General features: G+C 36.8%; 1 pseudogene; it reads left to right on the forward strand.

Moving 5' to 3' along the window:
* The first annotated feature begins 83,959 nt into the window (after positions 1–83,959).
* LOC149805735 (uncharacterized) lies at positions 83,960–88,245 on the forward strand (annotated as a pseudogene).
* The last annotated feature ends 55,934 nt before the right edge of the window (positions 88,246–144,179 follow it).

The raw sequence follows: 144,179 nt of genomic DNA on the forward strand, positions 1-144,179 counted from the left end.
AAGGAAAGTAATCTGATATTCTGTTCCGATATTGAGGGCCTCATGAATGCTTTAAAAATCACTCATGACCCACAAGAATGGAGACTATTTGTGGACTCTTCGAAACTGAGTCTCAAGGCTGTGCTTTTGCACAATGGAAACATTCTTCCATCTATTTCAGTAGCGTATGCTGTCCACATGAAAGAGACATACGATAACTTAAGACAGCTACTGAATTCCATTGAGTATAACAAGTACAGCTGGCACCTCTGTGGTGATTTGAAGGTAGTTGCCCTTTTAATGGGACTGCAGCAAGGATATACAAAATACATGTGTTTCTTATGCGAGTGGGATAGCCGAGCAAGGGAAATGCACTACATGAGGAAGGAATGGACTCACAGGCAGAATGTAGCCATTGGAGAGAAGAATATCCAACACCCAGCTCTGGTTGAGGCTCAGAAAATCTTGCTACCACCCCTTCACATCAAACTAGGTTTGATGAAGAACTTCGTGAAAGCCATTGACCGGACTTTGCCAGCATTCCGATACCTGCATGAAAAATTCCCTCGACTCAGCGAAGCAAAGATTAAAGAGGGAGTTTTTGTGGGTCCTCAGATTCGAGAGCTTTTCAAAGATGACCGGTTCAACAACTTGCTGGAAGGTGACGCGAAACAAGCATGGAATGCTTTTCGCCTAGTTTCTACAAACTTCCTCGGAAATGTTAGGGCAGAAAACTATAAGGAACTAGTAGAAGACATGTTGATGAAGTATAAGAAACTTGGCTGCAATATGTCTCTAAAGATTCACTTCCTTCATTCCCATTTGGATTTCTTTCCTAGCAACTGTGGTATTGTTAGTGATGAACACGGCGAACGTTTTCATCAAGATATCGCAACAATGGAACAAAGATACCAGGGAAAATGGTCCACTACAATGCTGGCTGACTACTGCTGGACACTCCTCAGAGATGCTCCCGAACAGCTGTACAAGAGACAGGCGAAGAAATCTAAGATGTAGTCAATGACTTGATTTTTTATAGGTAGGCTATTACAGTTGACCTTTTACTATTGGAATGCATTTCGTTATGTAAACATTAATTTCTTGCAGATTACAAAAAAACTAGAGCCAATTTTGCAATTTGACTGTCATATTCGTGTTCAGCACATAAAAATTGATAAGAATTGACTAATTTTATTTCAGTAACATGACTTTTGTAAAAATTTGTTGTCCAGTGATACCTGCCTACGCTATGATCGGGTGATATCTGGGGAGATTAGAAATAAGAATAAAGTAAAATTGACATTTACTGAGGGTTAAATCGGAAAATGCACGTGTCCTGTTCTTATGGCTTGTGTTATGAGTAAGTGAAACTGTCAAGCGATCCCAATATTTTGGCTAGAAACATCGGCTTTTGACAATCTGATTTCCTCACACATTGTTTTTACTATTGGTCATTGACACACATTCCATCTAGTCATATTCGTGTCACCTATATTAGCATACTGACGGCAGTAGGTGGTGGTGGGATGGTTGACCCGAGAACCAGAGGTCTTGGAGTGCCAAAACCCATTTGGTCCTTCATTGTCGCCCTGGGTGCTATTTGTCTTCAGTACGCCACTGGGCATCTACATTTAGTATTCATCATAAAATGTCTAAAATTGACATTGAAAGACCCGTTACTATGATACACCTTCTCCTAGATCAGGCTATCCTTAATAATTTCGTCCAACCTTTGATCATTTAATTGTGTGAGACATGATTGACATGAATGCTCTTTGCGAAAGTCTCACTGTTCCTTGTATGAAAGGGAAATGTCTTAAAACAGTTATAAAACTGTTTCGCTAAATGTTTTTGAAACTGATACATCTGTTAGTATAGAAATAGGTCTGTAATTTCCAGTACCACTTCTACAGCCTTGTTTACAAATAGGAGTAATTTCAACACACTTTAATTAGGAATCTTGATTCCACATCATCATCCTTTCTGCACGATATTTTTGTGTTGAATTTGCTAAGAGTGTAGAGAAACTCACTCAAATTATGTAAGGCAAATTGTAGATCACCGGGAAGTTAACACGAGGATTAAGTCTGGGGTCAGGGCCGCAGACAGAATATGACAACTAGGACAAGATTCCGGGAACCCACAATGTTAAGGGGGTTCACAGGAAACAAAATTTGTAATTCATAAGTGCCTACAAATCCCGTCTGGGTTGCAACCATTTAGTACATCGTCAGAATATATACTTTCTTCATTAGTAAAGAATTGGTTAAACATGTCGGCTATGTCCAGTACTGAAGAAGCAATGCTGTCCTTCTCTCTCAGATGAGTTGGATTGGAGTTCTGTTTAGATGGATTCATCTCATTTAGATGCTGCCACAGTGAGCTAGTGTATTTGTTTTCTTCAAGACTACTTGCATAGTCAATTTTCTTTGACTGGTTTATTAACAAGTCTAGATTGATTTATTAACAAGTCTGGATTGGTTTATTAACAAGTTTACTTTATTTCGCCATTTGGTATAGCTTTTCCAATTTTTATTTGTATGCAATGTATCCCTTTTATGTCAAGATTCCTTTATTTCAGAAGTTATCCATTTAGGTTGATATTTATGTTTGACGCGTTTAAATTCTGTTGGTGCATACTTGTTTAGAACGTTGTTCAAAAGTCCATACCACGTGTTAAGATCAGTGCTAATGCAAAAACTATTTTCAGTCCCATTGAAAGGCATTTTAGATAAGTCATAAAGGAATTCCATTTCATCAAAAAAATTTTAATAATTCCATACATTTTTTCGGTATGATAAGTTTTATGTCTGGAATAAAATGAACCATTTTTGAGGAGGATCATTCAAACAGATCAATATTAAAGTCACCTAGAAAGATTGTCTCATAGTATTGGTTTAGAAAGGCCTTTTTATTTTCAAATTCATCAACCCAGTCACACGTGGAGCTTGGAGGTCTATATGCAGAACACAGACGTAATGGATGGATAGAAGATGTGATTTTTCAATCCATATGTTTTCTATATTGCCTATTTCTAAATTATCGCGTCGTCTATAGCCTAATGAGTGTGCAATGTATAGCATAATACCTCCTCCATGACCATTTCTGTCCTTCATTTCCATTTTATAATTATGTATATAGAGCATATTATTAGTAGTTGTGAAAACCCCAAAGGTCTCACATAATCCCAAAATATCATCTGACCCTTTTTCACTTCATATATTTTAGTACAACATAGTGAATATTTAAATTTGTAATCACGTTGAAAGCAAGTATTGTATAGTTAAGATAAGTAGTTCTTTTTACATCACTTAAAGAATCCAAGTCATTATAGAGAATCCACGTCATTATAGAGAATCCACATTATTACTAAAATAACATGTACATATAGTTAGAATATTGTAGCTATTAACTGCAGCACAACAATAATTACATGACGTGTCAGATATTTTAGGACCTGCAAGAGAGGGCTTGTTATTAAGCATTGAATTACTACATGTATATTGATTATGTACTTCACATCATCAGACCTTGCACAAGTCTGTATGTGTGCTCCTTCTGAACGTAGACTGTTAGAATATCTGGGATTCATAATCGTTTCATTGATTTTTTTTTAATGTCTGCTATAGCATTTAAAGACTAATATATTGACATTTCTCAGCTGTTACATGTTAACAAGTTACACCGTACACAGATCACAGAATGCTTGAAACCGGTTTACAGAATCATTACATTAAAAATGTACACATAATCGAATCCAGTGTGTGGCTGGTTATATGCTTCATAGGCCTGCACTTTATTGTGTTGTACTTTTTGGTATGTGCATGATTTTTGATTTTATGTTTAAGGTTATTACAAACTTAGCAACCAATCTGTTTTCCACGTAGTCACATCTGTGTTACATGTTCCTGCTTTCACCAAATACAGATAATACTCTGATTCACCGTTTTATACATTTGATGTATTGGTCCTTACGGCAGTACCTATATTGGATATATCGGTTCTCTCTCTGGCATATTGTAAGTTGACTGTACTTCGAGTCTTACATTACAAAGAGCAGTTGGAAGTTTTCACACAAAGGATTGAGCTTGAAATTTGTAAACAGGGCCGGCAAGGGTGGGGTGGCAACAGGGGATGTATCCTCTGGGCCCTGGGCCGAACGACACTTTTTAATTTTATAAAAGAGTTTTTTTGTTTGAACACGAACTAGGAGAGCACGGGTGTTCATTACCCGAGTGCCTGTGGTAGCTCTCTACGGCCATGTTTCTGAAGACACGAGTACATCCCTTCTTAATGGTAGACCTAAGACGAGTTTTTGCACTCTGCATTTTTAGACCTAATGGCATAAAACAAATTTCCATATTCATCTTCGATGTTCTCTATGGATTGGCCATTACTGTAATTATTGCCACCAATGAGAAGAAGCAAGGTAGGATATGTAAGCATTTACAATATCTTATCCGTAATAGTATTTGCTATTTATTGTTGCACCCCGGCTAGTTTTACATCAATTTTAAATATAACACACTTGTTCTAACTCCACTGATTACTGATGATCCTATTAGAAGAGATCTGTCATTAGTGTGGGGATGAGAGAAATCTTACCAGCAGTTTCCCTTCTGTGGGTCGTTCTTATCGGGGTTTTCTGATGTTGGCCGCCATGTATGCGCCGAACCCATAATACTAACAACAACTTGTGTTGCTGCTTTGACAAATGGAAGTTATTCACCACCATGTCCTTCAAGGCATGCGATGACTGTATAAATAATTGAATGGTATATAGTTTTGGGGACCTACCAATGTTTTATGACGCCAAAAATCGATATGCGCTCTCATTCGCAATCTTTTGCCCCTATTACACTGGACAACAAATTTTTACAAAAGTCATGTTACTGAAATAAAATTAGTCAATTCTTATCAATTTTTATGTGCTGAACACGAATATGACAGTCAAATTGCAAAATTGGCTCTAGTTTTTTTGTAATCTGCAAGAAATTAATGTTTACATAACGAAATGCATTCCAATAGTAAAAGGTCAACTGTAATAGCCTACCTATAAAAAATCAAGTCATTGACTACATCTTAGATTTCTTCGCCTGTCTCTTGTACAGCTGTTCGGGAGCATCTCTGAGGAGTGTCCAGCAGTAGTCAGCCAGCATTGTAGTGGACCATTTTCCCTGGTATCTTTGTTCCATTGTTGCGATATCTTGATGAAAACGTTCGCCGTGTTCATCACTAACAATACCACAGTTGCTAGGAAAGAAATCCAAATGGGAATGAAGGAAGTGAATCTTTAGAGACATATTGCAGCCAAGTTTCTTATACTTCATCAACATGTCTTCTACTAGTTCCTTATAGTTTTCTGCCCTAACATTTCCGAGGAAGTTTGTAGAAACTAGGCGAAAAGCATTCCATGCTTGTTTCGCGTCACCTTCCAGCAAGTTGTTGAACCGGTCATCTTTGAAAAGCTCTCGAATCTGAGGACCCACAAAAACTCCCTCTTTAATCTTTGCTTCGCTGAGTCGAGGGAATTTTTCATGCAGGTATCGGAATGCTGGCAAAGTCCGGTCAATGGCTTTCACGAAGTTCTTCATCAAACCTAGTTTGATGTGAAGGGGTGGTAGCAAGATTTTCTGAGCCTCAACCAGAGCTGGGTGTTGGATATTCTTCTCTCCAATGGCTACATTCTGCCTGTGAGTCCATTCCTTCCTCATGTAGTGCATTTCCCTTGCTCGGCTATCCCACTCGCATAAGAAACACATGTATTTTGTATATCCTTGCTGCAGTCCCATTAAAAGGGCAACTACCTTCAAATCACCACAGAGGTGCCAGCTGTACTTGTTATACTCAATGGAATTCAGTAGCTGCCTTAAGTTATCGTATGTCTCTTTCATGTGGACAGCATACGCTACTGGAATAGATGGAAGAATGTTTCCATTGTGCAAAAGCACAGCCTTGAGACTCAGTTTCGAAGAGTCCACAAATAGTCTCCATTCTTGTGGGTCATGAGTGATTTTTAAAGCATTCATGAGGCCCTCAATATCGGAACAGAATATCAGATTACTTTCCTTTCTGAAGAAAGGCTCCAATTGCTGGTGGCGCTTTCGATATGCAGTAATTGTGACATCTTCTTCTAGAAGATTCCATTGTTGGAGTCTTGATCCTAGCAATTCTGCCTAGTTCTTTGATAAGTCCAAATCACGAATCAGGTCATTTAGTTCTTCCTGTGTTATTCTGTGTGGGGTTGATGATGCACCACAGTGAAAATCTGGATCACTGCATGCTGATGGACCAGGAGAAGAACAGGTCGACTCACCTTTGTCTTCGTCAGATGAATCAAGAGAATATTCTGCTGGAGGTTCTGGAATAGGAAGTCCCTCACCATGTGGAACTGGTCTCAATGCAGACGGAATGTGTGGGTAGACTATTCTCGACTTCTTTCGCTTCGTTATTCCGCCGGAAAGAGGAGGAACCAAGCAGAAGTAACAGTCATTTAGGTGGTTGCTTGGCTCTCTCCACACCACTGGGACTGCAAACGGCATTGATGACCTTTTGCAATTCAACCACTGTGAAAGCTGTGTTGTACATGTAGCACAGCATATATGCGGAGCCCAAGGCTTGTCTTGGTCACCAACCTTGCATCCGAAGTAAAGATGATATGCCTTCTTCACTTGAGAATTGATACTTTTCTTCTGGTTGGCAAATGTCACTTCCCCACAAATATAGCAAAAATTGTCCGCGGTATTAACACACTTTCGAGGCATTACTGTTCTTTATTGTACGTAAATGGATAAAATAATAAGTTTTATGTAACAGTAGCTTGAACTGTCTCGCACAACGTCTAAAATATTTTAAATGCTGAACCTATCTGATTGGGCTTTATATAGTACACTGCTTACGTCAGCTTCAGCAGCCGCCTGGCATTAGTATAATAGGCCTACACATGTATAGTACACTGCTGACGTCAACTTACTTCAGCAGCCGCATGGCATTAGTATTGCATTGCATCAGAAAATGATGCAATCAACTGTGGATGATGTGAGCATGATGGTATTATGCAATGTTACATCATTATTCCGGATGTTGCTGCAGTCCTACTGGAGAAATTTACACAGTGAAACATAGAAAATGAGGTATATGAATATCTTCAAAACGAGAGCCAATACAAATTTTTCACGGTTATATTCGTGTTCGGCACACCAAAATACTACAGATTAGGGCCTTTTCAAGTCAGTAATGATTTCACTGTTGACCAGTGTTATCGTCGGAAAACGCGTTGTATTTGATTATACAGTGTCGCAAAGCTGGTGTCATTGAAACGCAGAGGTTATAGCCTTCTCGATCAACCAGATACAGAAAACTCCGTTTTCTCATGATAGTTTGCAAATTGAATTCTTGCTGAGACATTGGATCTGTATTTGTTAATTTCATTTCTTTATCACGTAACGTGTATCTTCATTATTGTAATGAATTTCATGTCACGAAAATGGTTCAACACACTGGTATAACGAACCAAAACGTCGCATGGCAAGGTGTCTGCGTAATGCACGGGGCTTTAACGTACGTGGTAAACATTGTCTATCACTCTTGTTTATTTAAGAAGAAATTTATGAAACGCATTGTGTAATATAAAACAAAAACTTGAATCTGTTTTTATTATGTTAAAAATAAAAAACATTAACATTAATTTTTTTTTTATAAATTTGGTCTGACGTACGAAACTAAGACAGAGACACAACTTCCATAATCCGTTAATTCGATACCACTCTCTTCACTGTAATGACGTCAATCGTACCGTATTTTTCCACTTATTTACTTTATTTCTTTCAAAACTAATTACATAACAGTTTATTACGCATTTGTATTCAGCAGTTTTGAAGCTTCTTTTGCGCCTTGCGTACCGAACCAATTTCATAGTTTCAGTAAATCAGTGCGAACTGCGTGAATGTCGCTTCTAATGACTTGCACTGTACAATGATTCATTGATTGATTGGTTGGGTTTTAACGGGATATCAACACGTAAAAAGTGTATATTGTACTTAGGCAATCGGAGCAAATCGCCTTGCTCAGAGACACATTACGCCTGACCCAACCTGATATGGGTATTTTGGAACCCGCACCCTTCTGATAGCGAGTCCGGTACGCTAACCACCGAATACGTGCTCTTCCATGAATTAACAAACTAAAAGCCGCTGTGTGTCTTGCAGTTTAATCTGAACATACTTAATATTATATTTCGTCTAAATCATCAGGGGTCAAAAAAGGGTTCCAAATTATTTTGATGTTGTTGTTGTTGTTGTAGGGTTTAACGCCATTTTTTAGCACACGATAGGCTATACATGGGGACCAGTATTAATGGTGGAGGAAGAACCCGGAAAACCCCCAGAAAGAACCACCGACCCACGAGAAGCTACTGGCAAGCTTTCTCACATACCCACATTGACCGAATCCGAGACTCGAACCCACGCAGACAGAGGTGAGATGGCAGTGATCCGTAACGGAAAGCACTTTAGATCACTCGGCCACTCGGGGCCCCCCGAATTATTTTGACAGATATTACTTCGTTATTATGCGTTTTTAGGCGCCATGCAGTTTCACGTCATACAGCTCCGAAAATTGGCATTAAGTGCGATAATAACGACGATGGTGGTGTTTTATTAACAAGAAAGAACTCTATAAGGTTTGTATCATAAGTTATAATATTGAAATTGCGGTTGGTCTTTCACACGAGTTTCACAATTTCGCATGTGTGTTTTCCCGATTTATGTCATAGATGACTGAACGGTCAGTTATCGACTTTGCTTTGTTGCATGAAACACAGAAAGAAAGGTCTGACGTACACGTATAGACAGATGGATAAAACAACCAATGAACTGCAAGCATATAATACCCTTGATTCCAGAAAGAGACATTTCTCATACTACTTAAGTTGTAATTTGCCTTCTCAGCACTTACTCATCTTGAGTTCAGATTTACTTTTAAATTTGTCAAGGTTACAGCTATACTGGCCAAGTTCTAGATGCTTGCAATGATGATTACCCAAATTCTGTTTCATAGTAACTGAACCGATAACATTTATAAACACTGAGCGTGTAAATTTCCTATCGCGTTTCACACATTCACTTCTATTAAACTTTCATTAGCTCGTGCGGTAATTGATTCATTGCAGGATACAATTAGCATCTCCAATAAATACCAATAAAATGTTGTTTTTTTTTGTAGAAAGCTCCCGATAAGTGACTGATTAAGAAAGAAAAAAAATCTCTGGAATAATGTTGCGTTCTTACAGATTTCTATTTTATTGATAAATAATTTTTTCAGGCATATATCAAAACATGTAAATTAATCGCCGCAAATTCTTTTTTTTCTTCAATTTTCTTCGTTTCAGAATTGGACCACTGCTAGTAATTTAGGGCGACTTGTATGTCAATAGTCCTCACCAACTAGACTGTTGAAAACAATCGGAGCTTTGTAACAAGTATTTATGGCAAAGATATGATAACTAAAACCAGATCAACATAAACGACACAAATGCACGGAGATCTGCGTTAGTCCAAATATCTACACACCTGCTTCTTAGGAGCACGCATATATCATAGTAAACATAATGTTTAACAGGTAAGGAGCTCACTTGACACTTTAATAAGACTTGAAACAGACACAACCGCCTTACCAGCATTCCGCAAATGAGTGGCTAATATAGTGCACTGCTCTTCTTACACACACACACACACACACACACACACACATATATATATATATATATATATATATATATATATATATATATATATATATATATATATATATATATATATATATATATATATATATATATATATATATATATATATATATATATATATATATATATATATATATATATATATATGGGGTTGAGGAATGGAATTCTTCGAAATTAGAAAACTAGTGCAAAAGGGCGTATGACAGAATTAATAAGCGTCCATTTTAAAGACCCAATACTGTCAAAGCCCTTATGCAAATGCGATCCTTAATCAGCAACATAGGCGTTTCCCAGTCTCTTCTCATAGTTCACATTGCTTATAAGACTCACAGTACAAATTCAATTCCCACAGAAAACCTATACAAATACCATGATGTTAAAAATTCAATAAGTTTTGAATTTCTGAGTGCTCATGTGCATCCTGGATAACAGCTTCTGTTTAGGGAGTATAACATGAGCCGGGGCATTTTCTGGATTTAAGTGTGTTTGAAACATGTGTTATGTATATTTAATTTAATTGTTTGTTTGTAAGCTTTAATATTGTTGGCTATTTCATTACATGCTATTGTAATGTAACATTGTATGCTTGACTTGACCTTGTCGAAAACTGAGTTCATTTCTGCTTGAAATTTTATTTAAGTCGACAACTAATACATAGCCCAATTATTCTCTATGTGCATGAGCTTAGTATCAGGATTATTATTCAGCCAAACAAAAAGGAGTAAAAACGTTTATTTGGGTAGGATTTTTGGAATTTCCTAAGTGAATTTTACAGGTCATTGTGTTACGTATATTTGATTTAATTTATATTTGATATAATTTATGTTTGATTTAATTTGATTGTTTGCCGGTTTTGGAATCATTTTTTGTGTTTCTATTTCTTCAAGTCAAGTCAATGCAATGTAATTTTGTTTACTAGTAACATGATATTTTCCAGAAAAATCCAGTTTGCCCTGAATCTTTCCATTAATACCTAATAATAGAAACACTTCTTTCTATTTTTGACTTAGTTTCTGGCCTTGATTGTGGGTCAAGTAAACAACATTTTCTCGGAGTAAAATGATTGGTCCTTATCAAGGACATACAGGGGCTACGTGATTTTTATATGTAAACATGATAATGTCATCCTCTATTTCGTAATTAGGCATTTCCAAAATTGCGAAATACTTGGTATTAATATTGATATTGAGAGAGAGAGAGAGAGATTTCAGAGAGTTCGGGCTTTTAAACACTTGATGTCAAGTTGTTTTCTTCTGTTGTGACCAGTATTGAATTTTTGAGTTTTGGGGTTATATGTTAATTTTTCTTCAGATTGTTTGGACTGTAAAAGATTAATTCTTTCTCTGGAAACATTATTGTATTCATACAGAATTCTCGAACAATGTGCATTTCTTAAAATATTTATTTGGATTTCCAAAACCGGAGGACTATATATTGTTTTTCTACATGGAACTATAGACTTGAACACACATCATCGCCTTCCATCTTGGATTCTTCGTCGGGACTCAAACTTGAAATCATTAGAAAATTTTATTATTAGGACTTCTAAAATATTATTCGTGGATTATACTTGTAGCATTTTCAAAGGTTTCAACCTTATGCTCATCAAGATAAATCTTAGTCACTATGGACAATGTTCTTGAGCTCTACAGCCAATATGAATTGTCTGAGGCTTTCGTAATTTTTATTAACCTTTCTAGAAGAACACCAACTATCAAAGCGTCGTTTTTTCCCCTGCAAATTCGACATAGGTCTGGTCAGCGTCTTTTTTGTATAGTTTCTAAAGTTTTGCCGATAAGCTCAGGGACTAACTCATAACCATCAAGATATAGTCCTTAACTACATTATAGTCAGCACTCTGTCCTAGTGACAATGAATTGTAAATATCACTAGCTTTACCAGTGAGTACACATTTCGATAACAGAGTCCAGTACTCTCTTGGCCACTTAAGACTCGGCAATTCTTTCAAAACGAAGAAAATATCTGTACATTTCTTCTTTCAGTAAAAGGAGGTACTAACTTGATATTTCTTACAACATCAAAAGTTGGGGAGTGTTTTCTCTTTGCCAGTTCTAATTGTTTGTATTCTAATTTGAAATTCCCTCTTTTTCTCTCTTTCTTCCTTATCTAAATGAATTTTTGCTTTTCTTTCTCTCTTTCCGGTCTCTCTTTCTCCTATTTCTCAAATTGTAACCCTCTTTCTCCAACTCCATTCGTCTTACTTCCATCTCTTTCTTAAACTGCGTTCGTCTTACTTTCATCTCTCTGTCCATTTATATCGTTTGTACCTGAAACTGAACCTGTCTTATTTCTAATTCCAACTTTTGTAGTTGTACTTCCATTTTCCAAATTTTCTACCACACCTGAGTAAATTTAGTTTTTAAAAATCTGTACTTTTGATGATATTTTATAAACACTTTGCCGCTTTCACTAAAGATTTCAAAAACATGTAGAATTCAAATTTCAAACAACAAAGTTTTCTGAAATATTTTAGCCAGAATTCACAACTTATCCGAGGACTAGCGCCCAGTTCTTATGTTACGTGTTTAGGCTCGAATGAACAGTAACAAGAGAAAGAGTGAAAACAACAAGCTGTGAAAAATTTAACAAATAATTTATTTCCCTGGAAAAACACTACAAAAAAATAAAAAATAAAAAGAACTCACGGTTTTAAGAATCAAATCCAAAAATAATCCAAGAATAATCCACGAATTGAATTTTAGAAGTCCTAGTAATGAAATATTCTAATGAATTCAAGTTCTAGTCTCGACGAAAAATCGAAAATGGAAGGCGATGACGCATACTGTAGTCAGTATTGAGCTGATATGTACAGTCCTTTGTGAACTAAAGAAAACAATATTCCGGTGTTTACTCAAATAGAATGAATCTTTTAGAATCCAAATAATTTGAATAAAAATTATAACTTCAAACTGTCACAACAAAACGGACATCTTTACGTCTCATTGTTTAGAAGCCCAACATATTAATTTCTCTATAGAGAACGGTATAAAACCTGAATACTGCGCAATTTCGGAAAACCCAGAATTGCAAAATATAGGCTGCTTACTTATAAAATCATGTTATCACAGTATGACCTTGATAAAAACAAATCATTTTACTCAAGAATAAAATTAAAATAAAATATTGTTTACTTGTCTCAGTGATTTCTGAATTAAGGTCGGAAACTAAATCTAAAAAAGAAACAGTGTTTCTATTATTAGGTATTTTTGAAAAGATTCCGGTCAAACTGAATTTTCTGGAAAATATAAAATTCATAGTAAACAAAATTACATTACACTGACATGTAATGAAGTTAAAAAGATTTTAAAAACTTACAAAGAAATTAAATTAAATCAAATATAAATTAAATAAAATATACGTAACAATAATGACATGTCAAACTTATTATCTATGTCTAGCATCTTTGAAAGCTGTTAAATTCGATGTAAGTTAGCTTGTTGCCACTATGTATGATGTATAAAACATTTAAAATAATTATTCTTTGTTTCTTTTGCCGTTACGCTTCGGTAATTGCGTTATTAGTCTGACTGGTCCAGAAATTTGCTAATTTGCGATGTAAAGTTTGTTCTGTCCTACAATCGAACATTAAAAATAGACCATTTATTAATCTCATTGATTTGTCTCTGTAAGCCAGTAAAACTGTATTCCCTTCAACGTATTCTTTGTATGCTACATATAGAACTATATTCCGCTCAACGTAGTCTTACAAGTCTGTATGTTAAAAATCTCCATATCAAAAAGAGATAATCCACCTAAAAAAACAAGATACTTGCTTCTCCACCTGTCTTGACGTTACATGCATGGAAAATATGCAGATGTTGTTTTGACGAGTAAAGAGATTTATTGTGGTCCGTTCATTTCGCGTTTTCTTCATTGCTCATCGACAGCCTCTCAGCCAATGGTTATATCAAGACGTTTGATTCCGAGACTTCCGGAAGCTCACGATGATGTGTCATCACATTCATCTGGGGATTATGGTTAAAATATGTGGGTCATATTACGGACGGCTGCAAAAGGTTTTGTTTCTTACTCTGTTGTTAATATATCCAGATGTTGCAATTACATCGATTTTCTCATTGAACAAGGTTTGCGATCGAACTCTGGACAGGAATATTGTGTATTGCCGTGGAATCAGGTCAGAACTTTCAAGCGCTTGGTGGAAAATTGAAAGTCAAAAATGTTTTGCAATCTTCTTGGCTCCACAGCTTATCTGAACCAGAGGCCAGCATCCCTGTTTTTAAATTTAAATTACTCTAAAAAAAAACATTAAGTTAGAATTAAAGACAGGAATAGAGTGGATGCGGATAGTTGTAGTTTCCTTCAAAAGTACATAGAAGATACATTTCTGTTACTTTATTTTGGTATAATCCAGACGATGTGATCTGGACTTGAGTAATTTCTGGAAACATTCGCAGGTCAAGTTGTTGTTTTTAATCAATATCTCCATTTGTTTCAAAATTAAAGACCGAACTACTTTTAAATTACGGTTGCAAACTAGGAAACAGACAAAAAGGACCCAAAATAGCACCCATCGCCTCGCCTGCATGCAGCGACCCCCCTTACCCTCTTGACAATGTGGACCCCCACCCCCAACAAAAATTGGATGGAGCCTAATCGTGGGCTGCGTTTGTGTGTTATGGTTTGTTATCTTGCAATAGTACTTTAGGGATAAATGATCGTGGTTGGGTATTTATCAAAGTGAAACATGTTACCTAACTTTTGCTTTCATTTTAAATTTGCGAGTGATGAGGTAAACTTTACACTTCGATAAATACACATGATCATTTAATCGATATAATTCCAGTTTTTCTTCTGTCGGCAAAATCAGTGGATTTCATCAACAAAACGTCCGATTTTAGGTTGCACTTCGCTAGTTTTCCTTCATTAGCCTCTTCACCGAACACAGTCCCCATAATTAACCAGTGTGTAATAATTCACAGTATCACATGACCGTTTCCAATGGCATAACAGTAAACGTTGTCCATTAAATCAAAATAAAAATCAACAAAAAAAGAACAAAAACTAAAATCTAAGCGATGTTATATATGTCATACCTTCTAGAGTTCGGTTCCGTTTGGATTTATGAACTGTCGATAAAGTGTTGTGGTTTCGCCATTGCAAGACGTTTAATTTCTCTGGACTATTTTCAGTCTGTTTATAAATGAAATAATCAGTATATCTATTTGTTTTCTATTCTATATTCATTTTCAGGGCTCTCTCAGCGCAATAGTAAACCGGGAGGAATGTGCAATTCTGTTAGATGTTTTAACTTCGCTGAATTAATAACAATCATCAGTAAATACCAGCTTTTACTTAATATGAATATACTATGTTTTGTTAATATATACTGATAAAAATACATCAAGGATTATGTCTTATTATTAGGTGATAGTGAAAATTGTTTTTTTTTTTCAAAATTACATTGTCGTTATTATTACTATGTTGTTCATATTCGTTCTTACATTTCTAGTAAGACTCGTTTGAAAGCGCGTTTAGAATTTTCTCATATATTTAATTCCTTTCCAAATACCCAGTGTTTCCATTATTAGGTATTTTATATATATAATTTAAAAGTAGATCCTCAGACCTGCTTTCTACACTGTCTTGTTGAGTTTCAATGAGCGACAAGCTTGTGGTTGGATTATTATTTGAATATCTGATTTTAATCAGATTAGAATCAACCATTCGTTAACCTAATGACACGTGTTAATAATCGAAAGCCAAAACATTAGTACCGGAAATCGGTGCTAGTAGAATGTATTAATATGGCGACCAGTTGCACAAACACGCAGCTTAATTTTCCTTATCAATAATATGTTTTATTCATATGGAATTATAAACCACGACTATATTGATAAAATGTGTTCGACTCATACCTTCCTTTGTCCATAAACGGTTGCAAATCTCAGACGGTAGATTAAGGTCAATCAGCAAATTTCATTTCTCTGGACAGAAAATACTTGGAAAATAGCTGCATGTTTATTCTGTTCTAACATTTACAGATCTTTTCCATCAAGGGGTATTATGCAGTTTTATAATGCTGGACAAAGTCGTCTACAAAGTAGACGCTTCGTCTATTGCCATAAATGACTGACTGTTTTATAACCCCTTGAAGTGTTCTATTTCTTGTGAATAACATTGCATAATTAAATTGGACGATAATGCTTCCGTTGAACCCCTCACTCAATTACATATGTTCCGTATACAACCAAAACAACGAACGATTAAACACTGCAATGAATCACGTTATTATTCACGTTTTTGGTTGTCAGTATGCTTCTATGGACTTCCCACTATCAACATTGAACAAGATCTTTTCTATAGAAGAGTGGACACTTATGATGTCCTAGGGTTCAAACAGGAACCACTTTAACGGGACTATTGCACAGCTGATACTAAGTTTCACTTCATCTCGAATGCTGCATATTACCATGGAAAATGTTTCTCCTGACAGCGACCGGCTTATAGCGATAGAAGACAGATTTGGGCAAAAAATAAAACGCAATGAAACTTAGCTCATATGTCAGCATGTGACGAATGGCTGGAATTAGATATTGTTTTATTTATAAAACCAGACAACTTAATAGTACAGATATTATCGCGTTGATGTTAAAACTCAACGAGGGGTGGGTGTTATGGGGGTGGTGGGAGTGGTTATCGCTATTAAGAGGATGATCGACCTCGGTGTAATAGCCCGGAGCGAGTAAAAAATAAAAAAAATAAAATATGAAACTAATGGATGTAATGAACGGAGACCTGAATAGAGATATTGAACAGAACAACACGAGACCTAGTATATAAAATATAACAATTTAAGTCAATTAGATAAACAAATTAAAATTGTAGAGGGCGCTTAAATGATACACTTCTACTTGAAAATAATTATCAAAAGTAATAATAACAAATGCAATTAGCAACTCTGTTTACAAAGATATGACAAATTTCATTATGAAATTGAGTAAGAGTTCGAACTTAATTATTCTGCATGACTGTATAACCTCTAGATTTGCATGCAGATCACTCCAGATTCAACACCGGTAGTAGGTTGGGGTCAATTTATCCATCTGGCCCCATTGTACTGCTGCCTACAAAGACGTGTCTCTCGCTATTTTTCCCCGAGTCAGGACTTCGTTCTGCTTATGCTGCAGAAAACAGAAGGGTTTTAAAAACGATTAGTCACGATATGCAAGACCACTTACATTGATTTAATCTTAGTAGGTCTGCAAGCTTTCGACACCGAAACGGCGCTGACGGATGTGGTTACAACTGGGCTTTAATGTCTGTAACTCATGGTCTGTTTTGTAGATGACGATACCGTCATTGATAGCTATTTGAAAAGTGACGAAAACTTTGCATATTTAATAAATGTCGTTACAGGCTCGTGCTTCCGCTTTGTCAATGACTAAACATTAACTGGATTCAGACTGTCTGAAAATTATTAATATACAGATGTTAAGGGAAGAAAGACATCCCCCCCCCCGACCGCTCCGGTGGCCTAGTGGTTAGAGCGTCTACATAGGATGCGGGAGGTCGTGGGTTTGATCCTCGCCCGAGTCCTATCAAAGACTTACAAAAATGGTACTAACAGCTACCTCGCTTGGCGCTCAGCATTAAGAGGTTAGTGTTAGGACTGGTCGGCCTGGGGTCAGGATAATGTGACTGGGTGGGACATCATGCTACATATCTGCGGCATGACGTCCAAGTGCTAGACATCACTATAAACTGTCACAATGAAGACATCGTAGAGGTATAACTGAAAAATTGTTAAAGCTACTTTAAAAATACAAATCACACACACACACACCTGCCCATCTCTTCAATTGTTATCTTGCATATATGAATAACACACGTTATGCATTACACATATGTCACATTTTATCACGCCTGAGCCCCCCAGCTTTCTTCTTGAGATGAGTCTCGGCCTTGTTTGTACCGTAATAAAAAAAGACTGCCTTAGTGACTAAAGATTTTATGCGGGTATAAACTTATATCATATATTATCAATCTTCTTTACAAGCACATGTTTTTGTATTCTTTTTTACACCATCAAAAAGAAATCTCTCTCTCTCTCTCTCTCTCTCTCTCTCTCTATATATATATATATATATATATACTACTGATGGTATGCATTTAATTAATCTCGCTAAGAAAAGCAGAAAAAGACTTAAGAATACTACTTTGCAATATGTACATGTCGTGCACGGCATAGTAAACGTTTGCAATTAAGAATTACATAAGTGATAAATCACGTGTAGCAACAGCATTTAATTACAGAAATGACATCAACTTAACGTTAGTAGTTGAGATCCACCAGTTCGTCAAAACTTGTGACAGTTCTAATCAAATTACGATGTCATTTCTAGATCAATGGCACATTTTAACGCTATTATGGCCACAAAGGTTATTACATATAAGAACGTAATTTTAGGAAATGCCCTCACTAAAATCAACCCAAATTCACTGAGAAATATATTATTTTCTCAAAAGTGAATGCCGAGAAGAGTTACTACAGTTGATGATCTCTGCTCCAATTTAAGTTATTTTTAAACTACCTAAACGGAAATATATTTGCAATAAACACACGTATGTTTTGAATATTGAGGTAAACTCTTTTTTTAATCTTTAAGTAGTGAAATGTTCTGAAAGCCGGTTTTTACATTGAAATATTATTTGCGATTTTAAGAGAACTTGGCGGACGCCATCTAGAAGCGGCACAACAATTTTTGCAAGGCAGACGGATCAAAATGTATAGGCTATTCCAGATCCAAAATAATTGTTATGCCTATAAGCTATTGGATAATTATATAAAATTGTAACATTTTTTGTCTCAGAATTTTAAAAAAACAACAAAAACAACAGAATGTCCTTGGAATCGGTCAATATTTTTGTATATTTTACTATCATTATCTTTTGAATTTTTTCATGCGTTATATCATAGCGAGAATTTATTGTTTGCTTTAGGAAAATACTAATTATTTAGTCCGGTCTAAGTCTAGTAAATTAAATTTTTAGCCGATAGAAGCCTAACGATCTATTGTTGCTAGTTTTGTAGAAGACGCAGAGCGATGTGAAGAATTAGTTTTTGTTAAGCCCAGTTTTGAGGACATGCATACAGAACATATCGTTGAGTAGAAATAAACGAGTTGTTTAGAGGAATATCAACTCCAGATGGGATTTTCTTCGGTTTTCTGCTATTGTTGTTTTATTCGCAGTTTATTTTTAAAGCAACTTTTTATTTTGAATTACGACAGTAGTATATGGGGCCACCCTAGCGACAATGGGAATTAGCATTACAGAACCCCTTGGGCCACTCTAGCGACAAGGGAAATTTAACATGGAGAAAAACCCTGGGTCACTCTAGCGACAAGGGGATTTGAACATGGAAATTGAACATGGGAATGTCACCTGGGGATCAGTGGGAATTAAACATTGGTAACGTCATAGGTTTATAGGGTCAAAACCTTTTATAGGGTGAAATGTATTTGTAGGGACAAAGGGTTGATAGGGACAAACATAGACATACAGAAACAAACAAATACACATTCAAGCACACAGAAAAGAGGACAGAAATATTCTAAAGAAAGACTCACAGATAGAATAGAGACTCGATAAAGAAAAGTCTGTTGTATGGGTTCAAAACATTTATTCAAGTACATATATACATGGGCTCTCTGGCCTGTGCTTTGGTCTAAGCACTATCCCTTAAATACATAAACATTTGAACATAAAAGAAACATATTTACGAGTTGTTTAGTTATTGACTCTAGTAAACTAATGTTTAAAATTAACGTTCACTCCTTTCTAAAATCACTTCATATGCAACGAATTTACATTAAATGTTCGTTTATAAGAAAAAGTTAAAACAAAACAAGTAACAAACAATCAAATAAGAGAAAGTTCGTGTTTGTCTCTCTATCCGTTACACACGTTGTTTAAAATCTGGTCAGCTACCACTTGTGTCCCAGCATAGATGTTTCCGATCTCGTATTCCCTGTCAGTCGTAAATCTGCTGTTACGTCCATCGTGCTAGGTACACTTATCGGTAAGCAGATCAAGAGCAGTGATCGTCTTCTTCCCATGGAGGTACAACATATGCCATATGAATAGTCACTTTTCCATCGGTGATGTCAAATTTTTCTCTCACCGACCGCACGTCTTCAATAGCCCTCAAAAGTTTGGAAGAAGTTATTTCTGCAGGTGTGCTAAATCCGAGACATACAGGCGAGTTCAAACTGTCGTGATACATAGATAGGCTCAAACGACCTTCATCTTTGACTTGGCAATGACATTTGAGTTCCTCTAACAGTGAGTCAAGTAGATCCGTAATGAAACCTGATACTTCCTCGGCTGGAACGTCAGACGCGAAGTCTTTAAATTTCACCGTGTAGGTGTAAGTTGTCGTTCTAAATTTTCTCGAGGTCGCTGTCTGGGTCATTTGGATGCTAAAATACTCCTTTAGGTCTATTGAATCCTTTCCCTTCTTGAACGCACTTTGCTGTGACGGTATGGTGGTGAAAGAGGTCAATGATGTTTGTTCCTTCTCTTTTTTCTTCTGCGTAGAGTTATTCATCTTTCTCGTCGCTTGTCCTCGCAATGAAGTGTCGTTCTTGGAAGTCGTCCCTTTTTATACTGGGTGATATCAGCATGTCCATAAGGTAAAGTTTTGTGGTCTGGAAGTTTCACTGGTTGCACGTAGTTTGTCATGGCATTAGTACATAACAACTAAGATGTGGTATTGCATTGGTGATGTGATCGTGAGGCATAGAATCACACCCGAGTTTCTCGTTGGACTTGAGTCTTACGCTCTATACTTGCTGTTTGAAAGGATTCATTTTTGTCGATTGGTCTTGGTAGTGACAATGAACTATTGGTCTTGGACGTTGTCCCTTTTTATATGCTGACCAATATCGATGTGACCGTACGGCAACGTAAAGTGATTGGGAAGTCTCACTCGCTTCTTGTACACGATTTGATAGATTTTTTCCAGGGGTCGACTGACGATGTGGTGAGTGGGTAAACGTACAATCTTGTTCGGTTGGTGAGTGGTCACTTTAAAGTTTCCACCCTCTCCCGATTGCAAGGCTTCTTTCAATACCCCAAAGTTGACCACTCGACTGGTACGATAATTCAGAGTCAGTCCTTTCACATTGCACTCCGTGTGCACATCTCCTTGTTTGTCCCGGTATTGGTAGCCGTAATTTTTAGGACCGCCACTCGCGAAACTTAGAATCTTGTCGTCGGGGTGTTCGTCTGTCCAGGCTCCTAAACGGTTTTCTTCGATGTTAGGGTGTTGCTGACCCGGTCGATCGATGTAGATGCAACTGTCCGTGTCAAAGTACAGGACGCGTTCCCCTAACAGTTCTAAAGCTTCGTACAATTTTAAGCGAGCATGAGCTGTCACGTAAGCCCCAATGATGACATTTCCAAAAGGGTCGTCTTGTACAAAGTCCAGATCTTCTTCGTAATTGACCAAGATCAAATTCTCTCGAACGACGTCCACGTGTTTCATGTATTTGGTTTTGTCGTGAATCATCTGAAAGTAGCGGGAAGGTTCTGTCAAATATTCCGTCATGGGTAAACACGGTCGTTGTGCCATTTTACCCCACAAGCAATTTAACATCACTTTGGCAAACGATGGCCTGCCTTCGTTTTTCTCGATGTGGTCTAAAGAGATGCCTTCTTGTTCATAGTATTTCTTTTTGAATTGTATTTGGTCTTCGGGAGTGTGACACCAGGAAGGATAGCCGCTGGCTTCTTGTTTCAGTTTCAAAAAGGCATCCACGTAGTCAGCGAAAATGCCTTTCTGACTGGGATCACCCTTGTGGTATTGTTGTGTCTTGGGAAAGTGGCAAATTTCGTACACTTCTAACAGTTGGTATCCCATGTCCAGAGCTTTGAACAATTCTACGCTGACCCAGGTTCCCGTCAAGGCACGTTCTTCCTGGGTGTGCTGACAAGGTTGGTCTTGGTTGCACGTTTCGGCACAAGTACGGCACAATGGAAACATCAGTTTGCCTTGACAATGGTGAGGTAAGACGGGATGGTATAGGTTCGTGAGAGGCAAAACTTTACACTTGATCAAGCCTTCGTATTGTCGAATGTTTTTCAGGTCGATGTGTTCCGTTAACAATTGCGGTTGCCCTACAGGAAAGCGACAATATTTGCACACGTAGGGATACAGCGAACACACGTCCAAGTATTTGATTTCTTCTCCTTTCTCTTCGTCGGCTTGGTACAGCAAACAGGTGGCATTGGTCCTTCCTCCGTACAAACTATCCCTCGGGTTCAGCGGGTCCATAAACTGGGAACTTTCCACGAGGCGTTTAAACTCGGGATCGGTTTTCATACGGTGATCGTACTCGTGTTCCCACATTTCCACCACTTGGTATCCTTCCTGTTCCAACTTTAGGCGCCGCTGACAAGTGTCCTGGTACAAGTCTTCCATGGTTCGTTGTAAAAACTGATTTTTAGTGCTACGATCAAGGTAACATACGGGACATCCGTGAAATAAGCAATCGTTAAACTCGTACACGATCTTTGGGTTTTCTAAGTCCCAGCCATCTACCGAATACGTTCCGATGGTCTTTTCACCCCCTCCGTTGCGGGCATGCTGAATCCATTTGTTTTCCTTGTCGCACAAGTAATGTAACTAACGTAGGGCTTTGACAGAGTATTGACGTTTGACAAAGTTGGTCGTTTGAGGGCTGATGACAGCCACGGTGTTTTCAGGCATGAATCGTTGTCGATACACTAAGGAACACGCTTTGGTAATGGTGCAAGCTTCTTTCAAAGGATCGACCCCTCCGTGTTCCATGAACAGTTCTCGAAATTTTCCACAGCAACGCCGTAAAATGTCCACGTCGGAACGACAATACTTTAGCATTTCTTCCTGAAAGTCGAAAGGGTCCGAGGCGTGAGCCTGGTACCAAGCGTAGAAAGCTTCTCGTTGTTCGGTACGCATGTTGTCGGGGTCGTAATAGTGAGCCTCAGGTAAATGGGGTAATACGGCCTGTTGATTGGCTTCCGTATTGAAAAAGTGTGGAAAGTACCCTTTAGCCATTTCTGTCATTCCAAACGTTTTAGGCATTCGACTCAAAGGCATGGCCAAATAGCTCATCGAATCTTTAAACTGTACTTGTCCCACTTGCATGAAAATGATTTTGGCTCCGTTCAAAGTCACTTTAGGACGTTCGGTGCCATGTTCCGTATAGTATCTGAGAAGAAACTATCCATCGTATCCGGAGAAATTGTGAGCCATCACCGTGGCATGACGATGACAATCTCCGTAACGTTCGATGTCCTCTTGGCTCCACGTCTTGTCGATGGGGTCTAAGACCCATCGAGCGAAATCGGCTAGCGTGTTCGGTCCCCGAAAGATTTTTTCACATCCTCCAGGAATCTTGCTGCAGTGAGGGCAATGACTGAAGATAGGTTCTTGAATGCACTTCTCGCACGCTCGATGAGCCACGCAGAAATTAGGAATGCGAATGACAGTCTCTTGCATGCATTCGAAATCGAAAAAGATGAAATTGCTTTTCTTCTTGTGACCATCCTCTTTCTCTGGTTGGGGTTGGTATTTTTGCATGTAGCATTGGTGTTTCAAGTCCACGATGTGATGACAAATGTGACATATTTTTTTTCCTGAACATACGTGTGCCTTGGTACTATTGGTACGTATGCCTTGTCCACACGTAGGGCACAATCTCAGGAGTTGACAAGCACATTTCTGCTGTGAACCTTGCGTCTTCAGATGTTGTTGGTAACAGGCAGTGCTGACAAACGTGCGCAGACAAGCAGGACAATGCAATGGTTTTTGCCCTTCGCTCAGACAGGGTGGAGAGGCCAAACATCTTGGGCATTTCGATCCACAATGTTTGTGTTGCTCTCGATTATTATAACCACGGTCACATTTCTCACAGTAATATCTGTATCCCAGGAATCCGGGGATGGCGGTAATGGTATCGAAATGTTCATCGTGATAATAGACATGAATGTATTTTCCGTCCTTAAAGTCTTGGTCTCGAAACAACAGAGGTCCGCGCACTTCTTGAGGGTGCACTTTCAAGGTGTATCGTGGAGCTAGGGCATCTTGCAATTTTTGCATCTCAGGAATGCCACAGAGTGTGTCTTTGGACAGTCCGGCTTGTTGTAACAGGAGTTCTGCTTCATTTCGTTGTTTGGCTCGATCGGATCGTTGAATAGTTTTCCAGGTTCTTTTCCATTCTACCGTGTCGTTCTTGTTGGCATAGGTTCGTCCCACCACGATGGCTCGGGCTAAACACATCTGGTCTTGAGGGTTGTTAATTCGGACGAGACTTGTTTTGGTGTTGCGAAGGTCGTCCACCAATAAGACCTTTTTGCGTCCAGTCCCTTGAGGAGGAGAGACGTGGGCCATTTTCAGTGTGGCTTTACCATCGGTGATGTCAAACTGATCATTAGATTGTTGTACGTGTTGAATCTTGCCCATGACTTTGGAAGGGGTTAGTTCTGCGGGTCTGCTAAACTCGATCCAAACAGGGGATTTCAAGCTGTCGTGATCTATGGATAGTGTCAAGAAATCGTCTTCTTTGGGTTGACATTGTCGCTTTAGTGTGGTGAGCAAAGAATCCCACATCTCGGTGATAAACCCTTCTGCTTTCTCCAATGGTACGTCGGACTTGAAATCTTTAAACTTCACCGTGTAGGTGTAAGTCGTGGTTCTAAATTTTCTAGAGGGTCGCTTTTCCGTCTCTCGAATGTGATAGTACTTTTCAGGGTTAACTGGTGGACTTTGGTTTGGAGTGGGCTCTCTATGTCTGGTCGCAGACGTGGAAGGTGTTGGTTCAGGTTTGCTCATGTCTTCGTTTTGAGCGAACACTTCTTTTCGTGTGTGAGGCGATACGTCACTTCGCTGCCTCTTACGTTCTTCTTCTTTCTCACTGAAATCGTGCGATCGTTTCATCTCGATTGCTGATTCAGAAATGATTTAACCAAGTTCATTCTCTCCATATATACCCTCTCTACCTCTTGTTGTCACAATGACTTGGTATATTTCACAAGGGCAAGTGAAAGCCAAGCATATAGGAGCCCAACGACAGCGGTGCGTCTTAAACACCTCATGCATCTTGATGACCCTTCGATTCAAACCCTACTACGAAAGAAAAAAGTTGCAAGAAAAAAACCCAGACAGTTGGTGTCTTCAAGAGAGCTAGAGACGCCGGCACTGTGTCGCTGGGACACGTACGTACTCCAGAAAACTACGCCACTCGACAACGTTGTCTCCTTCTCTCAGTCACTTCTACTTTGTCGCTGAATACATTCTACCAACCCTGTTTTAACAGACGTTTCTTCATCTGATATTTTTAAAAAATATACTAAACGCATTTTTAAAAGAACTACCCTTTCTTGACAGCAGTGACGGCGTCTCCTCCTGCTGTTACCACTGTTGCTGCACAAAGATGATCTTTCCTTAAGATCAAAATATGAAACAGAACAAGTAAGTTGTGAAGTTGAGCGGAGGTGTCTAAACAACAACTGTCAAGCCCCTATGTTCCACTTCTGTTTGTGATAATAACTTGTGATACTTCACATTTTCTAAAGTGGAAATCTTTACAAACCGTACAAAAGTTATATGACTTTGGCTTCTGACAGTTGTACAGACTGTTCACTTTATAAGTGTCACGAGAAAATAGAGTATCCAAGTTTTACCATTTTCCAAAACACCCACACACTTGCAACGTGACCAGAATCTGTACTTCTTTATTTGTGGATATCCAACAGACCCGTCCCAGCATATATAGCTGGTTAAGAACTGTAGGAATATCGCCTCATTTTTTCAGAAATATCAAAGCTTTTATGTGTATCTTCCCTGTTCCACCCTTTATTAGTGCTTAGGTATATTCCCTAAAAATACAAACAATTTGGAACAAAATTAAATTTTGAATTAAGGTTTCTCTCTGTTTATACATTTTTTTTCAAGTTGTTGGTACATGGCATATGACATCCAAATACTTTCTCAAACTGAGAGGCATTTCTACACATATCATTGCCTTTGTTAAATTCGGTTTTGTTGGTTAGTCATCGTTAATCTTTAATTCTATTTTTATGATGTATTTCTTTTTTGCTAGAAGATTTAATTTATTTATGTTGTTTAGTCTGTTGCTGCAAAAAAGAAAATGCATGTATCTATAGCAAAGTGTTTAAGTTTATTCAGTTTTTTATTTCAAGCTGTACAAAAGGTACCAAGTTTGTCTTGCAAGGGGATTGAAACTTTAAGTTACGCGGACGTGAAGGAAAACATACCTTTGTTCCTACAATTTGCTGTCTTTGTGTTCGTTCTAATCATGCTTGCCTTATATCTTTTTGTTTTAGGATCATATTTCTTCTGATGTAAATACATACATCAATGGATAGACAGCTTGGGTTATCATCCTTGAGGTTCACTGTACTTTTAGTTTCTTTACTTCATACAAACCCCAAAATCACTAGCTTGAAGGGAAAAAAATAACAAAAAACTGACACCTGGTACTGTAACACATCTGTCTCTGTTGATGTGAGTGTGCTTGACAAAATGTTTGAGTAAGATTAAAAATGTTTGTCAGTTTCAAAACTCGAACCAGTACTGTGGCCGTTTAATATTTTCATGTGGCAAGAAGAAATGGTACAATACGCAACAAAGGGATTGTACATTTTCGCTCCAATCTGTCTGCACTGCAATGGTAACAACGCTCTTGCGTTGACATTATTTTGCCACACTACCTAAGAAAAAACAATTCATCACTCATCATAAACGATTTCATTGACTATACATATTTTCTTACCGCTTTCGCTTCGAATTGACTTCAGTACCTTTTCGCACAGTGACAAGATCGGACGTGCTTTTTGCTTTTTTTTTTTATTCTGCGGCTGGTCGCTACACTACTTGCTCTGAATTTACAACCAAACATTGTGTTACGCATTGTAAGTGACTTCATTGGCCAACCGATATTTTACACTTCTGTCTCTATTCATGTGAGTGTGCTTGTCAAAATGTTTGAGTAAGATTAAAAATGTTTGTCAGTTTCAAAACGCGAACCAGTACTGTGGCCGTTTAGTATTTGATCTGGCAAGAAGAAATGGTACAATACGCAACAAAAGGGTTTGTACGTTTACACTCTCCAATCTGTCTGCACTGCAATGTTAACAACGCTCTTGCGTTGCCACACTACCTAAGAAAAAAAAAAAACAATGCATCACTCATCATAAACGATTTCATTGGCTATACTTATTTTCTTACCGCTTTCGCTTCGAATTGACTTCAGTAACGTTTCGCACAGTGACAAGATCGGACGTGGTTTTTTTTTTTGTTTTTTTTTTTTTATTCTGCGGCTGGTCGCTACTCTGCTTGCCCTGAATTTACAACCAAACAATGTGTTGCAAATTGTAAGTGACTTCATTGATCAGTCGATATTTTCCACCGCCTTAGCTTCAAATTGGTTTCACTTGTTATTCGCACCGCGAGATGATCAGACGCGTATTTCTGTACCTGACCATTAGTCACTTCACAAACAATAAAACTAACACACAAATGATCACGCCATGGGCGACTCATGGAAATTATGTTAGTCATGTTACGAAATATATCACGACTTGTTTGGATGTACTTTTCTGTGGTCACTCTTTAATCACATGCGTCTTCAGTTCACTCTTGTGATATTTTTTAAAGGGTGTATTTTTTCTATGGATGTGATTGTTATGTTCTATATGTTCTTTTATGTTTTCAGTGATTTTACTTTATATCTGTATTTTAGTTTAGATGTATAGACTATGTAGTCTGAAATAAAGAATTCTTATCTTATCTTATGTAAGTGGAATGAGCGTTTCTTTGAAACTTTCATAAGGAAAATATACCGTAAAAAAACAAACGTATGTGTCGTGATATTTTTAAAGTAGGAATGCATGCTTTCTCTCTCTCTCTCTGGTTTTGATTTATACCCTAATGAAATATGTTCCCGTTTGAAGATACCTCTCCAAAATTGTGATCAGTGGTCACCATAATTACGCGAACTGTTCCGTTTGTCATCTTATTTTTTTCAAAAGTTTACACTCTAAAAAAATTGTAGAACGATTTTTTTTCTTCCATCAGTAAATCTTTGGATAAAATAAAAGTTTGAGTTTGCACAATTCTGGTATCTTAACTTTATCCTATTTTGGAACTGCAACATTTCACGGAATTTTTTTGCTTCTAACATTAGATTTACAGTTTATCAGAAAAAAGACACTCACACGGCTTTTTCAAGAATGAAGCAAGCGACATTGCACTGTATAACCCTGCCTATGGTTAACTCTGAATTCTTAAGTCAAAACATGGGTTCAGGAAAAAAATTGTAACAATGTTCGTCTTAGGAGGATAGGACGAACATTGTTACATTTTTTCCTGAACCCATGTTTTGACTTGAGAATTCAGAGTTAACCATAGGCAGGGTTATACAGTGCAATGTCGCTTGCTTCATTCTTGAAAAAGCCGTGTGATTGTCTTTTTTTCTGAAAAACTGTAAATCTAATGTTAGAAGAAAAAAAATTCCGTGACATGTTGCAGTTCCAAAATAGGATAAAGTTAAGATACCAGAATTGTGCAAACTCAAACTTTTATTTTATCCAAAGATTTACTGATGGAAGAAAAAAAATCGTTCTACAATTTTTTTAGAGTGTAAACTTTTGAAAAAAATAAGATGACAAACGGAACAGTTCGCGTAATTATGGTGACCACTGATCACAATTTTGGAGAGGTATCTTCAAACGGGAACATGTTTCATTAGGGTATAAATCAAAACCAGAGAGAGAGAGAGAGAGAGAGAGAAAGCATGCATTCCTACTTTAAAAATATCACGACACGTACGTTTGTTTTTTTACGGTATATTTTCCTTATGAAAGTTTCAAAGAAACACTCATTCCACTTACATAAGATAAGAATTCTTTATTTCAGACTACATAGTCTATACATCTAAACTAAAATACAGATATAAAGTAAAATCACTGAAAACATAAAAGAACATATAGAACATAACAATCACATCCATAGAAAAAATACACCCTTTAAAAAATATCACAAGAGTGAACTGAAGACGCATGTGATTAAAGAGTGACCACAGAAAAGTACATCCAAACAAGTCGTGATATATTTCGTAACATGACTAACATAATTTCCATGAGTCGCCCATGGCGTGATCATTTGTGTGTTAGTTTTATTGTTTGTGAAGTGACTAATGGTCAGGTACAGAAATACGCGTCTGATCATCTCGCGGTGCGAATAACAAGTGAAACCAATTTGAAGCTAAGGCGGTGGAAAATATCGACTGACCAATGAAGTCACTTACAATTTGCAACACATTGTTTGGTTGTAAATTCAGGGCAAGCAGAGTAGCGACCAGCCGCAGAATAAAAAAAAAAAAACAAAAAAAAAACCACGTCCGATCTTGTCACTGTGCGAAACGTTACTGAAGTCAATTCGAAGCGAAAGCGGTAAGAAAATAAGTAGAGCCAATGAAATCGTTTATGATGAGTGATGCATTGTTTTTTTTTCTTAGGTAGTGTGGCAACGCAAGAGCGTTGTTACCATTGCAGTACAGACAGATTGGAGTGTAAACGTACAAACCCTTTGTTGGGTATTGTACCATTTCTTCTTGCCAGATCAAATACTAAACGGCCACAGTACTGGTTCGCGTTTTGAAACTGACAAACATTTTTAATCTTACTCAAACATTTTGACAAGCACACTCACATGAATAGAGACAGAAGTGTAAAATATCGGTTGGCCAATGAAGTCACTTACAATGCGTAACACAATGTTTGGTTGTAAATTCAGAGCAAGTAGTGTAGCGACCAGCCGCAGAATTAAAAAAAAAAGCAAAAAGCACGTCCGATCTTGTCACTGTGCGAAAAGGTACTGAAGTCAATTCGAAGCGAAAGCGGTAAGAAAATATGTATAGTCAATGAAATCGTTTATGATGAGTGATGAATTGTTTTTTCTTAGGTAGTGTGGCAAAATAATGTCAACGCAAGAGCGTTGTTACCATTGCAGTGCAGACAGATTGGAGTGTAAATGTACAATCCCTTTGTTGCGTATTGTACCATTTCTTCTTGCCACATGAAAATATTAAACGGCCATAGTATTGGTTCGAGTTTTGAAACTGACAAACATTTTTAATCTTACTCAAACATTTTGTCAAGCACACTCACATCAACAGAGACAGATGTGTTACAGTACCAGGTGTCAGTTTTTTGTTATTTTTTTCCCTTCAAGCTAGTGATTTTGGGGTTTGTATGAAGTAAAGAAACTAAAAGTACAGTGAACCTCAAGGATGATAACCCAAGCTGTCTATCCATTGATGTATGTATTTACATCAGAAGAAATATGATCCTAAAACAAAAAGATATAAGGCAAGCATGATTAGAACGAACACAAAGACAGCAAATTGTAGTAACAAAGGTATGTTTTCCTTCACGTCCGCGTAACTTAAAGTTTCAATCCCCTTGCAAGACAAACTTGGTACCTTTTGTACAGCTTGAAATAAAAAACTGAATAAACTTAAACACTTTGCTATAGATACATGCATTTTCTTTTTTGCAGCAACAGACTAAACAACATAAATAAATTAAATCTTCTAGCAAAAAAGAAATACATCATAAAAATAGAATTAAAGATTAACGATGACTAACCAACAAAACCGAATTTAACAAAGGCAATGATATGTGTAGAAATGCCTCTCAGTTTGAGAAAGTATTTGGATGTCATATGCCATGTACCAACAACTTGAAAAAAAAATGTATAAACAGAGAGAAACCTTAATTCAAAATTTAATTTTGTTCCAAATTGTTTGTGTTTTTAGGGAATATACCTAAGCACTAATAAAGGGTGGAACAGGGAAGATACACATAAAAGCTTTGATATTTCTGAAAAAAATGAGGCGATATTCCTACAGTTCTTAACCAGCTATATATGCTGGGACGGGTCTGTTGGATATCCACAAATAAAGAAGTACAGATTCTGGTCACGTTGCAAGTGTGTGGGTGTTTTGGAAAATGGTAAAACTTGGATACTCTATTTTCTCGTGACACTTATAAAGTGAACAGTCTGTACAACTGTCAGAAGCCAAAGTCATATAACTTTTGTACGGTTTGTAAAGATTTCCACTTTAGAAAATGTGAAGTATCACAAGTTATTATCACAAACAGAAGTGGAACATAGGGGCTTGACAGTTGTTGTTTAGACACCTCCGCTCAACTTCACAACTTACTTGTTCTGTCTCATATTTTGATCTTAAGGAAAGATCATCTTTGTGCAGCAACAGTGGTAACAGCAGGAGGAGACGCCGTCACTGCTGTCGAAAAAGGGTAGTTCTTTTAAAAATGCGTTTAGTATATTTTTTAAAAATATCAGATGAAGAAACGTGTGTTAAAACAGGGTTGGTAGAATGTATTCAGCGACAAAGTAGAAGTGACTGAGAGAAGGAGACAACGTTGTCGAGTGGCGTAGTTTTCTGGAGTACGTACGTGTCCCAGCGACACAGTGCCGGCGTCTCTAGCTCTCTTGAAGACACCAACTGTCTGGGTTTTTTTCTTGCAACTTTTTTCTTTCGTAGTAGGGTTTGAATCGAAGGGTCATCAAGATGCATGAGGTGTTTAAGACGCACCGCTGTCGTTGGGCTCCTATATGCTTGGCTTTCACTTGCCCTTGTGAAATATACCAAGTCATTGTGACAACAAGAGGTAGAGAGGGTATATATGGAGAGAATGAACTTGGTTAAATCATTTCTGAATCAGCAATCGAGATGAAACGATCGCACGATTTCAGTGAGAGAGAAGAAGAACGTAAGAGGCAGCGAAGTGACGTATCGCCTCACACACGAAAAGAAGTGTTCGCTCAAAACGAAGACATGAGCAAACCTGAACCAACACCTTCCACGTCTGCGACCAGACATAGAGAGCCCACTCCAAACCAAAGTCCACCAGTTAACCCTGAAAAGTACTATCACATTCGAGAGACGGAAAAGCGACCCTCTAGAAAATTTAGAACCACGACTTACACCTACACGGTGAAGTTTAAAGATTTCAAGTCCGACGTACCATTGGAGAAAGCAGAAGGGTTTATCACCGAGATGTGGGATTCTTTGCTCATCACACTAAAGCGACAATGTCAACCCAAAGAAGACGATTTCTTAACACTATCCATAGATCACGACAGCTTGAAATCCCCTGTTTGGATCGAGTTTAGCAGACCCGCAGAACTAACCCCTTCCAACGTCATGGACAAGATTCAACACGTACAACAATCTAATGATCAGTTTGACATCACCGATGGTAAAGCCACACTGAAAATGGCCCACGTCTCTCCTCCTCAAGGGACTGGACGCAAAAAGGTCTTTTTGGTGGACGACCTTCGCAACACCAAAACAAGTCTCGTCCGAATTAACAACCCTCAAGACCAGATGTGTTTAGCCCGAGCCATCGTGGTGGGACGAACCTATGCCAACAAGAACGACACGGTAGAATGGAAAAGAACCTGGAAAACTATTCAACGATCCGATCGAGCCAAACAACGAAATGAAGCAGAACTCCTGTTACAACAAGCCGGACTGTCCAAAGACACACTCTGTGGCATTCCTGAGATGCAAAAATTGCAAGATGCCCTAGCTCCACGATACACCTTGAAAGTGCACCCTCAAGAAGTGCGCGGACCTCTGTTGTTTCGAGGCCAAGACTTTAAGGACGGAAAATACATTCATGTCTATTATCACGATGAACATTTCGATACCATTACCGCCATCCCCGGATTCCTGGGATACAGATATTACTGTGAGAAATGTGACCGTGGTTATAATAATCGAGAGCAACACAAACATTGTGGATCGAAATGCCCAAGATGTTTGGCCTCTCCACCCTGTCTGAGCGAAGGGCAAAAACCATTGCATTGTCCTGCTTGTCTGCGCACGTTTGTCAGCACTGCCTGTTACCAACAACATCTGAAGACGCAAGGTTCACAGCAGAAATGTGCTTGTCAACTCCTGAGATTGTGCCCTACGTGTGGACAAGGCATACGTACCAATAGTACCAAGGCACACGTATGTTCAGGAAAAAAAATATGTCACATTTGTCATCACATCGTGGACTTGAAACACCAATGCTACATGCAAAAATACCAACCCCAACCAGAGAAAGAGGATGGTCACAAGAAGAAAAGCAATTTCATCTTTTTCGATTTCGAATGCATGCAAGAGACTGTCATTCGCATTCCTAATTTCTGCGTGGCTCATCGAGCGTGCGAGAAGTGCATTCAAGAACCTATCTTCAGTCATTGCCCTCACTGCAGCAAGATTCCTGGAGGATGTGAAAAAATCTTTCGGGGACCGAACACGCTAGCCGATTTCGCTCGATGGGTCTTAGACCCCATCGACAAGACGTGGAGCCAAGAGGACATCGAACGTTACGGAGATTGTCATCGTCATGCCACGGTGATGGCTCACAATTTCTCCGGATACGATGGATAGTTTCTTCTCAGATACTATACGGAACATGGCACCGAACGTCCTAAAGTGACTTTGAACGGAGCCAAAATCATTTTCATGCAAGTGGGACAAGTACAGTTTAAAGATTCGATGAGCTATTTGGCCATGCCTTTGAGTCGAATGCCTAAAACGTTTGGAATGACAGAAATGGCTAAAGGGTACTTTCCACACTTTTTCAATACGGAAGCCAATCAACAGGCCGTATTACCCCATTTACCTGAGGCTCACTATTACGACCCCGACAACATGCGTACCGAACAACGAGAAGCTTTCTACGCTTGGTACCAGGCTCACGCCTCGGACCCTTTCGACTTTCAGGAAGAAATGCTAAAGTATTGTCGTTCCGACGTGGACATTTTACGGCGTTGCTGTGGAAAATTTCGAGAACTGTTCATGGAACACGGAGGGGTCGATCCTTTGAAAGAAGCTTGCACCATTACCAAAGCGTGTTCCTTAGTGTATCGACAACGATTCATGCCTGAAAACACCGTGGCTGTCATCAGCCCTCAAACGACCAACTTTGTCAAACGTCAATACTCTGTCAAAGCCCTACGTTAGTTACATTACTTGTGCGACAAGGAAAACAAATGGATTCAGCATGCCCGCAACGGAGGGGGTGAAAAGACCATCGGAACGTATTCGGTAGATGGCTGGGACTTAGAAAACCCAAAGATCGTGTACGAGTTTAACGACTGCTTATTTCACGGATGTCCCGTATGTTACCTTGATCGTAGCACTAAAAATCAGTTTTTACAACGAACCATGGAAGACTTGTACCAGGACACTTGTCAGCGGCGCCTAAAGTTGGAACAGGAAGGATACCAAGTGGTGGAAATGTGGGAACACGAGTACGATCACCGTATGAAAACCGATCCCGAGTTTAAACGCCTCGTGGAAAGTTCCCAGTTTATGGACCCGCTGAACCCGAGGGATAGTTTGTACGGAGGAAGGACCAATGCCACCTGTTTGCTGTACCAAGCCGACGAAGAGAAAGGAGAAGAAATCAAATACTTGGACGTGTGTTCGCTGTATCCCTACGTGTGCAAATATTGTCGCTTTCCTGTAGGGCAACCGCAATTGTTAACGGAACACATCGACCTGAAAAACATTCGACAATACGAAGGCTTGATCAAGTGTAAAGTTTTGCCTCTCACGAACCTATACCATCCCGTCTTACCTCACCATTGTCAAGGCAAACTGATGTTTCCATTGTGCCGTACTTGTGCCGAAACGTGCAACCAAGACCAACCTTGTCAGCACACCCAGGAAGAACGTGCCTTGACGGGAACCTGGGTCAGCGTAGAATTGTTCAAAGCTCTGGACATGGGATACCAACTGTTAGAAGTGTACGAAATTTGCCACTTTCCCAAGACACAACAATACCACAAGGGTGATCCCAGTCAGAAAGGCATTTTCGCTGACTACGTGGATGCCTTTTTGAAACTGAAACAAGAAGCCAGCGGCTATCCTTCCTGGTGTCACACTCCCGAAGACCAAATACAATTCAAAAAGAAATACTATGAACAAGAAGGCATCTCTTTAGACCACATCGAGAAAAACGAAGGCAGGCCATCGTTTGCCAAAGTGATGTTAAATTGCTTGTGGGGTAAAATGGCACAACGACCGTGTTTACCCATGACGGAATATTTGACAGAACCTTCCCGCTACTTTCAGATGATTCACGACAAAACCAAATACATGAAACACGTGGACGTCGTTCGAGAGAATTTGATCTTGGTCAATTACGAAGAAGATCTGGACTTTGTACAAGACGACCCTTTTGGAAATGTCATCATTGGGGCTTACGTGACAGCTCATGCTCGCTTAAAATTGTACGAAGCTTTAGAACTGTTAGGGGAACGCGTCCTGTACTTTGACACGGACAGTTGCATCTACATCGATCGACCGGGTCAGCAACACCCTAACATCGAAGAAAACCGTTTAGGAGCCTGGACAGACGAACACCCCGACGACAAGATTCTAAGTTTCGCGAGTGGCGGTCCTAAAAATTACGGCTACCAATACCGGGACAAACAAGGAGATGTGCACACGGAGTGCAAAGTGAAAGGACTGACTCTGAATTATCGTACCAGTCGAGTGGTCAACTTTGGGGTATTGAAAGAAGCCTTGCAATCGGGAGAGGGTGGAAACTTTAAAGTGACCACTCACCAACCGAACAAGATTGTACGTTTACCCACTCACCACATCGTCAGTCGACCCCTGGAAAAAATCTATCAAATCGTGTACAAGAAGCGAGTGAGACTTCCCAATCACTTTACGTTGCCGTACGGTCACATCGATATTGGTCAGCATATAAAAAGGGACAACGTCCAAGACCAATAGTTCATTGTCACTACCAAGACCAATCGACAAAAATGAATCCTTTCAAACAGCAAGTATAGAGCGTAAGACTCAAGTCCAACGAGAAACTCGGGTGTGATTCTATGCCTCACGATCACATCACCAATGCAATACCACATCTTAGTTGTTATGTACTAATGCCACGACAAACTACGTGCAACCAGTGAAACTTCCAGACCACAAAACTTTACCTTATGGACATGCTGATATCACCCAGTATAAAAAGGGACGACTTCCAAGAACGACACTTCATTGCGAGGACAAGCGACGAGAAAGATGAATAACTCTACGCAGAAGAAAAAAGAGAAGGAACAAACATCATTGACCTCTTTCACCACCATACCGTCACAGCAAAGTGCGTTCAAGAAGGGAAAGGATTCAATAGACCTAAAGGAGTATTTTAGCATCCAAATGACCCAGACAGCGACCTCGAGAAAATTTAGAACGACAACTTACACCTACACGGTGAAATTTAAAGACTTCGCGTCTGACGTTCCAGCCGAGGAAGTATCAGGTTTCATTACGGATCTACTTGACTCACTGTTAGAGGAACTCAAATGTCATTGCCAAGTCAAAGATGAAGGTCGTTTGAGCCTATCTATGTATCACGACAGTTTGAACTCGCCTGTATGTCTCGGATTTAGCACACCTGCAGAAATAACTTCTTCCAAACTTTTGAGGGCTATTGAAGACGTGCGGTCGGTGAGAGAAAAATTTGACATCACCGATGGAAAAGTGACTATTCATATGGCATATGTTGTACCTCCATGGGAAGAAGACGATCACTGCTCTTGATCTGCTTACCGATAAGTGTACCTAGCACGATGGACGTAACAGCAGATTTACGACTGACAGGGAATACGAGATCGGAAACATCTATGCTGGGACACAAGTGGTAGCTGACCAGATTTTAAACAACGTGTGTAACGGATAGAGAGACAAACACGAACTTTCTCTTATTTGATTGTTTGTTACTTGTTTTGTTTTAACTTTTTCTTATAAACGAACATTTAATGTAAATTCGTTGCATATGAAGTGATTTTAGAAAGGAGTGAACGTTAATTTTAAACATTAGTTTACTAGAGTCAATAACTAAACAACTCGTAAATATGTTTCTTTTATGTTCAAATGTTTATGTATTTAAGGGATAGTGCTTAGACCAAAGCACAGGCCAGAGAGCCCATGTATATATGTACTTGAATAAATGTTTTGAACCCATACAACAGACTTTTCTTTATCGAGTCTCTATTCTATCTGTGAGTCTTTCTTTAGAATATTTCTGTCCTCTTTTCTGTGTGTTTGAATGTGTATTTGTTTGTTTCTGTATGTCTATGTTTGTCCCTATCAACCCTTTGTCCCTACAAATACATTTCACCCTATAAAAGGTTTTGACACTATAAACCTATGACGTTACCAATGTTTAATTCCCACTGATCCCCAGGTGACATTCCCATGTTCAATTTCCATGTTCAAATCCCCTTGTCGCTAGAGTGACCCAGGGTTTTTCTCCATGTTAAATTTCCCTTGTCGCTAGAGTGGCCCAAGGGGTTCTGTAATGCTAATTCCCATTGTCGCTAGGTTGGCCCCATATACTTCTTACGACCAACAATCATTTTCTTGTGCCTATTTACAAAGATGTATTTTCATATCAATGTAATTTGATTATACTTCACTAAAGGCAAGTAACGAACTAGAAGGTAACGAGTTGACCGGAAAACAAAATGTTGTAGCAGATAATAATCAGATTTTCAATAGGTTACAGTCTATAACCTGTCTATTCACAGACACCCTACCCCCAAGTACCAAAACGGTGTAAACATGGCACACATAATTATATATTCCTTTGCTGTCAACGCTTGACTTTCGGCTGACGAATGTATTATTTTGATCACAGTTTTTTTCTCATGTTTAAGTGCGATGAATTGCTATGGTTTGGAGATTCACTTTACGATAGTATTGGATGCAATCAGAGGACGGTATGTGATGCGCATGTTTAAATATGAGAAAAAAAGTATGTTCATTTAAATAAACGTTAAGAAAAAATAGGTTTTCGTTTCATTTAGCGGTTGGTATTCTGATCATTCTCTCGCTGTCTCGCTACCTCCGTCTGTCTGTCTTTGTGTCTGTCTGACTGTTTCTCCCTCCAGGGTCGGATCAAATCAAGCGTTGGAATGCGTCCCAAAATTTCAAAAAGTGCCCTGACTTTCCTCGAAAGGGCACCGAAGCAAAATTCTTTCTGTCTATTTACTCAAAGTGTGCATAATACCCAATAAGCGTACTCAAGAATAAAACGATGGTCAAATTTCAAGTGACAAGTGACTACAAGCGCGCGCGCGCGTGTGTGTGTTTGTGTGTGTGTATTTCTTTATCCTTCTCTTTAGTCTGGGCGAGGGCCCAAAAACTCCTGACAGCCCGAAAGGCTGCCCTGGTTTGCTTTTTTACCGAATGATCTTACAACGCCTACAATTAAATCGTATGTAGAAAACATTATGGCATTGTATTAGTTCTCTTTACCTCTAACTTCCTAATATGTTAGAAATGTTCGAATATATCTGAGTGCAGAAATTACATATATATTTCTTGTTGTGACTAAGTTATGAAATTTCCTGTTTGTAGATAGATAAAATGACAAGAGCTTTCGAGCAAAATTAATGATCACAGGTGTAAAACCGAAAGTAATATGCAACCTGTATATATTTTTGTTTCAGAAACATCAAGCTGATATTAACAAGTAATCAATCGATCTGCACAGCTTCAGCGTTCATCAAAATGACAGCTGTCTTTAATATGTGATGGCAAGATGATCTTGAGACTTAAAGCATGCTAATAAATCTGCCAGCGTGACATGGGTAAAATAACACGAGGGTACTAGAATAGTTAAGAATGTTGATTTAAAGGAGACTAGAAACCAAAATTTTCCTTTTACGTATGTAACTCTCTACAGATTTTAATCCGACTGTCGAGTTTATAAATTAAATATCGTAAGCGGGTAGTGATTTTATTGCATGGAAGATACCACGATTCCGTAAATTGCCGAGTTTTTCCGAGTTTTGATGAGACGACAGATCACGTGGTACCGTGACGCAATACTAGCCAGTCCTCGAATACAAACATAAACATTGGCGAGCGAGGCAGACGGAAGGAGACCATATTTGAGTTGCACATTCAAAACTTGAATCTGCAGTCTGATATAATAGTTTATGTACTGTACTGGTCAGTGCTAAAAGAAATTTTTTAGGCACAGGCGCCGGGCTGGTGACTTAAATAAACTCAAGCCCTGACTGAAATTCCACAAGCCCGGACAGTTCATACCTGTCAACTCTCAAGCCGGGAGAAAAACCTTCCGATTTTGGCGGTATTTCCTCATCTACATCCCGATCTCGTAATATCTCTAAATTTTTCGCAGCGAAGTCTCAATTATTACATTATGTCTGTCAATTTTCATTTGTCAGAAGAAAAAAACCCAACCCCAAACCATTTATAAATAGATATAACGATTGCAATCCACAGTCTAAACTGCCACACTGCAGACATGGTAGTGATATGACTGAAAAATTGTTAAAGCTACGTTAAAAATTCAAATCCCACGCACACACGTCTAAATCCGGCACTGGACGAAATAATTAATATCACACAACAGTTTTTTTCTTTTTTTCTTCTTCAGTAAATAGAACGTGAAAATTAAACATTATTCAAGTAAATTTCAGATGTTTTTAAACAAGTACAACAGTACTATAGTATAAAAAAATTAAAAGAATAAAATTGTCACCAATTAGCTTAAATGAATGATCACTGTGAAATTTTCTCTGCAAACAAAATCGCATCTCCATTTCCGCCGAAGAAACTCGGCCAGTTAACACCTGACATTCTTCTGCCGTATATGTAAAGTTTAATTATCATGATTAAATTACAAGGAATAAAACAAAATATACCATGCAGTATATGTGGCCCTAAAGAACTAATTCTGAATAAATATTTTGTTCAGCAAACAGTGTCACATGCATTAAGACTTAAACCTGAAGTCCATGGCATCGTAAGTAACAACAAAATAGGTATCGTTTATTTTGGCAATCAATTGTCACGTCTCCCTCGAGATCTCCAACAAATGACAGACAGGGTGGCAACAATAGTAAACACAATGGGTATGAAAATAAACATAGGAAAACTAACCAAAAGCAGCACAGGTAAAATACCACCACCATCAACAAGCAGGAAGTAGTGGAGATCACAGGGTTCACATCCCTTGGCAGTAACGTTACAACCGATAGTAACAGTGAAGCAGACGTTGTATCTAGGATGACGAAAGCCATCCAAGCCTCTGAAATGCTACGTGGAATAAGAAAATCAGAACAGATAACTCGTAGGACAAAATTATCATTCTACAAATCAGTATCCAAGTGCATTTCCACCACAAGGATCGACCGAAGCCATCGGCAGGAAACTGGACTCATTCCACAGCAAGTGCCTAAGAATAACAAAAAATGTTTGTGGCCTTACATAATATGGAATGATGAACTGATGACATCTTGCAATGTAAAGCTGCTCTCACATGAGGCAAATACAAGCGAAGAATTATATGGGTGTGACAATGTCTTAATAATAATCAAGACAGTCTGTCCAATAGGACTCTGAATGGACACCATAGGGAAGGCGGGCAATAGAACGTCCGAAAGAGGCCTCGATACTCTTCATGGAAGAGAAGTTCAGACGGATCCATCTGACACTGACAACAGCAGGCCGCCAAGCAACATACCGCTAGGATTGGAGAATGCTCGTGGATAACTCCTGTGCCAAAGAATGTTGAACATAAGGGATCAGAAACATCGATGTCCGATATGAGAGTCTTATGAAAAACGCAAACGCTATATTCTAGGTGAATAAGCTATTCGGTCGTTGAAGGAAACTGATGTAAAACAAGAAGAAATACATGTTCGAATGTTTTATATGGAAAGCAATTACATTTCGCTGAAGCCTTTCTCTCAATGAAGCAGGCAATGAAGTTGTATAACTGGGTTCTGGGTGAAATTGAATCATGCTTATTTTGTGTATGTCCATTTCATTTCTCAATATAATGCTTTTGGTTTGTGTTTATCGCTAAGTTGGAGCCTATTTGTCCAGCTTACACGTTCTCATGACTTTCGAGTCATCGCCGTCGGACTTTTTCGGGGGATGAGCGCATTGCCTGATAGATGTGGGCGCTAGTGCCGTTACTCGCGGCATTTGATCGATTATTTGGAATGAATTATAACTCTCTAATATGTAAGATATATAGAGTGAGAGAATATTATCGAACATTCTGGATAAATTTTCATTCGTCCTTTTCTGACGATTGAACACGGGTTACGACACATTACCTTGCCCTCTCGACTAAGTGTATATCCTCGATGTTCCTTTGACAGAACTGTAATTAACTCTAATCTGTCGAGGAATCCGATGTGAATTTGTATTAAGATGAGAGTTAATTAACGGCTCGGCATGCTAGTGTATTTGCTACGAACGAAAGACTATACCCACGACTATTGTACAAATCACATGGGTCATGTAGGCATTCAACACCGACTATTTCAGTAATGTGTGTAATGTTTTAGAAATTGATTCTACGTACCTTTAAGTGGCAAGTATTCACTTCATTTGGATTCGTATACATCCGTATTCCTTTAGATGGTAATTTTCTAGACGCCCCGAGAGGCGCATAGGGCAAAATCAGTGTTAAAGTACGTAGACATTGTTGGACGAAATGAAACTAAAGGTGTGATCCAGTACAATCCGGATTGAATGTCGCGCGTTGCGATGCCACAATAAAAGATACACATATTGATAAACAAAGGGGTATTATGCTCGCGTAACACGTGTCCTAATTCCTCGTTTTCATATGGTATCACAAAAGTATTGTTCCTATAGCCATCTTGTCATTTTTAAAGTACACATTTAAATTTTAAGTGTTAATTAATACTTTTGAAACTAATGTCAGACATCCATTTTATATATCACTCGTCATTTCTATATTCTTTATTAAAAGGAAATTCGTACAAAACCATGTATGCAGATAGGCTGAAGAAGGCTATTTTTGTATAGACTCGTCTTTCATGTTGCCATATTGGGAGTTCACCATGAACTTGTCTCTCTTACGCGTTTACCGTGTCATTGTTTGATTTGTGCTGACAATTATTTTGGGCCGGAAATTATGTGACAGGAAATGGCTGTTCCGCATCTGTATTTGATGAAATTTGTGATGAATTCCTTCATATACAAGGTTATACTAGGATATTATCATCTATTCTCAAGAATTCAATATGGGTCAATAGGTTGCTCCCTAGTGTCCATCTAAAATGCAATACCTTTGTTGCATATACGGTAGGCGTTGTAAATTCAATTGTTATGGCTTAGCGATGTCTGCCCTTTTGTCAGAAATTGAGAAGTTTTTCAGATGACATCTCTATTGTTATAGCTTATAAATCCGAAGCCAAGAAAAGGAGATCGGTGTATGACGACAACATACAGGGATTACGGACAGATTCGTGGGAGAAAATATGAGATAATACAAATATAAATGCTTGATGAACGACGCTAGGAGTATTTTTGACTTAGAAAGGCTTAGTTATGTGAATTATCACATATTTTGAAAGACAAGTATGGGTCATTGTAAAATATCTCACTTTTATTGGCAGGAGCAATACAATCTCCAAAATATTTCAAATTTACAAGAGGATCAGAAATATTCAATTATGTTTTGTATCTGATACATATATTTCGATTTTCGATTTATATGTGAGTAGGCATCTCTCTCTCTCTCTCTCTCTCTCTCTCTGGCTAGAGGGACTCGTGTATGGATTATTAAATGAATGATATGAATTGAAACATACCCATATTTCCCCCATATAAATACTGGTGCATTTTAGAGCTTACTGAGGTAATGTCCTTTTTCTATCAATCTCAAATTTACACTGCACTAGATTCTTGTAACCAGCAAAGCACAGGAACCTCATACACATTCAGATGCAGTCTGGTATGCAGATTGTTTCAATACCCAGGTTTCTCACCGTATTCTAACATATAATAATTCTTTGTAACCAACATGCTCAAGAATCAGTAGACACAAGGGATAAAATATTTTAACGTCATACCAAAGATTTACAAAAATGGTACTAACAGCTGTCTCGCTTGGCGCTCAGCATTAAGAGGTTAGTGTTAGGACTGGTAGGCCTGGTGTCAGGATAATGTGACTGGGTGGGACATGATGATACATGTCTGCGGCATGATGCCCCAGTGCTAGACATCACGATAGACTGTCACACAGCAGACATCGTAGCGATATGACTGAACAATTGTTAAAACTACGTTAAAAGGTCCAAATCACACACACACACATTGATACATATCACACATAATTCATAAATAGTACTATTCACTGAAGCATATCATACATGAAGTATAGACATTGCCATACTGTGATACATATCACACATAATTCATAAATAGTACTATTCACTGAAGCATATCATACACGAAGTATAGACATTGCCATACTGTGATACATATCACACATAATTCATAAATAGTACTATTCACTGAAGCATATCATACATGAAGTATAGACATTGCCATACTGTGATACATATCACACATAAGGCATATGCATTAATATCACATAATATTGACATATAGTATGTACAGTTTAATATTTGTGTTATTAAACACATTAACATATCACTGTCATTCTGATTGGTCCAAATAGTGCAATAAATTATTACACAGTATTCTCTTTACTGATAGGCTGCGGTCGTGTGAATATTGCCTTTATCCCGCCTTATGGAACTGTTTCTTTCTAATAACTCTGTGCGAATAATTTGACGGCCATATCGACTACCCAATCGAAATTGGTAAAATAACGTCACGTGTTTCTGAACATGGCGAATTTACCCCCACAGCGGCTCGTTACGCTACGTGTGGCATATCATGCGATGACAAATGACGTAAAACTCCATGAAAATGACAGCAACAACAAGTAAAACTAAGGGTATTGTTCAGTTGATAGCGGTTGTTGGGGTTGGCGTGAGTTGCATACCTGTAACATGGAGTTCGCCCTATACACAAGCCTTGTTTATCTATTAACTTATAAAAGTAAATAAACTCACCTCTATTCACAGGAGAACGTGAATATAAATCGGTCTCCAGCTGACAGATCTTTATCCGACCACAACACATTTACGCGATAAATATGTGATGCAATACCGACTCAGAATACAATTTGGTTACGTCTTTTGCAGTGTACTTATGAAAATCAAATAATGCAAATATCCGGTAACAGGTACATTGCAGTAAATATTGGAATTTCTGCATCCAATAATCTTTCTTTCCAATGAATATCGCAACAATGTAAAGTTTAGTTGTGAAAGTGACACTTTATGGTAATCATGGATCGCTTCTGCATCACAGGCATTTGCGATTCTGTATTGAAAAATGATTTTGTCTGTGTAAAATAGTCTGTCTATTCGGAGGGACATTTATTCTTTAATTTATTAGTTGTAAAAAGTATAATCTAATTTTTAGCATTAATAATTGTTCAATTTCGTATGGGACTATTTTGTACGCACAACAATTGAAATGTGCATAGTCTCAGTCAGAATCAACGAAATCTTTGTTTTTACATAAAATCCATAGCTCGCAAAAGCTTGTCATTATTAAAATCTTTCATAGATTCATTATTAAGCTGTTACCCATTTGAGATCCTTGGTCTATACACTGAAACATATCACACATAAAGTTTAGACATTACCATATAATAATTCTATCACAGATAAATCATATACATTAACATACACTGATACATATCACATATTTAACAGATAAAGCATAGAGAGACATCGCCATACACTGATACATATACATTTAACAGATAAAGCATAGAGACATTGCCATACAGTGATGCATATACATTTAACGCATAAAGCATAGAGACATTGCCATACACTGATACATATACATTTAACGCATAAAGCATAAAGAAATCGCCATACACTGATACATATAAATGTAACACATAAAGCATAGAGACATTACCAATAGCTGATAAATATTGTGTTTCATTAAAACAGCTATTTTAAATGACATGCAACCGTTATTTTAAAACCCATGTAATGATAGTATACTGCTACGACTCCTTGGTCTTAAAGTAAATAGCAGAAAAGAGCGAAAACCAAAAATCCAACAAGTTATGTAAAATTCAACAAATAATTCATTTCCATAGAAAACAAAGTGAAAATTAAAAAAGAAACTTACGGTATTGTGATCGAAATCCTAACTAGTCATAAACGTTCTAGAACAAGACCAAACGTACAGAGTGTTATGCAATCCAGTGTCGTTCTGAATGAATTCCAAAGTTGAATAGGCTGATATACTAATAGCTAGGAATAGTGCTGATGGGCTAACAGTCTTGATGTATCACACTTATATAATCCAAAGTGTTTCTAAATGAATTCACAATAATCCAAAAATTGTTATTTAGTCCTGAAGTCAAAGAGTACTTTGTAATTCAAACGAATAATTTAAATAAATAAATCCTTTCAAATAATAAATAAAACACAACTAAAATAGAATCCTCTAAAGTATGGTGTTAAGATAATACCAAAGAAGTTCTGTTTTACTTCTCATTTAAATACCCCATCCCCCTGCAAGGTACAATAACTTAGCCAGGATCAGTTCATTTCCCAACAAATTCATTTCTAGAATATTCTAAGGTCTTTTACTTAACATTTAGTTAAGGAACAAGTTAGGCATCAGGTACACCAGGTTTTTGCAGGGTAATAACAGTGTCCTGAACTCAGATACAAGCTAATATGTTTACTTCAAGTAGTAATGATCTGATGATAAAAAACATATATACAGAAATCATAAATAAAAACTAGATATGTCATATGTTGTTTATATAAAAAAAAAACATTAGCAGGTAGGCCCAACTCCTTTTATCAAACAAGATGGAATTTGACACAAGTCGACTAACTCATTTAGAATATACAGAATGCTCCAAAGATTACATTCATTTTTCATTTTACAAAAATTAGCTGAAAAGAAAATAAATGCGGAAAATATCAAGTAAAACATCGCGTTAGATTGATTATCTTAGGAGATAACATTTTTTTTTAATAACTGGGGCCAATGTGTATTACCCATATCGATTACCTACAGCGTATTCTCAAAGAGTTATTGCCAGTAATTTTGGCACCCTATAGGTATTTCGTATACTTACGTTCTCTTTGCCACTTACAGGATATAAAGGTTATACATATATAATCATTACCTCCTTAACTAATTGGGATTGAGCTACTGCCATGGAATGCACTGCATTTTTGTAATTCTTCATAAAATAATCCATCATTTTTTTAAAACCAGCTTTTGCATTAGTCGTTTCAGAATGATATAATCCCCCGATACTTAACTTATTAATACGTATCATGTATAGGTAATGACTGTTACAACTTCAGTATGGGTAATATTTTTAATTACATTAGATCAATAAGTGTGCAGTATAATTGTACTAATAATCGAATTTGGGTTTATCAGGTATCAATGGTTTTCAATTATTCGTCTAAAGAATACTCTAAGTTTTATTTATTTTATTTTTATTATTTTATTTTATGAAAATATCTCCTTAAAACTTCTTTCTTAGTTACAGTGTATGTAGCACTGCATTGAACACAAACTGACATCATTGCACAACAAATCAGTTAGAGATTCTATGATGCTGTAGTACCATCGATACCTTTGACCTTTACAATTGGCATGCCAGACACACGGTAGATAAGCTAGAACGCCTGACACATGAAATATACACTAGAATGACCGACACACGATATATACGCCAGATAATCGCAATTTTGAACTAAGTTTTTCTATATGCATGAAGTTTTTTTCCGAACTTCTTTTACGATTTCCGTGTTTATGAAGAAAATAAAAATAATAAATAATAAATTAATTAATTTTTTATAAACAATTAAACAAAGGATAAATATTAATTATTCAGTCAATAGTAATGATTGAGAAATGATTAGCATTGATTGATTTAAATTTTTTTTTTGATCAAACTGAATACCAATAAAAAGTAAATGACTCAAATATAATAATGACTTTTATAGTAATCGATGCTGCAGAAAACTAGAATATATAGATATATATCGTATGTAAACATGATCGTATGATTTCTTACTAAGACATATGGTTTGTTTGTTGACGAAATGTATGTTCTTATGACACTGTATTGTGCTAATGTCCTAGGAACCAACCCATTCTATCACATCAGTCATGGCAACACGTGTAGAACTACACACAAGACATAAAACCAGTGTGCAAGTATAGACAACAGGGAATCAAGAAGACGTTCGGAACAAACCAAAAGTAATCGTACCCTGCATAACAACACATCTGCTTTAATCATTTCAGTACGTTGATGTGCAAGTACCGTCAGTACGTTAGGTTTGGTTTGATGCTTTACGGCACAGCAACACAAGTAATTTAATTACTGCCGAGGCTAATAAAGTGCCTTGTCCAAGGACATGCCAGTACAACGTATGTTTGATACTTTTTACAACATCACTCACTTGTCGTTAGAAAGTTAAGTTTTACTGTCCAACATCATTTTATGCTCCAGTCCAGACCTTGTTACTTTTTGTGCTTTGGAAAAAATCTTGCACACAGGTGGAGCAGTGTCATATATACATTGTGTATGAATACGTCTTGAGGAGTATAACACGAACGTAACCAAAATATATCACTATGATTTACACCACAGTGAGTGGCTAAGTTTTGTGTTCAGGTCAGTTTTTCATGCACTTTGGACCACAGTGGGGGTGGGGGTGGGGGTGGGGTGTGTGAAATGATATCGCCACACTGACAAATATCACTTAATAGTGACAGTGGCGGTAACATGTTTGGAACAATTTTTGTTCTACATTAGGATGTATATCTGCCTTTATATGTGTTATTCAACGTGAATTTCCATATTAAGAAATAATTCCTTCTTACTTTTCTGCTCTCTCTCTCTCTCTCTCTCTCTCTCACCGCTCCGGTGGCCTAGTGGTTAGAGCGTCCGCATCGGAATGCGGGAGGTCGTGGGTTCGATCCCCGGCCGAGTCATACCAAAGACTTACAAAAAAGGTACTTACAGCTGCCTCGCTTGGCGCTCAGCATTAAGAGGTTAGTGTTAGGACTGGTCGGCCAGGTGTCAGGATAATGTGACTGGGTGGGACATCATGCTACATGTCTGCGGCATGATGCCCCAGTGCTAGACATCACTATAAACTGGCACATTGCAGACATCGTAGCGATATGACTGAAAAATTGTTAAAGCTACGTTAAAAATCAAAATCACATCACATCTCTCTCTCTCTCTCTCTCTCTCTCTCTCTCTCTCTCTCTCTCTCTCTCTATATATATATATATATATATATATATATATATATATATATATATATATATATATATATATATATTAGGATGTGCAGATCTTATGATGTGTCAACTATAAACCATCCACAGTATGCATTATTTGTGCAATAACTGAGAAGCCACCCAGAAATTCCTAAAAAAGGAACTCTAATCATCAAAAGGTAGACTTTACGTATTGACATTTTATAATGTTTTCTACCTGAATCATGGAAACGGTAAGTGACCGAACTTACGTGAGCTGTTGATGTATCACACATACAATATGGTATACTCATAATGCTCTCGACAAACGGTATACAAACTGAACGATTAAATATAGTAATCCATTTTTTTAAGAAACAGTTTTAACTCTCATCACATTGGTGTTGAATACAATGGATCAATCAAGCGTTGACTAATGTAGATTGCAAACCTAAATAAACTGGCACTCAACATTTTTGATACAGCGTCTGCTACTGAGCTGAACTGCAATCTTGCCAAGGTCACACAAACATTTACCTTTAAATTTTGAAATAAACCGAATCAAGGACAACCATCCTTACAAGTAAACTCACAATCATTAATATATTTGGATTCAAATAGACAGGTACAAAGCAAACAGCACGAAAGTCCACAGGAATGGAAATCTGAAACGTATTTTTACTTTGACAAGATTGAATAGAATCATGGAACATTAAAAACATAACGTTCAAACAAAATACAAAATTGGAAATAGAATAGAACCTACAAGGAGTTATCTTTATTCACGAGACGCAGACAAGAAAGCAAGAAAATATGGCTGCCCACAAAGAAATAAAAAGGTTGGAAAAATTCTTCAAGATAAAGAGGATTTAAACAGACGATGTATCATTCCTCAAATGTTCTTGCAAAGAAGGTACCCAAAAATTGGACATGTCAAACACACTACAAAAAAGGATATCATCAATATCGACGGTTATAATGGCTTTAAAAGTCATAAACCCAGACTACGTAAATCAAACCTACTCCATATAAAGGAACGGGTAGAAAGAATACAAACTACGACCCAGAGGGAACATGCCGATTATACCATAGGCGAAATCAACATCATGGGAGATAAAGTCATATTAAAAGAGCCTGTACCAATCTTAAGGAAAATAAAAAAAGCAAACAGGGGAGCTACACGTATCTCGTAACTGACATCCCAACATTTGAAAACTTTGGAAAAAAATCGGCATAAAAGTAATAACATCAAGGCTAGCAACCATTCCACTATCCACCATGTATAACGGAATAATAATACTAGAAATAGAAGAAAGAAAAAACCGTAGAGAAATGAAAAGAACCTTCTACCTACACGGATTCCTAACTAAATCGTGGTACAAAGATTGCATACACGACATAAAATGCAATAGATGCGGAAAAACAGGCCACACTCCACGTAAATGTCCGAATAACCAAGAGGAGGCACAAGAAGCGACAAGTAAGGAGACTAAAAAAAAAAAAAAAAACAAGTCTACGTTTCGACGGCAAAAATCGTCCCAAACAAAAAGTACCAGAAAGAACGGACAAAAGAACAATTGCAACAGAATAAACAAACGTGAACAAAGAAACTGCAAGAAGAAAAACAAAGTTCAAAACAACAAAAGAAAGAGGAACAACAACAACAACAAGAACAAAAGTGTAGCGGTGCTACTGATGGTGGTGTTGTGAGGTTGTACCTTCTTACAAGGTGTCCGCTTTATTTGGTTATACTTATCTTGAGGGTGATCGCCCTTGGTATTGTTGGCCGGATCGAGTAAATATTTAAATAAAGTGTGAACTCATAGATGGAATAAATAGAGACCTGAACAGAGATATAGAAGAGAATGACATAAGCCTCCGTACATGGAAAAACAAAAATTCAATCAATTACCTAAACAACTGGAATTATAGTTTTTGGAATCAATCTTTCACCGAATTTCAAACACAAATATATTTATATAAATAGCCGATCGGTTTTAAATGATAGAATTAGTTCATCATATAACAGAGTGAACGATCGAAGTCATTGCCTTGTACAACTTCATAAGCTGCTTATTCCGGTCCACTCCAACTTCACTGTGGTGGTTCCAGGTCCTTTCGCTTTTTCCCTTTTCCAACATCCCTACTGTCTCACCTCTTTTCAACCCTCAAACTTTGTGTGGGTAGGTGGATACGTAAGTAAGTAGATACTTTGAACAGTAGGTACGTGGATAAGTCAGTATGTACTTCAATGGATACGTCAGTGGATACTTTAGTGGATACGTCCTTTAAAATAAACAGAGAAACAATCTAAAATCATCTGTCAGTTGTCCTACTGGGAATACATATTACTCCCCACACTCGTTCAGATATCGTTCTATCGGAATTCAAACAGACAAAGGCTGTCTGGTCAAGCTAAACATGGCAGACCATGAACAAACCTAGTTTCACAAGATTAATGTACTTCCTAATGGCAATTTCATCACTGATTCCCATTAATATTACACGAGAGATAACATTTCCATTCTCGTCTCAATTATACAAACGAATGAATGAATGAAATTCATTACATGCATTAACTACGTTATTTTCAGCGAATACACACATTCAAGTCTTTAGCATGCATGAAATCATCTAAGATCGATGAATTCAAACGGAGTCTCGTAACTCGTAACAACTAAACTAATGCATAAAATTCTTAGATTCTTATAACAATCAAGACGACAAATTCAAACAATTCATGAAACTTATATAGAGAAGACCATTGTACGAATTCAGATTGATGGACTCAAGTTACGCTCATAACGAGAATATTGATCTACTGATTTAAACAAATAAATTCATTGTGAATTGTCGAATTTTAATATACAGAAAATTTTAAAGTTGAATGCATTGAGCAATTAAAGTCTTATCGCAGTTAAGCCAGAAAAGTCTTTGTGAAGTGATCACTTCGATATTTCTTCGTTCATCTACCCCATGTCAGTATAAACTTCAAAAGGACAACATTTCGACCCAGTGAAACTGACTTGGGTATCTTAACATGGTCCTTAGAAAGTAAACATTTGAGCTACCAACCCTAATCGCTTGGTAGGAACCTATGTCCACTTATCATATTTTCAAAGGAAAATTGTCATGCACTCTCGTACACAGATTCTGAGCTCTCTAAACCTGATGGAAGGAATTATTTCTTTGGGAAAGATGAGGGACCACCGCCTACGATTGGGTAGAATAAATTAGGGCGAACACTTTAGAGCAATCTAACTTTAAAGTGACGACCCTAGTAGAAATTCTTTAGTCTGAAAATTTCCTAGAAGAGGAAACTTAGTCTCGACTCCGTGGAAAGCTTAAAAGTGATTAGTGCTTTCCTCGTGAAAGAAGGAAGGGAACAGGTGGTCGTCGTGTATAAAGAAAGGCATGTTTAGTGCTATGACGCACAAGTCCTGAAAGAAACAGCGACAAGGTACGCAATTTTAGTTTCACGTATTAATTTATTATTTGATTGTTTATTTTATGCAAATGTGTTTGCTATGTCTAGGTTTCCATAGTATGTATCGTTTATTCAGCTCATGTAAATGTGTTGATGCATGAGGTGCTATGCAATTTATTTTATTTAGTTTCATGGAAAGTGTTGATGCTATAGTTATTATGCAATTTATTTTATTCAATTTCTTGGAAAGTGTTGTTGCTAGAATTGTTATGCAATTTATCTTTTAATTATACTGTTATTAGTTCATTGGTATAATTGATTGCGTGCAACCCAAATGTTCACATGTGCAGGATTTCATAGGGTTATATGAAATAACTTCCATTTTTGTTAGGACGATACAGATCATCGTGAGTTCACGATAATTACCTCATTATATCTGTGTTGTAATGCTTGGATAATCTTGTAGTTAAGGATGCCATGAGTTACATTTCTTTTGAATTTCATGCAGTAGTAATTGAACATGTAGTAGCATATGTAAAATAATACGGTAATATTTGGTAGACGTTCACGTGGTAATTTAAGACTTGCCGCTGGAAAGGGAGGTCAATGTCCTACTAAGTCAGAATTTACGCGGTGTGTGGATAGCAACATGCTCTGAATAACATTAAGTGAATTGTGTGTACCTCTAAATAGTGGGTATACAGAATTATGGGGTAAATGTGTCCTTTAAGGAACATCTTTCTGAGAGGAAGACGAGACAGTCCGAAGAAGGAGTACGGGGAAAAGAGAGAAAGAAGGACGATGTCAGAACCAGGAAGTCCATGAAGGGGCAGAACAATATAGTTTGGGAAGGATGATCTAGGAGACGTTGATATAAGGTCAAGGTGAATGAAGGTGATGCAATATATCGTGGGCATTGCGCTCTTTTCACCTCTCGTTATGATGATGTAATAAATCCAAATTGTCACACCAGCTAAATTCTACTTAGATAATCTAACTTGGAGTGGAATTGCCGTTTTAATTTATTCTAATTAAATTTGTTATTTTCTTGTCAAAAGGGGGCACGTATTGTTTATTTCTTCCCAGTATTCTCGATCAGTTCTCTGTTAAAATTCCATTCTTCTTTCAATCCCGCCGGGCTGAAATATCGAGGGAGGTCATCCTCTGGATAACGCCAGCCAAACACAATTAACCACCCCTTTTACTAAGAAGGCGACGTTACATTCATGCAAATATAGATACTTAAATCCAAGCAAATCATTCTATTGGTATCACGAATTACATGAAATTGATGCAAATATCTTGCGCTTTCAAGCTTTGTTTGCTTCTATCGCCAAATTGTGTCCGTTGACTTTCCAGACATCCGGTCCCTTTGACCAATGTTTTACGAGAAAATTTCTTCCGAATTGACTCTCAGAGCCTATTAAATTTTCACATATAACCTTCATATATGTTTTCCAAACTTCGTATCTTGTGAAGATTAAGTTAAGATCCTGTCCTTTTTAGTCTTCTTGATATTATATTTTATGAACTTACAATATAAATAACAATTTGTTACGTTTATTGTTTCTGTGGTTATTGTTGTTTGAATTGTTTTACTTTAAAATCCGCCGAAACAAGCCAAGGCATTCGTGAGATAATATTTAACTAGATGTTATTTGCCTCCCACAGTATATTATTTATATTATACTTTGCTTTGAACTAAATACGGAACGGAAACGTAATGTCACAAAATAAATCAATCCCAGGGATGGTTTCTATTTTGTCCACCTACGTTCCACTCTCATTTTGTATCGCATTATATCCCTGTGCCTCATGCAACTAGCAATTAACATTTACGTCCACACCACTTATTTTAATGTTTGTTTCTAATAATTGATTTATTTACGATTTATCCTCAGTGAGAGTTCCAAGTCGTATAGAATACAGAGAAACAGAAAAGCAATAACTATAGTGGTTGTAAACGGTTATCAGAGAGAGAGAGAGAGAGAGAGAGAGAGAGAGAGAGTTGCATAATCATATTTCAGCATTCAGTTACTCAGTGACTATGACGCAATAAATATCAGGTTTCTTTATCGATTTTATCATCTTACCGAGGATACTAAAACTAAATCAGAACAAAAGCATGTGTACGCAAGGGAATTGCTTTGTTGCGTATGATGCCGTATATGGTATAACGGTACCAATTGCGCAAGTCCAGGTGGGCGGAGCTTAAGGTGTATGGAACATTGTATTCAGAATTAAAGAACAAAACTAGCTGTGATTGGTGCATTATGTAAGACTTGTACTTTCTGTTTGGCTTAAAAAAACGTTGAGCCTCTTGGCAACATGTGAGTTTGTGTTAATTTCTATCTAGAACATATTTTGTATTTTTTATGATTTTTTTAAAATATGGTACACATGACTGAAAATGTGCTTGTTGTGACTAGATAACTCTTACCCCTGTCTAGTTCCAGTAGAGTTATCTCTCTTAAATGCAATGGAGTACCTGGTTATGTCATTGTCAAATTGACAATCTAGCATTGTTCTATATGACAGCGTGTGACATGCATGCCCAAGTAGGACAGAAAGTATATTTATTTCACAAAACATTAGCATTGAGGTATATGGAAAAACAATTGGTACCGTGATACCTAAAGGAAAGAATAGCCTCACAGTGTTTCCATAGAAACGCATACATGTGGGCGGCATTTATGAACTATACTAGTTTGATGTAGGAAAACAAATGTATGCTGAACACTTTTGGTCAAATATTGAAAGTTCTTTAAGAATAAAATGTATGAAATCTTTAGAAAATAGCACAAGACGGCTTTGGATGGGGACTTTTGATAACTATAGCTATGATAGATATAGACTTGTGTTACCTGATGCCTTTATGTATGTGCTGTTACCTCCTAGATTGGAATGCATGCAACAAAATAAGTTATGTAAACATAATATAGTTGATTTTGGCCAAATATTGGCTATTGTACCTGCAAAAGATGAAAAATCATGTGTACAAAAACAACTATCTTGTTCTTGTAAGGCATGCCATAAACCAGGATAGAGAACATTCTAAGTACACTTGTAGATAGATCACTTGTACCATGTGGGATGTTCTGGCATGAGTAATTTTTAGGTAATTTATTAAGGATTTGGTATTCCTTCCCATTTTGATTTGAATTGTCCTGCTCTAATTGTCCCTTTTTTTTTTACACTCTCCTGCTTTGAAATTGTTCATGTAGTTAGTTCAGTTCTCTTGCATTCCCTTTTGTTGAAGTAGCAGTGAATACCAACAAACAAGAACAGTTTCCTTAAGTCAGCATTTCCCATTGGCACTTGTATAAGCCCAATTATAATCTACTACTGACTTTCAATTAATCCTATTTCTTTCTGTCAAGCTGCTTTTGTGGAATTTCCATGTTTGGTCCAACATTACAGAATGATAACCATTTTAGTCACACAGTGCGTATTCATTCCATTCAAATCCACACTGTTCTTGAAACTTTGCATCCCATCGCAAGAATCCAAATTGGCATGAGATGATATCTGCATGGTTATGGAAGGCTGCACTCTACATGCCGGCATTGTAGAAAATATGAACTATGTGATATGAAAGAGCTGCGTCATCTTAGAAATTAAAATTACATGACTCTTGAGGTCTCCACTAAACATAGGAGTCTAAATGTTAGGTTCTCACTTTGTCAGTAATGTATTTTGAGATAATTTAATTGCAATGAAGTTAATACAGGTTGTTGATGAACTCATCTATATTACATGGATAATGTATTCAAGGTTACCACACCTTATGTATATCATTCAGTTATCTCCCTTACACCAGTCATAACATTTCAAGGAAATAAAATCTCACATTTTTCAGTGACTGATTATGAAAATAAAGAGAAGATTTGTGAAGTATTATATTAGCCCTCAATCTTGATGCAAATGTAAGTAGAAGCAATTTGATAATTTCTCACAGTAAAGTTTACAAGTTTAAAAACTGATAAGGTATGTTCTGCTTGGCTCTGAGATAAGTTTCTCTCTATCTTATGCCAATTATTATTAAATTCTTATGTAGAAGAAATATACTTTATATGTATCTATATTATCTAAATTATTCACCCTTTTATATTAGATGGAAATGAACACAACTTCACTTGAAATTTGGGTCCTGTAAGGGATGTTATAGCACAGTTGCCTTTGGGCTGTCCTTGGACCTGTTGGGCCCTGCCCCATATATTTGTCCAAGGTAAGGTCATCAAACTTTCACTTCTCATTTTTCGCATTGCTGATTTTGCCACCTTTAATTCCTTTATCATAAGCTACCTCTCCCTTTTAGATAAACACTTTCCTCCTGTTTTTAACTCCATTTGATGTGCTATACTTAGTGTTTATATTTGGCATTTTTCTGTATTTTATTCCCCTAATTTCACCTCCCAATCCAAACATAACCACTTAGAAGCTGCGATTTACTATATTTGGTGACTGACTGGCTTATTGAAACAATTTTATTCACATTACAAAGGAGGAAAGCTTACTATTTGTGTTACAAAGAGGATGGGTAGGTGGACCTTTGTGTGAGGACTGGTGGTTAGTGACCTCTTGTATCTGTAGATAGTGTAAAGTGGTCAAAGCTTATACTTTATAATAAGATTGGGTCATGTCCACCTGTCTCTGATGTTAAGTTCTGCACCTACCAAACAAATATAAATTCCTTTCTTTTAGGTGAATTGTACATTTTGAAGTAGGACAGGTGCATACTATTTGGTACATTGACCTTTGACCTAGTTATTACATAATATGATATAATGTGATTTATCCCATATCACCTATGTGAAGTTCAATAATTGCTGATATGAATAAGATACAACTCATAGTTGAAAGAATTCATTTTATTTCAAAAGATGATTTTGATGGTGAAGCAAAAGTATGAAAACAATAGTTCAAACAGCTCAATGACATTTCTATACACATTCATATAAGACATAGGTTAGTACCTCATCAAATTGTTTTTCACAAGTGAGACTAAGTATATTTGTTACTTATACAGTCCCGAACTATTTCACAGATTATTGGAAAAATTAAGGTTTGCTATAGGTATAACGGTACCAATTGCGCAAGTCCAGGTGGGCGGAGCTTAAGGTGTATGGAACATTGTATTCAGAATTAAAGAACAAAACTAGCTGTGATTGGTGCATTATGTAAGACTTGTACTTTCTGTTTGGCTTAAAAAAACGTTGAGCCTCTTGGCAACATGTGAGTTTGTGTTAATTTCTATCTAGAACATATTTTGTATTTTTTATGATTTTTTTAAAATATGGTACACATGACTGAAAATGTGCTTGTTGTGACTAGATAACTCTTACCCCTGTCTAGTTCCAGTAGAGTTATCTCTCTTAAATGCAATGGAGTACCTGGTTATGTCATTGTCAAATTGACAATCTAGCATTGTTCTATATGACAGCGTGTGACATGCATGCCCAAGTAGGACAGAAAGTATATTTATTTCACAAAACATTAGCATTGAGGTATATGGAAAAACAATTGGTACCGTGATACCATATATACAATGATGTTTTGTTAAGAACAAAATAATCACAAATTTACACTCAGCGATTTAGGAGACATGATAACAGTCAGACGAACAGAATAACAGACATAATCTATCACAATGTCATTAATTAAAGCACGGGGAGAATGTATGGAACCGGAGAGGTAAATAGTCAAGGGTGGCAGAGGAATTATTAAATGGCGTGTGTGTGTGTGTACAGTTTTATTCCATTTCTGCTTATGACAAGATTTGAAGTTTACCATCAGGTCATCTCAGGTCCGCTGTCATTGCGTGCCCTTGGGTAAGGAATTTTATTTCTGTTGTATAGTAACTAAAGAGCCCTTACTGTGTTGATGTGTCTCAGAAAACGAAATTTTATGTGGAGTTTAGGCCCATAATCTGTAGAATATATTTGTCATGCTTATCACGGAGACTCATGTAATGTGTTACTAAGGGTTTAGATACTTCACACGAGTTTGTTTTCATTACTGATTTTAATTATGTTTTTGTCTATAAATCATTTTTCCGGGCCAATGGAAGATAACCAATTTATAAATTTTATAATCTTTTGACCTCGTATGCAATGCATCTGTTACGCTCTAAAGGGAACATGAGATTAAAAATAGATGGGAATGTGTGGTGTACTCCTCAATCGGAAAATAAACAAAATATGCACATGCACAGCAATATTTCATTTTTACATGTATGTGAATAGAGATAAATACTATTCCAGTAAACAAATAAAGTTTTAAATCATTCTGATCTCACTCGCATATTTATTTGGATAATCCTAGCGCGTATTAGTGTTTGCATTTGCTGTAATGTATATCGAGGATCTCTAATAGGTAATGATTTCATATAAACTTTATGAAACATTTCTAGATTTACGAGTCTTGGAGAACAAATAACGGAAATTATTCAAAAGGACACATATTTTTTTTTTATTAAATCATTATACTTATGAAATTATGTTTTGTCACATCGGTTTAATATTATCGAAACATGTTTATATTAAAAGAAAAACAGGTGATGCAGAACTAGTAACTTATGCAGAAAAAACTACCGAAAACTTATACACCGCAATACCAGAGAACCCACAATATTGTAGGAAGCTAATATATGTTTAAAAAAAGAACTGTTTCATAGGCAATGCGAATCCAGTATTCATTTGTACTTTCAAACAAAGTTTCTTTAGATTGCTTTTCTTTTAGTTTCTGCCACCAAACGAACATCAAAAGGAACTAAATAAAGACTACGAATACGATCTATTTATCTATTTCTTTGTTTGAAAAAGTGCATGCCCCAACTGACAATTTTAAGTCAGACTCAGCTTATATTCGGTAAAGGTATTATTTGTTAGAAATCGCAATCGCAATCCGTTTTGGAATCGGACTGATTACATATATTTTGTATGCGGAAGACTGCGATCGATAATGAAACCAAGAAAATAAGCTCACTGGGCCCAAGGGACATTTAGTTCTAAGAAAGCATATCCGCTGTCGATTTTGTTGCACAACACGTAGTCACAACATTTGTTCTTCTTAATAAATAAACGTGCCGTTCACCGTTAACCACACTCACCCCGTCCATATTAGCTCACATATTCTTACAGTACTGTAATATTTCAACTGTTTCCAATATTCCATCAAAACAAAGTAGCTCACGTGACTTAAATACGAGGGTATGGGAAACTATCTGAATCTTTGGTTAGATCTGGTTTCTTTCTTTGTACCTGTCTATAAATGTAATGTATATCGATAGACAAAATAATGTTCTATATAATGACCTGCAGTTGCTTATACAATAAACCGGACACCTGCATATACATAAGTATGACGTAACATAGGTAAATAACAGTGACGTAAAAATTATATATATGTGCGCATCTGTGAATGTGTGTATTCTATTTCAAGCCATGTAAAAATACATCAAATACATTAATCTATTTCCGTTTTTCTCCCTGCATTTGTTATTCTTTCTGACACTTTGCTTTAAACTCATGGGTGGTGGTGGTGACTTTCACTTTTCCATGTTGCTAAGTTATGTGTGATGGCCATGGTTGCTCTAAGACATATGATGCTATTCAACATCGCGACTACCACAGCTGGAAACTTCTTGTGCCTCTTGTTCGTAGAGTCTTGAATCTTGCGCGTATCGTAACCTTGACAGCAAATTAGGCATAATAAAATATGTTTATTTAAAGATAGTGTTTCAAATTCATGTCGTTGTCGAGACACACCACATACCTAATATAGGGACAAAAGTATTGTTAGTCAGGAGTATTAATGTTCTACCTAAATGCTGAATGATTAAGGGAGTTACAAGAACAATGCAGATGATGAATTTATAGTGTTTGTCAACATCGACATTATCTAATTAAATAGACCGCTCCGGTGGCCTAGTGGTTAGAGCGTCCGCCTTGGATGCGGGATGTCGTGGGTTCGATCCCCGGCCAAGCCATGTCATAGATTTACAAAAATTGCACCAACAGCTGCCTTGCTTGGCGCTCAGCATTAAGAGGTTAGTGTTAGGAATGGTCGGCCTGGTGTCAGAAAAATATGACTGAGTGGGACATCATGCTACATGTCTGCGGCATGATGCCCCAGTATTAGACATCACTATAAACTGACACATTGCAGACATCATAGCGATGTGACTGAAAAATTGTTAAAGCTACATTAAAAAATCCAAAATCTTTTAAAATAAATGCTGATGTTTGTTCAATAACCTAGTTACTGCGCTACCATGGGCCCTTGATATAGTTAAAAAGTAACATTGCCGCAAATAAGTAACATTGCCGCAAATGGCATCTAAAATATAAATCGTGTAAATCAACAAACGGTTGACATTAAAAATATATGAGCAAAAACGATTAACTGCCTATACTGTGCAATTAAAAAATAAATATCCACTCCGAGAGTAATATATAGATTCAAATAAATATCCACTCCAAGAGTAATATATAATCATATAAACATCCACTCCGAGAGTAATATATAGAATCAATCATATGTAATTCAGACGTCATCAAAAAGCGAGTGTTATAAAACACTTGGTGTAATTATGTGCTGTTTTTGCAGCCACAATTATATGGAATATGTAGTGCTTGGGCACTTGTGTTTCTTTATATGTCTCATCATCCCATCTCGAATATGGACGTGTGTATCATCATCCAATCTCGAATAGGGATTTGAGATCATTAAATTTGATATTTAAAATTTAATAGAATAGTAAGACTAGTTAAGTACAAGGAGGACAATACCGTCTGCTAGGAAAATAAATGTAACATATGTATAGGTCGCGTCGTGCACATGTAACTCATTTTAGGAACTGACTTATCGCCAGAGCAGAGATAAGCATATACCATAGCACAACATATAAAACCAAAGTATTTTATGCTGATACATACCACATATAACTTTGTATTAATTGTCTAGTGCGAACTTACCGTTTCATAATAAATGGCTGAAAACTGTTTGAGTTGTAAGGACTTTACATGATGAAGAGTGCCAGATGGATAGATGATAGGCATCAAGGACGACTATAAATCACCTGATGCTAACAATTTTGTCAGCGATATTATTGGTTGGCGGTCCATAGGTTTCGACATATGATGGAGGTTGAATGACACCTTAATTTCAGATAAAATGCATATGATTTGGAAACTTGGAAAAACAATTTTATATTGGCAAAATCCGTATAGAATGGGGGTAAATACCAGCTGGACTACAAAAATGCATATGTACACAAAACTACATTCGTACGTACGGCGGAAAAAAAAGAGTTTGATATGGCGTAGTGATAAATCTGGTGTCGAGCTCTTCATACTCCTCATCGAATAAGTTACTTCCGAATAAAATACGAAAGGTGTTTTGCATTTATTAATACACTTTCTAAATTAAACAATAAACCATGTATATGTTCACAAAAAAACATAATGTTTATGTACCTAATAAACCATAACGTAGATATGTTCACAATAAACCATAATGTATGTGTACACAATAAACCATAACGTATGTGTACACAATAAACCATAATGTATGTGTACACAATAAACCATAATGTATGTGTACACAATAAACCATAATGTATGTGTACACAATAAACCATAATGTATGTGTACACAATAAACCATAATGTATGTGTACACAATAAACCATAATGTATGTGTACACAATAAACCATAATGTATGTGTACACAATAAACCATAACGTAAATATGTACACAATAAACCATAATGTATGTGTACACAATAAACCATACCGTAGATATGTACACAATAAACCATAATGTATGTGTACACAATAAACCATAATGTATGTGTACACAATAAACCATACCGTAGATATGTACACAATAAACCATAATATATGTGTACACAATAAACCATACCGTAGATATGTACACAATAAACCATAATGTATGTGTACACAATAAACCATAATGTATGTGTACACAATAAACCATAATGTATGTGTACACAATAAACCATAATGTATGTGTACACAATAAACCATACCGTAGATATGTACACAATAAACCATAATGTATGTGTACACAATAAACCATAATGTATGTGTACACAATAAACCATAATGTAGATATGTACACAATAAACCATAATGTATGTATACAAAATAAAACATAACGTAGATATGTACACAATAAACCATAATGTATGTGTACACAATAAACCATAACGTAAATATGTACACAATAAACCATAATGTATGTGTACACAATAAACCATAACGTAGATATGTATACAATAGACCATAACGTAGATATGTATACAATAAACCATAACGTAGATATGTACACAATAAACCATAATGTATATGTACACAATAAAACATAACGTAGATATGTACACAATAAACCATAATGTATGTGTACACAATAAACCATAACGTTTATGTATACTATAAAAGACAGCATAAATCAAATGTAATCATTTGAAATTGCATTGAAAACATAACTAGCTGAGCAAAGCTACATTGTATAGAATTCAGAGAAAATGTAGAGAGATGATATTCATATTTCACGAGTTTAACATGAAAAGAACAATCAAAATATTAAGAAATAACCCTAATCAACAGGAAAGAAATCGTACCAAGAACCAGTTGTGTTGAAGAGTATAACAGTCCAGGAACGTGTGTATATTGGATGATTTCCAATGTTTTAGACAAGTCGCAGACCAGAGACTGCTATCAATGATGCCAACATAGAAACAAGAGGCATCAGCTTTAATATAATTGTTGAACCAGTCCAGTATGAGAAAGAAATAAATTACATATTTTATGTGGGTAAATAACCACATTTTGTATTCGTCTAAATTCGAGGAACAAATTGAAGATCTCAAAAACCTTCAAAGGTCAATCTGCAACGATTTAAGAAAAACACATAGCACTAATTGAGAACAAAGTTATATTTATAACAACTCACATATGAACTGCTGAATCAACCAATCTACACTCATTCATACGTTTGAAATGCAAAGCTCTGGTGACCTAAGCGGTTATAGAGTCCGCCTAGACTGCGGGAGATCCCGGTCGAATCATACAAAAACTTATAAAATATGGTGCTAGCAGCTGCCTCGACTGGTGAGGTTACTAAGTAGTTAGTATTAGGACTGATCGGCCTGATGTCAGGATAATGTGTTGCGAGTCCATGCTCTTAAAATAAGTAACACAAAAGAGTGAAAGACGTGTGCTGTGTGATGTGATTTTAATTTTTAACGTAGCTTTAACAATTTTTCAGTCATATCGCTATGATGTCTGCAATGTGCCAGTTTATAGTGATGTCTAGCACTGGGGCATCATGCCGCAGACATGTAGCATGATGTCCCACCCAGTCACATTATTCTGATACCAGGCCGACCAGTCCTAACACTAACCTCTTAATGCTGAACGCCAAGCGAGGCAGCTGTTAGTACCATTTTTGTAAGTCTCTGATATGACTCGTCCCGGGATCGAACCCACGACATCCCGCATCCGAGGCGTACGCTCTAACCGCTAGGCCACCGGAGCGGTAGAGTGAAAGACAACAAGCTTTGTAAAATTTAACAAATATATTTATTTCCCAAGAATACAAATTGTACATGAGAAAAAAACAACTACGGTGTGGCGAATTCAATTAAAAAATAATCCAAGTATTACAGATGCAAATCCTAGTAATTTAAAGTCCTGAATCGAAATGTAGTAACAGTCCAGAAAAATCCCAAAAATGAAATCGATGACGTGTATGTGGGAGCTGTTGAAATGTTGATGTGTCAACTGTCTTTTGTTAATCACAGAAATATAATTCCAGGTTTGAATTCAGCATAAATTCCAGTGAATGTCTTTATCCAATAATTTGATCAGAGCACTTACGTATTGCCAGAGAAAATAATCACCTGAATTTAATAAATTGAACCCCAAAAAATTCCAACCAGAAATAATAAACAATACTGGTCACAACATTTAATACAACTTGAAGGTGCTAGATGTTAAAGCACGAATGACCAAGCCCTCACAATCATAAGATTATATAGTTCTCTGCTTGACCTCAGGTAACATTTAGCATTTTCTAAAAGAAAAAAATCCTTTACGTAATGGAAAAAAAAAACGTTCTAGAATGATCAGGTTGTTTCCAAAATCAAAATCATAATGTGTAAAATTCACTTAAGAACGTAGGAAACCCTGATCAAGTCAACATATTTACTTCTTCTATTAATACAGATCTTGATATTAAACCCATAAACATACAGACTACTTTAGCTTCAAATTACTTGTTAAAAAAACGAAATAAAAAAATAAAAAAAAGTCAGCAAAAAGTAACTCAGTTTTGGACAAGGTCACGTTCAGCATACAATGTTACATTACAATAGCAAGTAATGAAATAAAATATTTTAAAACTAACAAACAAATAATTAAATAAAATATACATAACACATGTTACTGGGTGGTATATGTTGCTACATGTCTGCGGCATGATGTGTCATTGCTAGACGTCACTATAAAATGCCACACTTCAGATATCGTAGGTTGAAAAAATCGTTCAAGTGACGTTAAAATACAAATCAGGCACGCACACAACAACCCCCTTACCCGCCCCCCCCCCCACCACCACCACGCGCGCGCGCGCGTTTGAAAAGATTGGAGGAAAACTGCCAATTGCTGATAATAAAATCACATACTAAGACACCTGTCCTGTTGGTTTTTATGGATAACACATAAAGATAACTTATCACGTGCAAAATAATCTCTGGATGTGTAACTATCGGAGACCGGGTATTTGTGCAATGACATGCGTGTAGAGCACGTCCTCAAGAATTGTGAGTTTTGCAAGGAACATTATTTAAGACATCTTTACTGCTATCTTGAATGTCCAGCTGTTATGTACATATAGATAAATTGTTGGATCTAATTAAATGAGACGAAATAGAAGACAAAAAAAAAATAGGCCGAATTGAAGGAATGGTGAACCAAAACTCTATTTGCACACAATACATGCAAGCAAGAGATATATTTCTTTTACGAAAGAGTTTGTTAGTCACGTGAATGACTAGTGGCAGGTATGCATAGCTGGCATGCAAAGCTATGAAACTATCAAGATAATATCTTAATGAGAGAGAAAGTATCACAACAGAAAAGTTAAGAATTTTCCTAGAAAGGAAATCATCAAATATTTTTTTAACTTATTTATACAGAGGCATCAGTAGTGGAAATGTTTTACAGAACATAATATGTTAGAATCTGGAATCATTTAACTCGAACTTAAACCAGAAAATGGGTTGACGTTTTTGCTAATTCGATTGAAGGATACAATAACATTAATCACAGATTAAAAAACACGACTCCAGGTGAAGCAAGCAACATATCAAAATTATATATCAATCTGTATATTTCAACTTGATACATTTGGAATATTTATATTATAATCAGTGATACAGCATTTCAAACTGACGAACAATTTTTAAAAAGGGTTAACACCCTTCCTATCTTTACTTAAGACAGTTTTAAATCAGGCACAAGAATAGAAAAAGAATGTCCATTAAAATGATACACATAAAAAACGAGAGAAATTACTACAATGCAGTGAATGTCATAATACAGGAAGAAATTTTACACCATTTGGATGAAGCAAAATTCGACATACGTTTAATGGTTTTTAATAATGTTGTTGAAGACGCAACAGGCGTTTGTGATCTGAATAATGGTTTAGCAAATGCTAGAAACTTTTTGTAGACAAATTAACTTCATATTCTAAACACAGACTAGTAGAACTATCCGTGGATACGTTCGTGGAGCTATTTTCCCTTGTGCTTTCAAGTTTTGTTCGCTTCTACCGCCAAAATCGTGTCCGTTGACTGTCCAGACATTCGGTCCCTTTGACCAATGTTTTACGAGAGAATTTCTTCCAAATTCAGTCTTGGAGTCCCTTATATTTTCACTGTTGCATGAAAAATTGCAGACTGACTAGATGTTTTCGGTGAGGGCAATTTAAACACAAGAATTTTCGTGTGGGAACCACGCCCCTTTTTTTAGCGTAACCAATCAGGATTAAATATATTTACCACTTTTTATAACTAGGCGCCAAATTTGCAGTCATCATGATTTATATAATTCCAAACAACATATCTAGAAAAACTCAGCTTCTGACAGTTCCGATATAAAATCGGACTTAACCGTCCCTTTCTAGTCGTCTAACGGTTAAGTAAACGAAGATTTAATTAAGAATCACTTCCTCTCCCGACACAGACGTTAGAAATCATTGCAGTATAGCGATTTAACAAGCACATGTCCCCATAAATCTATTTAATTGTTCTCTGTCCCCAAGTTAATGTGCTTTTTATAGATCGACAGAAATTTGCATCCTTACAGACTTTATCAACTAAAATATGCATTGTGGATAAAAGTGAGTTGTTTTGGGATTTCCGACTGGAATTTAGAAGACAAAAATATAACAGAATGATTCAGATGAGTGTACAAATGTAAACAAATGTAAGTGGTATTACCAGATGTAAACAAAACCCGTTGCATCATTGTCAGATATCTTTATCTTATGAGTTCGGCACCTATATAAAGCTTACCGATGGGACCCTGCCTATAGTGTAAAACAAACTGAGGACCCTATGTTTTGCACTTTGTTGCTATTTGTTAGCTATGATCATAATTGTGTTGGTATGCCTGTTTTGCTAACCCTTTCAGAACTATTGAATATACTCACATTGTATTACGACTCTTTTGTCGTAAACTAATGAATAAAAAAGAACGAAAACCAACACGTTTTCTGAAATTCAACGTATAGTTTATTTCCTTAGAATACATAATGAAATGTAAAAGTATTTTACGGTATTGCGAATTAAATCCCAAATTGTCTTATAATGTCTGACACAAGTCCTAATGAATACGGTTCTGAATAAACTTAAGCGATATTCCAAATAATTTCCAACGCTGAAGGTGATGATGTGCTTGTACTGGCCGGGGGTCTTTAATGTACTAATGTACCAATGTCCTGAATTGTAATGATGTGCGGACAGTCTTTTGTTGAATCACTGTAATATAATCCAAGGTTTCCTTGTTTGAATTCAATATAATTCCCAGTTAATGTATCTTTCCAAGAATAGTATCGAGCACTTTGTATTCCTAGAGAAACATAACTTGAATTAATTCATTTCAGTTCAAATCAAACACTGATCACAACAAATGATTAAGGATCAAAATTTTGTAACACAATGAATAATTTATAGATAAATAAGATTACATAAATTACTAAGACAATATATCAATTACTAAGACAATATATAAAATTCTAAGACAATAAATCAAATACTAAGACAATATATCAAATAATAAGACAATATATCAAATACTAAGACAATATATAAATACTAAGACACAAAAGAAGAGGCAGGATGTAGTTGAAAAGCTCATTTCCAGAACTATCCAAGCTATTATTGGACCTGGTCAGTTACTAAAATTGTAATAAATAACATGGTAAACACAACGTCCTTGACTCTGACCAAGATAAATATGTTCATTTCTATTGATAATGATACTGATAATGAAGTCATAATCACAAAGAAAATATCAGCTATGTATTAGTTGTTTATAGGAAAAAAACCTATAATTCTGGTCATGTAGACAATGAATGTGATTTTGGACACGGTGATCTACAAAATAAAATTTTACATAAACCCATAGCACATAAAGAATTAAAAAAACCACAATGCATATTAAATATACACAACAATTGCTATATATCTTTCCTTAATTATTTGGGTGTAATGTCTAAAAAATTGTTCAGTATTTTATTCACCCATTTTCTACGCTTATTTTGCCAATATGAAAAACATTTTTCACTTCTGCCAACTTTCGAGCCACTGACTTTTCACTTGAAATAACTATGATTTGCGCTACGCCGCCTACGTGTAACGTTTATTTACCTGTAGAATTCTTGTAGACGATACGCTGTTATATATACATCAGTGTTACTGACTTACTAAATTTGAAATTTAGATTTTTAATGTTAGTCAAGTCAACTTTATTTCAATCGGAATTAAAAATACTAACATATATTCTAACGAGCTTTTATAATATTAAAATACTAATTCGTACGAAGTAAAATTAAAATGAAGGTCTGGAATCAAACATGGATACATGAATCAGCCGCTAAGATTCAATTATATTAATGTACATGAAATATTAAGACACATACACAGGTAATACTCGGCAGATTATGTTACATAATTCAAACATAACAGCCAAAAGCAGAGTCAATACAGTATGTACAACATTATAACCTACAAATAAACAATCTGGGTAGAATGAATAAATTACACACATTACATACAACTTATCTCAAGAGCGTGACAACAGCAATCAAGCAGTATTGGCATCATTTAGAATTTGGAATATCTCGGTTAATTGCTATTCATAAGTCTACTGTAAGCAGAAAGCCTATTGTCATGGCGGATCTTTGTCGCATATGCGATGTTATTACACGTTTCACACATGTGTATACTAACGCAAATAACACAGTAGTAATGCACTGCATTATATAAATAAATCAACGATCAAAACTCTTTCTTCAAATCACGGAGTGCAGTGGTCTGTTAATAAAAGCTATTGATCCAATGTGATTAACGTGTTAGCACCAAATTGCTTTCCGGCCGAAAGAAATGTTGGCAACAAAGCAGGAACATTCTTTTCATAACTGATGAACTGGATATTCATGTTTCAAAACTGACATACGACTCAAATGATAAATGTTAGTTTTAACAAAATGTATTCTTTTAATTTTTTGTGAACTTCTCTTTCAGCTACATGCATTGTGAGAGTTTCCGAAAACATTTGCCCATTCCCCCACCTTAAAAAATGTTATTATCGAGGTTTAGTACTGTTACAGTTTCATTGGAGCAATTGTAACATTTCATTTGAATCAAGGTCAGTGAGACAACTTTACAAATGCCCGACATGAAGCAAGGTTTCATTCACTCACAGGGTAGATTTAGATAACTAGTATAATCGTGTACGAGTAGGAATCAACTGCAAACTGCATAGACCCATATCTCTCTGTCCCATAATGAATCTATGTAGTTTCTTACGAGTAATCAATATAAGTAACCACATTGACCTTGCTCTGCAGGCGCAATATTAGGGTTTATGTTGTTTGAAATTGAACCATACATTTTACTCGAGTATACACGTTATCTCGTAATCTAGCAAATTCGATTCGCACCTCGAGTCCGAAGTACGAGGGAAGATAAAGCTTGTTTTTTTTTTTGTGAAGCCAGTCATTCTGTTTAAAGTTGCTACTGTTAAATTTATCAAATGTACGATTCCTTACTCGAAAAGATCTAACTATTCGACGTATAACGAAAACTTTGTCATATCTTAAGTGTCTGTAATTTGTTTTTTATGTATGCACCAAACATCCTTATAACAATAATTATGCATTGATCTGTCTTTTATATTATAATCTTAGTGCATGCACAAGCAATTCGAGACTTAAACATCAGAAATAGACTAGAAAGATAGTCTACCAGGAAGGATATAGTGCAATATCATTATAAATTTCGACCTAACCTTTGTGGGATTAAATCAACGGCACATGACGCAGAAACACTAGATGTAACGAGTTCATGACACCAGAATGGAACTAATTTTGTACTCATGCATCTTTTTTATGCTTTGACCATATTTAAAAAAAAAAATTCATGATATATACTTTTTGTGAGCAGATATAAGAAGATATTTCAAGAGTGACGTGGAAACATTGTATTATAACGAGTGACGCAGCTTCAAGTGACAATACGTAGTGTTTCCACTTCACGATATACTTCCTAAATGGAAACAAAAGTAGTTCACAAATCCTGTAACATACAAGGTTCAATTCAGATAATCTAGTTGTTCTACAGGGAATGTTAAAAATTATGCTCTTCACAATTCACACTAGCCAAATTATACATATTTTACGTGTACATGTGACTGTATTTGATCTTTTACACTAGCCAAATTGTTAATATTTTACCTGTACAAGTGATTATATTTACTCTTTTACACTAGCCAAATTGAAAAATATTTTACCTGTACAAGCGATTGTATTTGATCTTTTTAAATCTTCTATTACCTTTCTAGATTTTGCAAAAATTAAACATTTCATAGATGGTATTGTCTCTTGTCTCTTGTTTCAAACACAAAAAGGTAGCAAATTCTCTTCTAGTATAGGTCTCAAATGATATTTTACAAATTATAATAAGAATACGAGACAAAAAAATTACACTTGTGATTGAGAATGTTTGTCTCAAAAAAAGGACTGCACATACCTGCGTATAAATCGGGTCCAAGCGCAAAAAGATTAACCCCAGACCTGCCATCGCATAAATTGCCGGCATTATTGGGTCTCTGCAATTTCATAAGTCTAAACAGCAGAACAATCAAGACATACCATGTTCATAATATAGACATAATATTCCCTTTATGAATTTTCATTTTCTCCCTTATGTTATTTTCCGTACGTGAGTCATAACCTTATTAAAACTTGTACTTCATTATATACCCACACTGTAACTTGCATCTAATTTTAATAATGGTTAATTTTGCTTACATGTTATTGTATTTAAATCGTTTGCTAGGTATATTACCTGTTGATATTACGTGTAACGCCATGGTAGAATCTGTAATTTCTTTGTATATTAACGGCCAGTATCATTAATGGCAATTAAATTCAGTCTGATTAAAAACCAATCCCCACTGTCCTAAGTGACTGACAATTCAGGTTGATGAAATGTAGCGAAATTTGTGTGCAACAACTGCCTTGGCTGGGTCCAGTCAGTACCAAGAGAGAGGTTTAATTTCATTTTACATAACTATACGGCATACGATATTTCATGGGGGTCACAATCGTAACAGAATTAGGAGATTTACATACCGGGCGTATATTTTTTTTCTTTCTATCTAACGCTGATGCATTATGAAGGATTATTTTTCTCATATCCCTGTCTATAAAGCATTGGTTATGAACGAAATTTTTCCTAGCAGAGAGAGAGAGAGAGAGAGAGAGAGGGAGAGAGAGATTTGGATTTTTAACATAGCTTTTAACAATTTTTCAGTCATATCGCTACGATGTCAGCAGTGTGTCAGTTTATAGTGAAGTCAGTATCGGAGCTTCATGCCACAAACATGTAGTATGATGTCCCACCCAGTCACATTATCCTGACGCCAGATCGATACTAGCCATTTTTATGTCTTAGGCATGACTCGGCCCCTGGTTCGAGTCCGCGACCTGCCGCATCTGAGGCGGACGCTCTAAACACTAGGCCACCAAAGCAGAGAGAGAGAGAGAGAGAGAGAGATTTGAATTTTTAACATAATTTTTAACAACTTTTCAGTCATATCACTACGATGTCAGCAGTGTGTCAGTTTATAGTGAAGTCAGTATCGGAGCTTCATGCCACAGACATGTAGTATGATGTCCCACCCAGTCACATTATCCTGACACCAGGTCGATACTAACTATTTTTATGTCTTAGGCATGACTCGGCCCCTGGTTCGAGTCCGCGACATCCCGCATCCGAGGCGGACGCTCTAACCACTAGGCCACCAAAGCGGGTGGAGAGAGAGAGAGAGAGAGAGAGAGAGAGAGAGAGAGAGAGAGAGAGAGAGATGCTATTAGTCGTTATAATTGAGGAAGGAAATTCGATTAAGAAATGTAAATATTACATAAAGCATAACATTATATTTATATTATAAAATCGGACAATAATGACGTCAAATCGAGTCACATAATCATGAGCGAATAAGCGGAAGTCGCATAGGATTATTGCTGCATCTGATGGAAACTTAAGATTGGCCACAGGAAGTAGAGTTGTGTATTTCTTCGTTGATTTACAAGTTTTCAAAAATCGGATTTGACCTAGAAATTATTGATACATATCGCCGAAAGCACTCTCCAGCCGGCCATACCTCAAGAATGGCGAGAAATACCGTAAAGTGTACACATATTTGTTTTAGACACTTTTGTCTGCGTCATTTGCGCAATTTAATGAAAAGATGAGTTCAGACCTAAACACTATCTATCAGTACGAGTTCAGACCCAACCACTATCTATCAGTACGAGTTCAGACCCAAACAATATCGATAAATACAAGTATGAGTTCAGACCCAAACACTACCAGCATAAGTATGAGTTCAGACCCAAACACTATCAGTATGAGTTCAGACCCAAACACTATCAGTATAAGTATGAGTTCAGACCCAAACACTATCTATCAGTATCGGTATGAGTTCAGACGCAACCACTGTGTGGGTGTGTTTTGGGGATTATATATATATATATATATATATATATATATATATATATATATATATATATATATATATATATATATATATATATATATATATATGTATGTCAGCTTTTTACAATTGTTTTGAAAAATGTAAACCAATTCAGTTAATTCCTCATCCTCTGTAAAAGTTTATACAAAGTGCAGAGAGCAGCAGAGAGGGTGAACAGACCTTTTGCCGAAACGTCATTTTTTAAAAATAAGACCTCATACGAAAAAGATAAAAAATATAAACGCAATACCGTCAGACCGAAGCCTCTAACTTTACCGAGAGTTTCTCTAACTGGGTTAGTTTTGTTTCGTTCCTTTATCTTTGTCGTTTGTGTTTTTCTAAATTTGTATGTGTGTTTTGTTGACCGCGGGAGATTCACTGAGGTCGCACCATCTCTGCTGCTATAATTAAAACATTAATATATCAGCCAAATATTTTATCAAGTCCTAAACGATATCTTGTTCTGGGATCGTGTAATTTTATTGTTATAATTGGTGTGGAGCAGATTGTGCATTAGAAAAGAAAGTTTTGAACTTAACCATGTCCATATCCCCACTACACCAAGTCTGATGAATATTTCGCAGAGTATGTGTACCAACTCCATTAAACATAACTAAAATATTACAATTATCTCTGATCACTTTAGATATTGTATGCATCGTTGAGTAACATAAATCACATCAATATTTGTATGCCTATCTCGAGAAAATATCCCAGATGGATTTGCTTGTTTGTCCAGCATTACGTCATCGTATACTACGAGATTATTAATAAATCCATCAAAGTCGTCTATGGATGGTGCTTCATTAATATCAGTTATAAAATTAATAATGTCATCGCCATCTTCATTTAATAATTTTGCATTTCATTAAAATCTTTAAGTACGTCATAACATCTCTGACCATCAAGTGACGGAGCTATTAAATATAACCTGTCCCACTTGAGCCATCTCATTATCAAACTAAGTAATAATTGCGTTTTACCAGACCCAGATGGACCTATTATTCTCATTCTGATAAAATTCGGTAATGCTGTAATATGTTTAACTGGCTCTTGTTTTCGTGTCGCTGAGAAATCAATGACATCCATGTTGTTTAAATATAATAAATAATATGAATCTATATTGTGTTCGATGCATAGCATCCACCCCCACAAGTGGATTAACAACAATAATAAAATAAAAAAGCATGCACTTACAGGTAAATGTGTAAAATGTGGTACAAATAAATATAAATTTCTTTCTGATAATAAAATTGGTGGTGATATCGCCACTTCATTAGAAAAATTACCAGGAACTCCATGGGCTAAATACCCAGGAGAAAAAGATCTTCCGGGATATAATTATTGCAGTCCTGGTACCCGGCTTGATATTCGACTTGATAAACAAGATCAACCAAGACCTGGAGAGTATCCTATAAATGATAATTGATCGAGCATGTCACGCTCATGATGTAGCTCAACAAGCAAAAATCTGCATAGTGCAGACGTAAAACTAATTCATGCATTAAATTCTATAAAAAATAAATCTTACAGAGAATCATTAACTAACTGGTTGGTAAGGTCTGCGATGAAAGGTAAATTATTATTCGAAGGCGGTAATTATTCAACCGATTATTATAAAATAATGGAATCGATTTAGTATAGCCCAAGAGGATATTATAGGGGTAGAGCAACGAATAGTAACTCGCTGATGCAGCAAATGTAACACGTTCTGTTGCTGAAAAATGGTTAGCACGATAGGCAATATGGCAATATGGCAAAATTATTTACCACCACCAAGTTTCCTCTGCTTTTGAACGAATTTGTCAACAAGCACCCTTACGATGGCCACAACTATTACAGGTTGATCCTGGCAAAGAATTTCTTGGTGCAGTATCATCTCTGATGAAAAAACATAACGTCACAATTAGACGATGACATAATGCAATTCATCGTGATCAGGCAATTGTTGAACGAATCAAGTTTGATAAATGCATTAAAAATAATGAACTTACACGAACAACTGCCACGAAACTCATTAATGCAGTTATACAAAAAACCTATAACAATACAACGACATGACTTTTCAAAACAACCTGCATTAGGTAATATTACTATAAGATATTTATATGAACCCGGTCAACTTGAAGGCCGTAAAAAAGAGCGACTAATCGTATTTGGAGTATTACAAGACTGAAAATTTCTAGCGTGGTAAGATCTACGGGTAGAACTGCAATCGATAGCTTAGATTCAACTGCTCCTCAACGTGAATTTGTACGCGAGCAATTACAAGTAATTCCTGACGACACACAACTACCACCGCATTTACTTTTGTAAGCTAACACCTCGACGTCGATTACATTCAAGGCAGGTCAGCATTATATTTTCACGTGTATGACCAAAATTCCTATTAATTCTGTCTACAGTAAATTGTCTTGGATTATTATTTGAATACTGCCGCAACAATACTGTGTTACAGCTCGCAAAATGATTATTCTGTCGTTATTTCAATGTCACGATAAATTGACATGTAGTGAATTATGAAAATATTTTTGAAATCATTTCTGCAATAAATAAAAAAAATTCAAATTCAACTAGATCCAGAAAAAATTATTTGTGATTTTGAATCATTGCACATTGCAAACACGTAAATTTGAAGATAGATATACACTACCATCAGACTGCAGATTTATAAAACTCATTCAACAAGCTATGTCCCAATCTTTGGCTACTGTGAAAAATAAAAATATTCGTATCTCTCTCAAGCGTGATCGAAAAAATTAGATCAGAATTAGCTCACGAATACGAAACGACGAAAATGATTAACACGCGTTTGAGACCATTAGGAAAGATTTTGTTAGATCGTGAAAATGAAAACAACGACAAAAGTTATTAGTGAAAGTAGTGACAAAAGTGAAAATAGTAAAGAGGATTTTGAAAGTAATGACAACGTTAAATGAAAGTTACGGCAATGTGTCGTAGTTAATTATCCTCTGACTTTTATGCTACCTGAGAAATATATTTTAAAAAATGATTTGACTTGACTTGTACAATTTTGTTATGGTAATATACAGGTCAATCTCAAGAACTGGACAATAGTTTTAAGCTCATCTAATTCAATACAAGAATGTGCATTTTTCTGATCTCTATCGCACGTAATCATAATGATATGTTTTCGCTGCAGTTCATTTAATTGTTCCTGCGTCAACAACCATATTTCATTGCCGTATTCGTCAATAATTATATTAACACTAAGTTTTTCTGTATTGCTGGGGGGGGGGGGGGGCTGTATCATTATTGTTTTGATGGCGTTTTCAAGTACCTCTTTGTCGTGTATGAAAACTCTCATGTGATGGTACATATTATATAATACCTCTTGATTAAATGATTAATTGTAAAATACTCTGCATGATCAAAATATCGTTAAGATATTACACATAAATTTATATTCAAATTTTAATAGCTTAAATCAATTAAGTGTCCTGATTGGTCAGTAAGTTTGAAATGTATTCTTCATAATAACGGATTATGACAACTCAGGTAAACAGGATTAATAGGTTCTTGCACAATCAAATATCCAGGAGGTACTTCAGGTGTAAATGTATATAAAATATAGCCTTGGTGAGCTTGAATAGATTTGTCAAGGTCTATTGATAACTGCCATCAATTGCATCATATACAAGATTGACTGCAATCTTTTGAGGTTATATTTACAATTACTGGTGAAATTTGTCTGCCACCACCGTATGGATCATTGTCATATCTGACGAAAGATGCTGGTGGTGATGTTTTTCTCCATGCTTCAAGTATTTTAGGAACGTTTTCATTGATAATATTACTGATGGATTTTTTTATTCGTCAGTTTCAAATCCCGGTAAAACAAATTTTAATAAATTCGCTTCACCTATTTTGTAGTGATTATTATATAATTGCCTGATGCTTGCTAGTTTTTTAACTTCCTATATCATAAGTACTTGCATTTATTATTTCCATAATAACTCGATTAGTAAATTCAAGATCTGATGCAATTTGATTTAATTGTTGTATCATTTCAATAATTTTCTCTTTTTTGATCATTATTAGAATACTCCAGGATATAATTTTTTTAAATTAATTGTACTAATGTCGTGAATATAGTTCAGTTTTAATTTCAACAGCCAATGATCTGAACACTTTTTCATAAACAATATGATCGGAAGATTTTCTGTCAAAATAGATTAATGAAAACTGTGTGTTTTAGAAAATATTCTACCATCAGAAAGTTGAATATGATCATCTGCATAATAATGACGCCATGGATATCCATCTGGATATTGTGGAATCGTTATAAATATTTTTTCAGCTGTAACAAATTCATTTAACTCTGGTTCTGGTGGTTTCTTTATATTCTAGTGTTTTTTGAGGCAATCCTAACACACTTCGGATTGATGACTGATAAATATCTACAACGTAGTCTGAAGAATATATTTCAATTGCAGATGATAAAGTCGGTTAGTGAACGGTTATAGCTATTTTGGATTTTCTTTCGGTTATAGATTTTTATCTGCGCTGGAATTTATCATTGATTTGTTCAATTTGATAACTGCAATACAAGCGAATTATTTGCTTGCAATCCACCGAATGATTTTGATCTAACATTTGACCAATTATGGTATACTCGTAATTGTGCTTGCGCTGTTTCTTTCGTTGGAATTTCATCTGGAAAAATTAATATTAAATTCTGGATTAGTTGAGCTTACATCATTGTTGTTTTTATGGAGCTGTGTTCGTTACAATTTGTTGAAGTAATTCGTTCGGAGTTGACATTATATAAATCCTGAGTTTATAAATCAGCGTGGATTCTATCAAAGTCATTGCCTCATTTTAGATTTTGGTCATCTCCGTGAACCCAAAATCTGATATTTTTCTATCCTTAAGACTTGTTGATAATAACGAGGATAATTATGAGTATGCTAACATGGCTGCATATGCTTTTATTATGTAATCATGCAATTTTGTGTTTGTGCATGTACATTTTTTTTTTGCAATGATATTAAGAATACCGACAATCGTTGTTGCAGCTGAAACACAAATTATTACAACGGCTGGTGCCATGACTAGCAATGGTGTTCTTATTGATAACAATACACCGGTTCGGCAATAACAGCAGACGCTGAATAAACAATTATGTCAACGACAACTACACGTCTGCGATATTTTTGAACATTTACTGTATACTCGTCAACGATATTTTTTAGTTTTGTTTGCCATTCACTTGCTTGATTGTAGCTAAAACGTTGAACGTTAATCGGAATGCTCATTATATTTTAATTAAGTGGGAATTTCGCTATTAATTCAAGATGCGAATAATAATCAAGCCGTGTTTGTTTTTTGTTTTGGTTCCACAGTAAATGTTTCCTAGTCGTTTTGATCTAACATCACTGACATAGATCCAGGAGAAAACGCCGTGAAGTTGTGGTAGATAATATAAACGTTACAATACCAAGTACTAAGTGCCTGTATATACCGGTAACCTCCGCGCGATGTTTAATGGTTTTATTGAGTGGTGACCATAATGCTTGGCCAGACGCTACTGTATATATCACGTTGATAATCTGCTTGTGGGGAATTTTAATCAGATTAATTTTTTCACGATATCAGGAATTCCACTTATGACATCTACTAGTCTTTCTCTAATATCAGCGATATTACTCGGGATTAACTCTGAAAATGATTTAGGATCTCTGATAACACCTAATCGTTTATTAATTGTTTCAATGTCTGCATAGCTGTTTTAATATCGCCCTGTACTGAGTTAATTTCAGAGCGATTTACGTCGGCAGTCAACGGACTTTCAAAGCAATCATTAGCAATTTTATTTCGTCTTTGAAAGTTTCTACGCACATTTGAAAACATATTTATGTGAACGTCATATTCAACTCGCAGCGTGGATAATTTAGTATCTATATTGTCTACATATTTTTTGTTGCAAGGTCTTCGTCAGATGTTGGATCTCTTAAAACATCTTTTTTATTTCCATTGATGCTGTGTTCACCTATCATTATATCACCGGTAGATCGTAAACGATTAGCAACACTTTTTGCAATTTCATTTCTAATCATTGCCATTGATATACTTCAATCTCTGATTCTACCACTGTCAGTAAATACTGGAGTGTTATCGTCAGAAACACCGAGAACGCATTATGTCATTCCATTTGATATTACTCGTCTTTTAAACACAGTATTTATCCTGAAAAAAAACAACAATTTTTTCTCGGTCAACTCCAGAGAGGTTCATAATATCGGCAAGTTCATCTTTGACAAACCAATATCGTCTTTTTTCTTTTATTTATCGTTGAAGGAAGAAGATCTTCCCTAAATATCAACCATTATACTTTAAGACCTTCTTAAAACGATTAACGACTACTTGTATAATCGTGCACGACTTTATGAGGTGGTAATGTTGATGAAGATATAGCGTTGAGTACATTAATTACATTAGCGTTGAGTTCATTAATTAATTCACGAGCACATAGTTGGCGGATCAGTTAGCGTTTGTTTTGGCAATGATGAATACCAAAATGAAATGTTTTTGGCGTATTTTAAAAATGCTACTGGCAGGGAAAGCCCATATGAATCAAAATAAACAGAGCCACGCGAATGAAATGCGAACGCAACCTAATGATTACCAGACCCAGAATTTTTAACAAGATTAATAATTCCTGTTTCAATATTATTTGGCTGTTCTGGTAATTGATCTCGTGGGAAAACTCCTCTAAAATTCTTTATTTTCAGTTTATTAGCTAAATCGATTAATTAGACGTTGGAAAAATTAACGAAGTGTTCCTGGATGTCTCAAATCTTTTCTGTATCGATAGAGACTTATTGGAAGCCTCAGGTCTCTTCCTCTCTTTTTAAATCCTTTTCCTGATGTTTTCTTTAGCGCCATTCCAGGAGCAGTTCCAACAGCACTAAGAGCAGCTGCCTTTGCTACAGCTGAAGCTGCAGCGGCTATTAACGCTGGTAAAGTTGAAGAAGTGGAATTATACCGCCTGTTTTAAATGATTTGTTAATAGCGCCGGCAGAAAGAATGAGTTTAACGCCTGTTTTCGATTGTTTGACGCTATTGAAATGTCTGAGTTGACGTTCATTTAATTTATTTTGACCACCTGCGGTTTGATCCTTTTTTAATGACATTCTTAATCCGCATTTCTTTGGTGAACTTGATTTAAGTTCTTTTAATATGACGTAGAGTCAGAGTAAAGTTAACACGATGATATGACATAAATATCACGAGTGATTTAATTACATGTTTGGAAAACATTATATGTTTTCTACTGGAGCATCAATAACTCTTATTCTTCCACAAAAGCCTTCAAGTAACTAAGTATGACTGCAATTGCCCTGTAATCACCATGAAGAACTGGCGGACCAACTATGGAAATAGGGGGTTCTGTTATCCGAGCTCGAAAGTGAATGTCGACAACATATTGTTTAGATAAATCAAGATGTTCCAGCGAAAAGTAATAAATCGGATACAGATATGCAAAATAAAATTGTATTATATGCAAACCAGTATCTATATTTTGATCATGTCCCATAAATGTCACTAACCGATGACATGCACGTTCTACATGATTTTGATTAAACTTTAATAATATATCCTCAGCTGGTTCTTGATGTCCGTTTATTGTTAATGAAACTTCACTAACTGCAAGTTTGTCAAATATCACATGACTATGTGTTTGTGAATTTACTCGCACAAAATCTTGGAAAACAACGAAAATGTGTCGTGGTGCAGAAACACCTTGCTGAGCTGCGATTTGCCACGTAAATAAACAATTAACGTCACTTTGAACACTGTCTGTGGTTACTGTTAACCATGATGACAATGATTTACCGCCTTGTTCCGTGAAAGAGAGTAATTTTTGTTCTTCAGCAATCGTTGGAGTCATTACTGGCACACACAGTGAAAATTTTATCAATACTACTTTATTAGCATCACACGCAGGTCGCCAGAGTGCATCATCGTCGGTAGCCTTTCTCACAAGCACAACCGTATGTTTCGCTCCAAAAATAACCTTTCTAACATTTCTACAGAATCCAAAAATATGTGATAACGGAATTACGTATGAAAATCTTCTACGATCTCCTCTCAGCATTGATTTACGTGTAGCAAAGCCTAAATTGTAGTCTGCATTGATTGATAAAATTGCTGGTGCATCAGTTGCTCCTCCGGCGGCTGATATATTTCAATCAACGTCCCTAATATTTTAAGGGTGGTCAGGAGTGTCTTTGGTAAACATCATTGACGGACCGGCTGATCTTGCATAATCACCTGATTATCTTGCAAAACCTGTTATCGTCGTGGCAACATCAACATCTTTTGGAATAGATTCAATATTTCTTCCGTCGATAATATATGTAGCACTGTCAAACAACGCCATAATGCCGTTATTAACAAAACCAACTCTAATAATGGCTTTATATTCAGTATCATATTGTTTTATAATTTCATCTTCTAGTTCAAAAAAAACTTCAGCAGGTAAGAAATATCTGCTTGTATCTTTAACTTGTGATTCGATATACGTGCGTGGTAATAATAAAACTGATTATCGCCTATAGATTCATTTTTGAGAATTGGTGCATCCATATCGAACGCTGGATCAGATACACGTTTGAACATTTTATTATAATTGTTATCGTCTTACACGAAGACCACTTCCTGCTATTAAACTTGCCGTTATATTTTTTCTTTTCCTCACAGGTATATCAGCCAACTCTGCTAGATTTTTTTATTTGCAGCTTGATTTATTACTTTACTGATTTTTGCATGAATAACTTCAGCGCTGGGTAATTTTACTGGCTGTGGTTTTCGTACCAATCGAGTTAATCTTTCTTTGATCGATGAAAATGCTTTACCAGCGATATCACCAACAGCACCAATACCTTTATCGCGAATAGTTTCAATAGCTTTCACCCCTAACTGTTTTGCTTTTGGAGCCATCCTTTTGAATAAACCCATCACGACATGACCAAGTCCATCTCCGTAAATTGCGTTGTAAGTTGGCAATCGTGAGTTTGCTACCCTAACTATTACAGGTTCACGTTGAGCAGTGTGTATAATCATTTTTAAATTACATGCTGATTAATTAATTGTTTCAGTCGCTGTAATAATCATCGGTAATTTCATTAATAAGTGAATGATAAATGTTACGATCCATAAAACAGCCTGTAAATAATCTTTGACAAATATTATACATTTCATTAATAATTCTGGAAAATTATTTCCTGCGCGTTTTCCTCCTTCCATAATTTCTAGTCGGTCAACATCGGCAAGACCACTGTCAGGACAAGTTCCAAGACCACTTCCTCCTGGCGTGGTCGAGTAAAATCCACTTCCTGTGGCGCTAAGAGGTGTGTTATCACCAAAATCTGTTTTCAATTTTTCTGGAGGATTATAAAGTCTTGCTTGTGCTTCTAGTTTTTCTCATCTTTTTGTTTCCTCTTCTATTTCCTCTTCTCGTCTTTTAAAATATTCTATATCACGTTTAAAATTGATAAAATCCTGGTCATAAACATTGGGAATGTTATTACTGTATACAGAATATAAATCTTTAATCCAGTCCCTTTTACCTTCTATATAATCATCACTATGCTCTGTTTTTATAAAGTTTTTTAATTTTGATTTACGTGCAGCAATATCTATTAATTTTTGTGGTCTAATTTAACAATTCTTTTAATACCTTTTGGCGAAAAAATATTCTTAGTTTTTGTTAGTTCTGAATCTTCTTCTTCTTGCCCAGGAGGATGTGGTTGTTGTTCTTGGGGAGGCTCTGTTTTTTGTTGTGGCCGAGGAATTCGTTACCTTGGAGATTGTTGTTGTCATTCTATCTGTTGCAGAGTGAAAGAAGTTGATAGGAAGGTTCTTGATGGGGAGATTGTGCTTGTTGTTGTTGAAGTTGTGTCTTCAAATAAAATGTATTTATGTCGTTAATGTATTTGTCATATACTTCATCATCACTTCTAGCCTGGGGTTTGTTATAATACACAATATATATCCATTTAAAATGACTATCCTTATTTATTTTAACACAATTAGGTTTTAAAATTTCATACCTTCGAAAATAACTATCAAATGCTACACGAGAAAAATCTTCCTCTTAAACTTTTTCTTTAAGTTCTTTGTTATGTGTATTTGATTTAATTATATCTGATTTAATATATATTTATTTCAATTTAATTGTTTGTCTTAATTTTTTTTTGCTTTTCATTGCATGATATTGTAATATAAATTTATTCACCAGAGATGATACTTTATTTTCAGAAAATAGTTTGACCTTGATTGTTTGTTTTATAAACGCCAGGTGTTGATCTAGATCCTGGCTGATTGAAAATTGGTAGCAACGACGTAAACAAGCTCTGTTTATTTTTAAATAGATTGGTTGTTGTCGAGGTCATGATGGGGCGTCGTGTTTAAGATGTAAACAATTCTTTTTATTTTTTATTTCTTAGAGTAAAATGATTGGTTTTCGTCAGGGTCACACTGTGTGTACGTGATCTTTAACAAGTACTTAGTTTCTATGAGTTTCCAGAACATGATCACTTGACCCCCTTGTTTACATTTAGAAGACGTATAACCTATGTCTAAGAGAATTATTCTCAGCAGAAGCTGGGCTGTTAAACTGGAAGTTGTATGAAGTGATGTTTGGAGTTCAAATTATTTGGATGCAAAAGGATTAATTATTATTCTGGAAAATGCATGTGCTCATGTGAGATTTTTAATCAAAGACAGTTCTTATAAGACATTGATTTTGAATTCCAAAACCGGAGTAATAATTCTTGTTTCTACAAGGAACTGTTGACTTCAACACAACAGATTTCACCATACGTCATCGTCTTTCATCTTGGATTCTTCGTCGGGATTGGAATTTGAAATCATTAGAACATTTTGTTATCAGGACTTCAAAAATTTTATTATTAGATTATTCTTGGATTAATTTGGATTTGATTCTATAACCGTAAGTTCATATTATTTTTTCATTTGTACCGAATTTTCCATGGAAATAAATTATTGTATGTTTTCAAAGCTTGTTGTTTTCACGCTTTCTTGTGTTACTGTTTATTCGAGCCTAACACGTGACATAAGATCGTTAAAAGCACCTTCTCTAAATGTTTTAATCATTCAATATATTTTTTCTTACTTTAGGTTTAGGTTCGAGATCTTTTTTTTACATCGGCTATTTCAGTACGAACTTTGCCAATACCTTCAAGTATTTCTTCCCCCATGGAGGGAGGTAGAGCAGCAGCTATTCCAGCTGGAAGATCTCTTAAAATCTTTTTTGTTTGTTTAGTTCATTTTGCTATCTTTTCCGTTTGCTCAGCAGTTTGCCTTACTGCTAGAAGAATGCCTTCAGTAGCTTCTGCAACTCTTCAGTAACCTTCGTAATAGGTTTAAATAATTCTGCATACTGAACTTGTGCTTCTTGACGATCTTGAAAATTTTGTCTATGAGAATCACGAACAGGCAAAAACGTTTTGATTGCTTCTGATCTTTCTCTAGCTAATCTAGCCGTGTAAGACTCCGTACCCAGTGGCATTATTGATATAATAATGATTTAATTATAGCAGCAGAGATGGTGCGAACTCAATGAGACGTCCCGCGGTAAACAAAACATACATACAAATTTAGAAAAACACAAAAGACAGCGATAAAGTAACAACACAATATCCAACCCAATTAAAAAAATTCTCGGTAAAGTTAGAGGCTTTGGTCTGGCGTTATTACGCTTATATTTTTTATTTTCTTCGTATGAGGTCTCATTTTGCGAAAATGACATATCAGCAAAAGGTCTGTTCACCCTCTCTGCTGCTGTTCAGAGAGAGACATAAAACCAAACGCATCTTCCAATAGACCAGCGTCTACTCCACTCGATAAGGTGTTCTACCTCCCATCCTACTTCAGAGGAAGAAAAAAAAAAACACCAAACGAAACAAGGGCGAAGAAAAGGGCTTCAGATGCAAGCCAATCAACTCAAGGCATATGCAAATCAACATTTAAACTGAATTTCTGTTCAGATGCAACGTTTATGCATACAGTTATAAGTAGAAATTGAAACCAATATACCAAATATATAGAAGAGCGCGTATCAGTACGGCTGCGTGCTCTTCTCCAACAGTAGGATGGAACAAAGTCGAAGGAAAGAGTTCGAGATGAATGGGAACCAATTCGCGAGGTAAACAGAAATCTTAACTCAGCTAAATACAGAAACCCACTGGATAATTATTTAAAAATGCAAAGTATATATATTATGTTATGAGTATGACCTGACACATACATACTAAACAGAGAGGAAATCGTTTATTCCATGAATCCCATATTTTATGTATGGATATATGAATTTTACGATATTTAGATAGAATTAAATCAAGATGTAAATCAGGTTCGTTCCAAGCAGGAATCAAAAGCCCGCACTGCTATCATCGCCAGATCCTTGCGTATCAGAAATATAATCCACCCTGCCATAAACACATCCCCCGCACCCCCACTCCACCCCACCAACCTCCATGGAAAAAGAGCCGATAGAAAGGCTCGCGGCGAAAGGGAAAGTTCTAAAGGCAATCCAAAATTAATACTAGGCTAGATACAGAAACCCACTAAATTTATATTGAGAAATATATACGTTAAATTATAATTACATTTTGGAAACTCAATACAGAGATGAAAGCGCTTGTATCTTATTGTTGTTGTTGTGGGGTTAAACGCCATTTTTCAGAACATTATAGGCTATGCATGGCGGCCAGTATCAATGGTGGAGGAAGAACCCGGGAAAATCCATGGAAGAACAACTGACCCGCGAGAAGCTACTGGCAAGCTTTCTCACATACCCACATTGGCCGAATCCTAGACTCGAACCCACACAGACAGAGGTGAGATGGCAGTGATCCGTAACGGAAAGCACTTTAGACCACTCGGCCAATCGGGGCCCCCGCTTGTATCTAGATGCCACATTGTATATATAGATATATGATACATGATAGATACATGATTATAGCGAAGAAATATACAAAGTATGACACTAATATAACGAAACAGGTTTGGAATTTATAACTCGTTCCATGCAGGAATCGAACACGTGCCGCGAATAAAAACAACGATTGCCTAGCTCTGACGTATAGACGATCGAATCAAGTCAGCAGGGCCGTAGAGAGCGATCACGGGCATTGGGGTAAGAAACATCCGTGCCTTTCTTAGTTCGTGTTCAAACAAAATTTTCTTTCATGTATCCCCCGTTGCCCCCACCCCTCTTGTCGGCTCTGCCAGTCGGTCAATTGCTTATATAACCGTAAAAGATGGTAAAATAGACGAGGGAAAGGGCCCGACGTGTACAGAAAGCAACTTACAAGGTATAGTCCAGTCGTGCTATGGCTCAAACTAATTACAGAAGAAGTTGTTTTGCGTTTATTTGATAAAGTATTATATCAGCAGCGATATGTGGAAAGTCTAGAAAACTCTAGTATAGTAATGGCAGAAAAAAATAGTTTACGTTTTCTTCTCTTCTTTTTGCACTGAAATGGCGAGTACGCCTCACCATACCATATGTAGTCATTTCTTCGTAACTATGACAGCCGGTAAAATAATACACATCAATGAGGATTTAGTAGAGGAAACGAATGGATTTAATGTAATAACCATTATTTATCTCAATTTACTAATGATGCATACTCATATTATCAATGTTTACATTTGTAAGTCTATATTACTAGGAAATATGTATTAGACATTTGATTTCGCGATTTTGAGTAGTTGAAAATTAAAAACTTAGTAAATCTAGATGTGGCTTTATTTATGACAGAAGAGTTTAGATTTGCTTTAGTTTTTATGAACAAATACAAATATTGTGCTTGTGCAAATATGTAATGTCCAAATTTTTTAAATTTTACAATTTTTATTGCATTACAAATATGTGATACCCTTTTTATTAATCGTTTATGCTTTCAGAATGGAAGAAACATGCATGTTATGCAATTCCAGTCTTTGTGATTGGCAATGTACAGTTAATCTGCTCCAAAAGGGGATGTGGTGGCATTATTAAAGCAAGAGCAAAACGGGGGGGGGGGGGGGAGTCATTTATACATGTCCAGGACAGCGTGTTCATAAAGAATGTCGGAGTATTTATTGCAACCCAGATTTAATTGGAAGAGATAAAAGACAGTTAGCTATATGTCAGCCAGATGAAAAGACACTGGGATCAAACATAACGCCATTTAGGTGTAGAGAACAATGTCTTTTTTTTGTAGTAAATCTTCAAACCGTCTGCCCCCCCCCCCCAAAAAAAAGAAACAAACATCTAACCAACAAACAAAACAAAATGATTAAAAAAACACGACCTACCCCAACAACAAACAAAACAAAACGAAACAAACAAAAACCAACCCAAAAACTCAAAAAGCACCCCCTCAAAACGAGGCATAGATACATTCCCCGTTCGAATTTAAGGCTTCCAAAATGTATCCATGACAATTCCTAAGTTCGTGGCGATGACTGGGCAAGTAAAGTTAGTTGTAGAATAGAAAGTGTCAGTGACTTGCCCACAGCTAATGGTATGTATCACCAGTCTTGCAATGTGAATTTCAGAACACAGAAAACATTTCACTACCTTTTTCACCATCAAACGCGAAAATTAGCTGAGAAACTCGCCGGAGACCAGTATATTTTGATGTAACAAATGCTTTCAAGGATGTTTTCAATACATGGAACGAAATGACAATTAATAATTATCTATATCAAATACTGTATAACACATGCAAGTCATTTGTGGAGACAATATCTTCAGTCCAAATTGCATGACAAAAGAACTGAAGGAATATGTTGGATCAGCTGTCGTCATCACATTGTTGAATGGTAAAAGCAATGTTGTCATACTTAGACATAGTGAATCGTCTATATTGCGTGACTTCCTTCAACGTCTGAGAAGTAAGGATGATGAGACTAAAAATAGTGCTCGTGCTCTTCTCAAAGCCGCTTCTAATTTTAACATGACAGGAACATTTACTCAGCTCCGTCAGAAATTGACTGTCTAGATCACAATTATGACTACTTGACAAACAGTATAAAGTTATCTTACAGGACTGTATTTAGTGTGAAAAGGGAACCGGTCTGGAAATGGGTGAAGATAAAATGATAAAATAGCACACACACACACACACACACACACACACACACACACACACACACATATATATATATATATATATATATATATATATATATATATATATATATATATATATATATATATATATATATATATATATATATATATATATATGTTTCGTTGGCCTGGATTGATTGATGATGAAATATATATTTTGTAAAGAGAATCTTTTGAGAGCTTATCCTAGTTAGTACTGAAGAAGATTAAAAATAGAAACATTGTTTTCTTTATGGAATTTCATTCATTTAACACAACTTAAGTTAGGAACACTCATTAATGAGATTAGAACCTGACTGTTTTATGCAATTGAAAGCACAACGTTTCAAATATACACACTGATCAAGAAAACGCCGCAACTCGTATGGTTTTCTCCGCATAAAAGCTGTCATTCAGGATGCATCTATACTGATCAATATAAGATTATCGGCACTTAAAAAAATTAAAGTTATTGAATATTTAACATCTTTGGTGTCAGCATAGGCTTACTATGCATGGTTATATACCTGGGAACTTGGGAACCTTCTGCAGTTTGTTGCGGATAACGTAGACCAAATTAGAACATTATCAGCACATGGGACTTGCCATGAGATGGAGATCGTTGCATGCATGACTCCAGGTACACAACAAGACTGACCAATTGAAAGAGTGACTACGGCAACCGAGGATAGTATCTCAGATGGAGAATCAGTATGTTATAATGCCAGTGAGAGTGCGAAGTTACATATGCAATTTGGAGAACTTGAACAACCAAGGACTCTTGACAAAACGTGTCAGCTTGAACTTCTCTTGAAACTGGGCTATTAGTCCTCCACAGCCAGGCTGGTCTGGCCTTATGCAGATTGTGCAAACTGCCGTCCTGATAAATCATTTATCACATAATGACAATGATGGATATAAGCCCGAATAACATGTCCTTCGTTCATATCACTTTGAATGTGTGAAGACCAAGTTTTGAAATTTTGATGTAGACACCGTGGTAATGTTTGATTATGCACTTTACTGGAAGGCTTTGATTGTGATCTTGAATGAGCCTGAAAACAGAAGTCTATGAAAAATCGTGCTTCGGCTGGGTGTCACGAGTTTCCTAGGGTGCATTGACAAGGATAAGATTTAAGCGAGCTTCCGGAAGCAATGTACGCACCAGATGCTGTAGAGCATATCTTGACAGACAAAGCCAATGCAAGAACCATCCAATGGCATTTCCTTATAGATAATCCCATAAAACTCATTGCTGTTTTCAAAGGCATTTAATGATAGGCTCCCAGATCAACCTTTAAACCGATAGATGAAGAACCAATTGATTCCAGTGCACTGGATGGTACAAATAATGCAACGTTAGATCAGAACATTTGAGATTTTGGCAAACTATATAAAGATCTTTCTTCAGGGTTGAGAAACGTAGCAATTGTCATTGGGAATGATGTTTCCAAAAGAGTAGATGAGAACATAATCTTGGAAAAGGAATCACAGCATAAATACGGAACAGCTGCACTTTAACATCAGTATATGGACATGGCTGGTTTGATTTAGGTCATTTTTGGAGGAAGAAAGAACGGGCGATTGGGATCTCTTCTCTACCTACAGTACACGAAATGCTTCCTTAATTGGCAGCATCAGGGCATAATGTTTACTCAGCTTTCATTCATCTCCAGCATAAGAAAAAAAAAAAACATGACATAGTTAACAAGGATGTATATCTTAAAATCAAAACGGGGCATCATGGCATTCGAAGACTAGATATATACTGGGATGGGCGTTCTAACAATCTCATAATTAAATATATTTTGACGATAATACAATGGATATAAAGCCTTAGGTTTAAAAGTGTACACATGGGAGTCCTTTTGTTCTTGAAAAATTAGTTGAGGAATTCTTTAAATGTGAGACAATTCCCAGTTTATCCTCAAAAAGAAAAAAAAAAGAAAAACTAATTTCTGGAAAATGCAGGATGTTATTACTGCATCTTAATCCTTAATGCCTTAACAGGGAACAGACCGCATGACAACAAAACCAAATGAGCATTAAAAAGATAAACTAATGCTCGAATATGAACAATTTTAATCTTATATAACTTTGCTCCATGTGAAGTTATAATTAGTTGATTTGTTCTGGATAAACTAGTAATTTACACGACAAAGTTTTAAAAAGACTGAGCAACTCTGAACATCATTTTTCATTTCCCAGTTTTGAGACCGATGTTAGCTTTTGTGATCAGACGGCTTTGTGACTACGGGTCCAGAGTTTCGTTATATTTCTGATTTCTGGGAAAAACGGGTAGTATGTTTCACGCTTCTACTTCATCGCCACGCCAATGGATAACTAAACCAGTCCGTATGAAAAGAAAACAAACAAACAAACAAACAAGCGTGGAAATGAAGTTAAAATAAGGCACTCCAAACTTTGTGGTGCATAGAGAGACGCAGTGAATGCTGACTAAGATTACATATATTTAACAGTGAAAACAAAGCACACCAATTAACATCATTACGGGATTGTAAAGTAACATTGATATCAGTCAGGAAGAATGCTGTGCCCCGATAGTCGCTTGCTGTACCCTAGTTAATGCCCCTTCAGAAAGAAACAAATTTCTCATTATTAGGTATTTGGTTACGGGTACATATTTATTTTATGAGCTATGCAATTGTTCTATTACATACTGTATTTAAAAGAATGAAGGTCGCTGACTGGTTCAAAATAATTACGGGTAAAAATTAAAGTTTTTCAGAAGACACCTGACTATAAGTAAATTGCATGCATTATTAGCCTTGAACCTAAACCATTTTTATTTTATCGCTGTCTCCTCCTAGGTACTACTGGATGTAGACGCGGGGATCTCACCAGGCTGAATTTTTACAGTGGAAATCTGCAAAAGAAATTTTCTTCAAAAACTAGGCCCGCAGCATATATTTTCAGCATTTTAACAGTTTCCTCTGGGACAGATCCTTCATGAATGTAAGCGTCATTTGCCCTTCTAACCACATAACTGTAGCAATTTGGACAAATATTAGTTTTACCTTCTACAGAAACTGAACTGGTTATCTGTGCCTTACAATAGGTACACCCAGAGGAAAAGAACCGAATAAATATGTCAGACTGTAATGCTTCTTTTGAACTTAACTTTAACTTCTACATTTTAAGTGTGCGTTCAATGCTGTTGTATGGCTCCTCAAAGTTTCAAGGGCTCTTTTATGACCACGTACAAAACTTTTTGATCTAAAAAACGGGTAAATGCCGACTCAGTAAATGCAGGCTAAGTTAACAATCCTGCTTTAATCTTCTAAAACAAATGTTCACCTACACGAATCAGGAAACTTACTGATTTCGTTTTTTTCAATTATCTTTCGTAAATCAAGGTTTTTATTGTACGTTGCATTCTTGGCCGTAATATTTTAGCAGAGTGATTAACAACTGAATATTAATCAAGAATAATGTCTGTCAAACCAATTACGTAGTCGAGTATTACTGACGTTTATAATTAATGCAAATCAGCTCGAGCTAGTAATTTACAAAGATCCCAGTATAGCATGTATGGGAAAGCACTAAACCGGAAGTTGAAGAGCTATTGCTAGACCACGACTATGCCAAGTCTGGACCAGTTGATGCGAGGTCTGGACCATACGATCAGGTTAGTTGTGTATAGAGTAAGCAATTTTCATCGATCCCTTCAAGATTCCGGAAAATATGTAAATCAAACAACCATTATGATTCGTGCAGTGACACTATTGATTTATTAGCGACAATCACTTTTTTCAACTGACTATGTTTTCAACCGGATACATGCTATGACAAATACGGCATATATCGTAATACAGTATTAATGAGACACGTTGATGGCCATATTTTTCAGACCCTTCTTTGAAATGGGATTTAACTCCGTCACTGTGCGAAATCATTTACCTAAGTTTACGCTCAATTAGGAATATGAGTTTAAAAGTGCTGCAATAAACACAGAGGATGCCATAAACTAAATATTACCACGTAGCGACGAATTTGCCGTGTTGTCAAATAAAATATTTATTTTTTATTGACATACTTATCTGGTAAGTGACATTCAAAGCCGGTAAAAATAATCTTATTACATAAACACATATTACGGTTATAAAATCTGGTAAAAAGATATTTTCTAAAGCGTGACGATGCCTCAAAATATTAAAGTATAACGCCAGGTACAAATACTAGTTTGAATATTGTAGTAATTCTAAAGATAATGTTCCTTTTTAACATTGGAAGCCTTTCTTCACATAATCTTTTTCACTCCGAATGAATTTGCTAACGATAAAATAGTGACCCGGTTTTTCGACATTTACTGTATAATGCAGGGATGATGAAAAGTAACAATTTCATAAAAGATTTGTCAATTTTATTTCCTATGTTATCGTGTTGTTCTATTGTGCAATAGTATCTTACGCTGCACATTTACTGCAACTAACATGCATGTGTTATGTGCTATCCCTGAAATTTATAATGATGCCTGTATATAGCGTGATTTTACACCTGTTGGCATGCATACACCACTAATCTGAGCGTAAAGTAGGGTTGTAAAATGTGCATAATTATAGACAGCGTCTAGACAGATGCAATATATCTGATAACTAGCATAGAGAATGTATGGACGTACATCATCACACGTAGGAGTTCCGGGTTACTGAAAGGTTACGGGGTTACTGAATGGGTTACTGACTGAATTGGAGGTGCCGCATTAGCTCAGTCGTTAGCCTGTAGGCATTGCGACTAAAAGGGGCGTGGGTTCAAATCCTACCGTCGAGTCAGCCGATGTACAGTGGTGTGTCCTTGGGTGTTGCATTTAACTCCAGTTGCCTCGTCATTAAATGACCTACTTGTTTTCTGTTCGTAGTGATGTTTGAACTAGTAATGAGGGTCTCAAGAATAACAATTTATACTTATTTACTACAGATTCGAACTTTCCAGCGTCATATAACTAAATAAAAGACCGATGCTACATATGCTGATATACAGCAAATAAATAAAAGAAATTATAACAGTAACATTTATCTGCATGTATGTTATGGTACCCCACAAATTAATAGATTTTTCAAGAGTATAATTTCTTGCAGTCAGTTATCAATTATATTGTTTCACTCAGGATACAAAACCTCTTCAACACGTCGAGTAAACGGTGACACATTCCTCCGGTGACAGATAGAGTGACTAAATATACACTTAATGTCATATCTACATGTAATGTATACACATTCTAAATAGGTCCACACTCGATGTTGCTTATACTCGTTCTAAATAAGGTCCTCACTCGATATTGCATACACACGTTTTAAAAGTTCTGTTTTAATATTTTTGTTTTTGTAGCCTAAATCAACTTGCTTTTATCATCCTTTCGTTGACCTTCCATACGATTCTACTGCGCCATAATAATAAAAAAAAGAATTACAAATCCATAAATCTCTTTTGTTTGTTTTCTTAGTAATAATTATTGATATCATTGACGCCAGAACATTGTTTTTATGGACCTATCAATAAATTTCTAACCGTCTGAGGTGAAACTATTTTTACGTGCGCAGATGCACAAAACACAGCAAAACATTGAACAGAAACAAATGACATTACTATAAGACATTTGCTATTTAAATCTGTTATACTTTATTTAGATTGAACATGACATAACATATAGAGACGATTGTCTTGTTCTATGTGAATAACGGATATATTCCAACTCGTCGTTTAAAAATGTAAGTATTTTCCCCATCTTGATAAAAGTGCAATATACTGAAATGACAAAATTTCGTCGCTTTAAGGAAAACAGCTTTATTTTAGTTAAGACCCTTTGATTTCTGTAAAAATATAAATTTAAGCCGTGTTTACTTTATTGTATAGATAAAGAAATGTCGTTTAGCAGCGGCAGCAATCACCACCGCTGCTGTCTCCACCCAACATTATGTTGATATTGCTGTAACGCCGACATCACCAGTAAACCATACGTCTTAAACAACACCGATAAATTAAAGTCTGAACAATGTGTAGCTCCAAAATCTTTTATACATTGATTAGTTTCTTAATTAATGGATCAGAACCTGCCTTGAGTGTCTTGTTTCCGGTAGATATGTATGTATCCTGTGTTGAAGACAATCTGTAGAAAAAGAAACGCAAGACTTTCGATTGTTAAAAAAAATGAAAATAAGACAAAATCAGGCGCACGGATTTACCAGTTGGCGTACACATTGCGGAAAAAATTTACCCTTAGTACGCCACTGAGAAGGTGCTTATGGTTAGGTTTTATATTTGGGTCACTATGATGGGGTATTCGCAGGGCTGTAGAGAGCGATCATGGGTCCTCGGGTAAGAAACACCCGGGCCTCTCCTAGTTCTTGTTCAAACAATTTAAAAAAAAAATAATTAAAAAGTGTTGCTAGGACCACCCTCCCCCCCTCCCCCGTCGGCTCTGAGTATTCGTGTTATATACACGAATAATTTAGCTTCTAACCATGTGAATTTACAACTACAGAAGGATGATGGGTGGAACATTTTTCTTGAATTTTGTAAATTAATCTGACCAATGAAAGACCAGAGCTAAACAATGAGATATTTCATTTTTAGAGGTATCATGGACTATGACCGCATGTACATATGTATGCCTATAGGTGTGTATGAGATGTAACTTCATTAACATCAGCAATATTAATAACCGTACAATCTTGATTCAATCCCTGTTCCATTCAACTTTGCTTGATTCGATATCAAGGCTATCTAGCTTGGATAATTTAAAGTACTATGTTTGGCAATTATTCTCGACAATGGACGAAGGCTAACCACGCGCCAGTCTAGTTCATTTAGTGGCGATGGACTCCCGATTCATTCAGACGGTATTTTGCCTCGGGTCCATACTGCCTAAAACTAGTTGATTTATGACGTTGACATCAGATTAAAATAATCGAATGGGCAATCGTTATGCATATTGACTTGAAGTGACCGTTTGACCGTACATAGTTTACAGGTTAAACAACAGGCCAATCACTATTTTTCACTACTGATAGAAGAACCAATAAGCTGTGATATGGATGCGATTTGGATTTTTAACGTAGCTTTAACAATTTGTCAGTCATATCGCTAAGATGTCTGCAATGTGACAGTTTATAGTGATGTCTAGCACTGGGGCATCATGCTGCAGACATGTAGCATGATGTTCCACACAGTCACATTATCCTGACACCAGGCAGACCAGTCCTAACACTAACCTCTTAATGCTGAGCGCCAAGAGAGGCAGCTGTTAGTACCATTTTTGTAAGTCTTTGGGTATGACTCGGCCGGGGATCTAACCCACGACCTCCCTCATCCATAGGCGGACGCTCTAACCACTAGGCCACCTGAGCGGTCGCAATAAGCTGTGTATGTATGTATGTATGTATGTATGTATGTATGTATGTATGTATGTATGCACGTATGTATGTATGTATGTATGTATGTATGTATGTATGTATGTATGTATAATTGTATGTATTTATGTATTAATTGTATGTATTGATAATGGATGGATGGATGGGTGGATGGATGGAAAGAGGTATACAGGTAGATAGGTTTCTAGATATGTGGGTGGGTGTATATGTACTTCTGTTAGTAGAATCATTAATAAGACCGTTGATAGGTACGATGTTTGCAGTTGCTCCCCATAGAATTACTTTTATCTTTTCTGGGGTGGGTGGGTTAAACTTGTTGTGGTAGCTATGAAGTTTCGACTGATGCAGTCCAAAACATGTTTATATGTTAAACGCGGGGTAGGGGGAGCAAGTGCCCCTATGTGCGGACGCCCATTTTTGTTTGATATGTTGGTGGATGGGTGGGTAGACAAAATTGCCGAATTGAAAGTCATTATCTCAAGGTTAGATACTTTTTGAAAACATGTTCGTAGTTTCGCAAACTAAGAATAAACGAATGAAAGCACTGACTCACGTTCACATAGGTAGAATTTCGGATTTTTACCGGGAAGCACAGTGGCAAAACATTTTGCAACTCTTTACTGATACATGCTAGTGGTACAAGCTAGCCGGTACGGTCAGGTACGCCGTACCAGAATGACATTTGTTTCTGGAACAGCCGTACCCGAAAGATTTCAGATCTGTCTCTCACTTGCTTCATACTCAACATATAAACATATATACTGAACGTAACGATGAAAACTTAAATGTTTTCGGGAGTCAGTTTCAGTTGACAGTTGTCATTTTAAATGGATATAGAAGACCTGTTCTGAAACTAAGACTGTTTCTGTCAGGTGCTTTACTGTACCGTACATTGAATATACAAGTTAGTAAACGCCTATAAATTCATCTTTCTAGGTACCAATACAAATCGTTTAACATATCACTTACCTATCTGCTTTAATTACAATCAATATTGTATATGCCTGTTTCTATAATTTCGTTCAAAAATAAGTACGTAGGCCGTTGCTTTTGCATCCTTAATATGTCATTTTTCTTTTCGTACAATGCATCTTTTGTGTAGACATTGCCTGACATTTGATATGAAAGAATTGTTATTATTTTAGTGTAGTTTACCCTCAAAAGCTTAAATGAGATTCACGTGTTTTCTCTGAAAATTATTGTCTAAAATTCGTTCTCAATTGATTTTTAATTTGGTGTGTCGTAAGACCGATGGTTGAAATATATATATGATTTATGAATGTCCACTGGAGATTATTTTTCATTTGTATTCACTTAAATGTACATATTCATGATAGGTTATATTACAATATCATAAAGCAAGGAAGTATCGAAAACAAAATTCGGCCAGTATACTAAATCAGGCGGATGGGCAGGCAATGAAGACCATGCGTTTAAACCGTTGAGTGGAATGTTCAATTACGGGCTACTTAACTGGGAAAATAAGTATTGCTTTGACAGCACCTTAGATGCATGATACAAACGTCATATGTATGCCACAGCACCGCATGTACAACGCTTGTACATCTTTTCGAGTCTTATTTCATATGCCGGAATAAGTATGCAGAGGCTTTTAATGTCGTATTTAGATAATTTGAGAGCAGACATTATGGGGTAGACCATCAACATATTCTAATAAAAGACGAAACCGTCAGGACGTGTTTGTTGAAGTCGATAAGCCAGAAAAGCAGCAGTTTTATAGTTTTTAAAAATTGATTGATAAAATCTTTATTCTTGTTGACTATTCATATCCTCATAAACAACCCACAATTATCTTCGTTGCCATTATATGCCGACACATTTTATCGAAAACTTGTACGCAGTGAGAATTGCCTACTCCTACATGCTTTGTGTAATCTGAGGAATGCCAGTATTCAATAGCATATCTTTAAGCAGGCTTTTATTAGGACAATAGTGACAATGTCACACACAGAGGGGCTTGTATCGTTGCTTACAAATGACCTGTCGTGCATGTACTATATGATAACTATAAGGGAGGATACTTTTCTCCTTACTCGCGCGACCTATTTAAGAATAAACACTGATATTTCAAGCTACGCTTTGCTTAGCTTAATAAATTTGGTACCAATATTTAGCTCAAGCATTCGACTGTGTATCCCTATCAAAAGTTTGACTTAATACATATCTTAAAGAGTGCCGAATCATTTTCCCACGCTACTTCTCGACATGGCCCTGATCGCGCACGCTCAATATGCAAGCACAACGCGTTCAATGGAATACTACCTTCTCATTGGGAAACTGAAAATAAGTTATAAATAAAAACAGGACGTCATTTTCTTATAACCAATTAGAGGACAGTATTTCATTCAGCTGGATCTCACTTGCATTTACTTATAAAGTTAAATATACATATACATCATGTTGCATCAACTAATTCATGACTGCTTATGTTTTCTTCTCCCGTCTAGAAACTAGGACAATGTGTTTTGAACCTGTACGACACCGTGCACACGTGCTATTTGCAGCAGCTGCAATGATTCATTAGACTATTCATATCCCTTCTCTAGAACGAAATGAGACCATCACGGCCCTTCCACCATATTGTTTTTGTTTTGTTTAATCAAGTAGGAATCCAATTAATGTATTCCAGTAAGAGTTACTCCCCTTGTGTACTCATCTTATGTGTTACTAAAAGTCTAATGTCAGTTTTTTTACATGCGAAACTAGCATTTAATCATTTGATGAATAATAATTTATTACATTTCCTTTAAAATTAATTGAACGTTGAAAACTGTATTTATTTTCTTGTCTTGCTAGTTTTGTCCTTATGTATTTAAAATGAACTTCCTTCGTAAGCATCTGATCAGAGTAACGGTGATAAAAAGATATATAATTGACGTACCGAGTTTACCCAATTATCAATAGGCACATGTCAGGTCCCTTGTTGGAAGCTTAAGGTCAAACCAAAGGATATTGTAACTTTGAAATCAATTTCAGTCTGGTCTATCTTTGTGCCTTGCATTTGACTCCTGGACTCTTTTTTGGTGACACTTTCCTCACACATATGACGACTAGATGGTATATTTCGTACTGTAGTCAACTTCTTTGCTGAAAAGTACATATCAATGCAAGAGAAAATGCAACTTTGCGGCCTATTTCTATCCCATTTGATTCTGAGTCTGGTCTGTAAACTTTGAACTGAAAAGTAAGCTTCCGGGTTGTAGCTTATTCATTACTAGAGACATTTTTTGAAGAAATTATACATCTAGAGGAGCATGTCTTGTTCTGTACTTATTTCCTTAACTCAGAGGTTAAGGTTATTGAAAAAAATGAAATAAATACCATTGTGACCTGGTTTTTGTTAACATGTTTCATTTGAAGTTTTCGAACCACTAGACATATCTGACTGATTTTACCCGTCTATGCATCATGAGAAGTTGCATAATCCCCTGTCATAATTAGGTATCTGTGACTTTAAAGTTAGTCATCAAAAGGAATCTGTTACTAAGATGCATTATCTCGTACTATAATTCGGTTTCGGAAGGAAAATTTAGGGTCATCACAGGGGATAACGTTAGTAAGATTCCGATATTATGTACCGTTTCCTGAAGGAGACGTGTGGTGGGTGAATAGTTAAGGAGTCAGACTAGTGAGCAGAATTGTTCAGGTTCCATTGCCACCATCGGAATAGCCTTTCTCTACCATGACACCATGTCCTTGGCCAAGGAACTTTACTCTGCTTTCCAGGGCACGAAATAACCTCATTGTGTTGCAGTGCCGCCAAACACTAAACGAAACCAAGACCTTATTTGATACATTTATTATACACTTAAACATATTTAATCTCCTCTTTTTTTCTGTACATGTTCGCAAAATAAAATGACCAAAAGAGTCACAACACAAAGTCTGAATACCACATACATTATTGACTGAGTGTCTACATCATAATAATGAAGATAGACGTATAAAGCACTCTTAGCTTCCTAATCTATGCAATTGCGGTCAAAGGTGAATTCATTAACTTCACGTACGGCGTATAAATCTGCATATATATTAAACAAAGAGAATGAATGTGTCACTTTAACCATTCTTTGGATGATGATGATAATGATAATGATGATAACTAGACGATAATAATAAGGCACATAATTGTTGAAATTCGAGATGTTTTTTCTTTGCTATGAAGACAGTTTTAGTTTACATGCACAAAGTGAGAAGGTTTTGATGAAGGTATTAAATTTGCATCTCTAAACACGATCCTCACTTCCAAATACGAACAGAGAGCAAGTAAAACAATCGGTTGGATATCTGGTAAACCGTCAATATATTTTGATCGTACAACATTCGTTTGTTTTAGGAAAATAAGGGAAAGGACAGAAAGTTCTATAAATACACACCAGGACATACATTAAACAAACTGAAATTTTTTGTTCCATTCTTAAGTTAATTTAATACTTAATTAGTGAATAAATTTAAGATTGTATGAATGCAGTTTTAATATATGAATATATACGTATTGCAAACTATACAGTGAACGGAAATGAAATTATTGCATCACGCTTCTCTTATAACGAACTTGAAATTATAAGTGCACACCTCACAATAACATATATGATCTCGCCCTTGTTATTCAGATAGGGTATATACAAAGAACGATTCCATGTCAAGTATTAATTTCCAGTCTACCGAGTGACATGCCAAAAAACTCGATTTCGTGCAGAAACGAGTTGGAGGAGGAACCTTGGACCCAATATACTCAAAACCTATCCAACAATGATGGTTTCACAAACATTAACAGAGCTAACCAAGACCAAAAACTAAAAAGTGCGTTAAATGAGCCATAACTTCTAGCATAAACATCATTATTAATTTTATACATGTTCATACAAACATCACTATAAATGGTATTTTTGCAAACAGCAACACCACTATAAATTGCAATTTTGCAAACACCTGCACCACTATTAATGGCATGGATGCTAACACAGACATCATTATATAAGTTACGTATGCGAACACAAACATCACTATAAATGTTTATTTATGCAAACACAAACCCCACTATAAATGTTTTGTATGTGAATACCAACAGCACTGTAAATGTTATTATGCGAACACAATAAAATACACGGTTGTGACGTTCTGTCGTATTGGGGTGGGGTTCTCCCAATATAATTTAATTAAATTAAATTGAAAGTTCCACCCTGGCTCGTTAGGTTAGAAAGTTAAATTAGTGATGATGTAGATTTACAGCTCTGAGCCCCAGTCAGCAATGCCGATGGTTAAATTATAGAGAACACGAAGATGAAATTCAATCAATAACAATTTAATAAATGTGATAATTTAAAAACGATAACTTCCAATCACTCGTCTTTCCCTCGACCAAGTGACAGCCTAATTCATCCCGTGATTTACAGTGTGAGTTCGATTTTCCCTCTGTCCTTGCATCTACTCATCTATTTCTTCCCGCTGATTCTTCCTTCTTTCCGTTCCTCTAACTCCTTCTTTGTCTCTGTTTCCTCTCTACTATCTCCTCCAGCTTCGCTCCAGACTTCAACTTCTCCTTTCTTCTCCTTTCCCTCTCTATTATCTCCTCCTCCAATTCCGCTCCCAGACTTCAACTCTACCTGCTTCTCCTTCCCTCCTTTCCTCCGTCTCTCTATCTGAGACAACGGGACCAACTTTAACTGGTCTGTCCCTCAAAGCTTCCGTTTGAAGCTTTCTGTACTTAGACCTTCCCGCTCTAAGAGTTTCCCGCCAATAACGAATGGCTATTCGGAGTTACGCTAACCTCTTCTCTGGGTAATTTCTCTCAGCGAACTAACTTTTGCCGGAAAACGCAGGGATATCATTCTACCCAAATCAAGGTCTCCCCCCATCTCGATTCTGATTGGGTGGCGCTGTGCCCCTGTCCAATCGTCTTAGCGGCCAGTTCAACCTGTCTGTCTGTTTGCAGGGGAAAGAAGTTAGGACACTCCCACTTCTTCAGGCAATTTCTTTTGATCTTGGAAACATTTCGACACCTAGGTGATAATTGGCTGTCTGTGACTTTGCAACTCCGATGTCCGGTTCTTCTATTCTAGCCACAACAATCTTACGTAACGGATTACTGCTAGCCTTCGGCAATGTTCGACATCAAACAATGACCCGTCAGAATTACCTTGATTATACATGTTTCAAACTGGGCTACTCTGGGTCGGGGTAAACATGACAACGGTTATAAGCTAAAATGTATTCCATTAACATCGACTATATACTGTTCTCACCCTATGTCTTAAAATATTTAACAGAAAGTGACAACAAGCAATTGTTCCTACAATACAAATTGAATTTTAAAAACCCCATATTGAATACTGTGAATTTAAATTCTAAATAGTTCTGAATGTCCTATCACAAGTACAAAAATATAGAATATTCCGAATGAATTCCAATTGTCTCGAATGACAATTATACATTGGAAATGATGCAATCCAAAGTGTCTTTGAATGAGTTCATGAAAAGTCCAAAGCAATGTTTTAATCCAAAAGTAAATTAGCAATTTAGTAAAACTAATGTCTGTCTCTATTAGATAAATAATTCCTCTCCAATTATATCTGATTACAACAACACAACTGGATAACAACAGACTGATCTAAAACAGAAATGAATTACTTATTTGTTAATGACATGTTTATACACATTTTTTCATGACCTATAGCGTAATAGAATTCGAAGCACCACAACGGAAGAACCTAGTCTAATTGTTCACAGGACTGTCCTTGAACTCAAGTGATATGTAAACGTTCTGTTTGCAACTTGCAATCATGGACATAAGTTATGCACACAATATTAATTAAGTATATATAATAATGAAGTTATATAATAACCATATTCATGAAAAACATATCTACAAGAAGAATAATCACACGGGTCGTAAACAAATACATTGCATCTCACTGTTTGCTACATACATCATACATAATTTCAAACAAGCTTGTCAATTCAGGCAAAATTACGACTGTAACCTGATACAGACTATAATTGTTATGTGGATGTGTCTAACCTAATAAAAAGTCAGGATAAATTATAATACATGCAACATAGCTAATTACCATATCTCTCTATACACAGTTAAAGAAAATCTACTTTTACATAGCTCTGCTGCATAAATAATAATAAAACGAAGAAGTCACGTGAAAAGCCATCTATGCTGTGTAGCTAGCTATACAGAAAGCAATGAAATACCCTTGTGCCGGATTTACTCGATATATTCGTGAAAAAGGGAAAACATGAGTAAAGTGAATTCCAAACGCCGACACTTTGTAGGTGCTGCAGTAAGTCAATGGATCCAGCAAGTAAAGTATGCTGCAATAGTCTGACAGAAATAAAGCATACACCGTGGATAACGCTGTCCACGGCAACATGGGTCATATTATATTTATATTAAATACACGACAAGGGCAATTTTGTGCACACAGTTTCTGAACACACACCTATTCATGAAACACCCCATCAGATCCAGCAACCTGTCAGATGCGACACTCTTTCTCATTCCAAACTGTTTAGGTTATTTTGATTATGTGACTCAAACTTAGTAGATTCGTGACAAAGCTGTAACGTACATTTGATGCCGGAGAACAACTTGGATAATACTCCATCTGTCTCGTTAGTTTCTATATAAATCAATTTTGTTTGATACACTTTCTCAAGGTCAAACACGACAACGTGAACAAATATTTTACCTGGACCTTTCATTTTGCCTAATCACGTGTCATATGAACTGAACAAGAAGTCAACTATAGAGAGTAACTTGAAGTATTCTTGCTTGTTCCATTCATTAACGAGCAATAGCTTTTTTTCAGCAAGAATTCCATGGCTGATAGGTTCCTAAAGGAAGAAAAAAAAAAAAAAAAAGAAAGACGATTAGGTTTGTAGATAGTTTCAGATGTATGGACAGTCTGGTTAACAACTTGAAAAAAAATGTCAGTGATGAAAAATTTACAGAGCCAATGAAAGAGTTTATAGGCAGGACTCCTATGTATTTGGGGAAAACAATTTCCCGTTTGTAGCTATGGTCAAATTTGAAAACATCAATGAAATAGCCATGCTACAGAGAGGAAAATTAAATTCAAAGTAAAGAAAATCAGTCTTTTCAGTCATGGAGCGTTTCGATATGAATGTTCATAGAGATCTACATGATTGTTACGTATAGAAAGATTCATTGATGATTTGGGACATTTTTTAAAATCTGATTTATTATTGTCTATGTAGAAAAATAGGAACACTCTGTATACTATTAGACTGCTCCAATATTATCTAATGTAGTACGTTTAAAGACGATTGGTGTAGAATTAATACTGTTGACAGCTTCTGATATATGTATGGTGATTGGGAGGGGAAATTCTGTTTTGAGATGCTAAGAGTGCAGATTGTGTAGGATATGTAAATAGCTGTGGACGTAGGTGTTTACGACCACTGATAATACTAATAATATTAAGATCGTTCGGTCACTTGGGTTCTTAGACGAATTAAGTTATTTGATTTCCATTGGATATGATAGGTCACGTGGATAGGTCTTTTGAAATACTAGATTCAGTAGCAAGATCTGTCTCATGAGGTATATTGAGACATGTAGTCGTAATAGACTCTTAAAGATGTATGTAAGGAGAGAACTAATCAGATTTTTGATTTGTTCCTATTTCGGAGTCTTATTTCATAGGCCGGAATAAGTTTGCAGAGGCTTAATGTCGTGTTTTTATAATTTGAGACGAGACATTTGTTGTCATTATTGATTGGAATTAAAAAGTGCTCAATGAACTAAAACATTATTATAGGACTATTGTGAATTAGTCACTGGAATTCTGGGAAATGCCATTGCGAGGATCAGAAAATCATTTAAAACAGTTGATTCGTTTGGATTTGAATATAATTTTATAGGGTTATTTTTTATTCAATTCATAATACTTTAAGTTCCTCTTACATTTTGATTTTATAATTTTGATAATTAAATTATTTGTTAAGTTTTGCAAAACTTGTTTGGTTTCGCTTCTTTCTGTTAATTAGTTGATGTCCATAGAGTCTTAACACAACCAGAAACAATGTATTCAGTCCTTAGCACATAACAAAGAATAACTCAAACTCAAAATTGATCTTAGGGTCCATCAGGATTACGTTCTCATCTTTCAAAAGCCAATTTCTTGATTATACAAATCGCAGAAAAGCAACAAATGTTTCAAAAAATGTTTCTATATGCGGTCGATATCAGAATTATTGGAGATATAGTCTTTCCGCAATTAGTCACTCCGTGGATTATCGTGCTATGGGATTTACGGAAGTAAAAGAATTTGCCATTCCATTAAATACAGCCATCGCTGCCTAAAACATTATCGATTTGTGTTGATTTTTTTCAATGTTTACCTGAGCATAGGACATACTTATTTATCATTTTGTGAGCATCTACATTTCCTTTTGTGTTGCTTTGAAATTTGATACCTTGTTGTGTGTTTCTAACTTAATGCAATCCTTTTCATATTTAGTTCTCAAAATAGATGCAATGGATATAGCTTAAAAAATATTTGCACCAATGTTTCTTATGTATGTGTGCTTTTGGCGTTAAAATAATAATGCTGTGTCATTTACCGATTGTGCATTTGATTCCGAAATAACAACACTGTAACGTGGATATATCTTTTCCACTTTGTAATGTTGGTTACCATCTCCTATCACATTTGCGCCTTTGCAAGCATCATGTTTAAGCTGAAATCCCCGTTAACAGCTCCACTACATGGCATTGTCTTTGACAAGTATTCTACCTAAATTTCCTGCCACTGCACAGCTGGTGTATTCAGTATTGTTCAGGTTTAATGTTGTTCGGTTTTTATGTGATACTGCGATAATTTTGATGGAGGTGTATAACTCCTTGTTGGATCTTCTCGTGCTTGTCTGGAATTATGTTTCTACATATTTATCATTTCACGTGCAGAAAACATAACCGTTGGCAAATGTTCCGAAGGAAAAACACACGTTATTCTAATTGTTAGGAACGTCGTGTAGCTTAGGAGTAATGGCCCGATTACCAAAATATGAAATATAAGCAATACATAGTCTAACACCCATGACAAGAACAATGACTTGAATATGTACTCATGTTTTACCTGTTGATCTAAAGATTGGTAGAAAAAAGTTTCAATTTATTTAGTTTTATTCTTCTTGATTCATGCATTGGTGTCTAGGATAATGTACGTATATACACATATAGAGCGATAGCAACATCCAGGTTAAAATCTGAGCCACCCAAGCTTGTGTTCATTGTCTTTCTTTCGAGTTATCCACTCTCTTAGCTCGATCATCGTCAAAATTAGTTTTTCTCAGTGAATATACTAATTAAATAAATTGATCAGACCGTGTTTCATGCAAATGCCAGGACGTCAGCTACTTTAATAATCACCGAAGCTGCTGCTATTGGTTCCCATGTAAAAACTGTTTAATTTTGTCTTGCCGAAAAGAGCTTATAGGCCCGTCTCTTCGACACACGCTGTTTCCATTATATATTGAACGAAAATGTTTGCTTTTTCAAAACAAATTTTGTATATAAGAGTAAGAAAATATTTATACTCCTGTTTATATTTACATAATTGATTATCTGGTCATTTTATTTGTTTCTATTTAATTGTTAAGATGTTGTTTTCTCTTGGATAGTATGTACGTGTGACTTTTGCACTGTAACACTGATTTGTCGATTCCCTAATATAAAGGCAGCAAATCGGTTCTTTACCTCTAATCCAATTTAAAATGAATCAAGAGAACCCCAAAAATTTTAAGGGTTCAATATTCAAATTGATGAAACTTGTTCATGAGCTGATTTTTATTATTTGAACGACATATTGATGTGACTCATCTGCTTTGCGTTGCTTGTATAGAGTAGTTATAGAGAATAATTACATCCGCTACTGATTTCGAACATATGGTGTGAAATTGTAGACTTTATATGTCAAATAACTTTCTAATATATCTGAATTCAATAGCTTTGTGGTAATCTGGATAACGATGTCTCTTTACTAGTTTAAACTTCATCGCTAAAATTACACTTCGAAAAATACCTTCCTGATATGGACAGTCATCACTCGATACAGTACGAAAATTGAAAAGCGACATACATCCAGGCATTGCTGCAGTTTCCTAAACTCTGGTGGTTATTACTAATTTACTATTATGTTTAATTCCTTATGACACCTCTTTATGCAATTTTGATGTTTATTTCACTTTTGAATTTCCATTTCTTTTCATGTCAATTTTAATACTCCTATAAACGTTGCAAGAAAACCACTAAAAGCCAAATGAACAAAATCCACCAGTATCTTTTCTTGCAGCACCTAATCCAGCTGATACACTGTACCACTGTTGATATACTAGCACCCATTTAGTTCAGAGCTTTGTATTTTACTTTTGATTTCTTTCCAACACTATATAGGGTTGAATCTATCAGACCAAATCATTTGCAATCTCGTTGGTTTTTGTATCCTGGTGTAATTTCATTATCTGACAAAGTTCTAACTTCGCTATCTATTGGAAGTTTCAAAGAGGGACAAGTCGACAGTGTAGGATAAACCGGTGGAGTACTTGCTGTCTTTTCACTGATTTATGTATAGGAAATAGACAAGAGTGAAATTTGTAAAGGTAACCGCATGCCATTGATTTACTAGCTGTTTTCTACTTTGCAAGGTTAAGCAATGCTATGTTGTACTTTATATCGTTAGATCCAGAAGTACCCATTTATCTGTTGGCGATGGTGGTGATGAGTGTTTAACACCATTTTCTGCACATGATTAGCTATACATGGCGGCCAGCATAACTGATGCGGGAACCACCGTCACATAAAAATCTACTAGCAAGCTTTCTCACACTCTCACATTAATCGAGTTCGAGACTTGAAGTTACGCGGAGAGCGGTAAGATGGCAGTGATCGGTAAAGGCGGAAATTTTAGATTACTCGGCCACCCGGGACCCAGCATTTATTTGTAGAAAAAGCTACGCTATTAACTCTTTGTCAGCAAAATACATGTGCTGTTTGGCAATACACTGTAGCCTGCTTCAAAGAAACTGGAATAATTAGCTTTAAGACATCAATATAATAGTCAATTTTGTACTGGAAGAAGTAATAAAAAAGCGAGAACATGTTATCATCACTATAAATACTAACACTGCATTCAGAAATAAAGAGCAACACTAGCTGTGATTGATTCATTATGTAAAAGTTGTACGTTTTGTTAGGCTTAAAAAAAGTTGAGCCTCACCCCTGTCTAGTCCCAGTAGAATTATCTCTCTCAAATGCAATGTACTACCTTGTTCTGTCGTTGTCAGATTGACAATCTAACACTCCTCTCTAGAAAAGTGTGTGATATGCACGATAAAGTTGGATATAAAATATATTTATTTCCCCAGATATTAGCATTAAGGTCTATTGAAAAACAATTGTTACGTATATACCTAATGCTCAAACGTTGCACATCCTCACATGCGCATTGTACCTTTACTGAACTAGAATATCGTTATCTGAGCTGAACTTGTAAATGTCTTTAGAACTACATAAAGGAGCCGCATAAGCCCACTTGGTAGAGCATTGGACTCGTATTCCAAGGTACATATGTTCTATATTATCCAAGCTGTATTTATGAAATTTGTTTTTGCCGTGCTAGTTCTACAGGCATATGGGATACAGTTATATGTGCATTTAGGATACAGATGTACAGACACGTTTACTGTAGTTATAAAGGCATATTAAATACAGTCGTACATCCATTTTGGATACAGTTATGCAGATATACATGATACAGTTATACAAACATTTAGGATACAGTTATATATGCATACAGGATACAGTTATTCAGGTGTATAGGGTACAGTTGTACGAACATTAGGATACAGTTGTACATGCATACAGGATACGTTTTACAAGAATGTAGGATAAAGTTATACAGGCATATACCATATAGTTAATCAGGCATGTACGATAGAAAAACAGGCATATAAAATACAGTTATACATGCATACTGGATACAGTAATATAGATCTGTATGATACAGTTGAATAGGCATGCATGATACAGTTATACAGTCATATTGGATACAATGAAGCAGACAGATCGGACACAGTCACGCAGGGATATTGGATACAGTTTAACAGGGATATTGGATATGTGGCATTTTGTCTTGTGATGGTATCCTCTGACACTTTTTCCTGGTCGAGGCGGTTCGCTTTGAAGACATAAGGTCTTGATATATTTGTTTTATGTGTTTTCACAGAGAACTACAAGAACCAGTTTTCTCTGCGTAACGCCATAAAATAAATTTTTATTTAAGCATGTCTACTGCATCATAGGGGGTCACAGAACATATCGTCTGTTGCAGAGTAAAATTGTGTCTGAAATAATTACAAAATGTACGCAATCCATATCTGCAGTAAGGGACATGTTATTTATTGTGACTTCTATCGGAAACAGGCTACAGCCTGAAGAAACTCTTGGTCCTTGAGGATAGTATTATTTTGGCACGCAACAGCAAAACGCCATGGCCAGTCTATATTCGTGATGGAAATGTGAGGAGACCCTTGGGATGTGGTCGTCCTTAGAAAGTTCAAGTCCAAACAGTGCATATAAATTAATAAAGATGCTGTAATCGATTAAATGACATGGAAATTTAATCAGGTCGTTTACGTATAAATGTGTGTAACTAATTTCGTTTGCTTCCGTTAAGTGATTTCTGTGCAAACATGCTAACACACTGGCCTCGAACTAACGTTGGACGGACGTACACACAGGAGGACTAGACTTAATTGGTTTATCCCTCCCCACACTTCTTTACAATAAAATAACACTTTTTTAGAATGGGTGAATAAGTAATTGGGCTTATTGGCGCTGGAATAGTCGATCTTTGTTTAGAATGGTGTTCAAGTGGGTTAGTGGTCGGCATGTTGGACTAAACAACAAAAAAAGGGCGCAGATTCGAGTCATTTGGTCAGATCAGCTCTGGTTACCTACCATGGGGTGTTCATGGGCAGGGCACTTTGTACACAGATTGCATCGTCACTAAATAACCAAGTTATGTTGCTGGGCCGTAAAATCGCTAACCAAACCAAACCAAAGAATAAATAAGATGAGGGGACATGGGCAAGTTTTTATGTACAAATTTAATGGGGCAATCAGCGACCTAATATATAAAAATCATAAAAAATCAAATACACAAGTGAAGTAAAAAAAAGTCCATAGTTTTGGATACCTATATTAAAACAAAGCATACGAATATTATCCACTTGACCAAAGAAGTCAATGGCATTTCATAGCAGAAGAAGTTTATGTTTATGCACCCCAACCCCAAATTTCTATCCTGTAATTTTCATGTCCCAAGGACATTTTTGACAACATGTGATGCTGACAGTGGAAACACAAGCCCCTTTCCCAGATGACAACTCTGCAAAACAGTCTGTACTAAACAGGCTGATGCAATTTAAAATAGTTGTCATCCAAGCCGTTTTTGGGATATTCTACTTGCCCTAACCCCATGTGTTTACTGCTTTGGGAGGCTAGCTCTTCTTCCTAGCCGACTATTGGTATTTCACTATCAACATACTGCAGAGAAACTACGGAAGGTGTACATGCATTACATTCAAGAACAACACAAGCCCGAAACACCTAGTTCACACATATATCCATATCTTTAAATAGTAAACAATATTAGCTGAGAAAGTCACACCATTGCCTTAAGTTTAGAAATTTGCAAGGGGCCAATTTACGAAACTGGACCCTGCCACCTGAACAGTTCTCGTCAGGTAACAGTCCTCGTCAAGTCATTCAAACGCTTGAAATTATGACCAAATTAATACGTACGTTCTTTGATCATGAACAGTATGCAACACAATGATTTAGAGCAGTAGTAGCAGTAAAGGAATATCTTCAGAAACACCCTCTACACCTCAAACAACCAAAATATATATCTTTAGAAACACCCATCTACACCTTAAACAACCAAAATATATATCTTTAGAAACATCCACCTACACCTCAAACAACCAAAATAGATATCTTTAGAAACACTCTCTACACCTCAAACATCAAATATAGATATCTCTAGAAACACCCTCTACACCTCAAACAACCAAAATAGATATCTTCAGAAACACCCTCTACACCTCAAACAACCAAAATATATATCTTTAGAAACACCCTCTCTACACCTCAAACATCCAAAATAGATAACTTTAGAAACACCCCTATGTACCTCAATCAGCCAAATGGATATCCTTGGAAACATTCCTCCACACCTCAATCAACCAAATGAGAAACACCCCTCTGCACATCAACCAGCCAAACAGACTGTTTTAGAAATACCCCTTATACCTCAAACAGCCAAATGGATATCATTCCAAACACCCATCTACACCCCAATCAGCCAAATGGATATCATTCCAAACACCCATCTACACCCCAATCAGCCAAATGGATATCATTCCAAACACCCATCTACACCCCAATCAGCCAAATGGATATCATTCCAAACACCCATCTACACCACAATCAGCCAAATGGACATCATTCCAAACACCCATCTACACCCCAATCAGCCAAATGGACATCATTAGAAACACCCATCTACACCCCAATCAGCCAAACATATATCTTCAGCAAAGATTACTCTGAACCTCAATCTTGAAAATGGATATCATTAGAAACACTCATCTGTAAATCAATCAACCAAAACGGATATAATTATAAACACACGTCTGTACCTTAATCAGCATAATGGAAGACTTTTGTTTTTATTGTGTGCAGCAAATTGAAAGAATAAATGCAAAACAAACATTCGAGTGTATTTGTATATTGAAGTGCATAAATATCAACTGCGTAATAGAAGTTTGTTGCTGGTTGTAGTCTGGCGTTTAAGATACTCCGTGGGTTTATATATTTTATATATTTTATTTTCATCAAGAGGTTAAACGGACTTTCCCCTCTCTTTGCAATTATGATATAATGATGAAATGTAGCATGTATCTCTACTTGGAAATTTGAAGACATATATTATTGGTAACGTAATTATGGCTAACATACAGTGTAATAACTAAGGTTACTGTAAATCTTATACAGTGACATAATTAGAGCTACGGTAATCTTATACAGTGGCATAATTAGGGCTACAGTAATCTTATACAGTGGCATAATTAGGGCTACTCTAATCATATACACGGATATAATTACGGCTACTGAATTCGTATACAGTGACATAATTAGTGCTACTGTAATCGTATACAGTGACCTAATTACAGCAACTGTAATCTTGTACAGTGACATAAATTCAGGGCTACTGTAATCGTATACAGTGACATAATTGGGGCTACTGTAATCGTATGCAGTGACATAATTAGGGCTACTGTAATCGTATGCAGTGACATACATATGGCTACTGTAATCGTATACAGTGACATACATAGGGCTACTGTAATCTTATACAGTGGCATAATTAGGGTTACTGTAATTGTATACAGTGACATAATTAGGGCTACTATACAGTTACATAATTAGGGCTACTGCAATCGTATAAAGTGACTTAATTAGGACTACTGTGATTGTTTAAGTCACATTGAAAGGCCAGTTTAGTACAATAATTAATACACACAAATATTTCACAAGAGATGATTGATGATTTCGTTACTTTAAGAATAAAGTGGTATTCCCCGCAGTTCCTTCCAACATTCTATATAAACTGCAGCAATTGTTAGCCCGTATGTCCATCAATGTGTGCGTCTGGGTATGCAGACTAAAATTATATAGTGCAATTATCCAAGCATATGTCTTATGGAGAAACCACCTATGAGAGACAGGGATGGCAATCTATTGTTGTCTCCTATTAATTTATTCTCTGAAGACTAATTAAGATGACGACCTTGGAGGGTAAATTTTTAAGTCGATATAAAACATATGTATATACGTGCACGTGTAAATAAAAAATAACTATTAGGCATTGAATGCCAGTGATCAATTATTTAGAGGAATAAAAGGCGAAGAAAACCTGCAGACTCACAATGAGAGATGGACTTGTGTGATTTACATCACAGATAGGATATCAATCTTCATCAGTGTCTGATAATACGCACGGTGAATTTAAAATTAAAATGAAATGTGCACCTTTCTGATGACTACGGAGTCATTCGGAACAAAATCCATAATGACATTCATTCAGGTGTAAAGTGTCACCTAGTTATAGTCTGACTCGTACTAAAACATATTTTCCTCGACTCGCTCGCTGGTGTGACAAATTAGCTGATCAGAGCATTTTACTTTGTGGGCACTGTATTTAAAATAAAATTGATTTATTGCACATACATGAATGGTAATTAATCTTTGTTATGCAGTATTTGTTTCAGTGTCCACGAATTGTGGAAGCATGACAAAGTACTCTGCAAAATGTATAAATTATGAGTAACCTTGATGATACGTTAAATGAATGAGGAAATAAAAAGTATAATAAAAAGAGAATGAAAACTAAAGGAAGCATTACATAGATATAGTCAGATAAAATGTACAATGATTAGTGTTTATAGAAAATAGTAGACGTTAAACTTGTAGCACAAAAAAGACAAGGACTATATGTTGTGAACAACGGAGATCAACATACATAAACCTAATACACACACACACACACACACACACACATAAACGCACACACGCACGCACACATACACACACGCGAAAATAGTGTGATTGATCAAAGAGTCAACATATTAAAGCCATCAAATCACTACAAGAAATCACGTTTCAAGAAATTGAAGCTACTGCTGCAAAGATCCGTAACTCCCATTTGCAAGGCAGTATTACATAGATAACACGTTTTACAAGTCCACGACTATATGGGGAATTAAAAGATAGCTATCACACTTTGCTAAATAATTGACAAATTAATAATTATAAATTCATAAAAAAGTACCCTAAATATACCAAGAAGTGGGTCAACATTATGCTACTTCAATTGGTATGATTTATTGTGTAACAGTTTTCCAACAGATGACTATTAAGTATCAGAACAGTTTCTAAGTTGCTGGAATGAGTTAGAGGGTGAACTGGAGATTTTTCAGGGTGAGGTGTGGAGATCGTATTTTAAGGTGAGAGATAGTAGGGTGAGCTGGATAAGACGTTCTGTATATATTATAGGGTGAGCTGTGGAGATCGTATTTTAAGGTGAGATATAGTAGGGTGAACTGGATAAGACGTTCTGTAGAGATTGTAGGATGAGCTGTGGAGATCGTATTTTAAGGTGAGAGATAGTAGGGTGAGCTGGATAAGACGTTCTGTATAGATTATAGGGTGAGCTGTGGAGATCGTAGGGCGAGTTGAAGAGATTGTTACATCAGATGGAAAGGAGGAGCTGGAGTGGCGAGTGTGTGTGTGTTCTTGTACTTACTGTTGTTAATACAACCGCTCTATCACGGACTATGTTAGCCTGTAGTTATTTTCCAGACATCATCTTCTATAACATTGCCTTTACACTGATAAGTATCGTTGCAAATTTGATTATGTACAGAGAGAATGATTAATAATCACGGAAACAGAAAAGGTAACTACTTGATGTAGCATGTATAGCATGTATTAAATGGGCTTAGATTTTCTTTGCTTATTGATCGGTTTTTTCTTCTCCAAAAATACAAATGAAAATAAAGCTTCTTCTGTGGCTATTTATAGCAAACGCACATGCTTTTCACGTAATGCTCTTCTATTTCCGTCTTTATGCAGAAAAACTGAAGATATTAAATAGAGCCCTTTTTTGTATCGTGTCGTTTCGTCTACCCAGACACATTACTTAGATTAGGGGAGCACTATGGGAGCGTTCATTGCACATGTTTCAGAAGCCGGGCTGTTTGTATGAATGATATTATCTACCTAAAGTCATTTGAAGATTTCACGAAATTTAATTTTATTTTTTAAATACATTTTTTAGGGTGGCTGGTGATCGATTTACCTTAGGAACCTGAGTTGGGCCTTCGTCATAGAACTGTACAGTGGCGTCGCTAGGGGGGTGCGGGGGGTGCGGACCGCACCGGGTGACACCATCTCAGAGGGGTGACACCAAAATGAAAAATTGCAAATTTTACAGAGCACACACTGCTCGGTCTAGTCGGATTTCATAAGCGGATAACCGATCATAGTTAAATTCATGACTAGCAGGCACAGCAGTGGCTTCGCTAGGGGGATGCGGGGGGTGCGGACTGCACCGGGTGACACCATCAGAGGGGGTGACACCAAAATGACATTGCTAAGGATTCTGTATGGTCTGTTACGGAAGGAGGACCATAGGGGTGACACCATGAGCTACCGCACTGGGTGACACCAACCCGAGTGACGCCACTGGAACTGTATGTTCTCTTTTATGTTATCCTGAAAATTACTTATCTCAACATGAATACAGTAGGGAATCAGTATCATTTTCAAGAAACATCATTTAATCTCCGCATTTTGTTTTTCAGCTTGAAGTCATAGAATTCGTACATTTGTATATTTGGATAGCTCCAGCATTGTAAAGCCACCATAGATCTGCTTCGTAAGTTTGATCGTTTTGTTTTTCATACTCCCTGGGACTAAGAAGTCATCAAGTATTTTTCTATCTTCATAATTCTTGTAATCATTTCACATTTTACCAGCTGTCTTCTTCATCAGCTCCTCTATTTCCCAGAGTCAGTGTTGTTTAGGAATTTGAAGAAGTTCTTTTTACACTGATTAGCTCTTGTGTCTGGATATATTACTGAGGTCGATATATGTCTTTTGTATCAGCTGATTATGAATAAATTCCAAATTTTAATGGCTTAAAGTAATTAATGTTCAGTCTTAATCGTTGGATCAAAAAGAGTATTTCGATTTCTAAACAGGTCATCTAATTCTTTGGAATTGCCAGTCTGTGAAAGATCTCAGTAAAGTAATAAATTTCTAGCAATAAAATCTTTATTGATCGTGTCCTAGCAACATCGTATATTTCCTGCAGCTTATCTTCAGTTTAAGATGCAGCTGTACAATTTTTTAAAAATGTTTTAACTGTTTAATGTTGTAACTGTTTTGTTCACAATTGTGATAATATATTGTTCGACTTCATGAAAGAACAGGTACATCTCTTTGTCATAACCTTCAATAAATTAATACAACCGTTTCATTGAAGAAAGGTACTTTCTTAACATATATTTCTTGTAGAACCTGTTCGGTTTGAAACATCTGCTCTACGCCCTCTCTTGAGTCCTTTCAGTGTTTCTCTGCACGTCTTTCTAGTCTTCGTTTCAATTCCTTCTTGCTCTCCGTCCCCGTTTTCTATTTCGTCTTTCATTTCTTCTTTTCATGTTAATTCTTTCCTGTAATTTCCATTCTGATCCACAGCAAGAAATACTAGGTAATTATCCTTTTAATTGTTTAGGGTGTAGATTGAAAAACACGCATTAATATACTTATTCCTGTTTACGTATTTAATTAGAGACATCATAGACATTTTACTTTTGTTTTCTGGTCCATTTCCTGAATTTGCAGAGTCTTTTTATACTATGTGTTGATTATTGTTGATTCCTGATTTATGTCTTAAAACATTTTAGGAAAACTTTTTCTTTTTTATCTAGATAACGAAGTGTTTGACGTTCATTTGCTAGAATTTGACATTTATTGGCTGGAATTTGTTGGATCCTTTTCTCTCGCTTGTTCGCAAATTTAATTTATAATAATGAATCATTTTAATATTTGCTTGCGAAATGTTTTCAACGTTTTGTTTCTGTTCTAGCATTACAGAAAAAAATGTTGATATTTGGCTAACACAAATTATGACAAAAGTTTTCTTGAGTATTCTGATCATTTATTTTCGTTGCATATCTCGTTTTTTCTCACATTGTAAAATGTCGATATTTCTGTCCTAAAATGTTTCTATTATTGTTTCTTGTCTTCTAACATTTTGCAGAAATCCTTGATAGTTTGATAGCGGAAAGTTTGATGTTCCTTTGCAAGAATTTTAATTTGTTTAACCTAAATTTTGCTCATTCTCGTTTGTTCTTCTTTTGCCGTATATTTGATATTTTTCAAATGTTATCATTTGAATATTTTGCTTGATGAAACTTCTTTCTTGTCTTCTAATATTTTGGAGAAATCTTGATATCACTGGTCAACAGTGAAATCATTACTGACTTGAAAAGGCCCTAATCTGTAGTATTTTGGTGTGCCGAACACGAATATAACCGTGAAAAATTTGTATTGGCTCTCGTTTTGAAGATATTCATATACCTCATTTTCTATGTTTCACTGTGTAAATTTCTCCAGTAGGACTGCAGCAACATCCGGAATAATGATGTAACATTGCATAATACCATCATGCTCACATCATCCACAGTTGATTGCATCATTTTCTGATGCAATGCAATACTAATGCCATGCGGCTGCTGAAGTAAGTTGACGTCAGCAGTGTACTATACATGTGTAGGCCTATTATACTAATGCCAGGCGGCTGCTGAAGCTGACGTAAGCAGTGTACTATATAAAGCCCAATCAGATAGGTTCAGCATTTAAAATATTTTAGACGTTGTGCGAGACAGTTCAAGCTACTGTTACATAAAACTTATTATTTTATCCATTTACGTACAATAAAGAACAGTAATGCCTCGAAAGTGTGTTAATACCGCGGACAATTTTTGCTATATTTGTGGGGAAGTGACATTTGCCAACCAGAAGAAAAGTATCAATTCTCAAGTGAAGAAGGCATATCATCTTTACTTCGGATGCAAGGTTGGTGACCAAGACAAGCCTTGGGCTCCGCATATATGCTGTGCTACATGTACAACACAGCTTTCACAGTGGTTGAATTGCAAAAGGTCATCAATGCCGTTTGCAGTCCCAATGGTGTGGGGAGAGCCAAGCAACCACCTAAATGACTGTTACTTCTGCTTGGTTCCTCCTCTTTCCGGCGGAATAACGAAGCGAAAGAAGTCGAGAATAGTCTACCCAAACATTCCGTCTGCATTGAGACCAGTTCCACATGGTGAGGGACTTCCTATTCCAGAACCTCCAGCAGAATATTCTCTTGATTCATCTGACGAAGACAAAGGTGAGTCGACCTGTTCTTCTCCTGGTCCATCAGCATGCAGTGATCCAGATTTTCACTGTGGTGCATCATCAACCCCACACAGAATAACACAGGAAGAACTAAATGACCTGATTCGTGATTTGGACTTATCAAAGAACAAGGCAGAATTGCTAGGATCAAGACTCCAACAATGGAATCTTCTAGAAGAAGATGTCACAATTACTGCATATCGAAAGCGCCACCAGCAATTGGAGCCTTTCTTCAGAAAGGAAAGTAATCTGATATTCTGTTCCGATATTGAGGGCCTCATGAATGCTTTAAAAATCACTCATGACCCACAAGAATGGAGACTATTTGTGGACTCTTCGAAACTGAGTCTCAAAGCTGTGCTTTTGCACAATGGAAACATTCTTCCATCTATTCCAGTAGCGTATGCTGTCCACATGAAAGAGACATACGATAACTTAAGGCAGCTACTGAATTCCATTGAGTATAACAAGTACAGCTGGCACCTCTGTGGTGATTTGAAGGTAGTTGCCCTTTTAATGGGACTGCAGCAAGGATATACAAAATACATGTGTTTCTTATGCGAGTGGGAGAGCCGAGCAAGGGAAATGCACTACATGAGGAAGGAATGGACTCACAGGCAGAATGTAGCCATTGGAGAGAAGAATATCCAACAGCCAGCTCTGGTTGAGGCTCAGAAAATCTTGCTACCACCCCTTCACATCAAACTAGGTTTGATGAAGAACTTCGTGAAAGCCATTGACCGGACTTTGCCAGCATTCCGATACCTGCATGAAAAATTCCCTCGACTCAGCGAAGCAAAGATTAAAGAGGGAGTTTTTGTGGGTCCTCAGATTCGAGAGCTTTTCAAAGATGACCGGTTCAACAACTTGCTGGAAGGTGACGCGAAACAAGCATGGAATGCTTTTCGCCTAGTTTCTACAAACTTCCTCGGAAATGTTAGGGCAGAAAACTATAAGGAACTAGTAGAAGACATGTTGATGAAGTATAAGAAACTTGGCTGCAATATGTCTCTAAAGATTCACTTCCTTCATTCCCATTTGGATTTCTTTCCTAGCAACTGTGGTATTGTTAGTGATGAACACGGCGAACGTTTTCATCAAGATATCGCAACAATGGAACAAAGATACCAGGGAAAATGGTCCACTACAATGCTGGCTGACTACTGCTGGACACTCCTCAGAGATGCTCCCGAACAGCTGTACAAGAGACAGGCGAAGAAATCTAAGATGTAGTCAATGACTTGATTTTTTATAGGTAGGCTATTACAGTTGACCTTTTACTATTGGAATGCATTTCGTTATGTAAACATTAATTTCTTGCAGATTACAAAAAAACTAGAGCCAATTTTGCAATTTGACTGTCATATTCGTGTTCAGCACATAAAAATTGATAAGAATTGACTAATTTTATTTCAGTAACATGACTTTTGTAAAAATTTGTTGTCCAGTGTATTTAGATGGAGACAAGTTTAAAATTTCTTTACTAAAGTTTGCTGATTCTTTGACAATGAATTTAACTTTTCAATTACATACACACTTTGTTTCTAGAGAAATCGAACCTGAAGCTTTCGACCTTACGCTAAGGACTTCATCAGCAGAGTCATGTCGTCTCTAATGACTGTCAACATCGCTCGATGGAATGGTGAGCGATGTTAACAGATTGCCCCAGATATTTGAAAAGGCCCCCGTCTCTGTGCAGCGTCGATTTGTGCGCACGGATGTAAATCGATTCCTTACCCCCAGGCTAGAACCAGGCTTGTTATCGATCTAATATTTTTTGCTGAGTTCCAAGATACAGCATGGCCAGGGCAAACATTGTGGATGTGCCGCGATACATCAGACGAGCTTGAACTTGGTCTTCGATGATCATTAGATCTCGCTTTCAGTGTTGACAGTCAGTCGAGATAACATCAGTCTGCTGTCCTTAGCGTAACGACAAAAGCTTCAGGTTAGCTGTCTCTATTTTTGTGTGTATGTAATTGAAAAGTTAAATACTTTGTAAAATATGAATATTATCTTATGTTACATGTTTAGGCTCTAATAAACAGTAACAAAAGAAAGAGTGAAAACAACAAGCTTTGAAAAATTTAACAAATAATTCATTTATCTGGAAAAACAATTTAAAAATGAAAAAATAAGAACTTACTGTTTTAAGAATCAAATCCAAAAATAACCCAAGAATAATCAACGAATTAAATTGTATAAGTTATAGTAATGAAATGTTCTAATGAATTCAAGTTCGAGTCCTGAAGAAAAATCCAACATAGAAGTCGATGACGTATAATGTAGTCAGTATAGCGCTGATGTGTTTACTGTTTTTGTGAACCACGTAAAATAATATTCCGGTATTTGAATTCCGAGTAAAATTTAAAGAAATGTCTTTGTCGAAGAATTCTTTATGAGCACTCAAATATTTCCAGGAAAAAAATATTAATCATTTAGAATCCAAATAATTTGAATAAAAATTAAAATGTAACTCCAAACTGGTCACAAACAAACACTTTTCCGGTGTCCAAGATAAAAGCCCAGACTGAGAAATATCTCTCTAAACATCACTATTAAATCTAACTACTGCGCAATATCGGAAAACCCAGAATTGCGAAATAGAGGCTGTCTACATATCTAAAATCACATACTCCCTGTATAAATTTGATAAAAACCACTCATTTTACTCCAAGTATAAAATAAATGGTATTATCAGTGTTTCTTGGAATCGAAAAATGATGCTTCACAACATCATATTTTTCCCTGAAAGGTGCATATTTTTACTAGAAGATTGTAAAATAATGGTTGCTCTACGGATTTTTAGTTCTTTTTCAAAATCACCTTAAAATAATTCATACAACGTTGTACAAGTTTGTGATGTTAATGAATTTGTTAAGAATTTGAACGTAACAAACTAGCACATTATTAAGAATTTATCTGTAACAAGTTGGCACATTTCATAATTTGGCTTTGACAAATTGTCAAATTGGTTAGAACTGAGATGCAACGAATAAGACTATTTTGTCGTACCCAAATGTCCAAACTATGTCGAAATCGTCCTAACACATTAAGAGATATGTGGGCTTGAGCAACATATTCCACTGGCAGGCACAAAGATAATGTTGAGAAATACAATTCTATATGAAACCATTAAGCATATATGACGGAAACAAGGTACATGTTAATTACCACTACAACCACAATAACATAAACAATATAACTCTTTGAAACGAACAATGTAATTGAAAATATACCGGAAGCGGACAGGACATCTTTAATACAGAAGGGATATACCTTAATCTGGAATGACTTTCAGCTTGAGATTACGAAGATAGAAGTACTGCACATATATTTGATTACGTAATCGGAAGCTTGAATCGATTAATTACTTTATATCGGATATACGATAATGAGTTATTAAGGTGATGTCAAGGAGTTATAAACAAAGCTGAGAAACAATGAATTTATGATCGATGAATAGTATTATTAAGAGAACATAGAAAATGAAATTTAAATCATTGTCAACATACATCAACATAATTTTCAAAGGTGTTTCTTGTCATCAAAGCTGTTGAGTGAAATCCGTAGCAGAAACTAATATAAAAGAACCACAAACAGAACCAACGAACCAAAAGTAACTGTGTCATCATGCAAGTACCATAAAAGCTACGTCTCCCGAAATTTCGTAAACTATTAAACAATTAATGTAATGAATAAGTCAAATGAAGGGCATCCTTAACCTACGATCTCCCAGCTCACTCTTCGATCTAACCAGTTCATCCAAAGGGGCCCCGAGTGCCGAGTGGTCTGAAGCTCTCACCGTTACGGATCACTGCCATCTCACCTATGTCTGCGTGGGTTCGAGTCCAAGGCTCGTCTAGCGTGAATACGTGGGAAAGCAAGCAAGTAGCTTCTCGTTGGTCGGTGGTTCTTCCCTTGCTTTTCCAGGGTTCTTCCTCCACCAGTTATACTGGCCGCCATGTATAGCCTATCTTGTGCTGAAAAATGGCGTTAAACCCTAGAACAACAACAACAACAACAACAACCAGCTCATCCTAAAACCACTATAACACTCCATACAATCACACCAGCTAGCTATCTCTCGCTCGCCTTACGATATTCCCAGCTCACCCTACGACTTTTCTAGCTCGCCCTGCGATCACTTCAGCTCATGCAACGACTCGCGTTCCAAGAAAGAAATATAGTCATGACCGGTGAGTGAACAATATGACAATGCTGTCTTTGGAGACGAAGCATTCTAATGTATATGGTAAAGTTTCAGGCATGATTTGCGGACTCTCGCACTGGCGAAAACGCCAGTACCAATGAACCCAGCACTCGCCTTTATCGATCACAGCCATCTCACTTCTGTTTGTGTGTGTTCAAGTTTTGGACTCAGCTAATGTTGGAAAGTGAGAAAGCTACCAGTAGCCTCCCGTGCGTCGGTTGTTCTGACTGTAGTTTCACCCGAGTTCTTCATACACTAGTTACACGGGTCCCCATGTATAACCTATCTTGCGCTGAGATATGGAGCTAAACGCAAAACAATTACAACATGTCATTTTTATAACAGCTTTTAAATTGCACAGAATCGGGTTGTTAATTGTATGCAATGAAAATCCGATGTGTCATACATGTTGAAACCATTACCCCAGTGCGATTATACTTATTTGTGGAACTCGGTGAATATGATGAGATGATGATGGCATTTTTCTTTTTATAACAATCATTCTCCTTAATTGTTTACGTATTAGTTTGATTTCTTGTAAGAAAGTTCACAATATGCAATTCCAGTGACTGACCATTTATTATTTACCTTTGTCAACATTTATATCTAAAGGTTTTTACTATAACAGAGAAAAATTAACATTTTGCCATGTCCCGTCATCCAGGAATATATTCTTTTCGTTGACAACTTCCGCGTCTTGTTTGTGTAGTTCTTTGCGCACTGTTGTTTAAAGTGTTGTGCACAGTTCTTTCGGTACTACAGTGTGTAAGTATAACCTGGCAGTTTTTATACAGAACGCCCACAAAAGAAAAACTAAGCAACAACAAATAAAAAATAAAAAAACCAACCTTCAAATCTATGTGAGGTAATACTTTCATTATATCTTGAGTAATCTAATAAAAATCAAATACAATGAGATAAAATACTTAGATTATTAACAGAAACACCATATTTTATCCATATACTATCTCAGTACCTAAAACAGAAAGGCTACTAATGAATGATTTTATGAAATATCCAATGACGGAAGAATTTATTGATATTCGTATTAGAGTGAATTATGTGGTCTTTGCAATATTGATATCAAGTTTACAACTCCGAACAGTGTGATTGTAACAATAAACTCTTAATTAGCTTTCTTACCTGTGATCTAACAATTCATGAAGAATAAATATGGTGGTTGGGATTTGGTTTTACTTCTTGATATTTTTGTTCCCGCATCTTGCATTCAAAAGGGAGCATTTTATTAAGGTTTTCTTTCACATGGACGCCACATTATCGCTGCGTGCGCTTCTCTGATCCGATTGCCATCGATGACAATACTGTCTTTATGGCCATTGTCAGTGAGGCCACCATAAGGCAGTTTTGAATTAAAGTGGCCGTAGATTTACAGCGACCCAAGAAAAGAAGGTTGTCCAAAATAAGCGAAAATAATGTTGAATTTTCATTAAGTCTTAAAAAACGAAATCAGCGCTGAAATTCCAAAACATAAAACACTGACTACAGTCCTTTTCTGTTCCTGTTATTGATACTTGTTTTGTAAATTAATTGTTTTCTTGTGAGTCGAAGAAATTGTTTCTGAGGTACATCCAGCATAATGATCAGTACAGTCTATCAGTGCCCTTCTGTGTGTCCAACGATATCATCGTTTGAAAACCAGTATATTGGCTACACCATAAAATTATTGCTTCTATTTGGAATATTCTTGTTGATTTGATGACATAATTATAGCCTTATTGTATGTAAAGTATCTTTGCTCTATATATTTAATTTAACGCCTATTACCGATATTATTGATTTTAACTTCATCATCATCTCATCATCATCAGTCTCATGACCTAGTGTGGTCGTCGGGGCACTGTGCTGTTGAACATCTGACCAGTTCCCTCCACTTGTCTCGATCACGTGCCAATGCCTGTGTCTCCTCAAAACTTTTCCTGGTCCACTCTGAGATGTTGTCAGTCCACTTTTTTCTCTGTCTACCTCTACTTCTGCCACCCTGGACGCTGTCCTGCAGGACTGTTGTGGATAGACTGTTGGCTCTAGTGACATGGCCTTACCATTTCAGCTTTCTCTTTTTGACGGTGGTGAGGAGGTCCTCATATTGGCCTACTTCGCGCCTGATGGTGTTACGCACTTCTTCATTTGTGATGTGGTCCGTGTAAGAGATGCCAAGGATGGTTCTGTAGCATCTCATTTCAAGTGAATGGATTCTTCGTTGTAATTCTGCTGTCAGGGTCCAGGCCTCACATGAGTACAAAAAGGCTGAGATGACTAGAGCTCGCAATAGTCTGAATTTAGTTTTCAGACAGATATTCTTGTCTCTCCAGATGGGAATTAGCTTTGACATAGCTGCCATTGTTTGTGCTGCTCTTGACAAAATTTCCGCTCTTGATCCCTCTTCAGTGATTATGGAACCAAGATATTTGAACTGGCTCACTGTTTCCAGTTCATGTCCTCTGACTTTAATCTTGGCTGAGATTTGTTTGCCACTATTGGTCATGAGCTTTGTCTTCTCAGCGCTTATCTCCATGTCAAATCTCGAAGATATTTCATCCAGGTTCTTCACTAAGCTCGTCTTCACTGCCTGGCAGTCCACCAATGTCGTCTGCAAAGCGGAGGTTGGTGATGTTACGCCCTCCAATGCTGACTGTCCCACAATGGTTTTCCAGGGCTTCGCTCATGATGCGATCTAAGTAGATGTTGAAAAGCGTGGGTGACAGGAGACAGCCTTTACGCACTCCCACTGTTGTCTAGAACCAGTCCCCCACAGAACCTTGGGCAATTACTGCACTGGTAGCCTTGGCATACAGCTGCTTGATGGTATTGGTTAACTTTTGACCCATGTTATACTTCTTCATTGTGGCCCACAATGCCTCATGCCACACTCTGTCAAAGGCCTTTTTGAAATCTATGAACACTTGATAGATGTCTTGTTGGTGTTGCGAGTACTTTTCGCACAGAACCCTGAGATTGAATATTTGTTCTGTTGTGCTTCTTCCACTCCGGAACCCGGCCTGTTCTTCAGCGATTATTTCTTCTGCTTGTGGTTTCAGTCTGTTCAAGATGATCTTCAGCATTACCTTACTAGCATGGCTGATCAAACTGATAGTTCTGTAATTTTGGCACAGCTGGAGATTGCCTATTTTGGGAAGTGTTATAATCAGTGACTGGGTCCATTGTGTTGGCCATTCACCTGTCTGCCAGATCTTGTTGCAGATTTTTGTTAGTAGATCTTTCACTGATTCTCCCTCATTCTTGATAAGTTCAGCTGGGATGTTGTCTATTTCAGCTGCCTTCCCATTCTTCAGTGCTCTTATTGCTGACTCTACCTCTTCTTTGAGAATGGGGAAGTCATCATCATTTGAGGAGTTTGGAACTTCAAGCACCTCTGGGTCTCCTGTGGACTGATGGTTGTAGAGTTCTTTGCAATACTCAGTCCATCTTCGTGCAATGTCACTCGCTTCTGTGAGGCATTTTCCATTTTTGTCTTGAATGGTACCGACTCTTGGTTGTTTCTATCTGGTGAGGTCTTTCACAATTTGGAATGCCTTTTTGCTGTTATTCTTTATCATTTAATCAGAGCGAGAGACAACATTGCCATCGCCAGCTGGAACATTAGAACTCTGGCGCAAATTGGAAGACTCCAAGAGTTGACACATGAGCTGGAATACTACATATGTCACATTCTGGGACTCTGTGAAGTTAGATGGAAATCCCTAGGAGAACACCAAACCGGAGATGGCATATATTATACTATAGTGGAGATTGTGACGAGTCCATAAATGGAGTAGGCTTCCTTATAAGCAAAGCCATCAAGGGATCTGTGCTTGAATGCTGCCCCATATCTAGCAGAATCATTTCCATTCGTCTGAAAGCATCTCCCTTTAACATCACAATTATCCAAGTCTATGCTCCAACTACCGATCATGATGATGAAGAAATAGAGGAGTTTTACAACAAACTACAGGGTATTCTAAACATGGTCAGTAAAAAAGACATCCTCATCGTCCAAGGAGACTGGAATGCAAAAGTTGGCAAAGATACTTTAAAAGACTGGGAAGTACATTGTGGACCTTCTTGCAATGAGCTTACCGATGAAAGAGGGAGACGGCTGCTCGAGTTCGCAAGCTAGAACAACTTGGTACTAGCCAACACCCTGGGACAACATAAAGCTTCACGATGCTGGACATGGTACTCACCAAATGGAACCCATCACAACCAGGTCGACAACATACTGGTTCAAAACCGTTATCGAGCTGGCATCAATACAGCAAAAAGAAGGACATTCCCAGGTGCTGATGATGGGAGTGATCACGACCTCGTGATTATGAACTTCCGAGTGAGGCTGAAGAAAATTAACAAGCCAAAAAACATCAGGCTCAAATTCAACCTTGAACAACTGAAGGACCCTAACATCTGCAAGTCATTCCAAGCCACAATTGGAGGAAAATTTGCTCCACTCCTTGTGATGAATGGTGATGTCAATGAGATGACAGACACCTTCAACACAGTCATGACAGCAGCTGCCAAGGACATCAATGGCCTTCATCGCCCGAAGAAAAAACCCTGGGTTACCGAAGAGATTCTGAAGTTGTGTGATGCCCGAAGAGAACTCAAAAACACCAGACACACAAGAGGGGCAATGGAGTACCGAGAAATAAACAAGAATATCAGAAAAAGCTTGAGCAAAGCAAAAGAAAATTGGATTGGACAAAAGTGCACAGAAATGGAGAACAGTCTGATAAAGAAAGAAAAAAAAGATTTTAACTTAATTAACCCTAAACTGTAATGCCTATTACCGATATTATTGATTTTAACTAAATTTAACCCTAAACTGTAATGCCTATTACCGATATTATTGATTTTAACTAAATTAACCCTAAACTGTAATGCCTATACGATCCATATAACTTGACTTTGAAGACCCACAAGGTTACTATACTTAAGCACAGAATTGCCCTTTTGGCAAACTATTTAATTTCAGCATTCTTTTCATCAGTACCTTCATTCATTTCCAGCATGTGTGGGCAGGCAGCTTAGGATCTTCATTGCCTTTTTCGGTAGACCAAATTTCCTCTGCCTTTACATTCTTATTCTGTTATTTGGCTTTTTATGTGCTAAATTTCAAGATTGAGAGCAAGATGCTTTGCTACGTCGGCGTGTTCCTTTTCCTGCCATAGCCACGTTTTGTAATGAGGAGTTGTATAAGGTTTATTTTCATTTCAACCGCAAAATAAGAACTTCTGTGGTTAGTGTGGGGTATCAATCTGATTAAATTCAGATCTTCACTGTCCTATGTGAAGATCTGACTGAGACAGCTTAGGGGGTCATATTTTGGTGACCTGTGTTATTACCATAATTGCTAATTTTATCAGCCAGTCAGATGAAGTCGTATGTCTTCGCGTTTGGGTGACTGATCATTATGGCTGAAGAGCGTCAATGTGCCGAACCATCTGAATCACTTTCAAATTCCTGGAGTTTGCATTTTGCATTTTCATTGCCTTATCGAAACATCGTCAGAACATAACCCCCTAAAGGGTCGATGTGACATCTTTCCTTAGGACAATATAGATAAGACTTTAATTAGTTTGGGTGGGGGTATCCATCATCACTCCCAGAGAGCAATCGTTATAGTCAATATCTTGACATCGCTCGTTTCCTTAGCTATCTTACCGTGTTTGGAGACTTTATAGGCGGCATTGTTATTGCGTACTGAATACTTCTGTTGGTTATTACTGAGTCGTCCTGTATGGGCAGTATCGATGATTAGGTCCATTTTAGATGTTAGTTACTTTGTTGCCTCTAGTCCAGGTCAAAACAAAAGTTAGCAAATAAGTTGACATAATTTTAAAGATATTTTTATTCTTGACGAAATTAGGTCTTCAGACTAAAACGGGACATCAGCTCTAATTAAGTGATTAGCCTCAGTAAATTAATCTTAACAACACGATGAACATCATTAGCCTAGAGCAAATGTCACATGGATTCAATCTCAATATATTTTAATAGAAATTTACTTTCAATTTAATTTATCAACTTACTTTTAATACAATTTAGAGAAAATTTCAATCCTGTTAATTGTACTAAAAAATTCTGTCCTAATATAAATGCAACCCGATAAAACACGTAGCTCAATGATGTTATGTATGCACAAAACAAACGTTGTGTCAATGAATTTGTTTGTGCATCTAATTTCATGCCATTGTCATGGTTGTTGTTGGCAAAATTCAAGACTGTATATAGTACGGAAGATATCAAATCATGCTGAAATAGTGTTTCAAATTTTTTTAAGTTGAAATCTCCAATTAAATCTTGTCGCACTATTGGTCGAATATAGGATGATTTGTTACGAATACTATATAGAAAACCAACGTAACGCCATCTAAATTGTTACTGGGCTAAATCGATTTGCCGGCATGAAGTCATTTCTTCATGTCATCTAAGCTATACTTCAAATGTGATTTCAGTTAGTCCCAAACATTCGTCTGACCATATTTCCTTGCTAATACCCCAAGAATGCAACTTGCCTAGCATTGTCAACTCATCCCAGTCAATAAAGTTTGATTCAATCAAAAGAACGGATCAAATGATTTCATGTTTAGTTTAATTTAAATCCTGATTCCATGTGTTATGTTTTGGCAGTGGTAGCATTAACAAAAGTCGGATTGACGAGATCAAATGTACTATGGCATTCACAATCAGGTGAAAGGAGTACGTAATTTGCATAATCCAAATATCTTATCGCTACAACTCTTCTATCATACAGTATTGCAAATTCTGCTGTACAGGTGTGAGATCTGGGGTTCTGTAACTACCAAGATTATTGAGAACTTCCGAAATGAATTTCTACGAATCGTTACGAACTCTGAAAAAGCACTCCTATATACATGCTCCCTGGTGAGCTGAGAATAAAAGACATTTGTATTAATTTTAGAATGACTGAGGTTTGGATTTTAATTTTGTTTAAATGCAAGCAAAATCCATCCTATGAAATATGTAAAATTGTATATAAATTATTGTGTAATGATTCAAATGATTGGTGTAGTTATAAACGTTTTTCTTGCATTATGATAATCTCGATTTCTGTTGATCGAAATGATTTGTTTTACATTGTTTACGATGTATATTCGCTTACCTGAACTCCATTTATTTTTGTTTACAATAGACATTTTATGAAGCTTCGGGGATTTTTTTCCACAAGAAATAAATCAAAACGTGATTTTATCTACAATTTTGAAAGGTGTCATGAATATTTCTGCATGAGTAATTTTGACACAAACTTACCTTTTACTAAGGTCATTTTTTTAACAATGTGTGTTATTTGTACCTGTCTATATTCATTGTATAGTTTTCAGTGTCATTCATTTTTCTTTAAATTTGTTAACACGAGTAACAAAACTTAAAGATTGTGCTTATTATTTCATTTCTTTATGTCATTTTACCTGTATGTTATTTTGATTTCCTTATGTCATTTAAGATGTATGTTACTAGATTCGATGTATATTTACCATACATAATTGTATAAATTTAATTTGTCAAAACTATTCTCTAATAACAACATGGAAATTTTATTACATAGTAAAATATCTAAACGCAAATAAAGATCCGTCATTTATTGAATTTTTCCTATTTGCCACCTTGGACTGGGCTGAGAAATTTCAGGTAAATGAAATTGTGTTCTGTTCTTTTCTGTTCACAAACAGTGCTGGAAGTTTCTACTCACTCAGGTATGAAACACAGTCATTATTTTGACACGCAGGTCCCCCCAAAACCAACCGCTCCGGTGGCCTAGTGGTTTGAGCGTCCGCCTCGGATGCGGGAGGTGGCGGGTTCGAATCTCGACCGAGTCATACCAAAGACTGATAAAAATGGTACTGGTAGTTGGCTCGTCGGCGCTTAGCATTAAGAGGTTAGTGGTAGGACTGGTCAACCTGGCGTCAGGATAATGTGACTGAGTGGGACAGGATGCTACATGTCTGCGGCATGATGTCCTAGTACTAGACATCACTATAAACTGCCACACTGCATATATCGTAGCGACATAACTGAGATTTTGTTAAAGCCACGTTAAAACCCCAAATCGCGCGCGCGCACACACACACACACACACACACACACACGCTAAAACCTACAACATGGGAATTCGATGACGTCGAATACCAGTCAATTTAGTCTAGGTCAACTAAAAGAACGAAGGAATCAATACAGTCAACTCTCTTTCTCACTTAATCCAACACAATTCTGCGATATGTCATTGTTTAGAATGGCAAACAAGTTCTAACAAATATAACGTAGTCAGCGTGTTAATACTCTCGCCGCATTTCAATGGGCAAATGGGACTGGCTAATATAATTAAGGATCATCGAAACCAAATTGCTTCTTCATTTTTGGGCACAATGAAGATCTGATTGATTGAAGTGCAATGACGTCTTTTCCAGTTTTGAATAAGGCGATGATAATATAAAATATTCTGAATTCATGTAGCAAAACTACACTGAATACGTTTTTTATTTGCGTTACATACTACTGTATATTTTATAAATAGGTCATCCAATGCGTTTTACAAAGAAACGTCAAGCAGAAATGTACATCTATGAGACATATAATAAACGAGGTTGTGACTGTGACAGAGTTATCTATTCACTTTTCATATTTACGAGCAACCAGTCTATATGGAAGCATTAAACTGCCATCATGACGAGATATTTGTATAGCATACGTGTCGTGTACATGAGCAAAATTGATATATTTATGCTGTCGTAATGAAATGTTGCCATGATATGGTACCTGAAGAAAGGTAAATTTGCCGCTTTGCTTACTTAATTATGTCAAAACATTGCAATGTGTAATTTGTTTGATTGACGCAAAAGACGTGGTATTCATCACGTATGCCAAACTCGTCATGACTATGACAGAGTAATACTTCCATAAGTCTTTCTTTCCTAGAGTTGATTTTATGATTAGGGCTGTTTGTGTCTTAAGCTAAATCTGACTGATTTTAACAGCATTATACAATTAATTTGTACATTTGCAGAATATTGCAATATATTGGAGGTAATTTTGTTTGGTTGTGTGCGTTTTTGTCTTTCAAACTGTAAAAACAAATTAAATAATCACTAAAAATGAGGATTATGAAAGATATCATGACAAATGTATCACCTGCAGGGATTAACATGTGATATCATCAGATTCTTTTGTACTGCATCGATAGAAATCATCAATTTACTTTTATAATTATGTGTGTTGCTGATAATATTAACCAAAGCACGAGAATACAAACATTCTACTTTCCCACTGAATCAAAGAACAATACAGTTATATAAAGTATAAGCGCTACGAAATGTAAAGACAAAATCATTTTTCGTTATCGTGATTATAACTTGGAGTTTTATATTTCAAAACGACGAATACTTATGACCTACAGTTATAACACTTGTGCTTTCTTCAAGCATAAAGTATGAAAAGATCTCTAATATTTAAAACAAAGTCGCAGTTTTATGTACTTATAGCTTTCCGTTTTGACGTGAGTTAAAATATATATGGTGAATGGCCGCCGTCGTCCTGTGCTCGTTACAAGATACAAACTACTACGTTCTTCTCTTTAGATCATACACACATATAAACGTACAGAAACATATTTCACCTATATTTTAAAAAGAAAATAAAGTTTTTTCCACAATAGACCTTTTGATGTCTGCAAGCAGTGCTTCTGGAATGAGTTATAGATCGGTTATATCCAGTTGACTAAAATGATGGTTGTTGTAACGCTTTTAAAGCCACTCGTAACACAGTAATGGCTATATCATGCCAAGGAAATGGGAATTAAGTGCGATTGCTAAGGACACACCACGGCAGCCGTGTACCACATTCGCGAACTGTGGATTACGAAGCCGACGTTCAGCTAACAGAACTATCATGGTTTCCAGGACCTAAATGAATAGAAACGTGAGGAAAAATTTGTTGATGTTGATCGATAACTATACAAAACACACAACTTTGCTAAAACTTGGATATCCGTCAAGTTCAAATGCTGCAATATTAGTAATAAATATCGCATAAAAGACGTAAATGACATTCATAATCTATCAAGTCACTTCCGTCTTCTTTTTTCGGGTTGAAGAAAGAGCGCTTTGTTAATATGTACTAATATGCATTATCAAATTAACAGGATATTTATCGTCATTTACTTTTGTGTGCATACCACATAATAACGTATACCCTGCTGTTGTTTGTTTTGACCACCAATACGTCAGAATAATCATTTTCCTCCACAGATGGATATATCATACTATTATTGTGGTTATTTCACGATTAATTTGGATGTACCTAAACTATTGAGATATTTCCTTGTACGGCGTCCGTCAGGTGAAGTTGTGTTCAGATCAGTTTCGTTGCCACTGATGCATTTCATTCGAGCTTACTGAACACATTCTTAGAGGAACCATTGCCAAAACAAAGCAAGTATGTTTGAATTGTTAGTATCGTCTGGCATGCCAAAATAGTGTATTGTTATTTTAGTTGATGTCTTTATGCACGTACTTGTACCTACTTTCGAGGTAAAAATATAACAAAATAAAAAGATTTCAGGGAAAAGTGTAACAAAGTATCATTGTATAAAGCTTAAATCTCATTCTTGTTATTTGACAATAAAAAGGAACATTGATATTTTTGTTTTCAACGAAAAATATCATTCCAATGGAAATACACAGAGCAGGTGATCTGAATACATTTTATACGTGGAAATACACAGAGCAGGTGATCTGAAGACATTTTATACGTGTAAACACCATGATTCTGAGGCCTGTGTTTTTAGTCACGCTTTAACATTAACCTTACCAGTTCAAAATGTCAATAACAAACAGATACCTTAGAGTGAACTATTATTCAAAAGGCCAGAATTTCCATATGCAGTCTTAGACATTCACATGAGCTGTTATCTTGAATCTTCAAATTTATTTGATTCTGGAACACACGTATGTATGTATGTATGTATGTATGTATGTATGTATGTATGTATGTTGCTTTTTGCTGAAAAGAGATGCAACTCTAAGCGCAATAGCAAAATCATACATAGTTGTTACAGAGTTGTATACCTTATATAATCTTCTACGAAGGTCCTTAATTCCAACATTACAGAGGATAGTACAATAAATAAATAAATAAATAAATAAATAAATAAATAAATAAATAAATAAATAAATTAATTAATTAATTAATTAATAAAATAAATAAATAAATAAAAAAATAAAAAATAAATAAATAAATAAGTAAATAAATAAATAAATAAATAAATAAATAAATAAATAATAAGGACTTGTTGGTATTATAGTTTCCGCTTTCATGTACTGACCGACTGGTCTGTTACGGCGAAAGAATTGCTTGCTTAGATTAATGGTGATAAAAAGAAAAGCAGTCCATTGCATCAAATTTACGACCCATTCAAATGAGTTACGTTCCCATTCTTTTAAACACCGTTTTCACTGCATTGTGATTTCTCTTATGTTTCTTTTGGCATTATGATTTTATATGTACTGAAAAGCTAGTTGAGACACTATTGCTACCAAATTATATCGTAGGAAGCTTTCGCGCACGCACGAACATACACCAACGCCCAGGTACTCACGGACGCACTCGCACACAATACATTAAGGTGGCCTTGCAAGTCCACACACATTAGGAGCTTAACATCAAGAAAGCATCTAAAACGTGTACCGTTACGAATCACTGCCATCTCACCTCTGTCTGCGTGGGTTCGAGTCTCGGGTTCGGTCAATGTGGGTTAAGTGAGAAAGCTTGCCAGTAGCTTCTCGTGGGTCGGTGGTTCTTTACGGGGGTTTTCGAGTTCTTCTTCCACCATTTTATACTGACCGCCATGTATAGCCTATCTTGTGCTGAAAAATGTCGTTAAACCCAACAACAACAACAACAGAAACAACAACAAAGCAGCTATACTCTTCCATTTTAGCGCATACTGTTTGCTGTAGCACAAGAACACATCTCTAGGTTCAGTCATGATTCAACGTTTTATGAAGACTAAAATTATATTTGATAAACCTGTGTGTTTTGCATATACACTGGGAAGATCCGACACCTGTGCCAACTGATACAGAATACGTGGACCCTAGTTCAAACACTTGTAGAACGTTGAACGTAAGAGGACTGTGCAGAATCATCTCCACCTTGCCAAGTGCCCAAATTCAGAATTCCTGTTGCTGAGTAATTCTAATTGTTTTATTGTATCTAAAATTCAAAGGCTTGGCGCTGTAACTCACATAATAAAATAAACTATAAATATAAAAGTTTAGTTATCTCTCCTGTATTGTTTTGCTTTCGTACAAGCCATGCTGAAGATGACAACTGAACTTGTGGTCTCTAAATATTAGTTGTATTTTGTCTTGAAGATTTATGGGAAAAATACATAAAACAAGCATAATAGTTGTGTATAGATATATACGTAACGATATAAATACCTCATTTTGTTTTATTCAGATTTTTGTGATCTTTTATATTAATGGTTGTAGTAGCAGTAACAATAATAGTTTACAATAATAGTAGTAGTAGTAACAATGACAACAATACTTTATATTAATGGTAGTAATAGTAGTAGCATTAATACAGTATATTAATAGTAGTAGTAACAGTCACAAGAATACTTTATATTAATGGCAGTAGTTGCAATAAGAATAATACGTTATATTAATGGCAGTAGTAGTAGCAGTAACAATAATACTTTATATTAATGGTAGTAGTTGCAGAAACAATAATTCTTTATTTGAATAGTAGTATGAATAACAATAATACTTTATATTAATGGTAGTAGTTGCAGAAACAATAATTCTTTATTTTAATAGCAGTATGAATAACAATAATACTTTATATTAATGGTAGTAGTAGCAATAACAATAATATTTTATATTAATGGTAGTAGTAGCAATAACAATAATATTTTATATTAATTGTACTAGTAGCAGTAACAATAATACTTTATATTAATGGTAGCAGTAGCAATAACAATAATACTTTATATTAATGGTAGTAGTAGCAATAACAATGCTACCTTCTATTATTGGTATTAGTAGCAATAACAATACTAATTGATATTAATGGTAGCAGTAGCAGTAACAATAATACTTTATATTAATGGTAGTAGTAGCAATAACAATAATACTTTATATTAATTGTACTAGTAGCAATAAAAATAATATTTTATGTTAATGGTAGTAGTAGCAATAACAATAATATTTTATATTAATGGTAGTAGTAGCAATAACAATAATATTTTATATTAATTGTACTAGTAGCAGTAACAATAATACTTTATATTAATGGTAGCAGTAGCAATAACAATAATACTTTATATTAATGGTAGTAGTAGCAATAACAATGCTACCTTCTATTATTGGTATTAGTAGCAATAACAATACTAATTGATATTAATGGTAGCAGTAGCAGTAACAATAATACTTTATATTAATGGTAGTAGTAGCAATAACAATAATACTTTATATTAATTGTACTAGTAGCAATAAAAATAATATTTTATGTTAATGGTAGTAGTAGCAATAACAATAATACTATATATTAATTGTACAAGTAGCAATAACAATATTTATTTATATTAATGTTTGTAGTAGCAATAACAATATTACTATATATTAATTGTACTAGTAACAATAACAATAATAATTTATATTAATGGTAGTAGTAACAGTAAGAATAATACTTTATAATAATGCTAGTAGTAGCGATAACAATACTACTTTATATTAATAGTAGTAGCTAGAGTAACAGTAATACTTTATATCAATATAGCAATAGTAGCAGCATAACAATGATACTTTATATTATTGGTAGTAGTAGCAATAACAATGCTACTTTATATTAATGGCAGCAGTTAGAGTAACAGTAATACTTTATAGCAATAGTAGCGCATAACAATGATACTTTATATTAATGTAGTAGCAGTAACAATAATACTTTATATTAATGGTAGTAGTTAGAGTAACAGTAATACTTTATAGCAATAGTAGCGCATAACAATGATACTTTATATTAATGTAGTAGCAGTAACAATAATACTTTATATTAATGGTAGTAGTTAGAGTAACAGTAATACTTTATAGCAATAGTAGCGCATAACAATGATACTTTATATTAATGTAGTAGCAGTGACAATAATACTTTATATTAATGGTAGTAGTTAGAGTAACAGTAATACTTTATAGCAATAGTAGCGCATAACAATGATACTTTATATTAATGTAGTAGCAGTAACAATAATACTTTATATTAATGGTAGTAGTTAGAGTAACAGTAATACTTTATAGCAATAGTAGCGCATAACAATGATACTTTATATTAATGTAGTAGCAGTAACAATAATACTTTATATTAATGGTAGTAGTTAGAGTAACAGTAATACTTTATAGCAATAGTAGCGCATAACAATGATACTTTATATTAATGTAGTAGCAGTAACAATAATACTTTATATTAATGGTAGTAGTTAGAGTAACAGTAATACTTTATAGCAATAGTAGCGCATAACAATGATACTTTATATTAATGTAGTAGCAGTAACAATAATACTTTATATTAATGGTAGTAGTTAGAGTAACAGTAATACTTTATAGCAATAGTAGCGCATAACAATGATACTTTATATTAATGTAGTAGCAGTAACAATAATACTTTATATTAATGGTAGTAGTTAGAGTAACAGTAATACTTTATAGCAATAGTAGCGCATAACAATGATACTTTATATTAATGTAGTAGCAGTAACAATAATACTTTATATTAATGGTAGTAGTTAGAGTAACAGTAATACTTTATAGCAATAGTAGCGCATAACAATGATACTTTATATTAATGTAGTAGCAGTAACAATAATACTTTATATTATTGGTAGTAGTAGCAATAACAATAATACTTTATTGCTTGGCATCCGTCCGTCTACGGGAGACGATAGCGTAGCTCCAAAGTAAGCTTTTGTTTATCATTCTTTCTAGGTCTCTTTTCAGCTTGTTTTATTTTTCTCTCTTCCTCTGCGTTTTGAACTCCCTGCCTGACAGCTAGACGCCAGCTGGAACGGTTGTTTGCACAGCTCTTCCAGTCGTTGACATTGATGTTTGCCGTCTTCATATCCTTCTTGCAAACATCTTTGTAGCGCAGATGTGGTCGTCCAGTTGGTCGTGCACCTTCTGCTAACTCCCCATATAACAGGTCCTTGGGAATGCGGTCTGGGTCCATTCTCTTGACATGTCCAAGCCAGCGAAGGCGCCTCTCGCTGAGAATGGAGAACATGCTGTTCGTGTTGGCGCATTCTAGAACCTCTGTTTTGGGTACTTTGTCCTGCCACTGGATGTGCAGAATGCGCCCCAGACATCTCATGTGGAAGCTGTTGAGTTTCCTCTCGTGTCTTGCATAGATGGTCCATGTTTCGCTGCTGTATAGAAGTGAGCTGAGCACACAGGCTTGGTAGACACGCAGTTTGGTCTTCTCAGTGAGGTTGGGGTTGTTCCAGACTCTCTGGTTAAGTCTGGCCATCACTGCTGCTGCCTTGGCAATCCTGCCGTTCACCTCAGAATCAATGGAGAGTGAGCTGGAGATGTTAGACCGGAGGTATGTGAAGTTCTCGACAACTTCCAAGTTGTACCCATCGATGGTGACAGAGGGAGGGGAGTCTGCGTCCTGCGCCATGACGTTCGTTTTCTTCAAACTGATGGTCAGTCCAAATTCCTTACAAGCATGGGCGAGGCGGCATACCAGCTGCTGAAGTCCATCTTCCGTGTGTGATGTCAAGGCTGCATCGTCGGCGGAGAGCAATTCACGGATGAGTACCTCTGTGACTTTAGTCTTAGCACGGAGATGGGCGATTTTGAACAGCTTGCCGTCAGCCCTGGTATGGATGTACACTCCGTCGCTGCAGTCCTTGAATGCGTACTGGAGAAGCATGGAGAAGAAGATGGCAAAGAGCGTCGGCGCAAGGACACAGCCTTGTTTGACTCCGCTGATGACTGGGAATGCTTCAGATGTTGCGCCATTGAAGCACACTCTGCTGTGCATGTTCTCGTGGAACGATATGATGACAGCAAGCAGACGTGGGGGGCAGTCGATCTTCTGCAGGAGTCTGAAGAGTCCACTCCGACTAACCAGGTCAAACGCCTTCGTCAGGTCTATGAAGGCAATGTAGAGGGGCATCTGCTGCTCGCGACACTTCTCCTGCAGCTGAAGTAGTGAGAAGATCATGTCTACAGTTGACCTGCCGGCTCGAAATCCACACTGGGACTCTTGTTGCAAACTCAAATTGGCGATGGCTGCCCCGATGACACAATACACCACGAAGATTTGGCAGAAAAAGACGATTTGCATTTTAGGCACACGTTCTCCACACCACACCCACAAGGGTTGTTTTTGTAAATCTTGCAGAGAAGAACTGGGTGAAGAAGTGGTCGACGTAGCTGCTCTGTGTGAAAGGGCATGATGGTCACTTCTTTTTATAGTTGATGACTTGCGAAGCGTCGATCCAAGAATCAAAACTGGGTGGTTATCCTTTCCAACGTACTTTGACTTCTTTGACACGTCGTTTGCCCACTTTACGGGTTCTGCGCTCGAGAATGCTTTCGATGTCGTACACGTCGTCTTCTTTTTTGGTGACACGTTGTAACTCGGGCAAATAAAACGTTCCTTTGAGCACTTCTCCGTTCATGTCTTCCAATTTGTAGACGGCAGGATGACGGCCATGCACTCGTCCAGTGACACGAAACAATTCGGTCGTCCAGTTAGGTAAGTAACCTTTGTCGAAAGTGCGTTTGGTTTTGCCAATGCGCACCCAATCTCCTACGGTCAACTCTCCACTTTTCTTGGGGACAGCCCTCGTCGGGGACGTACCAAACAGGCGCTCAAACACCAGCACTTCGTTGTCGGGAGTCACTTCTTGCGGGGCACGTCCGATGCTTCGATGGTAAGATTGGTTGTACGCTTGCACCAGGTGCGGTAAAATGTCGATGTACTCCAGAGTGTGGTGATGCGTAAAATATTTCCACATGCGTTCTTTCAAAGTGCGTTGAAAACGTTCCACGATGCTGGCTTTGGTTTCGGGATTCTCGGTGGTAAAAAAATGAATGCCACGTTTCTTTAATTCTTCTTGGAAAGCTTGGTTCAGAAATTCGGTACCTTTGTCCGTTTGCCATCGAAGAGGGTGACGACCACTTTGTTTCAACACCCGTTGCAGGGCTCGCACTAACTCGCTGCTGGATTTGGAAGTCAAGGGTACGACCCAGGCAAATTTGGAAAAGACGTCGATGACACAAAACAAATATTTGTAGCCACGATTGTAGCTGGCCAAATGAGAGACATCGGCTAAATCGGCTTGCCATTGATGATCGATGCCTTCCACTCGGGTGCGACTTCTGGCAAACTTGCGTCGAATGGGTTTGTGTAAAGTGTAGGTAGCTTGTTCTTGTAACCATCGTTGCACTTGAGGTAAACGGAGACTTTTTCAGTCGAGTTTTGGCAGCACGATACAATTTTTGAACTCCTGCGTAACCTGCAGGATGCGAGGGATCGTAGTAAATGCTGGCTAACACCTTCTCCATTTTTTTTGTGTTTGTGTGTTAATAAGACACCCACTCTTGGAGGATGCTACTCTTTTTCTCTTGGAGTATTTTCTTGGATTGCAAGGCTTTGCGTGTGCGACCGGCAATAGGTGTTGAAGAGGGGGATGTCTGAGCGGGGGATATCGGTTCTTGTTTCACTTCTGTCTTCACTTCTGTCTTCACTTTCTTTTTCTCTTGTGATGAAGAAGGGGTGGCCATCATCTTTTTAATCCATTCAATTCTGGAGGAAGGTGGTGTTGTTAACTTGCGTACTTTTTCTGGTGGAGTTTGAAACCCTTCTTCTTCTTCTTCTCCTTTTTCTGTCTTGGTCACTGGTAGTGGTGGTACTGGTACTGGTGATGGTGCTGGACTTTTCATCAAGGTCTTAAAATCTTTCAGAGTGGGTAGAACTGTTTCGTCTAAAGCTTTCTGGTGAAAGAGTTGCAGTCGTTGCAAGAGTTGACCGTACTTTTGCCATTTTTCTCTTTCGGACAAATCTTGGCGATGCATCAAGGACTGCAATTCGTGTTGTAACTGGGACATCTCGCTCAAATGGGGATTGGGAGGTAAATGCGGGGTGCGTTGTTCTTGCCAACGATGGTATTCCATCCATCGTTTGTAAGGCACTAAAGCCAATTTTCGTCCTTCCATGGGGTTGTCAGGGGTCGATTCTGAGATCTTGGGACTTCCGAGGGCCTTTTTATCTTGCTCCCACCAGTCCTCCCAACATGGTTCCCAAGACTCCTTTCAGTAAGGGACCTAACAAGAGGGGTAAAATGCCTCCACGTTGGACCAACATCTTCTTCTTTTGACGAATGGGAATTTTCTTTTGAACCATTTGGCGAAGAACGTGACGATGTTTGCCTAAGCATTGTTTCTGGTGTTTGGACAAAGGGATCGTGCCTTTCAAGACGTTCAAACAACATTCGCACACGGTATCGATGACCTCTTTGGAGACTGATTGAATGAGTTTTTTTCGTAGAGGTGGAGAAGCTTTGGACAGGACAGATAACATGTACCCATGTTTAACTAAACGAGGAGGCAGTCCTTTCCTTTTCTTTCCTTGGGGTTGTTTAGAAGAGGGATGTTTTCTGGAGGGTGACATCTTTGAGTCTTCAGGAGCACCAAAAAACATTGATACCCTACTTGGTCACACACCTTTTTTATACTGGAACGCGTCGCCACTGATTGTCTTTACGTCGTATCAACTTCAGGACAGGCATGACACGTTGTGCAGGGGTACGTAACGGACTAAATCGAGCCAGTTCTTGCTTGGACAAATCCAGTAAACTTTGTAACATGCCCGATCTTTCTTGGACTTTGATTTTGGGAGAAGGTACTTTGTGAGCAGCAGCCACTGCCACTAAATTGGAGGGTCCTGCCACAGGGGAAGTTCTTCTTGGGGTCATCAACGGAGAAGTTCTTGGTGTGATCAACGTCTCCAAGTTCTCTTCAGTTCTTGGTGTCATCAACGGAGAAGTGGATGAACTTGAGGCTGCCGGAGACACGGTCACGGTTTGCGAGTGTAAAGTTGCGTCCTGGCCGAAGTGCCTCTCTTGCGACTAGTTTTCTTCTGTGGACTTTTCTTTTTCTGGGGGCTTCTTTTCTTTTTCCGGGGTGGTGTCTGGTAAGAGGAGGGTCCCGCCACTTGAGAAGTTCTCCTTGGGGACCTGGTCTTTTACTTCTTCTTCTTGGAGCTTCGTTTGACTTTGTTCTTGGGGAGAAGTTTGGGGAGATAAGGATCCCATCTTAAGAGAGAGCGAATGATGACCCCTCCTAGAGTACCGCTCCCTCCAGGTTTCAAAATGATTTGTTTTTTGGTTTGAGTGTCGATGCGGGGATCGGCCAGTTGGGTCAAAGCGACTTTGTTTCGATCAAAAAAGCGTTTGGTTTGATGAGGAATCTGAATGATTCCTTGGAGTAATTGACGTGCCGTCACCGTGAACCATCGTAAGACTTCTTTGAGACTAGCTTCTAAGACACGAGCTCGTGTTTGTGGATTTTTTTCTCGACTGATGCCATACAAGGCACGAATCAATTTGACGGGAAGATGCGACTGAAGGGACGTCATGTTCAAAATGTGTGTGAGACAGACGAAAAGGGTCTGAGGTTTTCATAGATTTTTTTGTGGAGTGAAATTAAGTCGAGGATGGAGACGCGTACATAACAGGCCCTTTGTCTATGCCCCAGTGGTGAAACAAGTGGGTACGAAATCGCAAATCCTCGAGGGTCGTAGGTTTCAAATCGACGAGTAAATAGGCGTGTGGAGTTTGAGTGGCATCGTCGTACGCCTGAGTCAGCCAAGGTGTCCCTAACTGTTTGGCTAAGACTTGCACTTGCGATTTATCTCGAGGGCTTTTAAACAAGACACGTAATGCGCATTGAGACTGATGGTGCGATGGGCTTTACTTTGTTGAAACAAATTTTGGGTGATGTAAACGACACTGGCATTACGGTGATGCCCTTTGCGCGTGAACCACAGTTTAATTTCTTCTTCGTCTTCTCCTAACATGTCGTCGAAAATGACCAAATGGGTTTGACGGGAGTCAGAGACGATGCCATCGTCTTCTTTAGGAATGCCTTCCACAAACACGATGGAATCGCCTTGACTTTCTCGCAAGAGGCTGTACGCCGATTGCCACTCTTTGTAACACCACACGTTCCGCTGAGGTGGTCGATCGATCAAATGATGTTTATGTTCGATCAAACGTTTGACGAATTCGGTTTTGCCTGAACCGCTAGGTCCCGCAATGAGCATGTTAAAAGGATGGCGAAGATACAAAGCCTCCCAACTGGCACGATCTAAGTGTTCGTCGATGATTTTGACAGTAGAGGAAGAGGGAGCAGAGACAGCAGAGGTAGCCATAGTGTCTGGAATGTCACTTGTGACACAAAAACAAACAAGTCGTGAGTTTATATACTTTTTTCAAGAACACGTTTATTGAATGTTTTAAACATGAATACGAAAGACAAAAAAATACATAAAAGCCAAAGGCTTAAGTACAAGGATAAAAGGCATATGATAACCATTAACGTGGAATAAACACAAGTGTCTGTACAACATGTTTTGGGTAAAGTTCTGACCAGTTCTATAGGGGGTAAGGTCACACAAGTGTCCTCCCGAAAGGGTCTTTCAGGCCTGTCCACGACGGTCCTGTCCTGGGTGACGGGTTCTTCTGGTACTGTCACTAACACAGGTTGAAAAGTCGCAAGGCTCACAATTGCATTCCACTTCAGAAGCCCCACACTTGAATTGTGCCTTTCTAAACTTGTTTTGTGTTTCTCTGAAAGTATTCATCTTGTTCACTTGGTCTTGGTAGTCACAATGAACTATCGATCTTGCCTAGGGTTCCTTTTTATATACAGACCAATACCGACGTGTCCATACGGTAAGGTGAAATGATTGGAAAGTCGCACTCGCTTCTGGTACACGATTTGAAAGACTTTTTCCAAGGGTCGACTGACGATGTGGTGAGTTTGTAAACGTACAATCTTGTTCGGTTGATAGGTGGTCACTTTAAAGTGTTCATCCTCTCGCGATTGCAAGGCTTCTTTCAATACCCCAAAGTTCACCACACGACTGGTACGATAATTCAGAGTCAATTCTTTCACTTTACACGTCGTGTGCACTTCTCCTTGTCGGTCCCGGTATTCGTAGCCGTAATTTTTGGGACCGCCACTGACGAAACTTAGAATCTTGTCGTCGGGATGTTCGTCTGTTCAGGCTCCTAAACGGTCTCCTTCGATATCAGGGTGCTGTTGACTCGGGTGATGGATGTAAATGCAACTGTCCGTGTCAAAGTACAGGACACGTTCCCCTAACAGTTCTAAAGCTTCGTACAATTTTAAGCGAGCATGAGCTCTCACGTAAGCCGCAATGATGACATTTGCAAAGGGGTCGTCTTGTACAAAGTCCAGATCTTCTTCGTAATTGACCAAGATCAAATCCTCTCGAACGACGTCCACGTGTTTCATGTATTTGGTTTTGTCGTGAATCATCTGGAAGTAGCGGGAAGTTTCTGTCAAATATTCCGTCTTGGGTAAACACGGTCGTTGTGCCATTTTACCCCACAAGCAATTTAACATCACTCTGGCAAACGATCGCCTGCCTTCGTATTTCTCGATGTGGTCTAAAGAGATACCTTCTTGTTCATAGTATTTCTCTTTGAATGTCTTTTCGTCTTTGGAAGTGTGACACCAGGACGGATAGCCGCTGGCTTCTTGTTTCAGTTTCAAAAAGGCATCCACGTAGTCTGCGAAAATGCCTTTCTGACTGGGGTCACCCTTGTGGTATTGTTGTGTCTTAGGAAAGTAGCAAATTTCGTACACTTCTAACAGTTGGTATCCCATGTCCAGAGCTTTGAACAATTCTACGCTGACCCACTTCCCCGTCAAGGCACGTTCTTCCTGGGTGTGCTGACAAGGTTGGTCTTGGTTGCACGTTTCGGCACAAGTACGGCACAATGGAAACATCAGTTTGCCTTGGCAATGGTGATGTAAGACGGGATGGTACAAGTCCGTGGGAGGCAAGACTTTACACTTGATCAAGCCTTCGTATTGTCGAATGTTTTTCAGGTCGATGTGTTCCGTCAGCAATTGCGGGTGCCCTGCAAGAAAGTGACAATATTTGCACACGTAGGGATACAGCGAACATACGTCCAAGTATTTGATTTCTTCTCCTTTCTCTTCGTCGGCTTGGTACAGCAAACAGGTGGCATTGGTCCTTCCTCCGTACAAACTATCCCTCGGGTTCAGCGGGTCCATGAACTGGTAACTTTCCACGAGGCGTTTAAATTCGAGATCGGTTTTCATACGGTGATCGTATTCGTGTTCCCACATTTCCACCACTTGGTATCCTTCCTGTTCCAACTTTCGGCGTCGCTGACAAGTGTCCTGGTACAAGTCTTCCATGGTTCGTTGTAAAAACTGATTTTTAGTGCTACGATCAGGGTAACAGACGGGACATCCGTGAAATAAGCAACCGTTAAACTCGTACACGATCTTGGGGTTTTCTAAGTCCCAGCCATCGACCGAATACGTTCCGATGGTCTTTTCACCCCCTCCGTTGCGGGAATGCTGAATCCACTTGTCTTCCTTGTCGCACAAGTAATGTAACCAACGTAGGGCTTTGACGGAGTATTGACGTTTGACAAAGTGGGTCGTTTGAGGACTGATGACAGCCACGGTCTTTTCAGGCATGAATCGTTGTCGATACACTAAGGAACACGCTTTGGCAATGGTGCAAGCTTCTTTCAAAGGATCGACCCCTCCGTGTTCCATGAACAGTTCTCGAAATGTTCCACAGCAACGCCGTAAAATGTCCACGTCGAAACGACTATACTTTAACATTTCGTCCTGAAAGTCGAAACGGTCGGAGGCGTGAGCCTGGTACCAAGCGTAGAAAGCTTCTCGTTGTTCGGTACGCATGTTGTCGGGGTCGTAATAGTGAGCCTCAGGTAAATGGGGTAGAACGGCGTGTTGATTGGCTTCCGTATTGAAAAAGTGTGGAAAGTACCCTTTAGCCATTTCTGTCATTCCAAACGTTTTAGGTATTCGACTCAAAGGCATGGCCAAATAGCTCATCGAATCTTTAAACTGCACTTGTCCCATTTGCATGAAAATGATTTTGGTTCCGTTCAAAGTGACTTTAGGACGTTCGGTGCCTTGTTCCGTATAGTATCTCAAAAGAAACTGTCCATCGTATCCGGAGAAATTGTGAGCCATCACTGTGGCATGACGATGACAATCTCCGTAACGTTCGATGTCCTCTTGGCTCCACGTCTTGTCGATGGGGTCTAGGACCCATTGGGCAAAATTGGCTAACGTGTTCGGTCCTCGAAAGATTTTTTCACGCCCTCCGGGAATCTTACTACAGTGAGGGCAATGACTGAAGATAGGTTCCTGAATGCACT

This window comes from Sinohyriopsis cumingii, chromosome 2, assembly GCF_028554795.1.
Source record: "Sinohyriopsis cumingii isolate HCF-2022 chromosome 2, ASM2855479v2, whole genome shotgun sequence".
Taxonomy (NCBI): Eukaryota; Metazoa; Mollusca; class Bivalvia; order Unionida; family Unionidae; genus Sinohyriopsis; species Sinohyriopsis cumingii.